This window comes from Mchenga conophoros, linkage group LG3 (assembly GCF_057382185.1).
Source record: "Mchenga conophoros isolate Kocher_MC1m ecotype Shallow Benthic linkage group LG3, M_conophoros_male_GT1.1, whole genome shotgun sequence".
Taxonomy (NCBI): Eukaryota; Metazoa; Chordata; class Actinopteri; order Cichliformes; family Cichlidae; genus Mchenga; species Mchenga conophoros.
Genome location: NC_140528.1, coordinates 63,250,417 through 63,357,834, shown reverse-complemented (window position 1 = coordinate 63,357,834; position 107,418 = coordinate 63,250,417). Strand labels below are relative to the sequence as shown.

Sequence of the window (107,418 nt, the reverse complement as noted above, 5' to 3'; positions counted from 1 at the left end):
TGGACCACAGGTTCTCAATGGGGTTCAGATCAGGTGAACAAGGAGGCCATGTCATTAGTTTTTCTTCTTTTATACCCTTTCTTGCCAGCCACGCTGTGGAGTACTTGGACGCGTGTGATGAAGCATTGTCCTGCATGGAAATCATGTTTTTCTTGAAGGATGCAGACTTCTTCCTGTACCACTGCTTGAAGAAGGTGTCTTCCAGAAACTGGCAGTATTCTGGGAGTTGAGCTTGACTCCATCCTCAACCCAAAAAGGCCCCACAAGCTCATCTTTGGTGATACCAGCCCAAACCAGTACTCCACCTCCACCTTGCTGGCGTCTGAGTCGGACTGGAGCTCTCTGCCCTTTACCAATCCAGCCACGGGCCCATCCATCTGGCCCATCAAGACTCACTCTCATTTCATCAGTCCATAAAACCTTAGAAAAACCAGTCTTGAGATATTTCTTGGCCCAGTCTTGACGTTTCAGCTTGTGTGTCTTGTTCAGTGGTGGTCGTCTTTCAGCCTTTCTTACCTTGGCCATGTCTCTGAGTATTGCACACCTTGTGCTTTTGGGCACTCCAGTGATGTTGCAGCTCTGAAATATGGCCAAACTGGTGGCAAGTGGCATCTTGGCAGCTGCACGCTTGACTTTTCTCAGTTCATGGGCAGTTATTTTGCGCCTTGGTTTTTCCACACGCTTCTTGCGACCCTGTTGACTATTTTGAATGAAACGCTTGATTGTTCGATGATCACGCTTCAGAAGCTTTGCAATTTTGAGACTGCTGCATCCCTCTGCAAGATATCTCACTATTTTTGACTTTTCTGAGCCTGTCAAGTCCTTCTTTTGACCCATTTTGCCAAAGGAAAGGACGTTGCCTAATAATTATGCACACCTGATATAGGGTGTTGATGTCATTAGACCACACCCCTTCTCATTACAGAGATGCACATCACCTAATATGCTTAATTGGTAGTAGGCTTTCGAGCCTATACAGCTTGGAGTCAGACAACATGCATGAAGAGGATGATGTGGACAAAATACTCATTTGCCTAATAATTCTGCACTCCCTGTATTGACACTTTTAATCTCACTCAGTGGGTGAGTGATCCAAGTCATGAAAAAGGTCACACACTCAATCTGGTGCTGTCATATGGTCTGGATGTTTGTATCATGGAAATCAAGCATTGTGGGATATCGGATCATTTCCCAGTGATGTTTAATATTGCAGTGTGTAATGCTGAGTTGAACAGCGAGGGACCTGAGTGTTAGTTGCACATGATAAATTCACTGACCGCTGCTCACTTTTCCTCTGCTTTTACTAACTCTGTCCTCTTTGATGCCAACCTTAGTTCAGAACTAGCGTCTTTGGGCATCCTATGTGACTGCTTATCAAAATATCAGAAGATTGTTAAAGCCACAAAATCTGCATTCCTGTCCAGCATAATTTCTAGCAAAGTCACAAGTCCCGAGTTCTTTTTAATAACTTACCTTCTGCATTCAGGGTGAAGTTCTTTGTAACGGGCACTGCATGTGAGCCTTTTCCCAGAGTCCCTGAGCACTGCCTGGAGGCAGAAAACACCTGACAGCGAGAAGGTCATGTCCTGACTTTTTTGTGGCTCAACAGAACACTGTGGTTCAGTGGCTTAGGATGTGGAGCGACTGGATCCTTGTTGTACCAAATTATCTCAACATCCTGAGGGTAGTAGCAGTTTGCTTCACACTTGTGAAGAGTGTTAACTGATAATTAAAAGATCAGGATGATCTCCAATTGATTCCAACTGATAACAAAATCAATTAAAACAATCAATATTCCAAAACAAACACAAAAACAAACACCAGTTAACTTTATAGCTGTTTCCTGATATCAGAAATCAATTTAAAGGGAAATCAGAATACAAAACCAATCAGCAGTTAATACTATAGGTATTACCTACAATATTATATGATTCCATCCATCCATCCATCCATTCGCTTCTACTTGTCCTTTTCAGGGTCGCGGGGGGCGCAGGAGCCTATCCCAGCTGTCATAGGGCGAGAAGCGGGGTACACCCTGGACAGGTCACCAGTCTGTCGCAGGGCTAACACACAGGGACAAACAACCATTTGCGCTCACATTCACTCGCACATTCACACCTATGGGCAATTTGGATTAACCAATTAACCTATCCCCACTAACTGCATGTCTTTGGACGGTGGAGCCGGAGTGAACCCACGCAAACACGGGGAGAACATGCAAACTCCACACAGAAAGACCCCAGCCTGATGGTGCAATTGAACTCAGGACCTTTTTGCTGTGCAGTACCAGTGCTAACCACCGTGCCACCATGCCGCCCCAATTTATGACCATTATATGACTCATGTGGTTAAAACACTTGTACCCTCTGTTTGGGTACCTCAGTGTAACCTTTCACATGTTTTGGTTTCTGTCACTGCTGCAGCTCATGTGTGTCCCCAGAAACACTTTATCGTCACAATTTATTTATTTAATTTTAGTTCTTACAGTTTTTTTTTCTATTTCTGATGTTTTTTGTGTGCTTTTGCCACATTATTTTTCTTTGCTGGTGTTTTCTTATATTGCAGTATGCATCCTACATCACATTAAAGACAAACCTGGTGGCACGCAGTCAGACGGCCTTTTTTTTTTTCGTTAGTTGCTTGATGCCCTATCCAGAAACTGTTATCTGTTATCATATACAAAGCTGGATTTTTACAATTCCTGTGTGTACTTCAGGTGTCTGGTAGTGAAGAGATGATAGCAACTGTGGAGTTTATAAACTCCTTCAGCTTTAACCTGGAGAACATCCACATTCGCATGGAAGGACCTGGGATGTTGGAGCCAAAGTCCAGGTATTACAGGTGAGTGATGATGAACAACTGTTTGTATAGCACATTTATATAGGCCTATATAAATGTGCTATACAAAAATGTGTTGTGTAGCTGCAGTTTTTCAGCTCTTTAGCTTCAGCACTGCTGATATTTCTTTCAAATGCTGCAGAGATAGCAATAAAATGAATAGCTAGTTGCTAGATTACATATTTTAAAAAGATTTGGCTTTTGAGTAAATGACAACAGGAGGTTTGACTTTATGATATATGGTAAAATTATCTTTTTGACCCTTTGACAACCTGAATAATCCTTAGCTCTAAAATAAGCACATTTAAATAAATTTAATTTCAAAGCTAAATTGTAATCATTTTTTGGCCACTAGGGGGGAGAATTACTTCCAAGGAAACATATCAAGCCACATTTAACTGTGTGACAAGAAAGATTATCATCCCGTTGGAGCTATTATCTCATCACTCATGTGTTTAACTCTCATTTTAACACAGTTAACATTTTAAACTCCTCTGGAGACAGTTTGCTATGTTCAACAGTTAGTTAATTATGAATTGAATATGTTTTTATATGTGTTTGCATAATGTTACCACAATTGTATTTACATTTCACAGTTTCTATTTGAGTGTTGATCACCCACCTCCTCTTATTTTTCTTTGTACAAGAAAGTGCCAGACAAGCATACAATAAATCTTCTGAAGATGTAAGATACAAATATCAACCAAATAAAAGAATAGAAATGCATAATCATGTGCCTTCAGTGTGTGTTTGTACATACATGTCATATTTCTTCATATTTCATATACTTCGTATATAAACAGCTTCTGTTGGCATAATTCTTACAGCTTTCAGAACAAGATTAAAATAACATATAATTTAACACCTAAGAAATTTAACACTGAAAAAATAAAGTCAACACTACATTAAATATAATTGCTTGTAGTATGAAAAGTGCATTGTCTTCTTGTAAGAGAAACCTACCACATAGGTACCCAACAGGGAAATTTAGTTTTGTGTGCAAAACTTCTTAAATATTTAGTGTAAACTATGATAAAGTTTCTGGGTCCTTTACAAATGTAACTTTTCCACACACTTCCAGTTACTACATAAATCTTTATGTAGTTAGAAATATAACTTTAATATTGTTCTTTTTGGACCTTCATTTTTCCACAGTAGAAAATACTTTTCCCTTAATCTCCTTTGAATGTGATGAGGTAGTCGGGGTATGCTTGGTTGTCATGGAACACAATATACATGGCAGGGTTATCAATTTTGTCCACTGCGCTATCGAAGCGGTTGTGAGGCTGCTGGCTGTTTCGGAGTGGAAGCACCTTCATGGTAGCTTGGCCCTGAGTGAAGACGCCTGTGAGGACTCGGGCGACGAACATTAACCGAGAACCATCAGCAGCTGGCTTGGAGTAGGTGGGCTGGGCTGAGTAGCTGGCGTTTACAGCAAAGTAGGTCCCATGACCGTATGCAGTTGCTGAATGTCGGAAGAAAAAAAAGGAAATTAGTAATAGGTTATCATAGATAAAACATGGTGACTTCCAACATATATTACGTAAGTATTGTAAGTCTTGCATTTAATATCCTAAGAGTCCTGTTTGTGTCTATAAATGATGGTTAAATACAACCACATTCAAGACCATAAAATACTTGAAGCAGTCTGCAAATGATCAATCTGTCACCATGTAATGGTGGCAGGGACGTGCAGAGGGGGGGGGCTAGAGGGGCTTGAGCACCCGCCCCTTTCCTGATGAGTGCCCAAAGTGCCCTTTTGTTGAGGCAACTTTTAAATTTTATTTATTTATTTATTTATTTATTTTTATGTGTGTGTGCGTGCGGAGTCCTGTCTGTGCCCCTCAACAATAATATTTAACTATTAATCATAGTTTTGCTAAATAAAAGGATCTGGCTTGCATCAGTCACATGATCACATTTAACCAATGATCGCCCTCGACGGCAGAACGCGCTGGTTACGAGCCGGGAACGAGCTCACAAAGAGCACGCGCATTTTTTGCGGTCCGGAGCTGTAGGAGAAACACAAGTTAACTCAGAGACACAGACTGATGCGACAAACCCAGTAAGTAGGTGTACAGCGTACACTGTAGTGTGTAGCACACAGGAGTATCAGCTTATTACGTACACGTTGGTAAGCTGTCTTGTTGCAACTGACGAACTGAAACAAACGAGCGTGCTGTGTGTGCAACAGCGTGACAAACATTACCTGTCCTTTTATTAACTGCACAAGTAGTGCTGGTCATAGCTGCTGGCTACCTGTGTAAGGCTGTCATGGGTCTGTAGCTCTGTCCCCGTTTTAGGGAACATATTTAGTTTTAAAGTAAGTTTCTGGGCATTTCCTGCCTTTCTGGAGGGATTATATTTCACTAAAAAACGATCTAATATGCATGTCCACATAATAATTATTATAATTATAATATATTAAAAAACACACGCTGTATTTTAAAGAACATACATTAAGAAGCAGATTATATTAGATTTATATTTTAAATAAGACAAAATTAGGATTTTACAGCAGTAAAATGATTGTATCTCTACAGTTTAAAAATGTAATAAGCTTTGCCCCTGCACAGAGTGGATAGTGAAACAAATGGAATCATCATAAATACATTATTTCATATTTATTACTTCCCCCTCCTCATTGCTTTATTATTGTAGCTCTAGTAATAAATAATAATGTAAGGATGCCCATAGTATATACAGTATTCTGAAGAAGGTCTAAAATGTCCCTGTGTGTGTGTGTGCATGTGTGTGTTTTATTTAGCTGGATTTAAAAAAATATTACTCATGATATAACATTGTCCAGACATGCCTGGTAAGGACATGAGGAGGAAACAGTAGGAGCTGTGTGAGGCTACTAAAGGCAGTGCTATAACACTTTTCTGTCATCATTTTATTATAGATTAAGTGCAAGAGTTGTTAGGTGTGGATAATTAGATTATAGTTTATTGCAATAGCAAGTTGTGCCTTGTTCTCAGATAGACAGCAAGTGGAGAGTGATATATGAAATGATGGGAAGGAAGGAAGAAGAGAAGCAAAGAGTGATTCACAGGCAGAGCCTAAATTATTTCTCAGTTTTTTGTTGCCTTATGGTTCCAAGCGCTGTCACCAATCTTTGCATTTTGTTATTATCTCATGACCCTTGTTTAATCAGCTACCATCTCTCCTGTGGACTTTTTAATGTCTACAGTCTCAGATCAACACAGCCCTGCCCTTCCCATATTAGATTCTTGATGAATGTGTGTTGTTGTTATTCAGCATGGTTCAATGTGCCCCTTTTTAACTTTGAGCACCCGCCCCTTTAAACCTCTCTGCACGTCCCTGAATGGTGGACCAATATAGACACAATGTCAGAGTGATCAGAGCGGTAAAGACTTACATGTATATGTAAAACCCTGGTGTATAGGAGGTAATAATTTCTAAGACAAAGTCAACACTAGTGATTCGTTTTGAAGCAACAGAAAAATGTTTTCTTGTTCAGTAACAATTATCACCATTTTGTCCAGCAAAACTCCTGTTGAATCCAGTTGTCATGATGGAGTGGCAGTTTTCCTGGGTCGTCCCGTGGTACAGAGGTTTCTCCGCTGCTCCTCCCTTGTGTGCGTTCTTATCAGAAATGTGCTTCTTCTGGGCTTCATAGGCGCGCCGCAGGTGAACGTTCTGCAAACGTTCAATCTGACAAGAGAGACCGAAGCCAAAGGATCAAAGAGATGCCAAACAAAGCAGTGTGGATGTTAATTACATCTGATGGCTTAGTTCATGTCTTTATGGTGGTAACCATAAACTGAGGCATGTGTTTCAGGTATGAGAAGTTTAGATTACAGCAGTGAATAATTAATGACTTTCTTACTGCAAAACTGAAAACTTTAGAAACTTAAAAATTAAAATAAAAAACACACTTTAGAAACATGATATTTCTCAGGTAGGGAGTTTGAATTTTTCATAGCATTTCTGAGCAAATATATTGACATCGGTTCAATGGACCACAGAGATATGGTGGCCGGAAACTGCAAATATCCAACATAGATAGATAGATAGATAGATAGATAGATAGATAGATAGATAGATAGATAGATAGATAGATAGATAGATAGATAGATAGATAGATAGATAGATAGATAGATAGATAGATAGATTGATTGATAAAATAAAATATAATGTATTTATTTTTTTAATGTGGCAATTAATTTGTTGACAGAATGTGACTGATTTCTGTTTCCTTTAATTTCCTGTTTTTCTTTTATGATTTCGATTTTTTATATACATTTACTGAATAAATATATTAAATCAATTCATGTCTTACATGTGGACACAAAAAGAAGAGCAGGTATGTGATGATGTTGCAGTTGCCATGGGTTACAAGACATCATTTCTTTACATAGGAAAAAATAGTTCCTAGGGAAAAATGTTTTCAATTTTTTTTTTTTTAATATTCATTTATTATTTTTTTAATATTTATGCATTTTACAGGTTAGATAAAATAATAGGAAATTAAACACTATTTATTTATGTTTAAATAAAAATAAATAAATAGTATTTATAGTAAGTCAGTTAAAAATAAAAAATATCTATTTTTTACACCCTTTATGTTATCGAAATATGTAATTAATGACCACATGCACTGTTGATATAAAGTCTGGTGCAGTTAATATTTTAATTAGCTTCTTTCCCTGAATGTTAACATGTATCATGATAGCTGACCAGTTAAGCAGACCACATTACAGCCAGTAATGCTCACCAGTTTGCACTGTAACCACACAATCAACTTTTTCAGCTTGTATGCATTTACTTGTGTATATATGTACTTGTACTTGAGCAGGAAAAGCCACCCACCTTCATCACAGTTTTGGGGACAGTTCGTTTGAAAGCCTCCTTCACTGTGTGATACTCTGCAGAAGAAGTCTCCAGAGAAACCACCTTCATAGTCTCATTGGCAGCCATGGGGTCCCAGTACAGAGGGAAAGTAAAGTCTGAAAAAGACAACATGTTTGTTATATTTTATTAAGTCAGGTAACTATTGGTTTGGCATAGGAATGCATTTCCTGTTTTCTGTGACTTTAGTGCTTGCTTTCTTTAACTGATGATAAGTTTGTTAAAGCCCTTTTCTATTCCCATTCTGTTCCTTCAGCTGTGTCTCTATGTTTATCTTCTGTCTCTCTGTCACACTTTCATGTTGTGAGTCTGTCATCTCTTACTTCCTGTTTTACTTTGGTGGTATTTCGTCTCTTGCGCTTCGTGTCCAGTTCTTTCCTCTGTCTCATCAATCTTCCCTTGCCCTTTGTTGTGTTCTCTCTCAGCTCTTTTCCTCTGTGCCTTGTGTTTTCTAAGAAGTTGAAAAAGTATTTTTTTTCTCCTCTGTTTCTTTGTATTTTTAAGAGCTTAGCAATAAAGCTGTCATTGACTTTTACACATTGCATAGATGTTTTAAAATTGGGATTTGGTTCAGTCCAGCCACATATCAGTCTTAACACTGTTTGCTATATTGGTGCCCTTCTGACGCCAATCTAACACTGCTTTGCAATGCAATTTGAAATCAGCAGATAAGGAGAGACTTTAATATTTCTAATATTGAAATTTTGACATTTCCTGTTTCAAAACTGTTTACTGTTACTGTCATTCCTCATAGTGACTTTTGCAACTATTTTTACAAGTACATTTTTTAATACTTTTTTAGTAGAATTATTTCTTTCAAAACCTTAACATTTGTTTATTGAAGTTTATATTACTCTCAAGCATCAAACTCCAGTATCAGTCTGGCTCATTTTTGTAACATCTCTGAGAACTATCTACTCACCTGGAAGATTCTCAAGTCGTTTCAGCTTTGTCGTCTGTCTGCTCAGTGGTCGTGTGGCCACCATTGCCTGTACATCAACCTCCCATATAAGTCCCTGTGCATCTGTTATTCCTTCTGTTAATTCGTTTTTTTCCAATTGGTGATTAGCTGATTTGGGAAGTCTTTCCCAGTTACCGTGATTTGCCAGGATGCACCAAACCACTTTGTTGTAAACATCCTCCTCCTCCCTCACTCTCACCTCTCTAGCAAGGTTCATGTACTGGCACTGATTCATTTTCTGCAGTACCCGGGTGACCCCGTCTTTTAGCCCGCTCACTGTTAGGGCGCCAGACTGATCAGTTTGCACAAATAAACCCTCAGCCTCCACCAGCTCCTTCAGCTCCATCATGTCATCCTGGTTGAGGAGTTCCAGTTCCTCCTTTGAGAAGGTTTTACTGGAGCACTGCGTCTGATATTGATGCTTCAGCTTTTCCATGGCATCGTCAATGTCGGATATGGAAAGACCCAGGAACGTGAAGACAGACTGCTGACTTGTGGAGCTGATTTCGAGACTGCTGAGGTATGCACTCACACTAGGAGCAGACTGTTGTTGCTGTTGTTGTTCTTGAAATGACACTGGAAGGTGGATCAAACAAATAAGCAAGTATTTTCAGTAAAATAATAATTTAATCTGCTTTTTATTTTAAAAATCACTACACTAAATAACCACACAAGATGGCACTTTGTGAATATTTCTGTCACCTCTGTTGATGACAGCTGGGGAATACATCTGCATCGCTTCCTCTTTAAAAGCCAAGAAGACATCGATCTTAATCAGGACGAGGCGGATGTCGGTGAGGCTGTTCATTGATGATGTAGAAGACTTGATCACTCGAAGGATGGCACCTGCCACAATAGTAGGGTCCAACTCGCCAGCACCTGCAGAAACACCACTTGCATTTAGGTGTGTGTGTGTGTGTGTGTGTGTGTGTGTGTGTGTGTGTGTGTGTGTTTGTGTGTGTAGCACAACAAGACTTGAATGCCAAACAAAATACGTACCAGCAAAGATAGCAGGAATTGCCACTGAGCTGTATTTATACGACTCACAATAGTAAATGACATTACACACAAGTTGGATGAAGTCCAAGTTGTAGACTTCATCCCTTTGTCCACATACATGAAAAATAGCTTTACAGGGGAAATTTCCAGACTGGGTCACAAATATTTTTCCTCGTTCCACGTATGCTGCACAGAAAGTGACAAAATAAGCATGAGTGAGAGGCAGATAAGTAAGATGAGAAGATAAGTAGCAACTTCTCTATTTCTCACCTGCTTTCAGTTCAGCTTCCACCTCTGGTCCAGCTACAGTTAAGATATCTTTGCATACCCCATCTGTAGAAGAAGAAGAGAAAAAGAATAAAAAAAATACTGAATAATTAAATCTGGACCTGCTAACTGCCCTACATGTATTTTTACAAGGGGTGGGATTTTAATGCATTGATTGCAATTAGTTAATTAGAAAAAAATTTAACGCGTTAAAAAAAGCGCTTTTAATCACACTTTGCATTCCAAGCAAAGGGGAACTTTTGTCAATGCTCGTTTCCCTGGTATACCGATTACACTAGTGATGGTAAATTTGATTCTTTTTACTGAATCGAGTTTTGATGAGTCACTCACCAAAGCGAATCGGATTTTTGAGTCATTTGATTCACTGAGTCAGTTGACTAGAGAGTGCAAAAAATGTACATTTTCACTCAAAGTTAATTTGTTTCTCTTTTCATGTAAATCCTACTGCTAAGATGAATGATTCTAAAAAAACAACAACTATTTTATAGAGCAAAAAAGAGCAAAAACATTTCTAAAATTAAGCAATTTCCTATCAAAACTGCTTAATAAACATTTATTTTTTTTATTTGTATTTTATTAGTATTTTCCATAAATGTGTCAAATATATATTTTCTCATCTAAATGTCCTCTGAGCTGTGAGCCAGGGGGCGGTAATGTGCCTTAACATTGGTTGCCAACCAAGAAGAAGAAGAAGCTGTGAGCCAGGAGGGAGGGGGTGAGTGAGTGAGTGAGTGATTCGCTTACGCTTACGATTCAGCACAGGAAGGGAGGGTGTTAGCATGTTAGTAGAGTGATGCTACTGTGAACCGAGGAGCTATTTTCTTGATGTGAGCTTCCACTCAGGGTTTTTTCTTTCAGTTCAGAGCAGAAATGCTTTTGTTAAGAAACTGGCTGTTGTTCCCCCCCCACACACACACACAATTTTAATTATAAGCTAGATATATTTCTACTAATGGAATTAGTTTTCTAACAGCAACAGGGATGAGTCAGTAAGTCAGTTGGGCTTGTGAATCACGAATCGAACATCACTAGATTACACTGATGCACACATCAGAGGTAAAAAGAATCAGAATAAAGTGACTTGCTGTGACTGAGCAGAGGCAAATTTAATTTCAAAAGACTACCTGACGGAAGCCTTGATAAAAGCATGGTTTTATGCAAACTGTGCAAAAAGGAGTTTGCGTACCATGAAGCACTTCAACTTTACGGCACCATCTAATTGCAAAACATGTTGCAGCAAGCACGAAACTGTGGGAGCTGTTAGCTCTAGCAGTTCGAGTACCAACAAAAGATATCGGCAGCCCAAATGTGATGAAATGACTGGCTTAAGGACCAAAATTAGCAAGTCATCATTGGACAACAATGCCCATAAATCTCTGCTTTGCATTTTGTCATCCACCAAACCTGTTCCGACTGAATTTGCCTGGTCAGCACTTGCACAAAAATATTAAACTACAACCATGATAGGTACGAGATGTAAAATACAAGTAAGTATTTGATCTTAAAATAAGTGGCCTGCTGATAATACTAGATGAAAACTTGGATGGTAAAAATAGTAAATGGCCTGTATTTATATAGCGCTTTACTAGTCCCTAAGGACCCCAAAGTGCTTTACACATCCAGTCATCCACCCATTCACACACACATTGGTGATGACAAGCTACATTGTAGCCCACAGCCACCCTGGGGCGCACTGACAGAGGCGAGGCTGCCGGACACTGGCGCCACCGGACCACCACCAGTAGGCAACGGGTCAAGTGTCTTGCCCAAGGACACGATGATCGAGACTGTCGGAGCCAGGGCTCGAACCAGCAACCTTCTGATTACAAGGCGAACTCCCAACTCTTAAGCCACGATCGCCCGTAATATGTTCAAAGATCATGTTTAAAAAGACATCCCCATTTCTGAGCAAACATGCATGAACATGTGTTTACCTTTGAAATTCGTAGAGAGCTATGCCACCATTGTGGCTAAAAAAAATAATGTCACAGTTACAACATGATCCTCATGCTCACTATGCTATGTACAGTGGGGCAAAAAAGTATTTAGTCAGCCACCGATTGTGCAAGTTCCCCCACTTAAAATGATGACAGAGGTCAGTAATTTGCACCAGAGGTACACTTCAACTGTGAGAGACAGAATGTGAAAAAAAATCCATGAATTCACATGGTAGGATTTGTAAAGAATTGATTCGTAAATTATGGTGGAAAATAAGTATTTGGTCACCTCAAACATAGAAAATCTCTGGCTCTCACAGACCTGTAACGTCTTCTGTAAGAAGCTTTTCTGTCCCCCACTCGTTACCTGTATGAATGGCACCTGTTTGAACTCATCATCTGTATAAAAGACACCTGTCCACAGCCTCAAACAGTCAGACTCCAAACTCCGCCATGGCCAAGACCAAAGAGCTTTCGAAGGACACCAGGAAAAGTATTGTAGACCTGCACCAGACTGGGAAGAGTGAATCTACAATAGGCAAGCAGCTTGGTGTGAAAAAATCAACTGTGGGAGCAATCATCAGAAAATGGAAGACATACAAGACCACTGATAATCTCCCTCGATCTGGGGTTCCACGCAAGATCTCATCCCGTGGGGTCAAAATGATCATGAAAACGGTGAGCAAAGATCCCAGAACCACACGGGGGGACCTGGTGAATGACCTGCAGAGAGCTGGGACCAAAGTAACAAAGGTCACCATCAGTAACACACTACAACGGCAGGGAATCAAATCCCGCAGTGCCAGACGTGTTCCGCTGCTGAAGCCAGTGCATGTCCAGGCCCGTCTGAAGTTTGCCAGAGAGCACATGGATGATACAGCAGAGGATTGGGAGAATGTCATGTGGTCAGATGAAACCAAAGTAGAACTTTTTGGTATAAACTCAACTCGTCGTGTTTGGAGGAAGAAGAATACTGAGTTGCATCCCAAGAACACCATACCTACTGTGAAGCATGGGGGTGGAAACATCAGGCTATGGGGCTGTTTTTCTGCCAAGGGGACAGGACGACTGATCCGTGTTAAGGACAGAATGAATGGGGCCATGTATCGTGAGATTTTGAGCCAAAACCTCCTTCCATCAGTGAGAACTTTGAAGATGAAACGAGGCTGGGTCTTCCAACATGACAATGATCCAAAACACACCGCCCGGGCAACAAAGGAGTGGCTCCGTAAGAAGCATTTGAAAGTCCTGGAGTGGCCTAGCCAGTCTCCAGACCTCAACCCCATAGAAAATCTGTGGCGGGAGTTGAAAGTCCGTGTTGCTCGGCGACAGCCCCAAAACATCACTGCTCTCGAGAAGATCTGCATGGAGGAATGGGCCAAAATACCAGCTACTGTGTGTGCAAACCTGGTAAAGACCTATAGTAAACGTTTGACCTCTGTTATTGCCAATAAAGGTTATGTTACAAAGTATTGAGTTGTATTTTTGTTATTGACCAAATACTTATTTTCCACCCTGATTTACGAATAAATTCTTTACAAATCCTACCATGTGGATTCATGGATTTTTTTTTCACATTCTGTCTCTCACAGTTGAAGTGTACCTCTGGTGCAAATTACTGACCTCTGTCATCATTTTAAGTGGGGGAACTTGCACAATCAGTGGCTGACTAAATACTTTTTTGCCCCACTGTACTTGTGTGCATCCTCAGTTTCACTTACCAAGGATAAAATTTTGGAAGTCTGTTGTGTTCACTACAACATCTGTAGTTTCATTGGTTATGTCACCAAACACAACATGTAGTTTAACCCCACTTTCCACTGTCATGGTTATGTCATCCAAGTCACTGGTGAGGGACCTGAAGATTGCTTAGAGGAAGAACACCACACATTAGCTATTGTTTGATATTTAATCTGATAACTGAGGGTACTAATGAAGATGGTAAAATATGGCACAGGCTGAATGCTTTTTATCTGCTCACTATGCATTAATGTCACATAATAAAGACAGTCTGAGTAGTGCTAGTTTACCTTGGCCTCCCTGGTTCATATTTAAGCTGAGCTGTCTGTAGACATCGTGGTAGCACTGTAGATAAAAACACAGAATAACACGATAAAGAATTGATGCCTGCATGTTACATATCAGATACAGGCCATCAAGTAAGGGTTACCTCCTCAGAATCAGGGTAACCAGGTTTAATGACAATGTGGATGTTTGTAAGAGATCCAGAAGATGCAGATAATCCAAACTGGTGAATGATGTCAGTCAACACTTGAATAGCTTCTCTCAGCGGGTAGCTTAAAACAATTCCTGGCCCAATGATTGGAATGGCCACTGAACCAAAATTCTGCCGTACACAAAGCTCCAGACACTTCTGCAGACCGTTACCAAGAGCCTGCAAATCAAAAGTTACATATTTTTAACTATGTTTTCAAACTTAACTCTTGGATTGTACACTGCAACTGAGCACACAAGGAAAACCTTGAGTCTCCACAAAAAACTTAAATTTGTTTGCATAAGTCTTGGCTTGGAGTTTGTGGTATATAACATCAAGTTATTCCAACCTTTCAACTATACACAGCAATGATATTTATTTAATTTCATAAAACTTTACTATTCCCAAAGGAAATTCATTGATGCATTTCATTGGTTTTCTGAAGGTAAATTAAATATGAATAAGCTCTTATCCATCTCTAGAAGTGTTAATAAAAGTCCTTAATTTTACCTGAACACTCTTTCCTCTTACTCCGTCCCAAGGCAAGCACTCAATGAAGAAAATCTTGGAGCAGCCCAGAGATGGAGGTGCATCAACCAGCTGAACATCACCAGGGGTGATGGCACAACTGGCTAAGACTGAATCAAACTTTAACTTTAATACATTCCCAGCTTTGGCCAACAAACTTTTGCCAATATTTGTAGAAGTCAGCTGCTTGTTGAGCATGGGGACCACCAGAACATCCACCTGCAGAAATAATATTGAATAACATGAATGTTGATATTTTATTTTGAGACTATGGGAAATAGAATTGAATGGAAATAATCAAACCTGTTCATTTTCTAAACTGCTGAGTTTGATCTTCAGGTTTGTTCTGTTGATTGCAGAGTTTCCAACTGTGCTGTACATGCTGCTGCTGTAGCTGAGAGATCTAGGTGTGTCGCTGAGTCTGCTGGTGTTTCGTGGTCTTTGCACGTTTGGGGTGGCTGCAGTTTGCTTCTCTCGGATAATGACGTGACAGGAACCCTCTATCAGCTCTTTAGTCACTTTACCCTCTTCCTGGAAGTACTGCTGAGCCCCTGGTCCATCTAGAGTCAAAGTGTCTACTACAACACTGTCTAGAGTTGATGTTAGGGCCTCCTTGGCCTCCTGAACATGACATCGAGGACCAGACACAAACACACAAGGATTTGGAAAATGTGAGGCTTGTAAGGTCACCTTGGTCTGCTTCATGCCAATCAAGTCTAGGATTTTATTAAAACAGTAGACAGTGTCATGATGAAGCAGATTGATGGTTTCTTGAGTTGAAACTTGATTCAACTGGAAGTCATGAAGAACTTCATTGAGCTTGGCCACATTTTCACTGTAGCCCACCAGTTGGACGTTGGTTGCTGAGGTTCCCCTGGCGCCTGGCATGTAGCTGATGTCCACTCTGAGCTCTCTACTGTTGGCCTCGTTTTTGGCTTTTGTCAGAATTTCTTTCAACCTGTTGAGATCTATTGCACCCTGCAGCTGTACAGTGGTCACTTTAAAGTCTCTCATTACTGCTGCCTCGGCCTCATTCAGAGCATCAGAGGACAAACTGGACAGAACCAGATCTGAACCCACCTCAAAGAAAACAGGGTTTCTGAGGCTCTGCAGGAAGCGAGTTTGGTATTTTGGGATGGCATCACTGGTCTTCATGAAGGTTAGCAGAGCTGTAGGGAACTTAACGCTCTTCTCCTTTATGTTCTTAATCAGTTCAACCAGTTTTGCAGCTCCTGACTGCACCTCTTTGTCAGGGCCCTCCAAAGTGATCATGGCACTACCTCTGATGATTGTAACCTCTGGACAATTAGCACGCATTTCTCGATTTAAGTCTTCTTCTATGAGCTTGAAGTTCTTCTCCACAATTGGCACTTCCTTTTTGGTGGGTAGGCTTTTTTCCAGAATTGCAATCTTCTCCTCCATGGCATCAACCTCTCCTACAACCACAGCATAGCCACTCTCTGTGTAAACTTTGATATCATCTGTCTTAAAGGCCGAGTCCTGCAGTACTATTTTCACCTGTTTTGGCTCAAGCACATGATAGCAGTTGTAGCTCTCAGTTAGCTGGACGAAGACCTGATTCACCTGATACTCCCATTTCTCTGCAGAACCACCTAATCCTCCTCCTGGACCCTTGTCAACCTCCCCTCTAACCAAAACCTCCTCTTCATCGAAATTTAGCTCCACTGTGCAGCCGATTGACGACAGTTGTTTTTCGAAAAATGTGTATGCTTTACAGTTGTCTCTCAGGAAAAACAGCAGGAAAACATCTATTCTGAAAGTCTTCTCAAGACCCTTTATGTTTGGGTTTGTAGAGCTCTGAAAGAAGAGAAGAAATCAAACAAATCTGTCAATTAATGCTATAAGATAGACTACTTATCATGAACAATTGGAGTGTACCACATAGGCCTGGGTAGTAAATCAAAAACGAATCATAACCTTCATTCAAAAACTCTAATCAACGTACATTAAAAAAAAAAGTTGATTTCACAGCAGTTTTCAGTTGTACTGATTCATAGAGTCCTTTCTGTTATGTAAATAAAAACACATAAAATTAATATTTCTCTGTATATGTTTTTTTTGTTGTTGTTATGTCTGACTATGACACTGTGTTAGAACAGAAATACGCTACAGTCGAGTTTCTAAAACAGTTTCGATATTGTGTACAATGTAAATGAAAGCAGAATACAATGGTTTGTGAATCAGTTAAAACATGATGTTGAGGTTTTTTTGTTTTTTTTTAATCTGTTTGCTAGCAGCAGTGTCCATGGATTCCACAAAGAATTTAAAATTTTGTTTACTGGCCAGACTCCTTCAAGCTGATAGGAAGGAAACAGTAACTCAAATAACATCACAACATTACAATCCAAAATTAACAACAAAGATTTAAAAGAAACAGCACTGAAGTCTTACTTGGTACTATCAAAGTGTACCTAATAAAATGTCCAGTGAGAGTGTTACCATCTGGCTTTTTATGACCTATGTTTTTAAAAAAAAACACTATCTTTGATTGTATGGAGGTGGAGTAACATACATGGCATTGGTTACTTGCTTGTCTCGTCTTGTCAATTACAGTCAATTGTGCCTCACTTATGTGTGTAGTTTCCTCGTTCCCCTCTGTGCATTTACAGTGTGTGTTCTCTTGTGTTCGTTACTGGATCGTCTACGTTATTTCCAGTGATAGGAATAACGTTACTAACACCGTTACATTTTTTCAGTAACGAGTAAACTAGTTACTATTTCTATCGTTACAATGCCGTTACCATTACTAACAGAAAAGTGCGGTGCAGTGCGTTACTATTTTTCCACAAACAGGCGGTCGAAGATGTGTTCAGCAGACAATCACTTTTTGGCACAACACCTGGAGCTAAGGGGCAATCACATGAGTGCTGCTGTTTGACTGAGGAAGAATAAAGTAGTCGTGGTAAGCCAGTCACATGACCACTTCAAGATGACAAAGCAACAAGGTGATATATACTGGTTTTTAAATTGTGTTGATAGGCCAGTAAAACCAGAGTCATGATAAACAATATATACGCTGCGTTTTTTCCTGAATAGTTTTGTCACATTTACTGTCTAAGGACAGTGCTAGCAAGCACTCTCTGCTTATGAGTAGAGATGGCACGATACCACTTTTTTATATCCGATACCGATATCATAAATTTGGATATCGGCCGATACCGATATGAATCCGATTGTCACGGGTTGCCGGGGCAAGCCGTGTGTGAATTATTAACGGACCCAAGATGCAGACTGCTTAAGTCGTGAGCGAGCTTTATTAACAAAAGGGTGAAACAAACAGGAACGAGGTGGACGAAAACCAAAACTTAAGAGTAACCTACACTAAGCAAAAACAAACATGAAACCTTGAGACATGAACCAGAGATGTGGGGAGAAGGCACTGGAAAATGGCATAGGAACATGAAACGTGAAAAAAGGAGAGTACAGAAACCCAGAATAAACAAAACCACAGAATAATAATAAACTAAAACATAAACACGGAGTCACAGACTCCGGACCATGACGCCAATATAGTGTGTTTTTTAATAAATAAAACTGTTTTTTAATATCTTGCTGCATTTTGTATAAGTTCAAACCTGAAAAAAAACACTAAAGCTATTCTGTTATACCTGTATGCAAAAAATACACTGCACCCAAAATATTTCATAGTTCAGCAATACTGATCAATCTAATAAACTTAAACCTGCTCCATCCTTCTTATTCTGGTATTTTAAAGAGTAAGCAACCTAACTAATAGGGTTGCAAACTCCCAGCAAAAAAATATATAAAATAGGGAACCACCCCCCACCTAATGATGCTTAATCGACGTAATCAACTTTAATTTGATGCAGTGTGAAAAAAAATGCACAGAAATCAATTATTTTTCAAGAATAATTAAATAGATTCAACATCTTTCTTCAACAGAAGTGCAGACTGCACAGATGGTATCTTCCCAAAGGAAAAAGTACTATAGCTTACTAGGGTATATTAGACTTAACAACTATATACAATAATGGACTTCTATACTTTTTACATCAGATTAAAATTTGGGTGTAAGATTCAGATAATTATTTATTAAAAGCTAGACATTTTAAATGAGAACAAGAAAGAAAAGTATGTCTTTGTGCCCCCTTTCCCTGTTCATGCCCTATCGGCCCCCCTGGCTAAACTTTGCTAGATCCGCCCCTGCACAGTTACCAGCCGTCAGCTAGTAGATCCTGGTGTACAAAGTAATTACTTTGTACACCAGGATCTTTTTTTATAAAAAAAAAAAAAAATTCTAACAACTGCTTATCAAGCTTAAACGTGCTGCTGTTATTCAGCTGCTGGTTTTCTCTTTCTGGCACGAATTGGGCGACAAACAAACAAGAGAGACAGACTCGCGACAGAAAAGCCGATCAGCTGATCACTAATCAGTTTCACGCTGAAGTAGCAGCAGGAGAGGGAGGGAGAGAGAAGAGGCAGTCGCTCCATATATCAGTCAAGCTTACCGTGGGAATGCTTTACAAACATTTAGATGGACTTACACACTTGCTTTACTTCTCTCTGGGATAACTTTCTCGGAGATGAAATGCCGGTTTGGTAGCGAGGCTCCGACTGCTCAACCAGACCGCAGACGGGTCTGGCACACAGCCCCTCTATCAGGTGATGCATACTGCTCCGACGTGCTATGGTTATGAGCCGAGTTATGCCATGTTGCAAGTTTTGTGAGGTGCTTTTTGATATTTAATGGATGGATTACATTTTTTGTTTCTCCAATCCAGTAATTTAAGTCAGTATTGGACTGATACCGATACATAATATCAGATCGGTCCATCTCTACTCTCAACACACTCAATCGAATGTCAGCAGCTGAAGAATAAGAGTTTGTTTTATATTCATAGTGACAAATCGGGTAAGATGCTAGCCAGCCAGTTAAGGGGCTTCCAGGCAGGTTGAGAGATCAAGATCAAATTTAGTCTGCAGCTCCATGCATTTATATATACATATATATATATATATATATATATATATATATATATATATATATATATATATATATATATATATATATATTCACGAATTCCAGGGAATTTACATCTGCCAGGAGAGTTAAATTAAAACACCAGTGTCGTCTGGATTGAAGGACGTCTGGAAAACTCATTGATAACACAACAGGGGTATGGTCTGATGTTACTATGGCCTGGTATTCACAGGATTGGACCCATGGAGTCAACCGATTATTGATGAGAAAATAATCCATCCTAGAATAAGTGTGGTGTACCTGTGAAAAAACGAGTACTCTCCTCTGTGGGGGTGTAAATAGTGCCAAACATCAGACAGTTAGATAAAAAAAAAAAGGTTAACTCGCTACTCTTAAACTGATTCGGCAACATTATCCGGCTCTGACGCTGAGTTTTTACTGTAACCAAAAGTCATGTTTGAAAGAGCAGTAAACTGTACCAGTGATTGGCTTGTCGATGGCTGGTCAGAGGTCTGTGGTGAACTTGTCCGGCTCACGGTCAGCCGCACTTGTCCACTAGGAAGAGTGATGGTGTGAAACTTCCTCTGCAAAACTCTGTCTTGATCTAAAACGAGCATAAACAGAGTCACTGAAACACAAATATAGGAATACATTTTACAAATAACCGACTGTCCTACCTTCTTTTTCCTTAAAACATATTTTATAAACGTTTCCTCCGAGTTTTTCAAGATTTCCACAGTCGCCACCCCCGGACTCTCGCCTTTTCTGAAAGTATCTCCTCACTTTCTCCTTCTCTCTGTCTGTAAAGTCAGTGGCTTCAAAAAACAGTGGATACGGATATTCATCCATTTTATCTGCAATTCTACACTAACATGAGAACTTTAAGCCCGTCAAACATTTGGCCGCTCTGAGTGCCCGTTTTTCTTTCAGTTTCACTTTTAAAGTATCACATCCTCATGTTTACACTCCCACACCCAGCAATGGGGAAAGTGCGCATTTAATTCTCAGGGGATTTTTTCAGCTCACCTGCTCTGCAGGTATTTTACAAGGTGTTTCAGCTGTCAGAGTATAACTCTAAATCAGCGGTCACCGGTACCGGTCCGTGAGTCGTTTGGTACCGGGCCGCGAGAGTTGAGGCGTGAAATGTATGGTTTTCAGGGTTTTTTTTATCGGTTTTCAGCGTTATTTTGTTATCGTTTTTATCGTTAACTCGGTTTTCCTGGGTCTTTTCACGTGTGTTTAAATCTTCCTTTTTTCGGTACCGGTACTAGTTTTATTTTGTTGTATTTATCCGCGACACCTTAAAGTCCGTGAAAATGGGCATAAACCGGTCCGTGGCGCAAAAAAGGTTGGGGACCGCTGCTCTAAATCATATTTATGTCTTAATATGGTTTTGAGAAAGACATTTTACCAGTAATTATGTGAGGTCTGACATTAACTGAAGCTCGAGCTGTTTTCATATTTTCATCTGAAAACATCACACTAAAATCTACAGATATGACTTTTACTAAGAAGGAGGTAAATAAGCTCAGGAGATTTGTGGCAGTGACTGATTCATGTGATGAGGTCCTTTATGGACAGATGTCATGCCATGAACAATAGCATACATTACATTGATTCTTTAAACAATGGAGAAGAAGCATCAGTTTGTGAAGATCATATTGCTGAACAAATTATATAAACATCTTAGATTTTTCTTTCTCAAATAGTTTATTGTAAGAACAAACACAGTATATCTAAAAAATCTGATTTAATACATTTTAAAAACACTTTTAAAATTTCGTAAAGCTACAGCTACTAAACAAAGTCAAAATTCCTTGTTATTAACTGCTGAGGAAATTACACATCTTTCATTTTAGTATTAAACACTGCATTTATATTTGTGATCCTATAAATCACCAAATGTTTTAATTTTCACATGAATGTCTGTTTACAGTTACAGATTTTGTCTTGATCTCCAACAGTGATCTTCCACATTCTCACATGTAGTTTCAAGCAGTAATCTAGAAATATCTAAAGCTCAGAACCAAATCTTTAGTGTCCAACTGAAGTTACCATAAAATTAAAGTTAGCTTAGTTTATTGTGCATTAAGAAATAATTACATGGTTTTTCAACATATGGTTAGAATAACATTATTGAAACGGTCATATTTTACGTGCAAATTGAGAGAAAGTGACCACACATAAATTTTATGTTGAACTGTCTCGAAATCAGATCTGTGCCTCTTTAAATATGTCCTTCCCATTCAGCAGCCCCGCCTATTAAGGGGTGGGAAAATCCACCTCTTCTATTTTCATCTCAAGCTGCTGAGTAAGGACCCAGACTGCGCTGTGGCAGAAGCAGTTACACAAAGTAAAACTTGTGCTATCATGAGAAACCACTTTTCTTTGAATTTACGTTCAGGAATTTAAGCACAGAGACTTTTGAAGATGGATTTATTTGCTGTTTAATGTTGTGTAGTTGAGCAGCTAATCATCCATTTTTTCCTACAGAGTGACTATTTGATTGGCTGCTCAGCCATGTGCTGTGACTGGTTGAATAGTTAATGGTGGAAGAGAGGAAAAACAGACACACTGTGGAAGAGCCAGAAATTCTAATTAACAATTAAATACACAGTAGTTTATAAACACACAGAGAGTGAAAAACATGAGTGAAAAAGAAACATAAAGTGCATCATGGGAAGGATTGAGGGGTCATCTGCACTAAACATATGCTTTATCAAAAATGGAAGTTTTAAGCCTAATTTAATCTTAACCCACACTACTTTTAAATATCCTAAGAACCAAAAGTAAGCCTGCAGTCTGAGAGCAAAGTGCTCTGTTGGGGTGATACAGTATTATGAGGTCTTTAACATAAGATGGGGCCTGACTGTTCAGAACACTGATGGTAAATCGGTGTTGAAAATGTATTAGCTGTATAGGAAATATTCCCCATGATGAAGCACTAACAGAAGATTATGAGGTAATCTGGATAAGCCTTATGTTAGAGTGGATTGTTAAATGTTGTCATTTTTATGCTTACCATCCATCTCTACATTGTTTAACTGTGGGATGAAAGGAATTCTACTGTCCTTCCCCCCAGATTCTCGAGGTTCTAGGTGGGGGGCTGTAGTCTTTTATTACAGACACATCCTTGTGCTTTTTGATGTAAGCTTCCTGCGTTTACGACCCTTTGGTCAGCAGGAGGTCTGACACACACACACACACACACATTCTTACAGAAGTTCACACATATACATATAATGCCTTGTCTTAGAACCATGTGGGCGTGGCTTTGTTCTGATGTTTTTTGTGTGAACTGTCTCTCAATAAAAAGGCAGCAGGAGGAGGTCAGAGTCGAGGTCTTTCTCGTGGTGGACACAGGCCTCCCTTGCGCAAGTGATCGATCGATCGATTGTCTTGTTTTCTTCATGATGAATAAGTCTCTAGAATTATTACCATTGAAAATAATAAACATGCTTGGATTTGTTATTCCGTCCACCAAACTGTCATAACGTTCATCAGGCTGATTGGTGCAAGGCAGAGGCACCTTTATGCTGCTGTTGCCCTGAGTGTAAATACCATTGATGGCTTACAAACACTGTCTGAGAACCATCAGCACCTGGTTTTGAATACCCAGGGCTGGACGAGTAGCTGGCATTTATAGCAAAGTAGGTCTGACCATATACAGTTACTGAAAACAGAAAATAAAAGAGAGACATTTAAAATTTTGGAATTACCAGACATGTACAGTATTTTCCGCACTATAAGGCTCACTTGAAATCCTTAGATTTTTTCAAAAAGCAACAGTGCACCTTATAATTCTGACATAAACGGTAGTAACCAGACCGAAAAGCAGCGCACATTTCGGTGCTTTATTTCGGTGCTTTTTTTTCCTGAGCTGTGATACACTTCTAGCCAATCATTTTACGTTTCCGAGGATAGTAGGCGGGGCCAGGTACGTACGTTCTGTTAGAGCAGAGCTACAGATTAAAAATGCCCAAGGCGAAGCGGTCAAAAGTCTGGCTGTACTTCACAGCAAAATATGCAAACTCAGCAGCCTGCAACAAGTGCTTTAAGCTGATACTGTGATGCTGTCAAAGGAGGTAACACCAAGAATCCGATTAAACAGCTGGCGACGCATAGCGTTTTTTTTAAAAGCCGAGAAATGCGCCGTATTTGATAGCTTGCTGCGAGACCTCACACCGTGCACGTCAGGTGGGTTGCCAGTTATCGGACCCGGAGCAACATCCCCCAAAAACCCGAAGAGGAGATTCCTGGCCCCTAGCCCTGCCAGTGTAGCAGAAATGATGACGGATGATGATGGCAGCAGCAGCCATTCTTCTCTGCATGAGTAGCTTCATGTTGTTCGTGTGTAATTTACGTTGAGTAGGCTAACCACGTTATTACATTAATGCATGTAAGGTGAACTAGCAAACATCATCATAGCTATATGCGGCTGTCCTCTTGTTTGATGGCAGATACTCCCTTCACCCTGGCCAAAAAGGCTAAAATGACCAAAGAAAAAGTGGGAAACAGCTAAACATGAGAGGTTTTTGGATAAAGTTTGTGTTTTTTCCATTGTTTAAGCACTGCTTCCAGCCAAGAGTGATGCCATATATGCCACATAGCTGCAGAAAAGGCACACATTGTTATCTTTTTACAAAAAAAAACAGCTGAACATGAGAGGTTTTTGGACCAATTTTGTGTTCTCCATTCTTTAAGCACCGGTTCGAGCACCGTTTGAGCACCGGCACCGTTTCAGAAGTACCGATTTGGCACCGGTATCGGATAAAACCTAAACGATACCCATCCCTACTTATAATCGCCTTATGTATGAATTCTGGTTGTGCTTACTGACCTCAAACCGATTTTATGTGGTACACGGCACTTAAAAAACTGTCAAAAATGTTTTAGTACGACTTTAGTAAGCTACAAAGCCGCACGCCACTTGATGGATTGTCGGAGCATTACAGCTACCGTAGGCAGGTGCCTCACGGAGTAATCTGGGTCCTAAATTCAGTCCGCTTCAGGACCCAAAGTCAAATGACAATGTGACATTTTCTAACCCCCTATCTTCTACCACTGATAGTGTTCTACAGTCCAGAACAGTCCATTTTGCAAGAGAATTTGTGAGTTTGTTCGGTGTTGACTTACTAATTTTGGTCCTGAAACCAGTCATTTCATCAAGTTTGGGCTGCCGACACCTTTAGTTGGTACTCAAACTGGAACTGCTAGCACTAATAGCTCCCACAGTTTCTGTGCTCGCTGCAACATGTTTTCAGAGTCAAAGTCAAAGTAAACTTTATTGTCATCTCTGCTATATACAGTACAGTATATAGAGAACTGGAGACGACGAGGCTCCAGTTCCATTCAGTGCAAAAGAATAGCAATAAATATAGAGAGTAAGAATAAATATACACTTTCAGACTGAGGTAAGAGGAGTAAATATACACTTTGAAGTAAAAAAGGCTAATAATATTCTAAAATTTACATTACATTACATCTGCATTTAGATAGTAACATAAGGTTAAAGTGCTTGTATGCAAACTCCTTTTTGCACAGTTTGCACAAAACCACACTTTTATCAAGGCTTCCGCCTGCCAGTCTTTTGAAATTAAATTTGCCTTTGACCAGTCCTAGCAACGCGCTTTACTCTGATTCTGGGGGTGTCCAAAACCATGGGCTGCATCCTCCTGAGGACGCATTTGTAGGCCAATTACGTCACAGCCAGGTGACGAAGGCTGTCTAAAACCATAGACTCCTCCAAATGCAGCAGACAAATGCATCCTCCTTTTCCCCAGATTTGGAGGATGAGTCTGGTGTATCCTTCGTGGCCCACCATATCCCAGAATTCATAGCGCGGCCCAGCCCAGCTACTTAGTTTTAATATTACTCTTATTACGCTTTCTGGGTCACAAAATAAACTTTTAATATATTTTCAGGCGAGAATGTAGCTGTGTAATCTTCAAATATCTGCTCGGTTTATCAAGACATCGCATATTTGCAAAAGTGCTCCGACGTTGTTGGAGACGTCTGTTACCCACCAGCTCAATAGCCAGCCGGGAGCTCGAGGGTCACTAGAGCCGTCGAGAATGGCACATCATTTTCAGATCACCGCAGTCTTTCGCTACTCAGGTAAAACGTAATATATAAGTCACTTAGATTACCTAAAAATGTTACTGTTTGGCTTTTTCAGTGTTTTATTTGTTTGTGAGTAAATCGGTTTGGCTGAGATTAAAGTTATTAGATTAGATTAGATTAAATAAAACTTTATTAATCCCTCGGGTGGGTTCCTCCTTAGTTTTCACACAGCTGAAACGAAGAAAACTGAATAAACAGAAGTGTGAGATGGTCAAGAATTTACTCCAGTGCCCTGTTATATTTTAGATAGCAAGGAGCAGACGGCTGAGTTTATTAAACTCCACCGAGACAGCAGTGACGCAAATCTGAAGGCTAGACCATCCAATTTCACAGCCGTTTACTTCCGGCCTACCCGACCTTCTAAAGACCCGGCCCACATAGACCGCAATGGCCGGGTCCTCGGGAGGATGCAGCCTATGGTTTTGGGCACGCCATCTTTGTAGCTCTGATGTGTGCATCAGTGTAATCGGTATACCAGGAAATTGTGCATTGACAAAATTTCTTGTTTGATTGGAATGCAAAGTGCGTTTAAATGCGTTATTTTTTTTTTTCAAATTAATTAATCGCAATTAACAAGGAACTGACCTGCCAGCCCATTGTTCCTTCATTGGTGGTAGTTTCAGTCATTATGCAAATGCACTGTTTATAAGGGTTGGGGAAACCTGCAGTCAGCTGAGACTGAAGAAGTCACTTGGATGCGTGACGAAACGTTTCTCCCACTAAAAATGCTACATCCAAATGAACAGAATCAACTTTTTGGGATTTACTTACTTGGATGATTGAGATGTTTGCATAATGCGACCAAAATTCAATTAAAATTATACAGTTTCTATTTTCTGGGTCCTTTACAAATGTAACTTTTCCACACACTTCCAGTTACTACATAAATCTTTATGTAGTTAGAAATATAACTTTAATATTGTTCTTTTTGGACCTTCATATTTCCACAGTAGAAAATACTTTTCCCTTAATCTCCTTTGAATGTGATGAGGTAGTCGGGGTATGCTTGGTTGTCATGGAACACAATATACATGGCAGGGTTATCAATTTTGTCCACTGCGCTATCGAAGCGGTTGTGAGGCTGCTGGCTGTTTCGGAGTGGAAGCACCTTCATGGTAGCTTGGCCCTGAGTGAAGACGCCTGTGAGGACTCGGGCGACGAACATTAACCGAGAACCATCAGCAGCTGGCTTGGAGTAGGTGGGCTGGGCTGAGTAGCTGGCGTTTACAGCAAAGTAGGTCCCATGACCGTATGCAGTTGCTGAATGTAGGAAGAAAAAAAAGGAATTAGTAATAGGTTATCATATGAGGCGACTTTTGTTGTGATTTGGTGCTATATAAATAAAATTGAATTGAATTGATTTGAATTGATAAAACATGGTGACTTCCAACATATATTACGTAAGTATTGTAAGTCTTGCATTTAATATCCTAAGAGTCCTGTTTGTGTCTATAAATGATGGTTAAATACAACCACATTCAAGACCATAAAATACTTGAAGCAGTCTGCAAATGATCAATCTGTCACCATGTAATGGTGGACCAATATAGACACAATGTCAGAGTGATCAGAGCGGTAAAGACTTACATGTATATGTAAAACCTTGGTGTATAGGAGGTAATAATTTCTAAGACAAAGTCAACATTAGTGATTCGTTTTGAAGCAACAGAAAAATGTTGTCTTGTTCAGTAACAATTATCACCGTTTTGTCCAGCAAAACTCCTGTTGAATCCAGTTGTCATGATGGAGTGGCAGTTTTCCTGGGTCGTCCCGTGGTACAGAGGTTTCTCCGCTGCTCCTCCCTCGTGTGCGTTCTTATCAGAAATGTGCTTCTTCTGGGCTTCATAGGCGCGCCGCAGGTGAACGTTCTGCAAACGTTCAATCTGACAAGAGAGACCGAAGCCAAAGGATCAAAGAGATGCCAAACAAAGCAGTGTGGATATTAATTACATCTGATGGCTTAGTTCATGTCTTTATGGTGGTAACCATAAACTGAGGCATGTGTTTCAGGTATGAGAAGTTTAGATTACAGCAGTTAATAATTAATGACTTTCTTACTGCAAAACTGAAAACTTTAGAAACTTAAAAATTAAAATAAAAAACACACTTTAGAAACATGATATTTCTCAGGTAGGGAGTTTGAATTTTTCATAGCATTTCTGAGCAAATATATTGACATCGGTTCAATGGACCACAGAGATATGGTGGCCGGAAACTGCAAATATCCAACATAGATAGATAAATTGATTGATAAAATAAAATATAATGTATTTATTTTTTTAATGTGGCAATTAATTTGTTGACAGAATGTGACTGATTTCTGTTTCCTTTAATTTCCTGTTTTTCTTTTATGATTTCGATTTTTTATATACATTTACTGAATAAATATATTAAATCAATTCATGTCTTACATGTGGACACAAAAAGAAGAGCAGGTATGTGATGATGTTGCAGTTGCCATGGGTTACAAGACATCATTTCTTTACATAGGAAAAAATAGTTCCTAGGGAAAAATGTTTTCAATTTTTTTTTTTAATATTCATTTATTATTTTTTTAATATTTATGCATTTTACAGGTTAGATAAAATAATAGGAAATTAAACACTATTTATTTATGTTTAAATAAAAATAAATAAATAGTATTTATAGTAAGTCAGTTAAAAATAAAACATATCTATTTTTTACACCCTTTATGTTATCGAAATATGTAATTAATGACCACATGCACTGTTGATATAAAGTCTGGTGCAGTTAATATTTTAATTAGCTTCTTTCCCTGAATGTTAACATGTATCATGATAGCTGACCAGTTAAGCAGACCACATTACAGCCAGTAATGCTCACTAGTTTGCACTGTAACCACACAATCAACTTTTTCAGCTTGTATGCATGTACTTGTGTATATATGTACTTGTACTTGTGCAGGAAAAGCCACCCACCTTCATCACAGTTTTGGGGACAGTTCGTTTGAAAGCCTCCTTTACTGTGTGATACTCTGCAGAAGAAGTCTCCAGAGAAACCACCTTCATAGTCTCATTGGCAGCCATGGGGTCCCAGTACAGAGGGAAAGTAAAGTCTGAAAAAGACAACATGTTTGTTATATTTTATTAAGTCAGGTAACTATTGGTTTGGTATAGGAATGCATTTCCTGTTTTCTGTGACTTTAGTGCTTGCTTTCTTTAACTGATGATAAGTTTGTTAAAGCCCTTTTCTATTCCGATTCTGTTCCTTCAGCTGTGTCTCTATGTTTATCTTCTGTCTCTCTGTCACACTTTCATGTTGTGAGTCTGTCATCTCTTACTTCCTGTTTTACTTTGGTGGTATTTCGTCTCTTGCGCTTCGTGTCCAGTTCTTTCCTCTGTCTCATCAATCTTCCCTTGCCCTTTGTTGTGTTCTCTCTCAGCTCTTTTCCTCTGTGCCTTGTGTTTTCTAAGAAGTTGAAAAAGTATTTTTTTCTCCTCTGTTTCTTTGTATTTTTAAGAGCTTAGCAATAAAGCTGTCATTGACTTTTACACATTGCATAGATGTTTTAAAATTGGGATTTGGTTCAGTCCAGCCACATATCAGTCTTAACACTGTTTGCTATATTGGTGCCCTTCTGACACCAATCTAACACTGCTTTGCAATGCAATTTGAAATCAGCAGATAAGGAGAGACTTTGATATTTCTAATATTGAAATTTTGACATTTCCTGTTTCAAAACTGTTTACTGTTACTGTCATTCCTCATAGTGACTTTTGCAACTATTTTTACAAGTACATTTTTTAATACTTTTTTAGTATAATTATTTCTTTCAAAACCTTAACATTTTTTTATTGAAGTTTATATTACTCTCAAGCATCAAACTCCAGTATCAGTCTGGCTCATTTTTGTAACATCTCTGAGAACTATCTACTCACCTGGAAGATTCTCAAGTCGTTTCAGCTTTGTCGTCTGTCTGCTCAGTGGTCGTGTGGCCACCATTGCCTGTACATCAACCTCCCATATAAGTCCCTGTGCATCTGTTATTCCTTCTGTTAATTCGTTTTTTTCCAATTGGTGATTAGCTGATTTGGGAAGTCTTTCCCAGTTACCGTGATTTGCCAGGATGCACCAAACCACTTTGTTGTAAACATCCTCCTCCTCCCTCACTCTCACCTCTCTAGCAAGGTTCATGTACTGGCACTGATTCATTTTCTGCAGTACTCGGGTGACCCCGTCTTTTAGCCCGCTCACTGTTAGGGCGCCAGACTGATCAGTTTGCACAAATAAACCCTCAGCCTCCACCAGCTCCTTCAGCTCCATCATGTCATCCTGGTTGAGGAGTTCCAGTTCCTCCTTTGAGAAGGTGTTACTGGAGCACTGCGTCTGATATTGATGCTTCAGCTTTTCCATGGCATCATCAATGTCGGATATGGAAAGACCCAGGAATGTGAAGACAGACTGATGACTAGAAGAGCTGATTTGGAGACTGCTGAGGTATGCACTCACACTAGGAGCAGACTGTTGTTGCTGTTGTTGTTCTTGAAATGACACTGGAAGGTGGATCAAACAAATAAGTAAAATAATTTTTAATCTGCTTTTATTTTAAAAATCACTACACTAAATAACCACACAAGATGGCACTTTGTGAATATTTCTGTCACCTCTGTTGATGACAGCTGGGGAATACATCTGCATCGCTTCCTCTTTAAAAGCTAAGAAGACATCGATCTTAATCAGGACGAGGCGGATGTCGGTGAGGCTGTTCATTGATGATGTAGAAGACTTGATCACTCGAAGGATGGCACCTGCCACAATAGTAGGGTCCAACTCGCCAGCACCTGCAGAAACACCACTTGCATTTAGGTGTGTGTGTGTGTGTGTGTTTGTGTGTGTAGCACAACAAGACTTGAATGCCAAACAAAATACGTACCAGCAAAGATAGCAGGAATTGCCACTGAGCTGTATTTATACGACTCACAATAGTAAATGACATTACACACAAGTTGGATGAAGTCCAAGTTGTAGACTTCATCCCTTTGTCCACATACATGAAAAATAGCTTTACAGGGGAAATTTCCAGACTGGGTCACAAATATTTTTCCTCGTTCCACGTATGCTGCACAGAAAGTGACAAAATAAGCATGAGTGAGAGGCAGATAAGTAAGATGAGAAGATAAGTAGCAACTTCTCTATTTCTCACCTGCTTTCAGTTCAGCTTCCACCTCTGGTCCAGCTACAGTTAAGATATCTTTGCATACCCCATCTGTAGAAGAAGAAGAGAAAAAGAATAAAAAAAATACTGAATAATTAAATCTGGACCTGCTAACTGCCCTACATGTATTTTTACAAGGGGTGGGATTTTAATGCATTGATTGCAATTAGTTAATTAGAAAAAAATTTAACGCGTTAAAAAAAGCGCTTTTAATCACACTTTGCATTCCAAGCAAAGGGGAACTTTTGTCAATGCTCGTTTCCCTGGTATACCGATTACACTAGTGATGGTAAATTTGATTCTTTTTACTGAATCGAGTTTTGATGAGTCACTCACCAAAGTGAATCGGATTTTTGAGTCATTTGATTCACTGAGTCAGTTGACTAGAGAGTGCAAAAAATGTACATTTTCACTCAAAGTTAATTTGTTTCTCTTTTCATGTAAATCCTACTGCTAAGATGAATGATTCTAAAAAAACAACAACTATTTTATAGAGCAAAAAAGAGCAAAAACATTTCTAAAATTAAGCAATTTCCTATCAAAACTGCTTAATAAACATTTATTTTGTTTATTTGTATTTTATTAGTATTTTCCATAAATGTGTCAAATATATATTTTCTCATCTAAATGTCCTCTGAGCTGTGAGCCAGGGGGCGGTAATGTGCCTTAACATTGGTTGCCAACCAAGAAGAAGAAGAAGCTGTGAGCCAGGAGGGAGGGGGTGAGTGAGTGAGTGAGTGATTCGCTTACGCTTACGATTCAGCACAGGAAGGGAGGGTGTTAGCATGTTAGTAGAGCGATGCTACTGTGAACCGAGGAGCTATTTTCTTGATGTGAGCTTCCACTCAGGGTTTTTTCTTTCAGTTCAGAGCAGAAATGCTTTTGTTAAGAAACTGGCTGTTGTTTTTCCCCCCCACAATTTTAATTATAAGCTAGATATATTTCTACTAATGGAATTAGTTTTCTAACAGCAACAGGGATGAGTCAGTGAGTCAGTTGGGCTTGTGGATCATGATTTACGAGTCAGTAAAGTGATTCTCGAGTATTGAACGATTCGTTCACAAATCGAACATCACTAGATTACACTGATGCACACATCAGAGGTAAAAAGAATCAGAATAAAGTGACTTGCTGTGACTGAGCGGAGGCAAATTTAATTTCAAAAGACTACCTGACGGAAGCCTTGATAAAAGCATGGTTTTATGCAAACTGTGCAAAAAGGAGTTTGCGTACCATGAAGCACTTCAACTTTACGGCACCATCTAATTGCAAAACATGTTGCAGCAAGCACGAAACTGTGGGAGCTGTTAGCTCTAGCAGTTCGAGTACCAACAAAAGATATCGGCAGCCCAAATGTGATGAAATGACTGGCTTAAGGACCAAAATTAGCAAGTCATCATTGGACAACAATGCCCATAAACTGCTTTGCATTTTGTCATCCACCAAACCTGTTCCGACTGAATTTGCCTGGTCAGCACTTGCACAAAAATATTAAACTACAACCATGATAGGTACGAGATGTAAAATACAAGTAAGTATTTGATCTTAAAATAAGTGGCCTGCTGATAATACTAGATGAAAACTTGGATGGTAAAAATAGTAAATGGCCTGTATTTATATAGCGCTTTACTAGTCCCTAAGGACCCCAAAGTGCTTTACACATCCAGTCATCCACCAATCCACACACACATTGGTGATGACAAGCTACATTGTAGCCCACAGCCACCCTGGGGCGCACTGACAGAGGCGAGGCTGCCGGACACTGGCGCCACCGGACCACCACCAGTAGGCAACGGGTCAAGTGTCTTGCCCAAGGACACGATGATCGAGACTGTCGGAGCCAGGGCTCGAACCAGCAACCTTCTGATTACAAGGCGAACTCCCAACTCTTGAGCCAAGATCGCCCGTAATATGTTCAAAGATCATGTTTAAAAAGACATCCCCATTTCTGAGCAAACATTCATGAACATGTGTTTACCTTTGAAATTCGTAGAGAGCTATGCCACCATTGTGGCTAAAAAAAATAATGTCACAGTTACAACATGATCCTCCTGCTCACTATGCTATGTACAGTGGGGCAAAAAAGTATTTAGTCAGCCACCGATTGTGCAAGTTCCCCCACTTAAAATGATGACAGAGGTCAGTAATTTGCACCAGAGGTACACTTCAACTGTGAGAGACAGAATGTGAAAAAAAATCCATGAATTCACATGGTAGGATTTGTAAAGAATTTATTCGTAAATTATGGTGGAAAATAAGTATTTGGTCACCTCAAACATAGAAAATCTCTGGCTCTCACAGACCTGTAACGTCTTCTGTAAGAAGCTTTTCTGTCCCCCACTCGTTACCTGTATGAATGGCACCTGTTTGAACTCATCATCTGTATAAAAGACACCTGTCCACAGCCTCAAACAGTCAGACTCCAAACTCCGCCATGGCCAAGACCAAAGAGCTTTCGAAGGACACCAGGAAAAGTATTGTAGACCTGCACCAGACTGGGAAGAGTGAATCTACAATAGGCAAGCAGCTTGGTGTGAAAAAATCAACTGTGGGAGCAATCATCAGAAAATGGAAGACATACAAGACCACTGATAATCTCCCTCGATCTGGGGCTCCACGCAAGATCTCATCCCGTGGGGTCAAAATGATCATGAGAACGGTGAGCAAAGATCCCAGAACCACACGGGGGGACCTGGTGAATGACCTGCAGAGAGCTGGGACCAAAGTAACAAAGGTCACCATCAGTAACACACTACAACAGCAGGGAATCAAATCCCGCAGTGCCAGACGTGTTCCGCTGCTGAAGCCAGTGCATGTCCAGGCCCGTCTGAAGTTTGCCAGAGAGCACATGGATGATACAGCAGAGGATTGGGAGAATGTCATGTGGTCAGATGAAACCAAAGTAGAACTTTTTGGTATAAACTCAACTCGTCGTGTTTGGAGGAAGAAGAATACTGAGTTGCATCCCAAGAACACCATACCTACTGTGAAGCATGGGGGTGGAAACATCATGCTATGGGGCTGTTTTTCTGCCAAGGGGACAGGACGACTGATCCGTGTTAAGGACAGAATGAATGGGGCCATGAATCGTGAGATTTTGAGCCAAAACCTCCTTCCATCAGTGAGAACTTTGAAGATGAAACGAGGCTGGGTCTTCCAACATGACAATGATCCAAAACACACCGCCCGGGCAACAAAGGAGTGGCTCCGTAAGAAGCATTTGAAAGTCCTGGAGTGGCCTAGCCAGTCTCCAGACCTCAACCCCATAGAAAATCTGTGGCGGGAGTTGAAAGTCCGTGTTGCTCGGCGACAGCCCCAAAACATCACTGCTCTCGAGAAGATCTGCATGGAGGAATGGGCCAAAATACCAGCTACTGTGTGTGCAAACCTGGTAAAGACCTATAGTAAACGTTTGACCTCTGGTATTGCCAATAAAGGTTATGTTACAAAGTACTGAGTTGTATTTTTGTTATTGACCAAATATTTATTTTCCACCCTGATTTACCAATAAATTCTTTACAAATCATACCATGTGGATTCATGGATTTTTTTTTTTTCACATTCTGTCTCTCACAGTTGAAGTGTACCTCTGGTGCAAATTACTGACCTCTGTCATCATTTTAAGTGGGGGAACTTGCACAATCGGTGGCTGACTAAATACTTTTTTGCCCCACTGTACTTGTGTGCATCCTCAGTTTCACTTACCAAGGATAAAATTTTGGAAGTCTGTTGTGTTCACTACAACATCTGTAGTTTCATTGGTTATGTCACCAAACACAACATGTAGTTTAACCCCACTTTCCACTGTCATGGTTATGTCATCCAAGTCACTGGTGAGGGACCTGAAGATTGCTTAGAGGAAGAACACCACACATTAGCTATTGTTTGATATTTAATCTGATAACTGAGGGTACTAATGAAGATGGTAAAATATGGCACAGGCTGAATGCTTTTTATCTGCTCACTATGCATTAATGTCACATACTAAAGACAGTCTGAGTAGTGCTAGTTTACCTTGGCCTCCCTGGTTCATATTTAAGCTGAGCTGTCTGTAGACATTGTGGTAGCACTGTAGATAAAAACACAGAATAACACGATAAAGAATTGATGCCTGCATGTTACATATCAGATACAGGCCATCAAGTAAGGGTTACCTCCTCAGAATCAGGGTAACCAGGTTTAATGACAATGTGGATGTTTGTAAGAGATCCAGAAGATGCAGATAATCCAAACTGGTGAATGATGTCAGTCAACACTTGAATAGCTTCTCTCAGCGGGTAGCTTAAAACAATTCCTGGCCCAATGATTGGAATGGCCACTGAACCAAAATTCTGCCGTACACAAAGCTCCAGACACTTCTGCAGACCGTTACCAAGAGCCTGCAAATCAAAAGTTACATATTTTTAACTATGTTTTCAAACTTAACTCTTGGATTGTACACTGCAACTGAGCACACAAGGAAAACCTTGAGGCTCCACAAAAAACTTAAATTTGTTTGCATAAGTCCTGGCTTGGAGTTTGTGGTATATAACATCAACTTATTCCAACCTTTCAACTATACACAGCAATGATATTTATTTAATTTCATAAAACTTTACTATTCCCAAAGGAAATTCATTGATGCATTTCATTGGTTTTCTGAAGGTAAACTAAATATGAATAAGCTCTTATCCATCTCTAGAAGTGTTAATAAAAGTCCTTAATTTTACCTGAACACTCTTTCCTCTTACTCCGTCCCAAGGCAAGCACTCAATGAAGAAAATCTTGGAGCAGCCCAGAGATGGAGGTGCATCAACCAGCTGAACATCACCAGGGGCGAGGGCACAACTGGCTAAGACTGAATCAAACTTTAACTTTAATACATTCCCAGCTTTGGCCAACAAACTTTTGCCAATATTTGTAGAAGTCAGCTGCTTGTTGAGCATGGGGACCACCAGAACATCCACCTGCAGAAATAATATTGAATAACATGAATGTTGATATTTTATTTTGAGACTATGGGAAATAGAATTGAATGGAAATAATCAAACCTGTTCATTTTCTAAACTGCTGAGTTTGATCTTCAGGTTTGTTCTGTTGATTGCAGAGTTTCCAACTGTGCTGTACATGCTGCTGCTGCTGTAGCTGAGAGATCTAGGTGTGTCGCTGAGTCTGCTGATGTTTCGTGGTCTTTGCACATTTGGGATGGCTGCAGTTTGCTTCTCTTGGATAATGACGTGACAGGAACCCTCTATCAGCTCTTTAGTCACTTTACCCTCTTCCTGGAAGTACTGCTGAGCCCCTGGTCCATCTAGAGTCAAAGTGTCTACTACAACACTGTCTAGAGTTGATGTTAGGGCCTCCTTGGCCTCCTGAACATGACATCGAGGACCAGACACAAACACACAAGGATTTGGAAAATGTGAGGCTTGTAAGGTCACCTTGGTCTGCTTCATGCCAATCAAGTCTAGGATTTTATTAAAACAGTAGACAGTGTCATGATGAAGCAGATTGATGGTTTCTTGAGTTGAAACTTGATTCAACTGGAAGTCATGAAGAACTTCATTGAGCTTGGCCACATTTTCACTGTAGCCCACCAGTTGGACGTTGGTTGTTGAGGTTCCCCTGGCGCCTGGCATGTAGCTGATGTCCACTCTGAACTCTCTACTGTTGGCCTCGTTTTTGGCTTTTGTCAGAATTTCTTTCAACCTGTTGAGATCTATTGCACCCTGCAGCTGTACAGTGGTCACTTTAAAGTCTCTCATTACTGCTGCCTCGGCCTCATTCAGAGCATCAGAGGACAAACTGGACAGAACCAGATCTGCACCCACCTCAAAGAAAACAGGGTTTCTGAGGCTCTGCTGGAAGCGAGTTTGGTATTTTGGGATGGCATCACTGGTCTTCATGAAGGTTAGCAGAGCTGTAGGGAACTTAACGCTCTTCTCCTTTATGTTCTTAATCAGTTCAACCAGTTTTGCAGCTCCTGACTGCACCTCTTTGTCAGGGCCCTCCAAAGTGATCATGGCACTACCTCTGATGATTGTAACCTCTGGACAATTAGCACGCATTTCTCGATTGAAGTCTTCTTCTATGAGCTTGAAGTTCTTCTCCACAATCGGCACTTCCTTTTTGGTGGGTAGGCTTTTTTCCAGAATTGCAATCTTCTCCTTCATGGCATCAACCTCTCCTACAACCACAGCATAGCCACTCTCTGTGTAAACTTTGATATCATCTGTCTTAAAGGCCGAGTCCTGCAGTACTATTTTCACCTGTTTTGGCTCAAGCACATGATAGCAGAGGTAGGTCTCAGTTAGCTGGACGAAGACCTGATTCACCTGATACTCCCATTTCTCTGCAGAACCACCAAATCCTCCTCCTGGACCCTTGTCAACCTCCCCTCTAACCAAAACCTCCTCTTCATCGAAATTTAGCTCCACTGTGCAGCCGATTGACGACAGTTGTTTTTCGAAAAATGTGTATGCTTTACAGTTGTCTCTCAGGAAAAACAGCAGGAAAACATCTATTCTGAAAGTCTTCTCAAGACCATTTATGTTTGGGTTTGTAGAGCTCTGAAAGAAGAGAAGAAATCAAACAAATCTGTCAATTAATGCTATAAGATAGACTACTTATCATGAACAATTGGAGTGTACCACATAGGCCTGGGTAGTAAATCAAAAACGAATCATAACCTTCATTCAAAAACTCTAATCAACGTACATTAAAAAAAAGTTGATTTCACAGCAGTTTTCAGTTGTACTGATTCATAGAGTCCTTTCTGTTATGTAAATAAAAACACATAAAATTAATATTTCTCTGTATATGTTTTTTTTGTTGTTGTTATGTCTGACTATGACACTGTGTTAGAACAGAAATATGCTACAGTCGAGTTTCTAAAACAGTTTCGATATTGTGTACAATGTAAATGAAAGCAGAATACAATGGTTTGTGAATCAGTTAAAACATGATGTTGAGGTTTTTTGTTTTTTTTTAATCTGTTTGCTAGCAGTGTCCATGGATTCCACAAAGAATTTAAAATTTTGTTTACTGGCCAGACTCCTTCAAGCTGATAGGAAGGAAACAGTAACTCAAATAACATCACAACATTACAATCCAAAATTAACAACAAAGATTTAAAAGAAACAGCACTGAAGTCTTACTTGGTACTATCAAAGTGTACCTAATAAAATGTCCAGTGAGAGTGTTACCATCTGGCTTTTTATGACCTATGTTTTTTAAAAAAAAACACTATCTTTGATTGTATGGAGGTGGAGTAACATACATGGCATTGGTTACTTGCTTGTCTCGTCTTGTCAATTACAGTCAATTGTGCCTCCCTTATGTGTGTAGTTTCCTCGTTCCCCTCTGTGCATTTACAGTGTGTGTTCTCTTGTGTTCGTTACTGGATCGTCTACGTTATTTCCAGTGATAGGAATAACGTTACTAACACCGTTACATTTTTTCAGTAACGAGTAAACTAGTTACTATTTCTATCGTTACAATGCCGTTACCATTACTAACAGAAAAGTGCGGTGCAGTGCGTTACTATTTTTCCACAAACAGGCGGTCGAAGATGTGTTCAGCAGACAATCACTTTTTGGCACAACACCTGGAGCTAAGGGGCAATCACATGAGTGCTGCTGTTTGACTGAGGAAGAATAAAGTAGTCGTGGTAAGCCAGTCACATGACCACTTCAAGATGACAAAGCAACAAGGTGATATATACTGGTTTTTAAATTGTGTTGATAGGCCAGTAAAACCAGAGTCATGATAAACAATATATACGCTGCGTTTTTTCCTGAATAGTTTTGTCACATTTACTGTCTAAGGACAGTGCTAGCAAGCACTCTCTGCTTATGAGTAGAGATGGCACGATACCACTTTTTTATATCCGATACCGATATCATAAATTTGGATATCGGCCGATACCGATATGAATCCGATTGTCACGGGTTGCCGGGGCAAGCCGTGTGTGAATTATTAACGGACCCAAGATGCAGACTGCTTAAGTCGTGAGCGAGCTTTATTAACAAAAGGGTGAAACAAACAGGAACGAGGTGGACGAAAACCAAAACTTAAGAGTAACCTACACTAAGCAAAAACAAACATGAAACCTTGAGACATGAACCAGAGATGTGGGGAGAAGGCACTGGAAAATGGCATAGGAACATGAAACGTGAAAAAAGGAGAGTACAGAAACCCAGAATAAACAAAACCACAGAATAATAATAAACTAAAACATAAACACGGAGTCACAGACTCCGGACCATGACGCCAATATAGTGTGTTTTTTAATAAATAAAACTGTTTTTTAATATCTTGCTGCATTTTGTATAAGTTCAAACCTGAAAAAAAACACTAAAGCTATTCTGTTATACCTGTATGCAAAAAATACACTGCACCCAAAATATTTCATAGTTCAGCAATACTGATCAATCTAATAAACTTAAACCTGCTCCATCCTTCTTATTCTGGTATTTTAAAGAGTAAGCAACCTAACTAATAGGGTTGCAAACTCCCAGCAAAAAAATATATAAAATAGGGAACCACCCCCCACCTAATGATGCTTAATCGACGTAATCAACTTTAATTTGATGCAGTGTGAAAAAAAATGCACAGAAATCAATTATTTTTCAAGAATAATTAAATAGATTCAACATCTTTCTTCAACAGAAGTGCAGACTGCACAGATGGTATCTTCCCAAAGGAAAAAGTACTATAGCTTACTAGGGTATATTAGACTTAACAACTATATACAATAATGGACTTCTATACTTTTTACATCAGATTAAAATTTGGGTGTAAGATTCAGATAATTATTTATTAAAAGCTAGACATTTTAAATGAGAACAAGAAAGAAAAGTATGTCTTTGTGCCCCCTTTCCCTGTTCATGCCCTATCGGCCCCCCTGGCTAAACTTTGCTAGATCCGCCCCTGCACAGTTACCAGCCGTCAGCTAGTAGATCCTGGTGTACAAAGTAATTACTTTGTACACCAGGATCTTTTTTTATAAAAAAAAAAAAAAATTCTAACAACTGCTTATCAAGCTTAAACGTGCTGCTGTTATTCAGCTGCTGGTTTTCTCTTTCTGGCACGAATTGGGCGACAAACAAACAAGAGAGACAGACTCGCGACAGAAAAGCCGATCAGCTGATCACTAATCAGTTTCACGCTGAAGTAGCAGCAGGAGAGGGAGGGAGAGAGAAGAGGCAGTCGCTCCATATATCAGTCAAGCTTACCGTGGGAATGCTTTACAAACATTTAGATGGACTTACACACTTGCTTTACTTCTCTCTGGGATAACTTTCTCGGAGATGAAATGCCGGTTTGGTAGCGAGGCTCCGACTGCTCAACCAGACCGCAGACGGGTCTGGCACACAGCCCCTCTATCAGGTGATGCATACTGCTCCGACGTGCTATGGTTATGAGCCGAGTTATGCCATGTTGCAAGTTTTGTGAGGTGCTTTTTGATATTTAATGGATGGATTACATTTTTTGTTTCTCCGATCCAGTAATTTAAGTCAGTATTGGACTGATACCGATACATAATATCAGATCGGTCCATCTCTACTCTCAACACACTCAATCGAATGTCAGCAGCTGAAGAATAAGAGTTTGTTTTATATTCATAGTGACAAATCGGGTAATATGCTAGCCAGCCAGTTAAGGGGCTTCCAGGCAGGTTGAGAGATCAAGATCAAATTTAGTCTGCAGCTCCATGCATTTATATATACATATATATATATATATATATATATATATATATATATATATATATATATATATATATATATTCACGAATTCCAGGGAATTTACATCTGCCAGGAGAGTTAAATTAAAACACCAGTGTCGTCTGGATTGAAGGACGTCTGGAAAACTCATTGATAACACAACAGGGGTATGGTCTGATGTTACTATGGCCTGGTATTCACAGGATTGGACCCATGGAGTCAACCGATTATTGATGAGAAAATAATCCATCCTAGAATAAGTGTGGTGTACCTGTGAAAAAACGAGTACTCTCCTCTGTGGGGGTGTAAATAGTGCCAAACATCAGACAGTTAGATAAAAAAAAAAAGGTTAACTCGCTACTCTTAAACTGATTCGGCAACATTATCCGGCTCTGACGCTGAGTTTTTACTGTAACCAAAAGTCATGTTTGAAAGAGCAGTAAACTGTACCAGTGATTGGCTTGTCGATGGCTGGTCAGAGGTCTGTGGTGAACTTGTCCGGCTCACGGTCAGCCGCACTTGTCCACTAGGAAGAGTGATGGTGTGAAACTTCCTCTGCAAAACTCTGTCTTGATCTAAAACGAGCATAAACAGAGTCACTGAAACACAAATATAGGAATACATTTTACAAATAACCGACTGTCCTACCTTCTTTTTCCTTAAAACATATTTTATAAACGTTTCCTCCGAGTTTTTCAAGATTTCCACAGTCGCCACCCCCGGACTCTCGCCTTTTCTGAAAGTATCTCCTCACTTTCTCCTTCTCTCTGTCTGTAAAGTCAGTGGCTTCAAAAAACAGTGGATACGGATATTCATCCATTTTATCTGCAATTCTACACTAACATGAGAACTTTAAGCCCGTCAAACATTTGGCCGCTCTGAGTGCCCGTTTTTCTTTCAGTTTCACTTTTAAAGTATCACATCCTCATGTTTACACTCCCACACCCAGCAATGGGGAAAGTGCGCATTTAATTCTCAGGGGATTTTTTCAGCTCACCTGCTCTGCAGGTATTTTACAAGGTGTTTCAGCTGTCAGAGTATAACTCTAAATCAGCGGTCACCGGTACCGGTCCGTGAGTCGTTTGGTACCGGGCCGCGAGAGTTGAGGCGTGAAATGTATGGTTTTCAGGGTTTTTTTTATCGGTTTTCAGCGTTATTTTGTTATCGTTTTTATCGTTAACTCGGTTTTCCTGGGTCTTTTCACGTGTGTTTAAATCTTCCTTTTTTCGGTACCGGTACTAGTTTTATTTTGTTGTATTTATCCGCGACACCTTAAAGTCCGTGAAAATGGGCATAAACCGGTCCGTGGCGCAAAAAAGGTTGGGGACCGCTGCTCTAAATCATATTTATGTCTTAATATGGTTTTGAGAAAGACATTTTACCAGTAATTATGTGAGGTCTGACATTAACTGAAGCTCGAGCTGTTTTCATATTTTCATCTGAAAACATCACACTAAAATCTACAGATATGACTTTTACTAAGAAGGAGGTAAATAAGCTCAGGAGATTTGTGGCAGTGACTGATTCATGTGATGAGGTCCTTTATGGACAGATGTCATGCCATGAACAATAGCATACATTACATTGATTCTTTAAACAATGGAGAAGAAGCATCAGTTTGTGAAGATCATATTGCTGAACAAATTATATAAACATCTTAGATTTTTCTTTCTCAAATAGTTTATTGTAAGAACAAACACAGTATATCTAAAAAATCTGATTTAATACATTTTAAAAACACTTTTAAAATTTCGTAAAGCTACAGCTACTAAACAAAGTCAAAATTCCTTGTTATTAACTGCTGAGGAAATTACACATCTTTCATTTTAGTATTAAACACTGCATTTATATTTGTGATCCTATAAATCACCAAATGTTTTAATTTTCACATGAATGTCTGTTTACAGTTACAGATTTTGTCTTGATCTCCAACAGTGATCTTCCACATTCTCACATGTAGTTTCAAGCAGTAATCTAGAAATATCTAAAGCTCAGAACCAAATCTTTAGTGTCCAACTGAAGTTACCATAAAATTAAAGTTAGCTTAGTTTATTGTGCATTAAGAAATAATTACATGGTTTTTCAACATATGGTTAGAATAACATTATTGAAACGGTCATATTTTACGTGCAAATTGAGAGAAAGTGACCACACATAAATTTTATGTTGAACTGTCTCGAAATCAGATCTGTGCCTCTTTAAATATGTCCTTCCCATTCAGCAGCCCCGCCTATTAAGGGGTGGGAAAATCCACCTCTTCTATTTTCATCTCAAGCTGCTGAGTAAGGACCCAGACTGCGCTGTGGCAGAAGCAGTTACACAAAGTAAAACTTGTGCTATCATGAGAAACCACTTTTCTTTGAATTTACGTTCAGGAATTTAAGCACAGAGACTTTTGAAGATGGATTTATTTGCTGTTTAATGTTGTGTAGTTGAGCAGCTAATCATCCATTTTTTCCTACAGAGTGACTATTTGATTGGCTGCTCAGCCATGTGCTGTGACTGGTTGAATAGTTAATGGTGGAAGAGAGGAAAAACAGACACACTGTGGAAGAGCCAGAAATTCTAATTAACAATTAAATACACAGTAGTTTATAAACACACAGAGAGTGAAAAACATGAGTGAAAAAGAAACATAAAGTGCATCATGGGAAGGATTGAGGGGTCATCTGCACTAAACATATGCTTTATCAAAAATGGAAGTTTTAAGCCTAATTTAATCTTAACCCACACTACTTTTAAATATCCTAAGAACCAAAAGTAAGCCTGCAGTCTGAGAGCAAAGTGCTCTGTTGGGGTGATACAGTATTATGAGGTCTTTAACATAAGATGGGGCCTGACTGTTCAGAACACTGATGGTAAATCGGTGTTGAAAATGTATTAGCTGTATAGGAAATATTCCCCATGATGAAGCACTAACAGAAGATTATGAGGTAATCTGGATAAGCCTTATGTTAGAGTGGATTGTTAAATGTTGTCATTTTTATGCTTACCATCCATCTCTACATTGTTTAACTGTGGGATGAAAGGAATTCTACTGTCCTTCCCCCCAGATTCTCGAGGTTCTAGGTGGGGGGCTGTAGTCTTTTATTACAGACACATCCTTGTGCTTTTTGATGTAAGCTTCCTGCGTTTACGACCCTTTGGTCAGCAGGAGGTCTGACACACACACACACACACACATTCTTACAGAAGTTCACACATATACATATAATGCCTTGTCTTAGAACCATGTGGGCGTGGCTTTGTTCTGATGTTTTTTGTGTGAACTGTCTCTCAATAAAAAGGCAGCAGGAGGAGGTCAGAGTCGAGGTCTTTCTCGTGGTGGACACAGGCCTCCCTTGCGCAAGTGATCGATCGATCGATTGTCTTGTTTTCTTCATGATGAATAAGTCTCTAGAATTATTACCATTGAAAATAATAAACATGCTTGGATTTGTTATTCCGTCCACCAAACTGTCATAACGTTCATCAGGCTGATTGGTGCAAGGCAGAGGCACCTTTATGCTGCTGTTGCCCTGAGTGTAAATACCATTGATGGCTTACAAACACTGTCTGAGAACCATCAGCACCTGGTTTTGAATACCCAGGGCTGGACGAGTAGCTGGCATTTATAGCAAAGTAGGTCTGACCATATACAGTTACTGAAAACAGAAAATAAAAGAGAGACATTTAAAATTTTGGAATTACCAGACATGTACAGTATTTTCCGCACTATAAGGCTCACTTGAAATCCTTAGATTTTTTCAAAAAGCAACAGTGCACCTTATAATTCTGACATAAACGGTAGTAACCAGACCGAAAAGCAGCGCACATTTCGGTGCTTTATTTCGGTGCTTTTTTTTCCTGAGCTGTGATACACTTCTAGCCAATCATTTTACGTTTCCGAGGATAGTAGGCGGGGCCAGGTACGTACGTTCTGTTAGAGCAGAGCTACAGATTAAAAATGCCCAAGGCGAAGCGGTCAAAAGTCTGGCTGTACTTCACAGCAAAATATGCAAACTCAGCAGCCTGCAACAAGTGCTTTAAGCTGATACTGTGATGCTGTCAAAGGAGGTAACACCAAGAATCCGATTAAACAGCTGGCGACGCATAGCGTTTTTTTTAAAAGCCGAGAAATGCGCCGTATTTGATAGCTTGCTGCGAGACCTCACACCGTGCACGTCAGGTGGGTTGCCAGTTATCGGACCCGGAGCAACATCCCCCAAAAACCCGAAGAGGAGATTCCTGGCCCCTAGCCCTGCCAGTGTAGCAGAAATGATGACGGATGATGATGGCAGCAGCAGCCATTCTTCTCTGCATGAGTAGCTTCATGTTGTTCGTGTGTAATTTACGTTGAGTAGGCTAACCACGTTATTACATTAATGCATGTAAGGTGAACTAGCAAACATCATCATAGCTATATGCGGCTGTCCTCTTGTTTGATGGCAGATACTCCCTTCACCCTGGCCAAAAAGGCTAAAATGACCAAAGAAAAAGTGGGAAACAGCTAAACATGAGAGGTTTTTGGATAAAGTTTGTGTTTTTTCCATTGTTTAAGCACTGCTTCCAGCCAAGAGTGATGCCATATATGCCACACAGCTGCAGAAAAGTCTAACATTGTTATCTTTTTACAAAAAAAAACAGCTGAACATGAGAGGTTTTTGGACCAATTTTGTGTTCTCCATTCTTTAAGCACCGGTTCGAGCACCGTTTGAGCACCGGCACCGTTTCAAAAGTACCGATTTGGCACCGGTATCGGATAAAACCTAAACGATACCCATCCCTACTTATAATCGCCTTATGTATGAATTCTGGTTGTGCTTACTGACCTCAAACCGATTTTATGTGGTACACGCAGTGTTGGGGAGTAACGGAATACATGTACCGCCGTTACGTATTTAAAATACAAAATATGAGTAACTGTATTCCGTTACAGTTACCGTTTAAAAAGGTGGTATTCAGAATACATTTACTTTGTTGAAATAAATGGATTACACTGCGGTACTTTCCTGTTTCATTTTGTGGCGGGTCAGGACTGTTTGGGTTTTGTTTAACAACTACGTTCCGTTGTTCCAGGCGGCAGCATTACGGTTGCCATGGTTACAGGGCGACGCTCTCTCTCTCTGCGACTGTGTGCTTCCTGGGTGAGAGAGCGCCTTTTCGTTGTTGTTGTTGTTGTTGTGCTAAGCTAACAGGCAGAATGCTACAAGCATAGCTCTAAAGAATGTAGCATCGTGGGCAGTGTAGTCCGTGTTGCAGGGAGAATGGACTGCCAATACACGTTATGGGTCTGTGAGCGCGAGGAGGGAGAAAAAGGGGAATGGAATAAGGTACGAGTTGTCATCGAGGAAAAACGGGAGCTGGAAGCATGTAAATATAATAATAACCACTTCAGCCAAGAAGAGTGCCTGACGAGCCCAGTTGTAAGTAAGCTATTGAGACTCAACTGTACACCGTGTTCGTGTTTTCCTCCGAAAACAATAAGTTCCGTTGGAGCAGCCTTTCAACGCCTCTCTCTGTCTCTCGCAAGAAAAGTTGACCCACACAACAAAGTAAAGCTATTTTTCGGCTACGAGCCGACAGGGACCCAGTATTAGTCAGAGGTCCCTTTACTACAGTTCGGAGTCGCGGACCTTCAGTAATAGTAATAAATCACAGCAATTCACGTTGTTGTAAAAAGCATGATAATATAGTAAGTAATCCAAAGTATTCAGAATACGTTACTGTCATTGAGTATCGTAACGGAATACGTTACAGAATACATTTTGGGGCATGTATTCTGTATTCTGTATTGGAATACATTTTAAAAGTAACCTTCCCAACACTGGGTACACGGCACTTAAAAAACTGTCAAAAAATGTTTTAGTACGACTTTAGTAAGCTACAAAGCCGCACGCCACTTGATGGATTGTCAGAGCATTACAGCTACCGTAGGCAGGTGCCTCACGGAGTAATCTGGGTCCTAAATTCAGTCCGCTTCAGGACCCAAAGTCAAATGACAATGTGACATTTTCTAACCCCCTATCTTCTACCACTGATAGTGTTCTACAGTCCAGAACAGTCCATTTTGCAAGAGAATTTGTGAGTTTGTTCGGTGTTGACTTACTAATTTTGGTCCTGAAACCAGTCATTTCATCAAGTTTGGGCTGCCGACACCTTTAGTTGGTACTCAAACTGGAACTGCTAGCACTAATAGCTCCCACAGTTTCTGTGCTCGCTGCAACATGTTTTCAGAGTCAAAGTCAAAGTAAACTTTATTGTCATCTCTGCTATATACAGTACAGTATATAGAGAACTGGAGACGACGAGGCTCCAGTTCCATTCAGTGCAAAAGAATAGCAATAAATATAGAGAGTAAGAATAAATATACACTTTCAGACTGAGGTAAGAGGAGTAAATATACACTTTGAAGTAAAAAAGGCTAATAATATTCTAAAATTTACATTACATTACATCTGCATTTAGATAGTAACATAAGGTTAAAGTGCTTGTATGCAAACTCCTTTTTGCACAGTTTGCACAAAACCACACTTTTATCGAGGCTTCCGCCTGCCATTCTTTTGAAATTAAATTTGCCTTTGACCAGTCCTAGCAACGCGCTTTACTCTGATTCTGGGGGTGTCCAAAACCATGGGCTGCATCCTCCTGAGGACGCATTTGTAGGCCAATTACGTCACAGCCAGGTGACGAAGGCTGTCTAAAACCATAGACTCCTCCAAATGCAGCAGACAAATGCATCCTCCTTTTCCCCAGATTTGGAGGATGAGTCTGGTGTAGCCTTCGTGGCCCACCATATCCCAGAATTCATAGCGCGGCCCAGCCCAGCTACTTAGTTTTAATATTACTCTTATTACGCTTTCTGGGTCACAAAATAAACTTTTAATATATTTTCAGGCGAGAATGTAGCTGTGTAATCTTCAAATATCTGCTCGGTTTATCAAGACATCGCATATTTGCAAAAGTGCTCCGACGTTGTTGGAGACGTCTGTTACCCACCAGCTCGATAGCCAGCCGGGAGCTCGAGGGTCACTAGAGCCGTCGAGAACGGCACATCATTTTCAGATCACCGCAGTCTTTCGCTACTCAGGTAAAACGTAATATATAAGTCACTTAGATTACCTAAAAATGTTACTGTTTGGCTTTTTCAGTGTTTTATTTGTTTGTGAGTAAATCGGTTTGGCTGAGATTAAAGTTATTAGATTAGATTAGATTAAATAAAACTTTATTAATCCCTCGGGTGGGTTCCTCCTTAGTTTTCACACAGCTGAAACGAAGAAAACTGAATAAACAGAAGTGTGAGATGGTCAAGAATTTACTCCAGTGCCCTGTTATATTTTAGATAGCAAGGAGCAGACGGCTGAGTTTATTAAACTCCACCGAGACAGCAGTGACGCAAATCTGAAGGCTAGACCATCCAATTTCACAGCCGTTTACTTCCGGCCTACCCGACCTTCTAAAGACCCGGCCCACATAGACCGCAATGGCCGGGTCCTCGGGAGGATGCAGCCTATGGTTTTGGGCACGCCATCTTTGTAGCTCTGATGTGTGCATCAGTGTAATCGGTATACCAGGAAATTGTGCATTAACAAAATTTCTTGTTTGATTGGAATGCAAAGTGCGTTTAAATGCGTTATTTTTTTTTCAAATTAATTAATCGCAATTAACAAGGAACTGACCTGCCAGCCCATTGTTCCTTCATTGGTGGTAGTTTCAGTCATTATGCAAATGCACTGTTTATAAGGGTTGGGGAAACCTGCAGTCAGCTGAGACTGAAGAAGTCACTTGGGTGCGTGACGAAACGTTTCTCCCACTAAAAATGCTACATCCAAATGAACAGAATCAACTTTTTGGGATTTACTTACTTGGATGATTGAGATGTTTGCATAATGCGACCAAAATTCAATTAAAATTATACAGTTTCTATTTTCTGGGTCCTTTACAAATGTAACTTTTCCACACACTTCCAGTTACTACATAAATCTTTATGTAGTTAGAAATATAACTTTAATATTGTTCTTTTTGGACCTTCATATTTCCACAGTAGAAAATACTTTTCCCTTAATCTCCTTTGAATGTGATGAGGTAGTCGGGGTATGCTTGGTTGTCATGGAACACAATATACATGGCAGGGTTATCAATTTTGTCCACTGCGCTATCGAAGCGGTTGTGAGGCTGCTGGCTGTTTCGGAGTGGAAGCACCTTCATGGTAGCTTGGCCCTGAGTGAAGACGCCTGTGAGGACTCGGGCGACGAACATTAACCGAGAACCATCAGCAGCTGGCTTGGAGTAGGTGGGCTGGGCTGAGTAGCTGGCGTTTACAGCAAAGTAGGTCCCATGACCGTATGCAGTTGCTGAATGTAGGAAGAAAAAAAAGGAATTAGTAATAGGTTATCATATGAGGCGACTTTTGTTGTGATTTGGCGCTATATAAATAAAATTGAATTGAATTGATTTGAATTGATAAAACATGGTGACTTCCAACATATATTACGTAAGTATTGTAAGTCTTGCATTTAATATCCTAAGAGTCCTGTTTGTGTCTATAAATGATGGTTAAATACAACCACATTCAAGACCATAAAATACTTGAAGCAGTCTGCAAATGATCAATCTGTCACCATGTAATGGTGGACCAATATAGACACAATGTCAGAGTGATCAGAGCGGTAAAGACTTACATGTATATGTAAAACCTTGGTGTATAGGAGGTAATAATTTCTAAGACAAAGTCAACATTAGTGATTCGTTTTGAAGCAACAGAAAAATGTTGTCTTGTTCAGTAACAATTATCACCGTTTTGCCCAGCAAAACTCCTGTTGAATCCAGTTGTCATGATGGAGTGGCAGTTTTCCTGGGTCGTCCCGTGGTACAGAGGTTTCTCCGCTGCTCCTCCCTCGTGTGCGTTCTTATCAGAAATGTGCTTCTTCTGGGCTTCATAGGCGCGCCGCAGGTGAACGTTCTGCAAACGTTCAATCTGACAAGAGAGACCGAAGCCAAAGGATCAAAGAGATGCCAAACAAAGCAGTGTGGATATTAATTACATCTGATGGCTTAGTTCATGTCTTTATGGTGGTAACCATAAGCTGAGGCATGTGTTTCAGGTATGAGAAGTTTAGATTACAGCAGTTAATAATTAATGACTTTCTTACTGCAAAACTGAAAACTTTAGAAACTTAAAAATTAAAAACACTTTAGAAACGTGATATTTCTCAGGTAGGGAGTTTGAATTTTTCATAGCATTTCTGAGCAAATATATTGACATCGGTTCAATGGACCACAGAGATATGGTGGCCGGAAACTGCAAATATCCAACATAGATAGATAAATTGATTGATAAAATAAAATATAATGTATTTATTTTTTTAATGTGGCAATTAATTTGTTGACAGAATGTGACTGATTTCTGTTTTCTTTAATTTCCTGTATTTCTCTTTTTTCATTTTGATTTTAATATATAAATTTACTAAATAAATTAATTAAATCCAATCATGTTTTACGTGTGGACACAAAAGGATCAAAATCACTTTTATTGTTTTTATGTGCAGGTACACTGGTATAGACCCTGCGAGTTAAATTCTTGTGTGCAAGCTTCACAAGCAACAGATGTGTGCAAAATACAATAACATAAGAACAAAGAGAATTATAAGAATGGGAATCTGAGAATTATAAGAATAAATATATGTACAAATATAAGAATGTATGCGCATTACTCAATATGTATACCAAATATGTATGTATACATATATGTGTGTGTGTGTCTGTGTGTGTGTATACATATATATAAAATTAAATAAAGTAAAATATACAAAATTTACAGAGGTTAGTAGGAAATTCAAATTCAAATTTTATTTGTCACGTACACAGTCATACACAGTACGATATGTAGTGAAATGCTTGGACAACTGCTCGTGACCTAAAGAGAACAAAAAAGGAAAAGGCTATGAATAAGATAGGAAATAAATATGAAAAATTAAAAAGGGTAAATTTAACTAGGAAGGAATAAAATATAAATTAAGGTTAAAAATGAAATAACTGTACAACACAAATTAGAATGAAGGGTAAATTTAACTGGGAAGAATAAGATAAAGATAAATATATAAATTAAAGTTGAAAATAAAATAACTGTACAACAAAATACACAATACACAATATAGAACTATATAAGAATGTATGAAGAAATCTAAATATAAATAAATATATACACAATAACAGCAGCTGTACAAGTATTAACCGGAAATGAAGAATATAGTGACCAGTGTTGTGCAAAACCAAAGTCCAGAAAGTCCAGTGTGTGTGTAAGAACCATATGTGTGGGTCAGTACTGTGTGGTGGTGTGATTGAGAGACCGTATCGCCTGCGGGAAGAAGCTCCTCCTCAGTCTCTCTGTGTTGGTCTTCAGGGAGCGGAATCGCTTTCCTGACCTCAACAGAGAGAACAGTCTGTTGTTGGGATGGCTGAGGTCCTTCACGATCTTCCTGGCCTTGGTCCAGCACCGCCTGCTGTAGATTGAGTGCAGGTCAGGGAGCTCGGAGCGGATGGTGCGCTCAGCTGACCGCACAACCCTCTGTAGAGCTCGTCTGTCCTGCATGGTGCTGTTCCCGAACCAGGTTAAGATGTTTCCCGCCAGGATGCTCTCTATGGTGCACGAGTAAAAGTTCCTGAGCACCTTGGAGGGCAGTTGGAAGTCTCTCAAGCGTCTGAGGTGGTAGAGACGCTGACGGGCCTTTTTCACCACGGTGTTGATGTGACAGGACCATGACAGGTCCTGCGTGATGTGAACTCCGAGGTATTTGAAGCTGTCCACTCTCTCCACTGGGCACTCGTTGATGACGGGGGTCTGGTAGTTCCTCTCCTGCTTAGTGCTGAAGTCCACTATCAGCTCCTTTGTCTTACTGACGTTTAGAAGGAGGTTGTTCCTCTGGCACCAGTTCTCCAGATTCCTAATCTCCTTCAGGTAGGCCGTCTCGTTGTTATCAGAGATCAGGCCCACCACGACGGTGTCGTCAGCAAACTTGATGATGGTGGTGGAGCTGGTAGTGGCCACACAGTCATATGTGTACAAAGAGTACAGCAGGGGGCTCAGAACACACCCCTGGGGGGCTCCAGTGCTGAGAGTGGTGGAGGCTGAGACATGTCCGCCCATCCTTACTGCCTGTGGTCTGCCAGTTAGGAAGTTGGAGATCCACTGACACATAGATGAGCTGAGTCCCAGATGCTCCAGCTTGGTGGTGAGTGTGGAGGGAATTATGGTGTTAAATGCAGAGCTGTAGTCTATGAAGAGCATTTTAACATAATTCCCCCTTCTAGTGTCCAAGTGAGTGAGTGATGTGTGGAGGAGATGAGAGATGGCATCGTCTGTGGAACGATTTGGACGGTAAGCGAACTGTAGTGGGTCCAGTGTGTCTGGTAGTGAAGAAATGATGAAGTCTCTGACCAGGCGTTCAAAGCACTTCATCACTACTGAGGTGAGGGCTACAGGGCGATAGTCATTGAGAGAAGCAGGGTGGGGTTTCTTCGGGACAGGAACAATGATGGACTCTTTGAAGCATGTGGGGATCACCGACTGAGATAAAGAGATGTTGAATATCTCAGTGAACACAGGAGCTAGCTGGTATGCACAGTCTCTGAGGATACGACCTGGGATGCCGTCTGGTCCTGCTGCTTTCCTGGTGTTCACTCTCTTGAAGGCTCTCCTTACTTCATGCTCGGAGATGACGAGCACGTTTCCGGTGCTGGCAGTATCTTCCTGTCTGCAGCCGTTAGCGCCGCTAACACTAGCAGAGACCTTAGCTGCAGCCTCGAAGCGAGCATAGAAAGTGTTCAGCTCGTCTGCCAGAGTCACGGCCGCGTTCGTCATACCGGTTGTTGGTGCTTTATAGTCCGTTATTGTCCTTAGTCCCCGCCACAGGCTCCTAGAGTCACTCTGTTGGAGTTGTGACTCTAGTTTCCTCCTGTAGCGCTGCTTCGCCTCTTTCACCGCCCTCCGCACGTTATATGACGCGGCTTTGTACGGGTCCATGTCCCCTGTCATGAGTCCCGTGTTGTAGGCAGCGGTGCGGGATCTCAGAGCGTCGCGGATGGTTTTATCCACCCACGGCTTCTGGTTGGGAAACGTTGTGATAGTCTTTGTCTCCACGGTATCATCCGCTAGTTTCCCGATGAATCCCACAACCGCTTCCGTAAACACGTTGACGTCATCGTCGGAGCTGTTTCTGAACATGCCCCAGTCTGCGTCATCGAGTGCGTCCTGTAACGCGGCCACCGATTGATCCGTCCAGCGCGCGACCTTCCTCTGAACCGGAACTTCCTGTTTCAGCCTTTGTTTGTATTTTGGCATGAGGAAGATGGCGGCGTGATCAGATTTGCCAAACGGGGGGCGGGATTGTGCCTTGTAGCCGTCCTTGACCGTAGTGTAGCAGTGGTCCAGTGTCCTTTCACCCCTGGTGGGGCAGGTGATGTGTTGATAAAAGTTCGGCGCTGCGCGTTTGAGGTTGGCGCTATTAAAGTCCCCCGTCACAATAAGCGCAGCGTCCTGGTGTTGTGTCTGGTGCTGTGTGAGTGCCTCATGCAGCTCGCATAAGGCGGTGACCGTGTCCGCTTGTGGTGGAATATAAACGGCACTTACAATGACCGATGTAAATTCCCGAGGTAGATAAAAAGGACGACACATGATGGACAGTAGTTCCAGATTTGGTGTGCAGGAGCGTGTGAGAGGAACAACGTTCGCACTGTTGCACCAGTTGTTGTTCACCATTAAACACACGCCGCCTCCCCTTGACTTCCCCGAGTCCCGTGTCCTGTCCATGCGGTGAACCGAGAAGAACTCGGCCGGCTGGATGGCGTGGTCCGGCACCGCTGGGTTCAGCCATGTCTCGGTGAAGCAGAGGAGATTGCAGTCCCGAATGTCTCTCTGGAACTTTATCCTGGCCCTGAGGTCGTCAAGCTTGTTCTCCAGTGACTGGACGTTGGCGAGCAGGATGCTAGGCAGAGGTGTGCGGTGTGCACGAGCTCTCAGCCTGTTCCTGATGCCGGCTCGCTTCCCTCTAGGCCGCCGCCGCTTCCCTTTGTTCTCCCTCGAGATCTCACTCGGCCAGCTCGGATCCGGAGTTAAAAACTTCGAATTGTGAGTACATTGTATACCAATAGAAACAAGAGTGTCACTGTCATACCTAATGTACCCAATGGTGATGATTTTGCCGATTTAGAAACGCTGAAAACTAACTTAAAAAACAAAGACAAAGAAAAAGTGGTCGGAGCAGTCGTGACGGCAGCCGACCTCACCGGCGCCATCTTTATTTGAGAGCAGGTATGTGATGATGCTGCAGTTGCCCCGGGTTACAGGACATTCTTTCTTCATATAGGAAAAAGAAATTCCAATGGAAAAATATTTTTACCATTTTTAGATTAAAAAAAAAGAAATACCTTTTTGTTACACCTTTTATATTACCAAAAAATGTAAATAATGACCACATGCGCTGCTGATATAAAGTCTGGTGCACTTAATACAATCCCTGAATGTTAACATGTATCATGATAGCTGACCAGTTAAGCAGACCACATTACAGTCAGTAATGCTCACCAGTTTGCACTGTAATGCCACAATCAACTTTTTCAGCTTGTATGCATGTACTTGTGTATATATGTACTTGTACTTGTGCAGGAAAAGCCACCCACCTTCATCACAGTTTTGGGGACAGTTCGTTTGAAAGCCTCCTTTACTGTGTGATACTCTGCAGAAGAAGTCTCCAGAGAAACCACCTTCATAGTCTCATTGGCAGCCATGGGGTCCCAGTACAGAGGGAAAGTAAAGTCTGAAAAAGACAACATGTTTGTTATATTTTATTAAGTCAGGTAATGTAGTATACACAAGAGAAGACACAGAAGAAACTGTTTTGTTTTGTTGTTGTTGGGTTTTTTTTGTAGGATGGCGCATGAAAAGAACAAAAACAGAACTTGTAAGTTTAGGCTTAGACACAGGGTTTTGGCTTCTGTGGGACACTTAAGTATTTCTCTAACTGTGTATTTTTGTTTGTCCTTGTTTTTTTCTCCTGTTCCAAAGTTTTTTCGGTTCATTCTGTGTTTTGGTTTTGGCATTGGACTTAGCTTAGCTCCTTAGTCTTTTGAATTTCCTGTTTTCTGTGACTTTAGTGCTTGCTTTCTTTAACTGATGATAAGTTTGTTAAAGCCCTTTTCTATTCCGATTCTGTTCCTTCAGCTGTGTCTCTATGTTTATCTTCTGTCTCTCTGTCACACTTTCATGTTGTGAGTCTGTCATCTTTTACTTCCTGTTTTACTTTGGTGGTATTTCGTCTCTTGCGCTTCGTGTCCAGTTCTTTCCTCTGTCTCATCAATCTTCCCTTGCCCTTTGTTGTGTTCTCTCTCAGCTCTTTTCCTCTGTGCCTTGTGTTTTCTAAGAAGTTGAAAAAGTATTTTTTCTCCTCTGTTTCTTTGTATTTTTAAGAGCTTAGCAATAAAGCTGTCATTGACTTTTACACATTGCATAGATGTTTTAAAATTGGGATTTGGTTCAGTCCAGCCACATATCAGTCTTAACACTGTTTGCTATATTGGTGCCCTTCTGACACCAATCTAACACTGCTTTGCAATGCAATTTGAAATCAGCAGATAAGGAGAGACTTTAATATTTCTGATATTGAAATTTTGACATTTCCTGTTTCAAAACTGTTTACTGTTACTGTCATTCCTCATAGTGACTTTTGCAACTATTTTTACAAGTACATTTTTTAATACTTTTTTAGTAGAATTATTTCTTTCAAAACCTTAACATTTGTTTATTGAAGTTTATATTACTCTCAAGCATCAAACTCCAGTATCAGTCTGGCTCATTTTTGTAACATCTCTGAGAACTATCTACTCACCTGGAAGATTCTCAAGTCGTTTCAGCTTTGTCGTCTGTCTGCTCAGTGGTCGTGTGGCCACCATTGCCTGTACATCAACCTCCCATATAAGTCCCTGTGCATCTGTTATTCCTTCTGTTAATTCGTTTTTTTCCAATTGGTGATTAGCTGATTTGGGAAGTCTTTCCCAGTTACCATTATTTGCCAGGATGCACCAAACCACTTTGTTGTAAACATCCTCCTCCTCCCTCACTCTCACCTCTCTAGTGAGGGTCATGTACTGACACTGACTCATTTTCTGCATCACCCAGGTGACCCCGTCTTTTAGCCCGCTCACTGTTAGGGCGCCAGACTGATCAGTTTGCATGAATAGACCTTCAGACTCCACCAGATCCTTCAGCTCCATCATGTCATCCCGGTTGAGGAGTTCCAGTTCCTCCTTTGAGAAGGTTTTACTGGAGCACTGCGTCTGATATTGATGCTTCAACTTTTCCATGGCATCGTCAATGTCCGTTCTGGAAAGACCCAGAAATGTGAAGACAGACTGCTGACTTGTGGAGCTGATTTGGAGACTGCTGAGGTATGCACTCACACTAGGAGCAGACTGTTGTTGCTGTTGTTGTTCTTGAAATGACACTGGAAGGTGGATCAAACAAATAAGTAAAATAATTTTTAATCTGCTTTTTATTTTAAAAATCACTACACTAAATAACCACACAAGATGGCACTTTGTGAATATTTCTGTCACCTCTGTTGATGACAGCTGGGGAATACATCTGCATCGCTTCCTCTTTAAAAGCCAAGAAGACATCGATCTTAATCAGGACGAGGCGGATGTTGGTGAGGCTGTTCATAGATGATGTAGAAGACTTGATCCCTTGAAGAATAGTTCCTGCCACAACAGCAGGGTCCAACTCACCAGCACCTGGAAAAACACCACTTGCATTTAGGGGTGCGTGTGTGTGTGTGTGTGTGTGTGTGTAGCACAATAAATTCTTAGAATGCCAAAAAAAAATACTTACCAGCACAAATGGCCGGAATTGCCACAGAGCTGTATTTATACCATTCACAATAGTAAATGATATCACACACAAGTTGTTCAATAAGGGCTTCATCTCTTTGTCCACATACATGAAAAATAGCTTTACAGGGGAAGTTTCCAGACTGGGTCACATAAATTTCTCCTCGGTCCACTTTTGCTGCACAGAAAGTGACACAGGAAGCATGAGTGAGAGTCAGATAAGTAAGATGAGAAGATAAATAGCTGCTTCTCTTTTTCTCACCTGCTTTCAGTTCAGTTTCCACCTGTGGTCCAGCTACAGTTAAGATGTCTTTGCATACCCCATCTTAGAAGGAGAAGAAAAAGAATAAAAAATTAATGAATACATAAATCTGGACCTAGTAACAACCTTAGATGTATTTTTTACATTAGTTTCATTGCAATCATTCAAATAGCTGTGGACAAATCTCAATCAATTTCAACTACTCTAAGACAGATGCATGCAGTGTAATATCAGACATTCTACCCATTTGATTTCTTAGTTTTGATTCCTCTGACAGTGACTAAAGCCACATGATCTGTTTCTATTTCACAATCAATCTACAAGTATTTATAGGAAATGCTGCTGAATTTGCCTGATCCGCACTTGGACAAAAAATGTGAAACTACAACCATGATAGGTACGAGATATAAAATACAAAATGTAAACTAGTAGTTAGTTTTGCAGCCACATGCACATTAAATGTAAAGTATAAGTAACTGACTAATTACATACATTGTGGGACCATGACTACTTGTGCTCATTTCATGATGTGCCAGTTCATAAGTATATGCCAAATGAAAACTTCAATCTTCAAAGATTACATTCAAATATACATCCCCATTTCTGAGCAAATATTCATAAATAGCTGTCTGCCTTTGGCATCCACAGAGAGCTATGCTACCATTGTGGTTAAAAATAACTTTACAGTTACAGGGTGAACATCCTGCTCACTACGCCTTCCTGCCTTTGTGTTTCACCTACCAAGGTTAAAATTTTGGAAGTCTGTTGTGTTCACCACAGCATCTGTAGTCTCATTAGTGATGTCACCAAACACCACATGTAGTTTAACTCCACTTTCCAGTATCATGACAATGTCATCTAGGTCACTGGTGAGGGACCTGAAGATTGCTGAGATGAAGAACACCACACATTAGATTTTGTCTGAAATTTATTCTGATACTGAGGGTGCTGATGAAGATGGTAAAATATGACACTGGCTGAATGGTTTTTATCTGCTCACTATGCATCAATGTCACATACTGAAGACAGTATGAGTAGTGCAAGTTTACCTTGGCCTCCCTGGTTCATATTTAAGCTGAGCTGTTTGTAGACATCGTGGTAGCACTGTAGATAAAAACACAGAATAACACGATAAAGAATTGATGCATGGTCAGAACAGCCCTGTTTTTGTTTTTTAAAGTGCTTTATAAATTAAGTGATATAGTATGATATGCATGTTACATGTCAGATCAGGACATATCGATTGACACTGACCGCCTCAGAATCAGGGTAACCAGGTTTAATGACAATGTGGATGTTTGTAAGAGATCCAGAAGATGCAGATAATCCAAACTGGTGAATGATGTCGGTCAACACTTGAATAGCTTCTCTCAGCGGGTATTGTAAAACAATTCCTGGCCCAATGATTGGAATGGCCACTGAACCCAAATTCAGCTGTGCACAAAGCTCCAGACACCTCTTCAGACCGTTACCAAGAGCCTGCAAATCAAAAGTTATATATTTTTAAACTATGATACAGTTAGATTTCATTCTATAAGTTTGTGCCATATAACATCAAGTTATTCCAAACTACTATACACAGACTATACACAGAAATGGTACTTTATTTAATTTCATGAAACTTTACCAATCCCAAAGGAAATTCATTCATGTACTTCTAAAGGTAAATGAATTTGATCTTTTCCATCACTATAAGTATTATGTCCTCAATTTTACCTGAACGCTCTTTCCTCTTACTCCGTCCCAAGGCAAGCACTCAATGAAGAAAATCTTGGAGCAGCCCAGAGATGGAGGTGCATCAACCAGCTGAACATCACCAGGGGCGAGGGCACAACTGGCTAAGACTGAATCAAACTTTAACTTTAATACATTCCCAGCTTTGGCCAACAAATTGTTGCCAATATTTGTAGAAGTCAGCTGCTTGTTGAGCATGGGGACCACCAGAACATCCGCCTGCAGAAATAATATTGAATAACATGAATATTGATATTTTATTTTGGGATTATGGGAAATAGAATTGAATGGAAATAATCAAACCTGTTCATTTTCTAAACTGCTGAGTTTGATCTTCAGGTTTGTTCTGTTGATTGCAGAGTTTCCAACTGTGCTGTACATGCTGCTGCTGTAGCTGAGAGATCTAGGTGTGTCGCTGAGTCTGCTGGTGTTTTGTGGTCTTTGCACATTTGGGATGGCTGCAGTTTGTTTATCTCGGATAATGACGTGACAGGAACCCTCTATCAGCTCTTTAGTCACTTTACCCTCTTCCTGGAAGTACTGCTGAGCCCCTGGTCCATCTAGAGTCAAAGTGTCTACTACAACACTGTCTAGAGTTGATGTTAGGGCCTTCTTGACCTCCTGAACATGACATCGAGGACCAGACACAAACACACAAGGATTTGGAAAATGTGAGGCTTGTAAGGTCACCTTGGTCTGCTTCATGCCAATCAAGTCTAAGATTTTATCAAAACAGTAGACAGTGTCATGATGAAGCAGATTGATGGTTTCTTGAGTTGAAACTTGATTCAACTGGAAGTCATGAAGAACTTCATTGAGCTTGGCCACATTTTCACTGTAGCCCACCAGTCGGACTTTGGTTGTTGAGGTTCCCCTGGCGCCTGGCATGTAGCTGATGTCCACTCTGAACTCTCTACTGTTTGCCTCGTTCTTGGCTTTCGTCAGAATTTCTTTCAACCTGTTGAGATCTATTGCACCCTGCAGCTGTACAGTGGTCACTTTAAAGTCTCTCATTACTGCTGCCTCGGCCTCATTCAGAGCATCAGAGGACAAACTGGACAGAACCAGATCTGCACCCACCTCAAAGAAAACAGGGTTTCTGAACCTTTGCTGGAAGCGAGTTTGGTATTTTGGGATGGCATCACTGGTCTTCATGAAGGTTAGCAGAGCTGTAGGGAACTTAACGCTCTTCTCCTTTATGTTCTTAATTAGTTCAACCAGTTTTGCAGCTCCTGACTGCACCTCTTTGTCAGGGCCCTCCAAAGTGATCATGGCACTACCTCTGATGATTGTAACCTCTGGACAATTAGCACGCATTTCTCGATTGAAGTCTTCTTCTATGAGCTTGAACTTCTTCTCCACAATTGGCACTTCCTTTTTGGTGGGTAGGCTTTTTTCCAGAATTGCAATCTTCTCCTTCATGGCATCAACCTCTCCTACAACCACAGCATAGCCACTCTCTGTGTAAACTTTGATATCATCTGTCTTAAAGGCCGAGTCCTGCAGTACCATTTTCATCTGTTTTGGCTCAAGTACATGAAAACAGTTGTAGGTCTCGGTGAGCTGAACGAAGACCTGATCCACCTGATACTCCCATTTCTCTGCAGCACCACCAAAACCTCCTCCTGGACCCTTGTCAACCTCCCCTCTAACCAAAACCTCCTCTTCATCAAAATTTAGCTCCACTGTGCAGCCGATTGACGACAGTTGTTTTTCAAAAAATTTGTATGCTTTACAGTTGTCTCTCAGGAAAAACATCAGGAAAACATCTATCCTGAAAGTCTTCTCAAGACCCTTTATGTTTGGGTTTGTTGAGGTCTAAAAGACGGAAAGAAATCAAACAAATCTGTGAGTTTATGCTATAAGATATGCTACTTATTGTGTACCACATAGGTCTGGGCAGTAAGTCAAAAATGAATCATAACCCTCTTTCAAAACCTCTAATTGACGTTATCTTTGCCATGTCATGTATTTTATTTCTTTTCTCTTTATACTTATTAATACTTCACCCATTATGTACTATCTCTGCTATGTCCAGTCTGTGGCATGACAACCATCATAGAGGAAACTTGAAACGCCGAGCCCAATGCCCAATTGACTTTAGTAAACACAACATCAATCAAAAAGAAGAAAACTATGAGAAAATACCAAAAATATCTCAGCTTTAGTGGTTCAGCATATTTACAGCACAAACCTAGTTTGTGTGTCATTGCGTTCAATTAATCATGATTTTTATTTAAAGTCATATCGCACAGCCCTAGCACCTCAACATCCATCCAACATCCAAACACCATTTTAATCACCACCTCTTAAAAAAAGACAAGTATAAGTATTTGTTTCCTAAATAAACTCGTTTCACAAAAAACTGGATTTCACAGCAGTTGCCAGTGGTACAGATTCATACAGTCCTATGTAGATAAAACAGATTGACATTAACATTAATATTTCTGTTAATATGTTTTTGTTTTTCTTTGTTATGTCTGACTATGACACTGTCTTATAACAGAAATACACCACAACCCTGTTTCTAAAACAATTAGGCTATTGTGTACAATGTAAATGAAAGCAGAATGAAATAATTTGTGAATCATTTAAAACATGATGTTTTTTGTTTTGTTTTGTTTTTTATCTGTGTGCTAGTTTAGTGGCCAGACTGCTTCGAGCTGATAGGAAAGAAAAAGTAACTCAAATGACAACTCATTACAATCAAAAACTAACAGCAAAGATATAAAGCAGTACTGAAGTCTTACTTGGTACTATCAAGGTGAAAGTAAAGTGTCCCATGAGTGTATCACCATCTTGCTTGTTGTCACCCATGTTCTGAAAAGCATTATCTTTGATGGTATGGAGGTGGAGTGACATACATGGCATGGGTTACTTACTTGTCTACAAAGGCTTTAATGCAAAAGCATGCTGTGCTATCCACATGATGTATTTTTCAGGGAAGGGCTTCCTTATTTAAACACTAAACTACACTTATATTTTAAACTTTGTATCAAAAGTGAGACTCATAAGTTAAAGAAGCCTGAGAACTGTCAGCCACTGAAAACATCTGAGGCATAATAATAACGATGAATAACAAAGATGGCACAGCAAAAGTGGAGCAAACATATACTTCCAAAACTAAAGTGGCTGGTGTGTCTATTGCCCAAATGTTGTAAGAAGAGGAAGTGATACATCACTGATATTCTTCTAAAACAACAAACACATTCTGTAAATTTGTCCTTGACATCGAATTTAATGATCGTGTAGTTTTTAAAAGAGAGAGTTTTACTATTTAGAATGTATTCTTTGCAGTACTTGCAATGTGTTTTAACTATTTTACAATCATCTGTTTTTGTCAATATTGTCCTCAGCGGTCCAACTTTCCCTGGAGGCTAACTCCTCTAAAACTGGTTTCGCAACATTATCCGGCTCTGACGCTCAGTTTTTACTGTAACCAAAAGTCATGTTTGAAAGAGCAGTAAACTGTACCAGTGATTGGCTTGGCGTTGGCTGGTCAGAGGTCTGTTGCGAATTTGTCCTGCTCACGGTCAGCCGCACTTCTCCACTCGGAAGAGTGATGGTGTGAAACTTCCTCTGCAAAACTCTCTCTTGATCTGTAAAACATCCATAAACAGAGTCACTGAAACAGCCTGCAATTAAACACAAATCCCCCAAAAAAATATTTTACAAATAATCGACTGTCCTACCTTCTTTTTCCTTGAAACAGATTTTATAAACGCTTCCTCCGAGTTTTTCTACATTTCCGCAGTCGCCACCCCCGGAGTCTCGCCTTTTCTGAAAGTATCTCCTCACTTTCTCCTTCTCTCTGTCTGTAAAGTCAGTGGCTTCAAAAAACAGTGGATACGGATATTCATCCATTTTATCTGCAATTCTACACTAACATGAGAACTTTCAGCCCGTCTAAAACTTGGTTGTGCCGCTCTGTGAGTGCCTGTTTTTGTTTCACTTTCACTTTTCAAGTATCGCATCCTCATACTTAAACTCATACACCCAGCAATGCAAAAAGTCCGCATTTAATTTTCAGGGGCTTTTCAGCTCACCTACCTACTCTGCAGGTACTTTACAAGGTGTTTCAGCTGTCAGAGTATAACTCTAAATCATATTTATGTCTTAACATGGTTTTGAGAAAGACATTTTACCAGTAATTATGTGAGCTCTGTCATTAACTCAAGCTTTAAAACATCAAAGAGAATTCTACAGATATGGCTTTTACTAAGAAGGAGGTAAATAAGCTCAGGAGATTTGTGGCAGTGACTGATTCATGTGATGGGGTCCTTTATGGGCAGATGTCATGCAGTGAACAATAGCATACATTACATTGATTCTTTAAACAAGGGTGTAGGAGCCATTTTTGGGTTAATACCTTATGTGGCCGCTAGAGGTCACCTTTTTCTGTTTTGTTCATGTAAAGGTATTTAAGGTAGACGCACGTAATCGGCGTCAGGTGTGTCATTAATTGTAAGAAGGCAAACAGTTTGAGACCGCTGCGCTGTTATGTTAAGATGATATGGGAATAAAGACCAAAAAGGACAAGATAAGAAGTACTGGAGTTATTGGACTGTTTACTTAATTCATACGTACCAGTGACATCGCGTCACCCCCGTTAACGACCACCTCAGTCGCTTCAACCGTAGGCTTAGCCTCTACAGTTAGAGAAGTGGCATCAGTTTGTTAAGATCAAATTGCTGAACAAATTATATAAATATGTTAGATTTTTCATTCTCAAAGAGTTTATTTTAAGAGCAAACAGTATATGTAAAAATTCACAGGGCAAAAAAAGCATTGTTGATTTAATACATTTTAAAAACACTTAAATTTTCATAAAGCTACAGCTACTAAACAAACTCCAAATCTTTTATTATTCACTGCTGAGGAAATTAAACATCTTTCACTTTAGTGTGAAACACTACAGTTACTTTTGTGCTCATTTTGGTAAGTCATCAGTTACAGATTTGTCTTGGTCTTCCACAGTGTTCTTCCACGTTCTCACATGTAGCTTCAAGTGGTAATCTACAAATATCTAAAGCTCAGAATCCAAACTTTAGAGTCCAATTGAAGTTAGCTTAGTTTATTATGCATTAACAAATAATGACACAGTTTTTCAACATATGGTTTGAATAACATTATTGAAATGCTCATATTTTAGATGTAAATTAACAGAAAGACCAGAGACCTGACATAAATTATAATTTGAACTGTCTCGACATCAACAGTGATCTGTGCCTCTTTAAATATGTCCTTCCCATTCAAAGGTGCTTCAGCAGCCCTGCCTACAAGGGCTGGGAAAATCCAGACTGCGCTGTGGCAGAAGTAGTAACACAAAGTTACACTTGGCCTGTCTTGAGCAGCCAGTTTTCTTTAAATTTAAGTTCAGGAATTTAAGCACAGAGACTTTTGAAGATGGATTTATTTGCTATTTAATGTTGTGTGGTTGAGCGACTAATTACTTCTCCAGTTTTTCCACAGAATGACTATTTCATTGGCTGTTCAGTTAATAGTGAGTTGTATAAGAAGATAATAAGAATAACAATAAGAAGATTCCTTTTATCAGAAGAGTCAAAATGTTGTTCAACACAAAACAGCAGCCATGTTGCAAAGCAAGCTGCTGTCTGCACTCACTGTTTAATTTAATTCAATTCAGTTCAGTTCAATTCAATTCAATTCAGTTTTATTCATATATAACACCAAATCACAAAGGTCGACACTTCACATCGTAAAATAAAGACAATAATAATGCAGATATAAAGAAAAACACACAAACATCAGACAAGTGCTATGAGCAAGTGCTGACAATGCTGACCGAGAGTGGGAAGGAAAAACTAAAGCGTAACTAAAGGAGGATTGAGGGTTATCTGCACTAAACATATGCTTTACCAAAAATTGAGGTTTTAAGCCTAATCTTAACCCACACTATTTTAAATATCCCAAGAACCAAAAGTAAGCCTGCAGTCTGAGAGCAAAGTGCTCTATAGAGGTGATACGGTACTATGAGGTCTTTAACATAAGATGGGGCCTGACTATTCAAGTTACTGATGGTAATGCTGTGTTGAAAATGTATTAGCTGTATAGGAAATATTCCCCATGATGAAGCACTAACAGAAGGTAATGAGGTAATCTGGATATGCCTGGTTATCATTGAAAATAATAAACATGCTTGGATTTGCTATTTGGTCCACCAAACAATCATAACGGTCATCGGGCTGATTGCTGCGAGGCGGAGGCACCTTCATGCTGCTGTTGCCCTGAGTGTAAACACCAGTGAGGACTCGGGCCACAAATACTCTCTGAGAACCATCAGCAGCTGGCCCTGAATAGCCGGGGTTGGCTGAATAGCTGCCATTGACAGCAAAGTAGGTCCCCTGACCAAATAAGGTTGCTGAAAACAGAAAATAAAAGAGAGACATTTAAAGTTTTGGAATTATCAGACATTTATATCACTTCTCAGGTTAGATGTCTTTTTTACGTTTGAAAGATTCAAAGATCTTGTTAGGTGGTTTAAAAAAACACAACACAATCCTCTGAAAATGGTCAGGTACAAGGACTGTAAATTTGTGAAAAAGCAAATGTCTGGAAAACAACCCTAAATATTACAAGAAAAAATGGCTGCTTGGAAGCAAAATATAAAAACATGAAGGGTAGGTCAAAACATTTGCAGAGCACTGTAATGTTCTGTATTAGAAAATAAAAAAAGAATATCAACAAAATAAAGCAACAGTGACATCAAATGTTATAACATTATTATAGGATATTTTCTATGCACCGGTGTTCTATAAACAGAATCAGGTGATCATGCTGATTAAAGTTGATTGGATCAAAGGATAATTACCATGTTTCCCAGAAAAACTCCTGTTGAATCCATTTCTTATGATGGACTCACAGCTGTCCTGACTCGTCCCGTGATATAGAAGCCTTTCACGTGCTCCCCCTTCCTGTCTGTTCTTTTCAGAAAGCTTCTTCTTTTGCACTTCGTAGCTTTGCCGCAAATGGACATTCTGCAAGCGTTCAATCTAACACAAAAGAACAAAATGTTCAGCTGTTCAAGTTTCCTGTTCAACACAGTTAACTTAGATTTCTGGTAAAAACCACCCACTTTCAATATATTCTTCTGAACTGTTTGCGTGAAGGCCGCCTTTACTTTGAGGTACTCTGAAGAGGAAGGCTCCAATGCAACCACTTTTAGATTTTCACCACTAGCCATATTGTCCCAGTACAAAGGAAGAGTAAAGTCTGGAAAAAGTTAGACCAGTTAACCAAAGAAGATTAAAAAAAAATGTTTCTAAAATTATTGTTTCCAAAGACAAACAAATCAAGACAAAATCCATACTGAAACTGTCATAAATCCTGAGTGCAGCGCAATCAGACATAATCTCACAGAGGGCTTCCAGAAAAGGTAAAAAACGAAGGCGTATATTTTGTGCACTACATAAACTGACCATATGGAGTAACAAAGGGCTTGCTTTGCTCACATGAACACTTTTTAAAATAGTGATCGGGGAAATTAAGATGAACTTTAAAAATAAAGAAATGCATAGACAAAAGGAAATCATGATTAAAAATATGTCAAGGAGCTCTAGCTCAGATCATAAATCCCATTAAAGTATTTTATCACCACTCTAATGTTTGTAAGTCTTTTGACATTTAAGATGTGCTAATTAGGACTCGACAGCTTTTCCAGACCACTCTTCTCACCTGAGTGATTCTCCAGTCGTTTTAGCTTGGTTTTTCTAGCTAACCGACTTCTGGCTTCCATCTTCTGCAGATCCACGCTCCACATGTTTCCGTGTGTGTCCACTATCTCTTTCTTGATATCATGCTCTAGGTTATAATTATCTGTTTTGGGGAGCCTTTCCCAGCTACCATCATATCCCAGGATGCACCACGCCACACAATGGTACAAATTATCCTCCTCCCTAACTCTGACTTCTCTCCGTAGACGAGCAGCAGCGTGAAGCATCTGTATCAGATCGGTGACCCCATCTTTTAACCCGCTGACTACCAAGCCTCCATCTCCACTCTGGTCCTGCTGTACATGCAAACCCTGGGCCTCCACTAGCTTCTGTAGATCCTTTATTTCATCCTGGGTGAAGTCTGCCAACTCCTCCTTTGTCATTTTTTTTGTGGAGCAGTGAGCCTGGTACAAATCTTTTACCTTCTTCATTGCATCATGGACACTCTTTTTACCAAGGCCCAGGAACAGGAAGATGGACCGCTGATGAGTAGTACAGAGGACACTCATGTCTGTGTTAAAACAAGTCAAGCACTGATAGGTTATAAAAACACATCAACAGGATTCTGATAAACAGGAACTTGATGTTAACATTCATCAAACTACTTGTGTTACAACAGAAGGAAACATCTGTATTATTTGGTGTTTAAATAAAACATCTACTGCAAAAATATAACTGAATAGTCTTCATGAACTTGTCCTTGAATAGTTCCCCTTTTCAATTGCATCTATGCATTTTAAGAGTTTTATGCTGGCCTGTTTGTATACCTCCCTCATTTTTAACTCCTAGCCCGTTTTTGAACTTTGTATTTGTCCCTTTTTGTTAGTCTCATGTATAATTTCTAAATAAAAAGCTATACTCAAGCAAACTTGGACTGCCTCTTTGTTCTGCTGTTAGGTCACTGGCTCTTTTAGTCAGTATGTTTTGCTGATAGCACTTTGCATCTTTATTTTGACTGTTGAGCTCCTGCAGATTACAGTATTTATACTTTTACTTATCTAAATAACCTTTATGCTTCCATTTGTTTTGTGCTTTACATCTACCTTAGTTTACTTAACTCAATAGCTGTTGGTATACCTTGGTTTTCCCGTTTCATGCTCAAGTTGTTTTTGTAGGAGGCACCGTAAACCTGCAAATACAAATGCATGCAGTAAACACCATCTTTTTATGACATGTGTTGTTATCGAACTGTTAATAGAATAGAATAGAAATAATCTAACCTGTTGAACCAAACTGCTAACATCAACATATGGGATTGTTGTGGTATCCAGAGTCCTCATGGACCTTCCAGTAATCAAAGTTTGGGGTGTGATAGTAAGTGACTTGCTGGCATATGCTTTTGTGCTCACATTTGGGGTGACTACAGTTTGCTTTTCTTGGATGATGACACAACAGGAGTCCTCTACCAGCTCTTTACTCACTTTACCCTGAGTCTTGAAGTACCGCTGAGCCCCTGCTCCATCCAGACCCAAAGTTTCTATTGTCAGACTGGTTAGAGCTGACGTTAGGGCCTGTTTGGCCTCCTGAACCTGGCATCGGGGTCCAGATAGAGACACATGTGGATTTGGAACATGTGAGGCTCTTAAAGGAACCTTGGTCTGTTTCATGCCAGTCAGGTCTAAGATTTTATGAAAACAGTCAACCATTTCAGGATGAAGCAGAGAGATTTTTTCTTTAGTTGTAACTTGATTCAACTGGAAGTCGTGAAGAACATCAGTGAGCTTGCTCACATTTTCACTGTAGCCCACCAGTCTTACTTTGGTTGTGGCAGATCCATTAGATCCTGGGACAAAGCTGATATCCACTTTGAGCTCATGAACGTTCTCTTTGTTCTTGGCTTTCATCAGGACTTCTTTCATCCTGTCAAGATCTGGAGATACCGCTGCATTTCCCTGCAGCTTCACAATCTCCACACTCAGATCGTTCACCACAGCTGCCAGAGCCTCATCCAGGTCAGCAGAGGACAAACTGGACAGAACCAGATCTGATCCCACTTCTATGAAAACAGGATGTCTAAAGTTTTGAAAGAGAGTCTGGTACTTGGAGATGGCATGGCTGGATTTGATAAAAGTCCTCAAATCTGCTGGGAGCTTGACTCTCTTTTCTGATATTTGCCTTATTAGTTCCTCAAGTTTAGTAGCTCCTAGTTGCTCCTCCTCGTCACTGCTTTCCAAGAACATTGTGTTCCTTTTCCCTCCCATGATTGAAGCCTCTGGCCAATGAGTGCACATGACTCAGTGAAACTCTTCTTCCAGTTTGAACTGCTTCTCCTTCAAGAAATCTTTAGTAAAAATCTGGTGGAAAAAAAGTACTGGATTTCAAAAATGTAATGTACAAAGAATAAATTTACATTTCTGTAAATCTGTCAAGTACTATCTAGTCAAAATGAACATCCATTGGTTTTAATTTTGAACTCCAGTATGAACACAAATCCCCCAACCTGAGGATCACCACAACACAACCCAACAGAGCTACACCTTAGTTCACAGATTCACTTTGTCTAGGCTTTATTTCTGAGATTTCACACAACCCAGGATTCAAATCATGAATACATAATGGGCTTGGATTTACATCATTTTGAATGAAATGTGCTCTATTTGGAAGCAGCAGGGCCCCCTCCCCTTTCGACAGGTTGTGTGTGAGACTTTAAATCATCAAACTGTAAAATATACATTTTAAATTGTTATTGATCTCTTTACCCCTGGTCCTAAAGTGTGTATTTATTTTCTTACTCTTCTTATATTTGTTGTTTGTTTACTTGCACTGCTGTAACTGGAGCCTTGTCGTCTTGTCTCTCTACTGGACTGTATGTAGCGGAGATGACAATAAAGTTTACTTTGACTTCAGCAGCGAGCAGGCGCACCGAGGGCTCTCGCACTCGCGTATAGAATTTCGAAAAAACATCGGTGCAAATTATAAGTCTGTATCATAATGTCTGGTGTTTTCGTGTTTGTTGTTTTGTTTTTATTTTATTTTGCGAGTTGGTTATTAGATGCTGCTCCCGCATCCCCGCCCTCTCCTCCCTGTGCCGCAAGCAGCAGGCGCACCTCGCAAACAGAGGGCGCCCTTACTCCCAGCAAATGGGCGATAGAAAACCGATCGGTGCCTATGACATTCCCAATATGCGCTGGCTGATATCGGGGCAGCGTGAGTACGAGCAATTTTTTTTTTTTTTTTTTTTTTTTTTTTTGCCGATGCCCGTGAATCCGCCCCCCACCTCGATGCCGCACCGGACAACCGTCCGTGTGCTGAATGTGCTGTTATTATGTGTGTAAATTATTTTTAAATATATCAGCATACATTACAAAATTTAAAGGTCGGTGTTACATTGTTGGTTACCGGTGGCTGATGGTTGACGTGAGGATTTAATATTTTGAAGAAAATTAGTCTGACACTTACTTTGATCAGGCTCTTTACACGGAAGTGTGTTTGGTTTTGCACTTTATAAAGGAAGTGCAAAACCAAACAACCCTCCCCTTTTGTAGAGCGGAAACAAGTCCAAGTTAAAGCTAGACTGAAACTGCAAAGCATTTTGCTGACTGTGGTACTGGCAGTGACTGGTTATAACCACAAATCATGAAATACCATGAACTTTATCTTCTGTTTGTTTTTCTGTCTTTGGATGTGGACGATCCCTTTACCTTCACTTTACATTCACCTTTATTGGGCCACCCTTCTTAATCTTTAAATTCTGGTGTTTTCAGTCTCATTGCCACAGGTGTATAAAATCAAGCGCCTAGCCATGAAGTCTGCCTTTACAAACATTTTTGAAAGAAATTGCTCTTGTGTCATTGTAAAAAGGACATGGAAGTGAGCATGGCGTTGTGACAGGATGTCACCACGGCAACAGGTTAGTTTATGAAATAACCTGCTGGGATGGTGTCTATCCAACCCAGCAGGATAGACCCGTTTCCCAAATGTAGTTTTTATCCGGTGGGGGAACTACCAGAAAGAAACGCAAGTGTAGCCATAGTAAAACCTTGGGAACTACTACTTTGTTTTTGTTATTGCATGGTGTAGATATGGAAGTGACAAAGAATGATTGTAAGTAGATCATAAATGAGCTATGTTTATTGTTATTCATTGAGGTAATTAGAGAAATTACATAAAAATAGAATATATTTATCCTTCACATGATGCCTAATCTCTTACATTTACTTTGTGAAAGAAAGTTTCTACTCTTTTTACTGACCTCTCAGCATTAGTTTCATGTCTGACACTGTCCCCCATAAACATGACCCAGATTGTTTGTTGGCTAGTTAAGACAGAGTTTTTACACATAACACAATTTAAGCACACTGGGATTCCTTACCTTCTTTTCCACTAATTCCATATTCAAATCCCTCAGAAGGCCAACTTCTTATTTTGATGTTTTCTCTCCCTTTGATCTGATTATAAAGTACAATAATGGCATTTTACCTACAATACCTACAATATCTACAATATGTTTTATACAAGTCCTCTATATCTTACGTCTCCATAGACCACATTCCTGAGAAAGCATTAATCTCCCAGGGTTTTTTTTCTGTTTCGCTTTCCTGTAAGTCCCTGTAACCTCCATTGGAATGTCATAATCACAGACACACCTAGATATGAAAATAGGTCACTGTGTTTCATATGGTGAATTTCCTTGTTTGTCCTGCTGGGATGGTAACATTTAGGGAACTTGCTAGAGTAGAAGTATCTTTATTACGAGCAATGCTGGAGCGGGTACTGTTTTTAACTTGTCTGTCTGTCACGGACCCGGCTCTGGAGGACTGGGGTCCGTGAGCAGTGGTTATTATTATTATTATTATTATTATTATTATTATTATTATTATTATTATTTGGGGTCTGTGTTGTCTACTGTTCTGTCCACGTTTGTATGTAGAGTGTGTGTGCGTGTGTCTGCTTCTCTCTCTCTCCCCCTGGTCCTCGGGGCTGTTTACGGAAGTGCGCACCGTGGGAAAGGCGTGACCTGGCGACTGTCGTCATCGGGAGTACCGATGTAGACAGAGGTATTTAACCGGGACTCGCGGCGACAGTCGACGTGGGATTATTACTCCTGACTGGTATAGTCTGTGTGAGACGTGTGTTCTTGGTAGTCGGCTAGCGTGTCTATTTCACTGTAAATAAAGTGCACTGTGGCATCGCAGAGTCCTGCGTTTTGGGTCCTACTTTCCTCGTCCCCACGGTCTATGTTGCTGAGTAAAATGTGCTTGTGGAGAAATCTACTGTTGAGGAAATTACCAGACAGATATTAAATACTTCATTTCAAACACTGACATGACAATAGAAACTCTGATTTTGAAGGGGCGTGGTCTTACTTACCAAATAGTCATGAATAAATGTTGTACTTGTATCAGTATGCCTGTGAAAAATTCTCAAGGCAGGTTTGAGTGTTTGTAAAGAAGGCAGCTGGACTTCTTTTTGGTTCATGAAGAAGTACCTCTTGTACAAGAGGCTTCTTTAGCTCTCTGAAATACATACACTTTAAGAAACACTTAAAACATGTGATTCTCCAAACCATCATTAAATCAGAGGAGAAAAAATATGCTCCTCTCTTTGAAGTCACAGTCTTCATATATGACTGTGAAGTCATATATGAAGTCATATATGTGACTTCATTATATATGAAGTCACAGTCATATATAATGTTTTTAAAAGAGATCTGAAGTCTGCTGATTATCTATTCTGCTATCTATTTATCTATTTAAATGATTATTATTGCTATTACTACACGAAGTACCTGTTAAATATGGCAATGACAGACTTTAAAAACAACTTTACAACTTTAAAAAGTTGCAAAGTCGTCTTCTGTAACAGCAATGTGAGGCCACTTTTCCACACGAGCCCTCATGGGTATTTATGTTTTTTGATGATGTTGTTTTTACACATTTAACAGCTGTAACTCTATCGGTTGTAAAGCAGACATAAGTTAGGATCTGAACATTTCAATTCATGCATTGAGATTTCAAACAACACAAAAAGAAAAAAGAAGGCTAAACTGAAGCAATAAATAAGTTGTGCAACAATACTGCAGTAATGTTGCTGTGTTAGCAGACCATCCACTAGATGTCATACTGAGACTAGAAATTGCATCAATACTGTTAACAATAACATAGCAGCTGTGAATTTGTCAAAAAAAAAAACAGAAAGTAAATTCATGCAGGAGTGTTAATATCCCAGGAAGGATGTTTATTCTTGCTTTGATTTGCAGACATGCTCACAAATTCAAAAACCTTGGCATTTACATTTGCTGTAATCACAAACTTACAAATAAATGTTGTGGCTGGTTATTTTTTTCTGTGCTCAGCAGAACAGAGTGCATTTCACACATTTCTGTTGGTGCTAAGCTACTTGAGGTATTCAAGAAACTCAGATCACTATAAACAAACGTATGGGTGTGTTTTTGTTTTGTTTTGTTTCTTTTACCAAAACCTAATATCTATCTGTATTTTATTACACACCTCTTCTGTCTCACAGATATGTAAGAAAAAAAGTGGATTTTCAGTATTTTGCTTGACTAAATATTTACGTAGCAGATTTTCTAATCACTTGCATCACCTGATGGACTCCATCTTTCAGCCCACTCACAGTCCAGCAGCCTGGATTAAAATGGTCTTCCAATACATACACACCCAGGACCTCAGTCAACTGCTTTAAGTGGTTCACATCATCTTGAGTGAGGCCTGCAAGTTCATCCTGCCTGAAGATTTGCGTAGTGCACTCAGCCTGATACAGACTTTTGAGATTTGCAATGGCATTGTCAACATTTTTTCTGCATAGTCCGACAATCATGAAGGTGTAATGTTGAACTCTGGACCTGGTAGAAAGGATGCTTGGGTCTATGTTCATAACTGGGGTGGCTTGTGCAACAACTGTAAAACAGATGATTTATAATCAGTCACAAATAGCTCAAAAATGAAAAAGGTGCCTCATGAGGAAGAGGAACAGCTGTTACCTGTGTTGATAACAGCAGATGGAAACATCTGCATTGCTCGCTTTTTAAATGCCAGGAAAACACTGAACTTGTTGAGGACAAGGCGAATGTTGGTGAGACATTGGAGAGGACGGAAAGTTGCACCAGTCTTAACCCCTTGGAGGATGGCATATGCAACGTGGTTGGGGTCCAAACCACCAGATCCTGGACAGCCATTCAAATAAAATATTTATATGTTTTCTGTTCACTTATGCATCTTTAATGTCTTGCCCACTACTCACCAGCACAGATGGCAGGAATGGCCACAGACCTGTATCCAGAAGACTCACAAGTTTGAATGATAGAAAGCAGCTGTTTCTCAATGAGACTCACATTTTTTTCTCCACACACATGTAAAATAGCTTTACATGGGAACCCTCCAGGTGAGGTTGTTAAAATATCTCCCTTCTTTACTTTTGCTACACGGACACAACAAAAACATGATTAAGATACTGCAAACTGTGTGCCAGAAATATATTGCAATTTTAAATGTGTATCTTCAGCCATTCTTCTCACCATTTCTGAGTTCAGCCTCAACCTGAGGTCCAGCCATAGTTAAGATTTCTTGGCATACACCACCTGTAGATCAATAATAATAACTTTTACATTTTTTTTACTACTTTCTACATTAGATACATACTGAAGATATCAAATATATGAAGCAAGATATGTGGAATTATGTAGCAAAGAAAACATTGATGAAATAACTCATAAAAATCATATCTTATATTTTAGATTCCTCAAAGTAGCTACTCTTTGCTTTGTTGACAGCGCTGCAAAGCAAGAAACACAAGGAATGGACATTAGACCAAAGGAAATCTGTGCTTTTGTCTGATGAGTCCAAATTTGAGATCTTTGGTTCCACCTGCTGTGTCTTTGTGTGACTCAGAAAAGGTGAAATGATGGTCTCTACATGCATGGTTCCTACCATGAAGCGTGGAGAAGGAGGTGTAACGCTGTGGGGGTGCTTTGATGGTGACACTGTTAGGGATTTATTTAAAAACTGAAGGCACACTGAACCAGCATGGCTACCACAGCACCCTGCAGCGACATGCCATGCCATCGGTTACACACCTCCAGGCTGTGTAAGTGATATCTGACCAAGAAGGAAAATGATGGAGTGCTGCTGCAGATGGCCTGGCCTCCACAGTCACCTGACATAAACCCAATCAAGTTGGTTTGGGATCAGATGGACTGCAGAGTGAGGGGGGGAAAGAGTCATCAAGCTCTCAGCATCTCTGGGAACTCCTTTAAGACTGATTAAAAACCATCTTAGGGGACTACCTCATGAAGCCCATCGACAGAATGCCAAGAGTGTGCAAAGCAGTAATCAAAGCAAGGGGTGGCTATTTTGAAGAATCTAAATTATAAAACATGTTTTGAGTTATTTCACCATGTTTTTACTGCATAATCCCATGTATTCATTCATAGTTTTGATGCCTTCGGTGAGAATCTACAGTATAAATAGTCATAAAGATAAAGATAAACCATTAAATGAGTAGGTGTGTCCAAACTTTTGTCTGGTACCAACTGTGGAATGGAGCAATCTTCTGCCACCTTCTCTACATGGATGATATCAAGGTTCACTGAATGGGACATCGATTCACTGATCCACACCACCAGGATATACAGCAATGACATCAGAATGTCATTCGGACTGGAGAAAAGTAGTCGGATGGTAATGAAGAGAAGAAAGGAAGTCAGAACGGAGGGGATCGCACTACCAGAAGTAAACATTGCAGACATAGAGGACAGCTACAAGTACTTGGGAATCCCACAGGCAAATGGGAACCACAAAGAGGCCGATAGGAACGCTGCAACTGCCAAGTACCCGCAGAGAAAAGCAAGTCCTGAGGAATCAGCTAAATGGCAAGAACAAGATCCCGATTATCAAAACCTACACCCTTCCCTGCTGGGATAATAAGCTGGCCTATGGAGGACATAGAAGCCTCTGGAAGGAAGGAAGGCAGGAGGGAGAAGGCAAGGGACTAGTTGTTGTCCGAACCATGGTCCAGGATGAGACAAGAAACTTCCATGAGTACATCAGGAAGATGGCCCCAACTGACTGTGTGCTCAGTGAATACCTCAAGCAGTAGAAACCCAAGAATGAGGAGCAAGAAAAGGAGGCATCATGGAAGGACAAGCCCCTGCACGGTATGTAGCACCAGCAGATAGAGGAAATAGCTGACATCCAGAATTCCTACCAATGGCTAGATAAAGCTTGACTAAAAGATAGCACAGAGGCACTAATCATGGCAGCACAGGAACAAGTACATAAGTAATAAGGAATCCAGGCTAAGGAATAAGTACAGGAATTAGTATAAGATCGATAGAGGCTGGGGTCTACCACATCAGGCAAAACCCCAGGTGCAGGCTGTGCAAAAATGCCCCTGAGACAAAATGAGGTCAAAATGGAAGACTCCCCATAGGGGGTTGAGAAAGACTGTGCTAAGATCCTGTGGGACTTCCAGATACAGATGGACAAACTGGAAATGGCAAACCAACTGGACATAGTGGTGGTGGACAAGCAGTGGAAGATGGCCATCTTCCACCACGTAGCAACACAACATCAGGAAGAAGGAACACGAAAAGCTGAAGAAGTTCCAAGAAATAAAGAAGATGTGGAGGGTACACTTAACAGTGGTCCCAGTGGTAAACAGAGCACTTGGTGCAGTGGCCCCCAAGCTAGGCGAGTGGCTCCAGCAGATCCAAGGAACAACATCCGAGATCTCTGTCCAGAAGAGCGCAGTCCTAGGAGCAGCAAAGTTGCTACATAGGACCCTCAAGCTCTCAGGCCTCTGGTAAAGGAGCCAAGCATGAAGGATAAAGACCACCAACCGGGGCTAGAGGGGATTTTTTTTTCAAAGTATGTATAAAACCTAATTTGCCCTAAACATCCTACAGGTCAATGGAAATGTATTAGGTTTAGAGTTGGTTTTATTTTAGCCATGTGCTAAATGCATTTACAAACTGGAAAGTGATAAATCTGAAATTAAGCCTCACTTGTTTTGGCATTAAAGTTGGTATTATCTGTAAAAGGCTTTCTTATTTTAAATACATTTTGAAATTCTATCAAAAGGGGAGAGCCAACAGAACCCAAAAACGTATCTCTATTTTTCACCCTAGCTAGGCCACCAAGGACATGGATATTAGATGGTTTACCAGCATAAGGCTAAAGTGCATTTTCCCAGGAAACATGATTGAAATCCAACAGTTGATTAGATTCAAAAGCTCTCACCTTGAAAATTTGTGAAGTCAGTTGAGTTCACCACAACATCTGTAGTCTCATTAACAATGTCACCAAAAACCACTTCTAGTTCAACCCCACCTCGGACTTTCACAGTTATGCCAGTTAGGTCACTCTTGAGGGACTTGAAGGTGGCTGAAAAGACGAACACGACAACAAGATTCACATTTCTGATATCAACCTCCATGTCACTTTTTGAACTGTGGAAACAGTTAAATATTTGTTAAAAACACAACATTTCAAAGGTAGATTTTTGTCTGAATCAAAACAGTTCAACCAGCTCTGGTTTTACCTTGACCGCTCTGCTTGATCTTCAAGCTCAGCTGTCTGTAGACCTCATGGTAGCACTGTAGATACATGTTTGGTTTAAGCACCACCTTTCCAGAAATGTTTCTACAAACAATGCACAGTACTTAAAACTAAGAACAAACGCAAACTTGCCCTTACTTTGGTAACAAGTCCTGAGATTCTCTGGTTCTAACTAATGTTAAATGACATATCCTCTGTGTTGTGATCATTATCATCTGTGCTTTATGTTGCAATATTTACAAGAAAAACACAATAAACAGATGATCATACGTGAGAAAGAGCTCGGAGATGGCAGAAGGGAGATGCTCCCTTTTAACAGAGATACAGCCTTAGCAGAAACATGCTTATGTACTGTAATTGCATTCATTTTTACTCCAGTAGCTCGGGTGGTACTGTCTAACACCTTCATTCCTACCCATATTACTATCACTCTCAGCAGGGAGTAATATGTATTTAATACAATGTAATATAGTAATACTATGACCTGCTACTGCAGTAACTGATAGTGGAAAATAAAAATTTAAAAAAAGGGTTGCTGTATACAGCTATCGAAAAAGATCAAACTCTGTCACCTCCTCAGAGTCTTGATAGTCTGGTTTAATGACAATATAGATGTTGTGAAGGGATTCACATGACCCAGATAATCCAAACTGGTCAATGCTGTCAGTCAGCACTTGAATGGCTTCTTTCTGGGGATATTTCAGAACTACCCCGGGTCCAATGATTGGAAAGGCAATTGAACACCAGCCTTCCTCTACACAGAGTTCCAAACACCTTTTTAGCCCAATAGCAAGTGTCTGCAAAGGAGAAAACAGGAAAAACTTGTCTATGCGTTGGTCTCAGGGGTAAGGAGATTTACCATTTCCATTTACTGGTTTATGACTGTGTTTTTCTTACATGTTTATGAATTTACTGTGTTTTTACTTTACCTGCATGCTGAGGCCATCAACTCCATCCCATGGCAGACACTCAATGAAGAAGATCTTAGAGCAGCTCAGAGCCGGAGGTGCATCAACCACCATAACATTACCAGCAGAAAGGGTCCACTTCCGAGCTATCAGATGAAAGACCTTCTGCAATGGATTTCCTGCTTTTTTCAGTAGACATTTACCAACCTTAGTGGAAGTAAGCTTTTTGGATACCATGGGGGCCACCACCACATTCACCTGTAGAAATTATGTGAAATAATACTAACATGTGGGACACATGCTGCTTGAATAGAAATTGTGAAATTGTTTAGAATATATTTGTTTAACCTGTTCATCTTCCAAAGTGCTAAGCTTGATCTCCAGGTTTGTTTTGTTAACAGCTGTTGTGTTTGGTGTACTTCTGGCAGTGTTGCTTTCCAGTCTGTCTGGGTTGGAGCTGATGACGTTAATGTATAGTGGCTCTGGGTAAAGATCAGACACACTTGTGGTACTTTGAGAATAGACTTCTTGTTGTTCCCTGATGATGACCTGACAGGATCTCTCTAACAGCTCTTTGTTTTGTCTGCCTTCTTCCTGGAAGTACAATTGCACCCCCGGTCCATTTAACACCACCGTATCAGTTGACAGCTGCGCTAGACTCGTGGCTAAGTCTGTCTGAACTTTCTGAACCAGAGAACGAGGACCCTTCACGAGCACACAGGGATGTGGAACATGTGAGGCTTCCAAGGTCACATTAGATTGCTTCATGCCAATCAGGTCTAACAATTTATCGAAGCAGTCAACCAGTTCAGGATGTGACAAGTTTACCACTTCTTGAATATCAACTTCATTCTTTTGGAAACCATGAAGGACCTCATTGAGCTTGTTAACATCCTCACTGTAGCCCACCAGTCGTACTTTAGTTATTGCAGTTCCAGTAACTCCTGGCATGAAGCTCACATCCACTCTGAGCTCACTAATGTTTGCTTCTTTCTTCGCTTTCATCAGGATTTCCTTCACTCTGTCTAAATCTGGAGGTACTGCTGCAGCCCCCTGCAGTTTTACAGTGGCCACTTTGAGCTCTCTCATCACTGCTGCCTCAGCCTCATTCAGAGCATCAGAGGACAAACTGGACAGAACCACATCTGAACCCACCTCAAAGAAAACAGGGTTTCTGAGGCTCTGCTGGAAACGAGCTTGGTATTTGGAGATGGCTCCACTGGTTTTGATGAAGGTTAGCAGAGCTGTGGGGAACTTGACTCTTTTTTCCTTTATGTTCTTAATCAGTTCATCTAGTTTTGCAGCTCCTGACTGCACATCTGTGTCAGGGCCCTCCAAAGTGATTGTGGCACTACCTCTGACGACTTTAACATCTGGATAGTTAGCGAACATTTCTCGATTGAACTCTTCTTCTATACGCCTGTACTGCTTCTCCACAATTGGCAGCTCTTTTTTGGTGTATTGAATGTTTTCCAGATCTGCAATCTTCTCCTTCACAGCATGGACCTCTCCCACAACCACAGCATAGCCATTCTCATTGTACACTTTGATGTCATCTATCTTGAGGGAGGAGTCTTGCAGCAGCATCTTGATCTTTTTTGGCTCAAATACATGATAGCAGAGATAGTTCTCATTGAAACGGCTGAAAATCTGATCCAGCTGTAGCTCCTGTTTCTCTGCAGGGCATCCTGGCTGACTCTGACTGTCACCTCTAACTACAACATTTTCATCATCAAATTTTAATTCCACCGTGCAGCCGATATAAGAGAGCTGCTTCTGGAGAATTTTTAATGCCTTGGGTTTATCTCTTAGATAATACAGGAGGAAAATATCTACGTTAAATGTCCTCTCGAGATGTTTTGTGATCACTTTTGTTGGTGCCTGAGAAAGAACCAAAAAAAAGCACATTTATCACGTTATGCTTGAAAACCAATAAGAATTCTACATTTAAAAAATACATAAACATTAAACATAAGAGATAATAAAAAATAAAAATAAAAAACATAAGAGATAAGCTTACATGGACTGAGTGTTATTGACCAAATTGGTTGTTCTTTTTCAAATGTCTATCCAAGTTATAGGTGAATGTAAGTTATCTTAGTTTATAGAAGGCTTCCACTTTCTAAAATGCTTTGGTTCTGGTAAAATAGAGTCTGCAGTATCACTAATTGTGAAAGTTTAGGCCAATGATTAAAAGCAGTTTGGTCAGTAGCAGATGACAGGTTTTTTGTTGTTTTTTGGCAGTTTTATTTTATTTTTGTTATTTATTTCCATTTTTACAAATCAACAAGTCAACATATGTGGATACTAACTGTACTAAGTACAATTAGTACAAATATTGCTGATCTACAGAAAATTTCCTGCGCAATAGTCTCTGATAGGAAGGCAAAAATAACTCAAATAATTTGTCACAACTAAAGTATGCAAAAGAGCATCTCCGAATACACAACACGTCACTTGAAGCAGATGGGGTAAACCAGCAGGAGACTGCACCGAGTGCCACTCCTGTCAGCTAAGAGCAGGAAACTGACACGATATGTGAAGGCAAATTGCATGGATTGTTTATGTGAGGACCGAAACGCAGAGCACAGACGGGAACTGGAATTTAACTGAAAGCGTGCCATTTATTTAGGCAGATATCCTGAACGAGAAAAACATAAATTATAAACTAAACAGAGGATCAATCGCCTGAACTGGGGAAATTAAGAAAACAAGACAATTACCCATTACTAGAAAAGCCTGGTTAAACCTCGTAAACTTGGGAAGGAACACAGAAGAGCCATGGTGGAAAAAACAGACACGACAATAAAGGTTGAGGGAAAACACAATATATATAGACAGGAGGTTTCCAGGGGAAGTGGAAACACACGGGGAACAAAACTGATACAAACGAACATGACACCAGGAAGCAAAACTAAACACACTGCACAAAGACCATGTCAAAATAAAATGGGAAAAAGGCAGACTAGGACACTCTGACTTAACAAGGGAACAGGGCAGTGAGAATGGGAGACGAGATGTGGACATAACTAAGGAGCACATACAGAGGACAAGATGGGCTGGGGAGAACACCGAGAGGAGCACAGAGGACAAAGACTCAAGGGAACCTAATAAAATGTAACTAAACTGATCATAAATAAACTCAGAGATGTAATCAGAGTACATGTTTCCCAGCTGATTCATTATCTTAGTGTTGGATAAAACTGCATTTCTATTAATCAGACATGGCGCATGTTTGGATTTTGCTTTGGGTGCCTTTTTTGAATGCCTGCACCTTTCAGGAATCCACCCAAACTGGTCAGGTCAGATTACCTGACAGTACATAGTGCAAGGTTTCCTTAGGAAAAAGAAAAAAGAAAACTTACCTGTGACTGACTGGTCGCTGACTGATTGAGGGTCTGTGGAGGTAAACTTGCTTGGCTCACTGTTAAATACTGTTTTCCACCAGAAATAGAGATGGCATGAAACTTTCTCAGCAAAACCCGCTCCTGAACTGTCAAAACAGCTAAATTCAGTCACCACATGTCACGGACAAAATCTTACATTTAAAAATGTAACTGCAAGAATGAAAGAAACAAAGAATCGCAAGTAACTTAGGGCAGCATATTGTTCTTTAGCTTTTTTAGCTCTTCTAATATTCAGTTAAGATGGTGAACATCATTCAACACGATTATATGCAGGCCTGTGAATATGGACATGGTCACAGAGGTATTAGCATGAGTTTAAACTGTTTACACATATTCTTGTTTACATAAATAAAAAAAATACCTTCTTTGTCCTTGAAACAGATTTTATAGGTGTTGCCTTCAACCTCTGCAGGAATTCCACACTCACCACCTCCAGAGTCTTCTCCTCTCTGAAAGTATCTCCAGATATCCTGAATATCATTGCCAGAGAGACCTTTGACTTCAAAAAACAGGGGATGTGTGTATTTATCCATTTCCCCTAATATTCTAAACTAAAAGGAGACATTTGGATACAGTTAACTCCCTTTTGTGTCACTGCTCTGTGTGAAAATGCGCACTGAAACCCTTTTTCATCGTCTACTTTCAGTAAAGTTCCTCCTCCTTTCATTTACAAGTAGACACACCTAATGTTAACCTTAAAGGGTATTTTACAGTTTTTCTTGTTGTGCAAGTATGTGTCTTTTCTTTTTCAAATTATGCTGAAAACACTGAACATCAAAACGTGATGTTAATAATGACGCCTGACTATTGTGATGATTTGTGTTTGTCTAATGAGGAGCTTATTGATTTTATCTATCTATCTATCTATCTATCTATCTATCTATCTATCTATCTATCTATCTATCTATCTATCTATCTATCTATCTATCCATCCACAGTCCTCACAGCCTACTGAAACACACTACATCTGAGCTCCATGAATATCAAAATCACTCAGCTTTTCATCCCTCTTGCTTGATGTCTTATGTTATTCAGATCAGAAACAGAAGCTCTGACAATGTCAGCATTTTAAAGCTATACCATGAATATTGTGCAGTGCTTTCACCCACATTTTGAGGTTGTAACTGTATTTTGCGGTGCATTTCCTTGTTTACAGTTTTTCTCAGTTGCTTTGGTGCTTTTCTCACATCACTGTTAACATTTGCACAGCAGTTAGTGTATTTCTCAAAACGTTTGGTGCAAACTGCAAAACCTAGTGGATAAGCTGCAAAAGCAGGTCACTTGCTCAAAATCAATAATCCATTCCTCAAAAGCAAGTATTCATGTCAATGAAACTGTCGGTGTTATCAAAGTGAGAAGTCTTGACACCATCTTTATGAACAAGATAGTCAAATGGCTTTGTCATGTTTTCATTATGACAGTTCACAGTATTCTCTCTGTGTTTTCCAATGCAAAAAAGGTCAGAATTCGGTGACACTACCTGAAAAAGCTCAAGACAGCACTATACACTTTTTGTACAGCCAAGTACAGTAAAATCTACAGAAAAGTTAGACATTCCTGTAGTTAGGGAAGTAAGTGAGTACAAGACACTGAATATGTATGTTTCACATTTTTACTGTGTAGGCTGTTTGTAATTCTACAACATTGTGCAAAAGAAAAATACTCTACAGTCACTTATTTAGAATAAACATAAGAAACACCCTTTTGGTAGAGCTGTGCACAAATCTGAACAATATAACAGTACATATTGTAACTGAACATACGTAAATCATTCTGACCACATATTAAAGAACAAAAGAGAAAGAAAAATAAAGGATTACCTGTTATTAAACCCCGATTCTTTTGTCCCCATGATAGAACAGAGAAAACCGACTCATAGTGTGTTAAAACATTTATATTTCTTTTTATTCAATCATCTTCCGGAAGAGAGAGACCCCTGCACAGCCCAAATGCCAGTTGCAGGATCTCTAACATTAGAATCATAAACTGTGTCTCATATAGGTATTATTTTGGTACTTTACACGTCACACAGTGTTCTGAAGGCAGGACTGTGATGCAGTTTTCTGCCTCGCCACTAGAGGGCGCGGCCATTTTGTGAGTAATGTTTGACTGGGATGGAAAATGGTGTTCATGAAGGCAGTGTGAATCACAAGTTATGCTCGGGAGCAGTTTATGTGGGTTCAATGAGAGTGTGCGTCCATAAGACTGGTGAGTTACAGGATATTTCTTGTGTAAGAAGGATAGCCTGTATGTTTTCTTGCTCTGGACGTCCTCTGTTTGTACATTTTCTATAAGCTAAGTTATCGCTAAGCTAAGTTCGCCTAGGCCAAACTGAGTTCAGTTTGAGTTGGTGATTTGTTATGTGTATTTGCCTTCTTTAGTTGGCATCATAAGTGAGTGGGGCACAAGAGTTAAGTGATGGGAAGATGTTTATTTTCTTTGTTGTCAAATATGGTTCAGACTATAAGTAAAAGCCGCCAGCTTAGTATTAGGGCCTATAAGACAAGTATGTGGCTGTAATATGTTATATGGTGATTATTGTTGTCTATAATTTGATTGTAATTTGTGTTCTATTTTCCATTCTGTTTGTAGAACCACACACATACCCACACCCATGCTAAATCTGCCATTAAAGAGCTGAACGATCATCCCCTGTCCTCGTTATTTTCTGGAGGGTCATAGTGGCACTTGACCTGTGCACACCCTGCGATCACCACCACAACTGAACCTCATATCAGAAATCATCATAACACACAGTTTCGATACAAAATTCCTTATATGGCAAAGTTCCTCTTTTCTGTCTGGCTTCCTGTATTTATTAATATGCTTGTATAGCTCTACACTAACTTCCTGTTTTTCAGTCTGGCTGAGCACTTAGTTTATGAGTCAAAAGTGGCCTTGCTTTGCAAACCTTCATTATTAAAGTACAATATAATAATATAATAATAAACAATATAATAAGAAAATAATTACATGACACTGTCCAACAACCCAGAGAAGCCTACATTAAAAAACAGTCCCAAGAATAACTTTTCTCCTCCTGCTGGGTTTGTGTTGACTGCAGGGGTTGATACACTCTCCCGAGCATTGCAATGGCATCATCAACATTTTTTCTGCACAGACCTACAATCAAGAAAGCAGACTGCTGGGCAGTAGAGCTGATATGAGGGATCCTTGGGTCGTTCATTACTTGAATATTAAAGCATTGCAGGGCATAAGCTGACACTGTAAAGTGGTTAAAACAACAGTAAGTAAGCTTTAAATAAAATCAAAGGACAGTGGTATTATCAAAGAAAAGTTGACTTTGCATTACCTGAGTTGATCACAGCAAAGGGAAACATCTGCATTGCTTTCTTTTTAAATGCCAGGAACACAGTGAGCTTGTTGAGTACAAGGCGAATGTTGGTGAGACGCTGGAGAGGATGGGACGAGGCAGCAGTCTTAACCCCTTGGAGGATGGCATGTGCCACAGAATCGGGGTCCAATCCACCAGATCCTGGACAACCATTCAAACAAAACTCCATAACTAACTTTGTTGTTTTATGCATCTTTAATGACTCCCACACTACTCACCAGCACAGATGGCAGGAACAGCCAAAGACTTGTAATCAGAAGACTCACAAAGTTGAATGATGCGACGAAGCAGCTGCTCGATGGCAACTGTATCTTTTTCTCCACACACGTGTAAAATGGCTTTACAAGGGAACATGCCAGGCTGGGTTTCCAAAATCTCTCCACTGTTCACATTTCCTGCATGGATGCGATAAAGACACATGAGATGATACGAATTGTTAGAAATGATTTACGATGTAAATATAAATTTGGAAATATTTCTCAGAATCATTCTTCTCACTGTTTATTAGTGCAGCCTCAACCTGAGGCCCAGCCTTTCTTAAGATGTCTTTGCACACTCCATCTGTACATAAATAATAATAATAATAATAATAACCATCACTGAAATTGTTGTAATGCAAATGGACTGTAAAGGCCAGTCAGTGCTCCTACAATATCCTCTTTAATACACAATGGGTCTTGTCTAATTTATCGTGCTTGGATGGTGTTCAGCAATGAGTAACTTTTGTTTACTCATGACAGTACTTAACCTGTCTGAAAGTCTTTGAAGTCTGTTGTGTTCACCACAGCATCTGTAGTCTCATTAGTGATGTCACCAAACACCACTTGTAGTTTAACTCTGCCTTTCAGAGTTATGGTGATGTCAGCAAGGTCACTCGTGGGCGCTGAGAGGAAGAAGAGCAGATTAAGTTTAATATTTGCCTCATGTTGTTGCTGTATTGTGATCTTTAGTACAAATTTGATGTAGTTCCAGTACTTTGAAGATGTTGTTTTTCTCTGATGAGGACCTGACAGGATCTCTCCACCAGTTCTGTGTTTTGTCTGCCATCTCCCTGAAAGTACCACTGCACCGCCAGTTCATTTAACACCACTGTATCAGTTGACAGCTGCGCTAGACTCGTGGCTAAGTCTGTTCGAACTTTCTGAACCAGAGAACGAGGACCCTTCACCAGCACACAGGGATGTGGAACATGTGAGGCTTCCAAGGTCACATTAGATTGCTTCATACCGATCAGGCCTAATACTTTATCAAAGCAGTCAACCAGTTCAGGATGTGGCAGTTTCATTTCTTCAGTCGTAACCTTATTTATCTGGAAGTCACGAAGGACCTCATTGAGCTTGTTAACATCCTCACTGTAGCCCACCAGTCGTACTTTGGTCATTGCAGTTCCTCTGGCTCCTGGAATGAAGCTCACATCCACTCTGAGCTCACTAATGTTTGCTTCTTTCTTCGCTTTCATCAGGATTTCCTTCACTCTGTCTAAATCTGGAGGTACTGCTGCAGCTCCCTGCAGCTCTATAATATCCGATTTAAGGTCTCTCATCACTGCTGCCTCGGCCTCATTCAGAGCATCAGAGGACAAACTGGACAGAACCAGATCTGAACCCACCTCAAAGAAAACAGGGTTTCTGAGGCTCTGCTGGAAACGAGCTTGGTATTTGGAGATGGCTCCACTGGTTTTGATGAAGGTTAGCAGAGCTGTGGGGAACTTGACTCTTTTTTCCTTTATGTTCTTAATCAGTTCATCTAGTTTTGCAGCTCCTGACTGCACCTCTTTGTCAGGGCCCTCCAAAGTGATTGTGGCACTACCTCTGACGACTTTAACATCTGGATAGTTAGCGAACATTTCTCGATTGAACTCTTCTTCTACGAGCTTGAACAATTTCTCTACAAGTGGCAGCTCTTTTTTGGTGGGTAGGCTTTTTTTCAGAATTGCAATCTTCTCCTTCACAACATCAACCTCTCCCACAACCACAGCATAGCCACTCTCTGTGTAAACTTTGATATCATCTGTCTTAAAGGCCGAGTCCTGCAGTACCATTTTCACTTGTTTTGGTTTGACCACATGATAGCAGAGGTAGGTGTCGATGAGACTGGTGAAGACCCAAGCCAGCTGTTGCTCCACTTTCTCTGCAGAGCATCCTCCTGGCCCTTTCCTCATGTCCTCTCTAACTACAGCCTTCTCCTCCTCAAAATTAAACTCCACCGTGCAGCCGACTGAAGAGAGCTGCTTTTTCAGAATTTTGAATGCTTTGAGGTTGTCTCTCAGGTAATAAAGCAGGAAAATATCCAAGGAGAAAGTCTTCTGAAGACCTTTAGCTGTCTACAAAAGAAAAATAATTTTAGACAAATAGAAACAGTACAACTCCAGCCCCCACCCCCAACAGCACTGATACGGTTAAGCTGAAGAGAATAGATGTATGGATCAGTGGATAAACCATTTTAAGTAACAATAGGCATGCATATCTAATTAAAGTGCCTCATGCCTGAGTAACTCATAGAGCATTCAAAACGCAGGTGTTCAAAACTGGTTTGGCTGGTCAGACGGTGACTTTGTTTGCTTTGGTTTGTTTTGTATGTTTTGCCATTATTCAAACAGCAGAAGGTTACTGAGCTCAGAGTTAGAAAAAATAACTGCTTATAAAGTGAATTTAAAATTATGACATTTTTGACTGCATAGGAAAGCAATGCTTGACTTCTGTTGCCTCCCAAATAAGAGTACACTCACACACACACACACACTGAATAAATGCAGTGTAAATGTTACAACTGTTGCATATAAGTATTAGGTTAATATGAGGTAAAACAGTAACCAAGACTTACACATTTAGTTCTCTACAATTATTTTGGTCATTGTATTTTGTTGTCCTCTTGACAAATAAGCAAACTGAATGTGTGGCGCACTGTTAGTACCCTACTCACTTGGCAGCCCCTATGCAAATGTAGTATTGCAAAAGAAAACCAGTGTTGTTGTTTTTTTTTTATGGTTGGGGTTTGTCAAACACCTGTCATTATTATTATGAAAGTAAAAGCAGTAATAAGTGTAACCGCACCTGTGGGAGATTTGCAGATCCATGGCTAGGACTAGATTCACTCAATGTTATATTTAAATCTCGACCATTAAAATTGATGGTGTGTGTGTTTCTTCTCAAAACATGCTCTTGATCTAAAGTATATCAGAAAAACAAAGTTCAGCTGTTATGGGAATGCACATATCTAAACTGTAAATTTGGGCTCTAATCTACTTGTAATGCATTTGAACCCAGCAGGGCTTCTTACCTTCTTTTTCCTTAAAACAGATCCGGTAGGTTTTATCTCCGACCTTTTCTATCATCCCACAGTCACCTCCCCCAGAATGTCTTTTTTTCTGAAAGTATCTCCTGATCTTCTCCTTCTCACTGTCTGTGAGCTCCTCAGCTTCAAAGAACACTGGGTGCAGACATTCATCCATTTTGCTTCAAATCCTGATCTGGAGAAGCTTTCAATGTCTTTCAAACTAGCTCCACAGTGAAAAGTGCTCTCACCTTTGATTTGCATTTGCACTTCACCATACCAACAAAGGGTGTTTTGCATTATGAACACACCCAGTGTGATCAGCTCTAACTGGGACATTTCCTGTAAAGGTGTATTTATAGATCAGAACTATTAAGGGAACACTCCTGAGCTTGAAATATTTAAGTTGGAAATCTTTACTGACTTACTCTCGGTGATTTGTTGAGAACAAAAATGATCCAACTCTAATCCAAACACACATCAGTGGAAACAAAAAGCATGAAGCGTTTGAGTGTTGAATTAAAAAATGTTTCTTTAATATTTTGTCAGTATAGCATAAGATTATTTATTTGACCTGTATGAAAAGCTACACTTTGCACTTTATCTTTGGTGAAGTTTTTATTAATGTTACAGCACATGATAGAGGTCATGACAGAGGCAAAGAAAGTGAAAATGATCCATAACAAGTCTGACCAAGATACTGCTTCAGCGCAGGTGTTCAACTTAAAATCATTTTATACAACAGGAAAAAAAACATTCTTACTAAATAAAAACTTCAAAAGCTGACATTACCGCTACAAACCAACAGATGTCCTACAGAGACAAAAAAACTCTTTGTCCTTTCTTATGTTTTACTTTCATTTTCTGGAACACACCCCGTGACGTATGTTAACCTTTACGGGCATTTCAAAGTTTGTCTTCTTATCCATGCACATAAAATTCTGTTCATTTTGAAATGATACCGAAAACATAGTTGCGACCATCTTAATATGATGTTGATTATGATATATAATCTTTTTTTTTCACCTGTAGTTTTTTAATGACAGAGAAAAAACACTGCTGACGCACAATGAGAACAATGAAGCCTTTAATCCACCAACGCAATGAACTCTACTGTGATTAATAGGCTTGTAAAACTTGTCTGTGTGATAATAAACAGAATGTATACAGTTATTTGCACAAATCATAAACATGTTGATTTTTTTATTTGTCACACAAATAGGTGATTTCATGTCTCCCAACTTGCCATGAAGTTTTAACGTTCGACGTAACAGAGTAAGCATGGTAGTGGTAGAAATTAGAGAGTGTTAATCTTACAATCTTCAGGTTTTACACACTTACATACACACACGCAGTTACTGTCCTTCTATTTAGAAAGGCAGAGGCGTCACGATGTGATTATTTTACGTGTAGTTGTTTTTTTTCCTGTGTAATATATTCAACATTGCTATCAATACATTTTTCAATCCCTCTGCAAAATGGATTCAAAAACATAAACAACTGTTGGATACTGTTTGTCCGTGATTTGTACAGGGGAGCAAATTGTGGCAGGATCAGCCTGATGTATCCCGCTGTAACTTTACTGTATAAAGAGCTAACATCTCCAAAATGTCCGGAGTAGTTAGTCATTACAACAAGTGTTTGTGAACTAAAAATAAAAGAATGTGGGATACTGTTTGTCCGTGATTTGAAGAACCCAGCCCATGCTCCCGACGAAGGGAAACCAATTCTACAGGGGAGACCTACCTTGCACTTGTGCAGGTGAAGCCAAAGGGAAGATATGCTTCACCATATTTTCTAGTCTTTGGCTCAGCAATGCTTCATCTCCTGATTTGTGTTTGTGGAGGCGCCCCGTTCTAGCAGTGTCCAAGCTTTGGGTTTTTTTTGTTTTGTTTTTTCCTTTTCATACCGTGGCCCCCGTGCAATGGCTCTGCGCCCCCCCCCCCCCCCCCCCCCCCCCTCCAGGGGGCGGGCCCCACACTTTGGGAAGGTCTGGACTATGCTATGTGAGTGTCTCAAAATTATAGCAGTAACCAATGTGAGCATACAGTGGGGCAAAAAAGTATTTAGTCAGCCACCGATTGTGCAAGTTCCCCCACCTAAAATGATGACAGAGGTCAGTAATTTGCACCAGAGGTACACTTCAACTGTGAGAGACAGAATGTGAAAAAAAATCCATGAATTCACATGGTAGGATTTGTAAAGAATTTATTGGTAAATCAGGGTGGAAAATAAGTATTTGGTCAATAACAAAAATACAACTCAATACTTTGTAACATAACCTTTGTTGGCAATAACAGAGGTCAAACGTTTACTATAGGTCTTTACCAGGTTTGCACACACAGTAGCTGGTATTTTGGCCCATTCCTCCATGCAGATCTTCTCGAGAGCAGTGATGTTTTGGGGCTGTCGCCGAGCAACACGGACTTTCAACTCCCGCCACAGATTTTCTATGGGGTTGAGGTCTGGAGATTGGCTAGGCCACTCCAGGACTTTCAAATGCTTCTTACGGAGCCACTCCTTTGTTGCCCGGGCGGTGTGTTTTGGATCATTGTCATGTTGGAAGACCCAGCCTCGTTTCATCTTCAAAGTTCTCACTGATGGAAGGAGGTTTTGGCTCAAAATCTCACGATACATGGCCCCATTCATTCTGTCCTTAACACGGATCAGTCGTCCTGTCCCCTTGGCAGAAAAACAGCCCCATAGCATGATGTTTCCACCCCCATGCTTCACAGTAGGTATGGTGTTCTTGGGATGCAACTCAGTATTCTGCTTCCTCCAAACACGACGAGTTGAGTTTATACCAAAAAGTTCTACTTTGGTTTCATCTGACCACATGACATTCTCCCAATCCTCTGCTGTATCATCCATGTGCTCTCTGGCAAACTTCAGACGGGCCTGGACATGCACTGGCTTCAGCAGCAGAACACGTCTGGCACTGCGGGATTTGCTTCCCTGCCGTTGTAGTGTGTTACTGATGGTGACCTTTGTTACTTTGGTCCCAGCTCTCTGCAGGTCATTCACCAGGTCCCCCCGTGTGGTTCTGGGATCTTTGCTCACCGTTCTCATGATCATTTTGACCCCACGGGATGAGATCTTGCGTGGAGCCCCAGATGGAGGGAGATTATCAGTGGTCTTGTATGTCTTCCATTTTCTGATGATTGCTCCCACAGTTGATTTTTTCACACCAAGCTGCTTGCCTATTGTAGATTCACTCTTCCCAGTCTGGTGCAGGTCTACAATACTTTTCCTGGTGTCCTTCGAAAGCTCTTTGGTCTTGGCCATGGCGGAGTTTGGAGTCTGACTGTTTGAGGCTGTGGACAGGTGTCTTTTATACAGATGATGAGTTCAAACAGGTGCCATTCATACAGGTAACAAGTGGGGGACAGAAAAGCTTCTTACAGAAGACGTTACAGGTCTGTGAGAGCCAGAGATTTTCCATGTTTGAGGTGACCAAATACTTATTTTCCACCCTGATTTACGAATAAATTCTTTACAAATCCTACCATGTGAATTCATGGATTTTTTTTTTCACATTCTGTCTCTCACAGTTGAAGTGTACCTCTGGTGCAAATTACTGACCTCTGTCATCATTTTAAGTGGGGGAACTTGCACAATCGGTGGCTGACTAAATACTTTTTTGCCCCACTGTATGGTGAATGTTGAGAATGAATGACAGTCATGATCATAAGTTTATTCTTCACTTCTTAAGCTGCTGGAGATTTCAGAAATGTAAAGTGTGTGTTGTTAATGCTACACTCAATTAGATGGATACTGGTTAAACATGTGCTTTCCCGTATGAAATTCCTTCTGTCCTAATCTCACCTCCTCTTCCTTGGAATCTACCAGAGGTTTCAACTTTCACTTCCTTTTTAGGGCCTTCCTTCAGAGTCAGCGTATTACATCAAGAATAAACTTTACATTTTAATGGCAAGGCAAGGCAACGCATTAAGCATCTACACAAAAGGGAGAGTGATGATGCATACACTGTTAGAAAGTCTGCAGTTGTTTGCATCCACTTATTTTTAAAATAAAATGGGTGGATTTTTGTCTTCACTGGTTCACTGGTAACTGTTCAATAGAGTGTATAGTTGGTGGATGAATTACAAGTGGGAAATCTGTGAAAACAAAGAAGACGGCGTCTAAAGACAGCATCATGGAGCAGCCAGAAACTACCAACACTGTGGTACAGAGCATCTAGAGAAACCACAGCTGTCAAAAGACAACTATTGCACTGGTCAGAGGGCCCGGTGGCGCCAGTGTCCGGCAGCCTTGCCTCTGTCAGTGCGCCCCAGGGAAGCTGTGACTACAATGTAGCTTGCCATCGCCCGCCAGTGTGTGTGTGAATGGGTGAATGACTGAATGTAGTGTGAAGCGCTTTGGGGTCCTTAGGGACTAGAAAAGCGCTATACAAATGCAGGCCATTTACCATTATGTTTTATCATGCACAGTCTGCTCAAACATATTTATTGCAGGCAAGTTTAAACGACACTAGTAGGCACTCAAAGACAACAAATGGCTGCTGCAGTTTTTTCTCTTTTACTGTACACACACACACACACACACACACACACACACACACACACACACAAGACAAAAAAACAACCAAACCAAAGCTTATAGTCCAACCTAAAGATGAACGTGACTTTGTACAGCTTGATCACATGATGCTTCAGAGTCCAAACATGCTTCACTTTGTCTTACACTCTCTCTCTCTTTCATGCACATATGCGTTCATGATTATTCCTAGGAAATTTCAGCCTGTAAAAATGACAGGATTACAGCTCCAAAGAAAGAAAAAAACAGTATTTTTTTTGGATTGAAGGGCTTTGATATAAAAGCACTTGTTAACAAATGCAAGTGAGCCAAATTGATGTTCATCACATAAATGTGTAGACATAGCACAGGCAGACAGAGATGGACTATTTCCAATGTAGCTGCCTTTGTGTCTAAGTGCTGGAATTAAGTGTGGTGCAATATGACTGACCCACGTGAAAAATCTGGTATGGGAAAATAATCCCTGGAAATCTTCTTTATGTTCCTACAAGGATTTTAGGCTTGATACTAACAAAAGGAGAGTAGAAAAAGAAAAATATACAAGGCAAAAAGGGATCACCACTCTGAAGGTTGGGGCTTGTTTGGATCAGTCACAGGGAAGATATTTTTAGCTTAACTGTCATCCAAACAATGACTTTCTGGACAAGTTTGTTCAATTATAAAATATCTGAAAATATCATAAATTATATCAATGATCTAACTGAGAATGTTCACCAGTAGCATTATGCTTCATCAACATAGCACAAACTAAAACATTATTATTGTTTCAGCCTGAGATAGAGTGGTAAGACCAGAGAACCAGAGGAAACACAGCACAGCAAAGTATGAGTTAAAGATAATGTGTCTTTAGGTTGACATTAGTTATAACTCTCTGCACTTCAAGTATGCCGGTTACCGGAAAAACCTTTATCGTTGCAAATCACAGACAATCTTTATGGTTTACTTGGATTACTAAAGAGGAATGCAGTGTGGGGGTGACAGTCATGACAAAGCTCACTTTTCACTAGTAAGAAAGCAAGAAAGAGATTACAGTTGCAACACTTGGTGTTGATCCAATTCTTAGTTTTATCTGAGCCACAATAGCAGTTCCAGAGTACTGCTGACTGAAAGCCAGCTGTGATGCAAGATATCTGTGAAAACTATATTCTAACTGAAAGCCAGCAGTATTTTCACCAGAATCTTTATTTGGATCCCACAATTCAGGTGTTAAAGAGGGTCACCGAATATGTGTTAATGATCAGACTGTACCATTCTGAGGCCATGTGATTCAACAAAGGCATCTGCATTAGAGCAGAGTCCATATAAAGACGGAGGGATGGAGCAGTCAACTTTGTGATTTTCCATAAAACTGCAAAAAGGTCATCAAAGTGTGTTTGGTGGACTCTCCTGTGCTAATGTGCCCTGACAAAAGCAGGATTTGAGAATGAGCTCTGGAGATTCAGCGGGAAACAAATCAGACAATGATGCCTCTGCTCTGGATGTCTGCATCACAGCCCAGTTACTCGTCTTTGTATGAGGAATAACAAAAGACTATGAAGGAACTGGCAGTAGTGCCAGTCAGTGATAAGGACTACAGTAGGAAGTGATTTGTTCTTGAAGGTAACTCCATGCTTAGCTAAGGCTTAACCTGCAATGGGATACACTGGCAGGTTTTACAACCTATGGATGTCCAAATCTGACCAGGAAGAATGCCAGACTTCACAAAAGGCCCAGTTTCTTATGTGGCCCATTGGAAAAATTCATTGCTCACCATTGGATTGGAGCCCCCACACCCCCAAGAAAATATTATGTCAATATGTTTAGAAAGAAATAATATTTAGATAAGGCATATTCCTCTGGGGACTCAGTACATCACATCCTTACAATGATGAAAGTGCACACTCTGCTTACAAACACGCTGATTTCAAAAGGATAGAAACACAGTGCAGATTTACTGTGTTTATGCAAAGATACACAAGTACATCTCCAAAGAATGGATGAAAAAAATGCCTTTTTAGTAGAGTTCTAAGGAGGACATGTTATGCTCTAACATTCCCTTTCTTTTTATTTACTGTAAATCTCAGGAAAAGACAAATGCTGTTTATCGTAAGGAGAACTGTAAGTAAACTTTGAGGAGAGTGCAACAGAAAGAGTAAAAGATTAGGCATCAGCGCTTCTGCTGTCCAAACTGTTGATATTAGACTGATCGTTGAGAGAGATTTCACTTCTCTGGAAGTAGCTCAGCAACATAGAAGTAAATTTATTCTCAAGACTCACACATTAGTGACTGGAGTTAGTTCAAACATGAAAAGAGAAGTCTGACGTCAGTTTCAGCGAATACAAGCAACACCTGAAGGCAGGCATGTCTCAACATAAAGAAGTCACAGACAAAGTCCTTATAATTAGGTGAATGTAGAAAGTTTAAATGCCAAAGAATTGCGACAGCAGGATTTACAGTGTGGGAGAACGCAAATCAAAAAAACAATTTTTTATTGCAGCCACTTCTTAGGAAGACATCCTTGGCAAGAGTCCACCCAGCTGTGAGTGTATATAAGGAGGTTCAGAGATGATGAACCTCACAGCCCTGCACACTCAGGCAGCTCGAGAAGTGAAGGAGACGCACAGCAGCAGAGATCCTTCATATCTGAGAAGAACAAATCAGTTGAAGACTGAGCCTTCAGTAGATCCTCCACTCAATAATTTAAAAGCTTTAAGATGAAGACAAGTGTTGCCATCCAGTGCATCGTTCTCCTGGCCTGCATGGCCCTTTGCACTTCACATGGTAAGTGTGTTTCATCAGATTATGGAAAACTTTGTTGTATTTGTGCATCTTGAGAGAAGCTAAGTTATGCTAACAAATCAATTTAGATATATTTATGTTTAAGTAAAATATGAAACTGCAGCAGTTTAACCTTAATTATCACTTTCTACCTTTTCCAGTTATTCCAAGGTGCCGGTGTTTGAAGACCAGTAAGTCTGTAAGAGGTCCCATCACTGAAGTTAAGGTGGATGAGCCTCGTCCATACTGCAACAGGAGAGAAGTCATGTAAGTGCCCACAGTGACAGGAGCACATTATTAATAAGAGCTCAGTCATTAATAAGGATTGTTTATAAAGTGGTTTTAAATCAAAGCTTTCTTTACATGTTACAGAGTCACACTGAAGGATGGGAGTGAACGGTGTCTCGATCCTGAGTCTAAATTCACCATAATGCTGCTAGAAAAACTGTAAGTCACACAGATGTTTTTTTTCTTTCATTCGCTGTTATTCAGCTAAATGTGAGTTAAATGTTAGAGAGGAAGTCAGTGAAGTTAAAACAGGAACATCAACAGTCACTTTGGAGCATCAGTGCGAGGCTCTGCACATCAGTGATTAAAAATCAGAATCAGCATACTTTATTAAACCCTAAGGAAGTTGTGTGGGTTAGAGTTTCTCTTGTATGGTAACACAACACTGATGGTTTTACTGATGGTTGTAGAGCAGCAGTTTAAAGCTCAGGGTAAAAATGCATGACTTGATCTCTTCACTACCACTGGAGCTTCAAGGTCTCATCTCTGTGATACGTTGTCTTTGCAGGAATCAGATGAAAAATACGACCATCAGCCCTCAAACAACCACATCACCAGCCGCAGTGCCAGAATCATCATGATCCACTTTGCATGTTTAGCACTGGTACAACATGTGTCGATCAAGAAGGAGCAGCACAGCTCGGGTTCTCATCACAAAATATAAATGCAAAGTAGACAGTGACAACTACAACTGACAGCAAGTTGTAAACAGATTTAATATCAGATGTAAAATATTTATTATCCAAGTTCTCAGTCATTTTTTTCCGGAGACAATCAGGGACGGGCGTTGGAAATCTTATCATTCAGCCTGTCTTCAGATTGAATTTCTGATTAATAAGCTTTTTTTTTTTTTAAAGTATGTTTTTTGAGTTTTGTGTCAGACAGCAGTGCTCTTATTCAGTGCACATGCAGACGTGATGTGTGTGATAAATGTGAGCAGTGGTTATAGGTTAATGTGTAATTTATCTATTATTAAAGGGTTTGTAAACAATTAAAGAAGTGAACTTTTGTGGATACAGCATGTTTATGTACCATGTTTATTTTTAATGCTGAAAAGTTCCTCAAAATAAATAATAAATCTGGCGTTTGTTAAAAAAAATTACATCTTTTCACTTTATTATAACTAACAACTCACCAGTTTACCACCACTTAAGACACAGTCAGCAAAAAGAGAACAAAAACAAACAAAACAAAAGGAGAGGCCGAATCTAAATATCAATATGTTTGGCATTAAACCTGGTTTCACTTCAAACTATGAGCATCAACTGAAAGAAAAAAAGGTTCCAAGTCATTAAACTGCTTTGCTTTTATCTCTGAGCTGTGAAAGAGATTGATTCATGAGCGGTGATGTGTTACAGCATCGCTCACAGTAGATCAAGACAGCAGATTGGATGTAAGCATGTGTAAAAACACAGATATGCTTAAAAAGTTTCTTTCTTCTGTAATTTGTACAAATTAGAGATCAAGATCAGTGTTATGTAGGACACTCACTGGCCATTTTATTAGGTACACCTCTCTAGTACTGAGCCCACTCTTGCTTTGGACTTCCTGTTTCCTTCATATCAGCTTGAAGCACTCTGGTCGTTTTCTGGCATCAGAACTCCCGCTCACTGGAAATTTCTTCTTTTTCTGCCCTTTCTCTGTAAACCACAGAGGTGGTTGTGTGGGAAGAAATCTGTAAATAAAAGTTTACAAAGAAGTCCCCTTTATAATTCCTGGACTGCAACTAAAAAGATGATAAACCTGAAATATCTAAATTATGACTGTTTTATGCAACTAATGCAACCATTTCACAGACTTGCTTGTTTTTTTAAAAAGCTTTATACACTTACACACTTTGCAAAACAAAATATGATCACGTTTAAATTGTGTAATTTCATTTGTAGTGAAGCATTTCTGGGATAGGCTCCAACCACCCCACCCCACCCCGCCTGCAACCCTGACAACATTAAGTGGAGGATAATGAATGGATGGCATTTCTGAGTGGACTTGTTGTGGTTAAGCATATGCAGCTCCAGAGTTTGACCATTTTTTGTGCATTTTTGTAAAATTCCTTTGAACTTTGTTTTCTGTTGTAACTTTTTCAGGCCCTCTTGTAACTCATTGTTTATTTTGCATATGATGAAACACTTTCATCCCATATCTGCAGAACTGCCATTCCTCACTAAAAGGAAGTAAAAAATTTTGAACTAACGCCTAAAAGATGGCGTCAGCTTTTTCTGCAGACAAGATGAATGTACTTTTTGTCTAACTGAATAGTTTGTGTTTATTATCTCGGAAGAGGGCCAAATTAAAACAAAACAAAACAACAAAAAACATTATCATATAGTTTCAATACTGTTCACTTACCTCTGCCAAACAGTGACTGTATAAAGACTCGACCTGCATGGTTAGCTGTGTGATTGCAGAGGAATGTTCTGGGTGTCTGCCAGAAGGGAAATATCTCACTCTGCTCTTGAGATAACAGAGGTCAATGCTGTCACTATACCTGGTTTTGAGCCAGTTGTCGGTGTTACTCGTCATTACTCACATGAACTCCAGAGTAGTACTGTTGGCTCCAAGCCAGCAATAGTGCTGGAAAGTTACTCAAAACATCCAGAGCTTTTATTTGAATTCCACAGCCCTCCTTCAGCAGGTAATTCAGTTCCCAAACATGAACCCATCATACAAGAACAAAACCTCAGCACTGACAGGAATTAGTCTAGACGCAGGTGGTGAAGGTGGAGGCTTGGATGGAGCTCTGAGTGACCAGCATGAAGAGAGAGATGGGAAGTAGGTGGGCTGAGTGAATGAGAGTCAGAAAGGCAGAATAACACAAGAGAGCTGAGATATAAAGTACGCTGAACGGGAGCTGATTGACTCGAAGAAGTTGGTCAAGAAGATGATTGTACTAGAGCTGTGATGTCAGCAGTGTGGTAAAGTGGATGCGTTGTAAAGGACAGACTAGCAGCCGAACACCCAGGAAAGCAGGCAGATCACTGATTACAGATCTTCCTTAGTGAACTTGCACATAGGATTCATTACAACTTCCAGCCTGAGAGACTGAACTTTAGAAATATACACTGTTTGGTCTTCTTGTAGACCAACTCTGCATGTGAAGTACAGATGGTATTAAGTCCCAGAGCCCAGATAAAGGAAGATCTTGACAACCTGTCCCTCCAGCCTTCAAGGTCCACTGCAACACAGCTGTATGGTCTCGCTGAAGGTCACGTTTGAACAACTTTCCTTGGAATTGAATATTTGTAAACTCAAATGTGACGCAATGAGGAGCTGTTAACAGGAATTGAAAGTACAACACAGCCACTGGATTTCTGCTGTGAGAGGACAGGAAACAGATTTTTTGCAGCCACTTCTTAGGAAGACATCCTTGGCCAGAGTCCACCCAGCTGTGGGTGTATATAAGGAGTTCAGAGATGATGAACCTCACAGTCCTGCACACTCAGGCAGCTCGAGAAGTGAAGGAGACGCACAGCAGCAGAGATCCTTCATATCTGAGAAGAACAAACCAGTTGAAGCCTGAGCCTTCAGTAGATCCTCCACTCAATACTTGAAAAGCTTTAAGATGAAGACAAGTGTTGCCATCCAGTGCATCGTTCTCCTGGCCTGCATGGCCCTTTGCACTTCACATGGTAAGTGTGTTTCTATGGAAAACTTTGGTGTATCTGTGCATCTTGAGAGGAGCTGAATTATGAAAACAAATCAATCTAAATATATTTATTTTTAAGTAAAATATGAAACTGCAGCAGTTTAACATTAATTATCACATTCTATGTTTTCCAGTTGTTCCAAGGTGCCGGTGTTTGAAGCCCAGTAAGTCTGTAAGAGGTCCCATCACTGAAGTTACGGTTCATGAGCCTCGTCCATACTGCAACAGGAGAGAAGTCATGTAAGTGCCCACAGTGACAGGAGCACATTATTAATAAGAGCTCAGTCATTAATAAGGATTGTTTATAAAGTGGTTTTAAATCAAAGCTTTCTTTACATGTTACAGAGTCACACTGAAGAATGGGAGTGAACGGTGTCTCGATCCTCAATCAAAATTCACCAAAGACCTACTGAAAGAACTGTAAGTCACACAGATGTTTTTTTTTCTTTCATTCACTGGTGTTCAACTTAATGTGAGTTAAATGTTAGAGAGGAAGTCAGTGAAGTTAAAACAGGAACATCAACAGTCACTTTGGAGCATCGTGCGAGGCTCTGCACATCAGTGATTAAAAATACTGATGGTTTTAGAGTAATAGTTCAAAGCTCAGGATGAAAACTGCTTCTGGGTCACAGGACAAATCTGATGGATGAACAATTAACAAGCTACAATAATTGAATGTCTTTATCGTGTTTTTGCTGGTAAAATTCAGGATCGTCATTCTCATAATTTAGAAGGTGAAGAAGTTAAGAGAGAAATCACTGCTTGAGTGTTATGAGTTATGAATCTGTTCACTATCACTGGAGCTTCAAGGTCTCACGTCTGTGATTTGTTGTCTTCACAGGAGGCAGAAGAAAAGTCAGCATAAGACGACCGTCAGCCCCCAAACAACCACATCATCAGCCACAGTGTCAAACTCATTATGATGCACTTTGCATGTTTATTACTGTTACACAAAAGAAACCAGACATCACTTAATGAGAAGAAGAAGCAGCCGAGATCCGGTGCAGATTTGTCCACCACATCCCACCGTGGTCTATGGGACTGAAATCTGGTGACTCTGGAGGTCATTTACATGCAGTCATCTCACTGTCATGTTCAGGACACCAGCTTGAGTTGTGAGATATGGCTCATTATACTGTAGGAAGTAGCCATCAGAAGATGTGTACACTGTGGTCATAAAGGGATGGACATGGAAACAGTAAACAGTGAACATTGTTCAGCTGTTGGACTGGATACATGTTTAAGTATTTGGGATTTTTTATTCTTTTTTTAATGCACTTATCATCAAGAGTGGCTCCTCCAGCTGATTTTAAACCAAAGCTCTCCAAACCAGCTGATATGAGAGATCCACTTGAGCTCGCTTCATAGTTCACCCCTCTGTTTTCCTTCCCTCGAGTGCAGCCTTTGTGTTTTGTGTTTTGTGTTTTATTTCATTTCATCGTTGGTCTGTTCTGGATTATTTTTATAACGTGTATATTTTTGGATTCTCAGTGACTGAAATAAAGGTTGTTTTCTGTTTGCTTCACTTTCTTGCCTTTGAGTCCAGTATCTGGGTTCTTAACCTTGCACATAGTGACACAATCTCCTCTTTCATATCTAAAACAACCAATTCTGAGATTTTAAGAACATTTTGCTCTCTAAAAATGAGGCTTGATCGTCAGTGTTCAGTGTCAACACTGTGAACTGTTTACTATGATAATTTTGCAGTTTGCTTTAAAAATTTAGCTTAAACACGATGCAAGAACATGATACACATGTGTGACTCAAACAGCTTCATCATGAACTCGAAATCACTGAATCTGAATCCTGCATGAAAAGGTGTGTCGGGTTCTGAAGACATAACCATTAATCTTGTAAGAAGTGAGGGGATAAAACATCACTCTTTCACATTTAGCTGGTGAAAACTGTTTCGTGCCAAGACTAAATTTATTAGCCTTGATTTTGTGTTTAAGTCACTGCTTCCTGTAAGTAGTTGAACATGGGAATAATAATAATAATAACACATTTCCAAACTCCAGATGTGAAAAAGTTATCTGAGGTTTTGGGAACTGGGAGCTGAGCCTGTCGTGGGTTTCTGCCAGGAGTGAATGAGACCTTTACAGGGAAACCCTCAGTCAAGGTTTAAATCTAAAATACAAACTCTCCAATCAGTTATGTGTTGATACATTTTATTAAGATTATATTTCACCCAAAATATATTTTAGTTAGCAATAGACAGAAAATAGAAATCTAGAAAACCAGTGGTCATCACACGTACAGTAAAGACATCACTAAAACCATTTAAACGAACACTTTGTGGTGAAAATCTCCTGAAGTAAATGTCGACATCTGGATATTTGGTTCTGAAAATGTTGCACAGATGCTAAACTTTAACTGGAAGCTCTACTTGGATCCTTTAAAGCACCATCCTACATGCAAATATGTTGATATAGGCTACTGAAGTAAAAAGCTGCGTTTCTCAGCTGCAGAGTTACACTGAAAGGATACATATTTAGGCTAGTTAGTGCCCAGTGACACATTAATAAAATACTAGAAAATTCATTCAATTCAATTTTATTTACCAGCACCAAAAACATTGGCAACAAAGTGCTTTATATTGTAATGTAAGGGTAAAGAGAAAACTCCAACAATCGGATAACCACCTATGAGCAAGTACTTGGTGACAGTGGGAAGGAAAAACTCCCTTTTAACAGAAAGAAACCTCTGACAGAAGCAGGCTCAGAGGAGGAAGACAGGACAAAGACACGCTGTGAAAGAGAGCCACAGACTAATAATAACTAGTGACTAAATACAATAAAAAGTGAAGAAGTAGCACTCAGTGCATCATAGAAAGCACCCAGCAGCCTAGACCTCTTGCAGCATAACCAATTGGGCTGGGATTTCTAGAACCGATTCCATTACGATTCAATTTTGATTCAGACAGAAATGTTGTAATCCTTCATTTATCAGTACTGACAGTTGTGAGACTTCATCAGAGGTGTAAACATCACAGCAGATGCCATTCTGTCAAAGTAACAGAGGATGAAACACAGAAAAACATGAAGGAAATTTCTTGGCTTGTCTTTTTATAGCAGTTAACCTTAAAAATACTCTGCAGTAGATCAAGTACGGAAGAAAACCATGAACCAACATATGAACATTACCTGATGCTGCTGAAGTGAAGCAGAGCAAAGTTACAGAGGTTTTATTAGAGACACAGCCAAGGGTTTTGCAATTTCTCAGAATTTTAAAAAGTTTACACTTCTCTGGTATTGAACAGCAGAAATTAGATTTTCTTGTAGGAAGTCATTTAAAAAAAACAGCAGGAGACTGCGCTGTAAACAACGGTAGACTGGTGCGTAATACGCAAATCCAAATGTGCAAAACTGATATTCACCACAGTAATGCTGATGTCTGTCACAACACAGTAGACGGATAAGACAAACACATAGGGACTTGTTATTATTTCCAGTGTAGCTGCTAATGTCTGCAAGTGCTGGAATTGAGCATGACTCACACTGATTTCATCACAAGAATAAGATTAGATCTAAAACCCATCTAGCCCAGGGACTAGCTGACTGTGACTGACTTCCCATATCATTCACACAACATCGTCTGGTGTTTTCTCGCTGAGGGCAGGAAACTGAAGGAGAAACAGCCTCACCCACCAGACTGACAAGAGGCTGAACTCGCTCCCCTCTTCACAAAAAAAAGACTGAGTTGTAATAAGCACACACACCAGCACCAGTCCCTTTACTACATTGCTACTGCTACTATTTCATACATTTCAGAGGCGTCCAAATAGGCTACATGTCTTCATGCAAGGTATCTGTCAAAATACCTGAATATACCTGTCCAGTGGAAGCACGTTGAAGGAGTGGAGAAGCGAGTGTGAAACATTCTTAATGACGAAGTCTGCCTTGGTTTCTGCTGTGATTGGTGACCTTATTAATCTGAGAATTTCAGTATTTTTAAAAGTGATGGAGACATTTTTTCTTGCATTCCCACACCCTTACAGATTTACTCATTAACAGATTTACTGCATTTACTAAGTGCAATGATACACGTGCACATCTGCAAACAATGAATAGAAAATGATCTTTTCAGCTGTGTTTAAAGGAACTTCCCATTTTCTTTCTTTTTATCATTTTATTTATTTATTTTATTTATTGGAAAGTGTTCAAACACTTTTATCATAAAGAGAAGTGTAAGTAAACTTTAAGCAGAGTGCATCAGAAACAGTAAAATATTAGTCATATCATATCATATCATAATTTGAGCTGTCTAAATTATTAATATTAGACTGATCATATAAAGACTTTATTGCATTTCACCTCTGTAAGTAGATCAGAGATACAAAATATCCTTTGTCAGCAAAACTCACATGTGAGTGATTGGAGTGAGTCCAAAATGAGTGAAATGTGACGTCAATTTCAACAGATACAAACGACACCTGAAGGCAGGCATGTCTCAACATCAACCAGTGGCACAGGAAATCTTTGCGAGTAAGTGAACGTATAAAGTTTAAATGCCAAAGGATTGCGACAGCAGGATTTCCACTGTGGGAGGACAGACATCGGAAAGTATTTTTTTCAGCCACTTCTTAGGAAGACATCCTTGGCCAGAGTCCACGTAGCTGTGAGTGTATATAAGGAGGTTCAGAGATGATGAACCTCACAGTCCTGCACACTCAGGCAGCTCGAGAAGTGAAGGAGACGCACAGCAGCAGAGATCCTTCATATCTGAGAAGAACAAACCAGTTGAAGACTGAGCCTTCAGTAGATCCTCCACTAGATACTTGAAAAGCTTTAAGATGAAGACAAGTGTTGCCATCCAGTGCATCGTTCTCCTGGCCTGCATGGCCCTTTGCACTTCATTAAGTAAGTGTGTTTTATCAGATTATGGAAAACTTTGGTGTATTTTTGCATCTTGAGAGGAGCTAAATCATGACAATGAATCAATCTAAATATATTTATGTTTAAGTAAAATATGAAACTGCAGCAGTTTAACATTAATTATCACATTCTATGTTTTCCAGTTGTTCCAAGGTGCCGGTGTTTGAAGCCCAGTAAGTCTGTAAGAGGTCCCATCACTGAAGTTAAGGTGGATGAGCCTCGTCCATACTGCAACAGGAGAGAAGTCATGTAAGTGCCCACAGTGACAGGAGCACATTATTAATAAGAGCTCAGTCATTAATAAGGATTGTTTATAAAGTGTTTTTATATCAAAGCTTTCTTTACATGTTACAGAGTCACACTGAAGGATGGGAGTGAACGGTGTCTCGATCCTGAGTCTAAATTCACCATAATGCTGCTAGAAAAACTGTAAGTCACACAGATGTTTTTTCTTTCATTCACTGGTGTTCAACTTAATGTGAGTTAAATGTTAGAGAGAAAGTCAGTGAAGTTAAAACAGGAACATCAACAGTCACTTTGGGAGCATCAGTGCGAGGCTCTGCACATCAGTGATTAAAAATACTGATGGTTTTACAGAAGCAGTTTTTTTCAAATCAAGATCCTTTTGTTATTCAGAAAGTAAATAAGACAAAAAAGTTGGTTGATTTTGTTGTTAAAGCTTTAAAAGTTGTGATTTTTTTTGCAACCCAGCCTCATCTCTCTGATATGTTGTTTTCACAGGAATCAGATGAAAAATACGACAGTCAGCCCTCAAACAACGACAGCATCGGCTGCAGTGCCAGAATCATCATGATGCACTTTGCATGTTTAGTGCTGTTACAACATGTGTGGATTAAGAAGAAGGAGCAGCACAGCTCTCGTTCTCATCACAAAATATAAATGCATTTAATTCCTCAGCCTGTCTTCAGGCTTAAGTTGTGATTACTAAGCATATGCACATTTATATATCTGCATCTATATATATTTATTTTTGTAAAGTATGTAACACAAACATTAATTTATTTGTGCTATTTTAACATTTTCACAGGTGAATTTAATGTACATTTGTACCATGTTTGTCTCTTTGATTCTGAAATGTACAACAGTGACTCCAAAACCGACTCAATAAATCTCTAAGTTGTTGAATAAGTTACATCTTTTCACTTTATTATAACGACTAATTAATGTTTTAATTGTAAGGAGCCAGAGGAAATATTAGACAAACAGGAACATACAAAGAGGGAAAGGTGCAACCAGCACAACAACAACATAAAAAATTTTTTTTAAAAAAACGAAACAAATTGAATGAAACATTGCCTTTAAAATCTCAAAAGTAAGCAGCTGCTTCAGTTTAAACAGGACTTTTTTGAAATTACCAACACAAGAGTGCTGCGTCTTTGATAGAGTTTCTAGCAGGATAACAAAGTGTGTGTTATAACACAGTATGTGTTATCCTGCACACACCCAATTACACCACCAGCAGCCTGGTTTAGGGATCACACAATAATCTTTGTAAATACTCTTTACCAAAAAGGGAAATGTTTTCTTAATGACATTTTTAGTTACCAGGTATTACCAATTACGAGGTATTCCTAACAAAAAAGCAGAAAACTGTTTACATATTTAATGCAGGACATAGGATCTGATTATCTTATGATTATCATATCAAGAGTTGTTCATATTGCTCCAGGAGTATAGAAGTCACATGGTCTAATGTCCAGGGCTTTTATTGTGAAAGATAAGCAGAAGCAGAAGTGTTACCTGCACACTTTGCCCAAAGAAATGTTTGAAATTATAAATAATTTACAAAATTCTTCATATCATTTACAAATCCATCAGTATCTGTCCGACCTGCTGCACCCATACACACAGTGTCAGGTGCTACAGTCCTCAGCCATGGGTCTGCTTTCTGTCAGTCACACCAACCTCCAAAGCTTTTAGTGTTTCATCTCCACCCTCTGGAGTCATCTCAACTATTAGTAGTAATAATAGCAGTAGTAGTATTGTGGTGGGGCGTGGTCTGTGGCGCGGCTGCGGGGCCACCTGAGCGGCACCCGCAATCACGCCTCGCCAGCTTAAAACAGACTGAACTGGGTCCTGGCTGTTGTTGGTGGTGTATGGGCGGCTGGGAGCTGGAAAGCTGCAGATGTGAGTATTGCTGTGAACAGCAACCGCAACGAAGAAAAGTGTTAACAAGTGCTGAAAAGTGCAAACATGAGGTCGGGTCTGTTGTGCATTATTGTTGTTAGTAGTAGTATCAGTAGTACCAGCTTACAGCGTGGGCCAAATTGGTGAACAACCAAACGAGAAATTTAAATAAAAACTAAGAATATAAAATTACTCTTAAACAGACTGAACTTTAGACAGAAACAGCACTACAGCTGAATAACAGAAGTGGTTGATGGGGATTCGTTTAAAATAGGCTGGAGTGCTCTGAAGCAGCTGTCCAATTAAAGTGACCAGGATATGTTCTTCAATGCACATATTAAACAAATATGTAGGACCGCTTTCTTCCATTTGTGTAGTATCTCTAAAATTTGAAATATCCTGTCTCAGAGTGATGCTGAAAAACTAGTTCATGCATTTATTACTTCTAGGCTGCCCGACTATAATTCATTATTATCAGGATGTCCTTCTGTTAATCCAAAATGTTGCAGCAAGAGCACTGACAGGGGCTAGACAGAGGGAGCATATTTCTCCTATGTTGGCTTGGAGTCAGGAGGCAGACATTGTCTCTACTTTTAGGATTAAGCTTAAAACTTTCCTTTTTGATAAAGCATAGTTAGGGCTGTACAGGTCGCTCTAAATCCTCTCACTCATGCTGCAATAGGTCTTGGCTGCTGGGGAATTCCCATGATGCATTGAGTGTTTCTTTATCAGTCACCTTTCCCAGTCACTGTGTTATACACCTCTCTGCATATAATTATTAGTTATTATTAATCTCTGGCTCTCTTCCACGGCATATCTTTTGTCCCCTCTTCCTCCCCTCACACCAGCCGGTTGAGGCAGATTGCCGCTCCTCCATGAGCCACAGTGCTTGCTCATGTGGGGGTCATATGATTATCAGGGTTTTTCTCTGCTTTCTTTGTATTATTATAGGGTCTTTACCTTACAGTATAAAGGAAACTATTGTTGTGATTTGGCACCGTATAAATAAAATTGAATTAGACTGATTATTTTCAGTAGTGACAGAGACTTTTTTTTCTTGCATTCTCAATTCCTGTTGTGAGTTTTAGTTTCCCTCTTAATAGTGGTGAATTTTCAAAAACAGTTCAATGAGTCACAGGTATGCAGCTGTTAAAACTGTCCTGTCTTTTAGCCTCCTCAGAGCCTCCTTAGATATGATCTATACATTAAATATGCATGAAAGAAACAAATCTCCATCCATACAAACAACGGATTTTAAGCTACACTGAACCTCTCAGAGAATTTTTATCTCTTACAAAAATATCTATGGTTTTAGAGCAGCAGTTCAAAGCTGAGGGTAAAGACGTATGACTTGATCTGTTCACTACCACTGGAGCAAAGTCTCATCTCTGTGATATGTTGTGTGTAATTCATCTAACATTTAAAGGGTTTGTAAACAATGGATACAGCATGTTTATGTACCATGTTTATTTTTAATGCTGGAAAAT

At 40.0% G+C, this 107,418-nt stretch overlaps 7 protein-coding genes across 8 annotated transcripts; 3 read left to right on the top strand and 4 right to left on the bottom strand.

The window, feature by feature from the left end:
* Nucleotides 1-3,435: 3,435 nt before the first annotated feature.
* On the bottom strand, nt 3,436-20,510 carry LOC146579966 (protein mono-ADP-ribosyltransferase PARP14-like). The gene is made up of 14 exons (XM_085266539.1): nt 20,282-20,510; nt 20,084-20,208; nt 14,945-16,459; nt 14,624-14,860; nt 14,069-14,293; nt 13,929-13,983; nt 13,620-13,766; nt 9,944-10,006; nt 9,674-9,859; nt 9,377-9,553; nt 8,636-9,250; nt 7,675-7,811; nt 6,336-6,516; nt 3,436-4,303 (listed from the first exon to the last, which is right to left on the bottom strand). Exons 1-14 carry the CDS (start codon nt 20,451-20,453, stop codon nt 4,011-4,013), a joined length of 4,128 nt encoding a protein of 1,375 aa, XP_085122665.1. The 5' UTR covers nt 20,454-20,510; the 3' UTR covers nt 3,436-4,010.
* A 4,389-nt stretch (nt 20,511-24,899) lies between these two features.
* Nucleotides 24,900-41,487, bottom strand: LOC146579965 (protein mono-ADP-ribosyltransferase PARP14-like). Its single transcript, XM_085266526.1, has 14 exons — nt 41,259-41,487; nt 41,061-41,185; nt 35,934-37,451; nt 35,613-35,849; nt 35,058-35,282; nt 34,918-34,972; nt 34,609-34,755; nt 30,892-30,954; nt 30,622-30,807; nt 30,353-30,529; nt 29,627-30,241; nt 28,667-28,803; nt 27,430-27,610; nt 24,900-26,987 (listed from the first exon to the last, which is right to left on the bottom strand). Exons 1-14 carry the CDS (start codon nt 41,428-41,430, stop codon nt 26,695-26,697), a joined length of 4,131 nt encoding a protein of 1,376 aa, XP_085122652.1. The 5' UTR covers nt 41,431-41,487; the 3' UTR covers nt 24,900-26,694.
* A 5,370-nt stretch (nt 41,488-46,857) lies between these two features.
* LOC146579964 (protein mono-ADP-ribosyltransferase PARP14-like) lies at nt 46,858-62,379 on the bottom strand. Of its 2 annotated transcripts, XM_085266512.1 has the most exons (14): nt 62,160-62,379; nt 61,942-62,066; nt 58,771-60,285; nt 58,450-58,686; nt 57,988-58,212; nt 57,783-57,837; nt 57,475-57,621; nt 56,734-56,796; nt 56,473-56,649; nt 56,199-56,375; nt 55,472-56,086; nt 54,267-54,403; nt 49,386-49,566; nt 46,858-48,943 (listed from the first exon to the last, which is right to left on the bottom strand). In XM_085266512.1, the coding sequence occupies exons 1-14, from the start codon at nt 62,329-62,331 to the stop codon at nt 48,651-48,653; spliced, it is 4,119 nt and encodes a 1,372-aa protein (XP_085122638.1). In that variant the 5' UTR covers nt 62,332-62,379; the 3' UTR covers nt 46,858-48,650. The 2 variants fall into 2 exon arrangements, with proteins under 2 accessions (XP_085122638.1, XP_085122628.1); XM_085266502.1 differs by lacking the exons at nt 46,858-48,943; nt 49,386-49,566; nt 54,267-54,403 and adding an exon at nt 54,783-55,002.
* Nucleotides 62,380-64,010: 1,631 nt separating this feature from the next.
* Nucleotides 64,011-87,884, bottom strand: LOC146579963 (uncharacterized). The gene is made up of 26 exons (XM_085268039.1): nt 87,667-87,884; nt 87,441-87,553; nt 85,363-86,710; nt 85,136-85,270; nt 84,886-84,948; nt 84,606-84,782; nt 84,346-84,528; nt 84,037-84,257; nt 81,394-81,583; nt 80,991-81,118; nt 77,974-79,506; nt 77,647-77,883; nt 77,290-77,514; nt 76,701-76,755; nt 76,400-76,543; nt 73,678-73,740; nt 73,404-73,580; nt 73,144-73,326; nt 72,718-73,060; nt 71,358-71,413; nt 67,421-68,433; nt 67,278-67,329; nt 66,163-66,711; nt 65,564-65,700; nt 65,300-65,480; nt 64,011-64,849 (listed from the first exon to the last, which is right to left on the bottom strand). The coding sequence occupies exons 1-26, from the start codon at nt 87,836-87,838 to the stop codon at nt 64,566-64,568; spliced, it is 7,962 nt and encodes a 2,653-aa protein (XP_085124165.1). The 5' UTR covers nt 87,839-87,884; the 3' UTR covers nt 64,011-64,565.
* A 6,880-nt stretch (nt 87,885-94,764) lies between these two features.
* LOC146579962 (interleukin-8-like) lies at nt 94,765-96,365 on the top strand. Its single transcript, XM_085269555.1, has 4 exons — nt 94,765-94,978; nt 95,137-95,242; nt 95,348-95,422; nt 95,772-96,365. The coding sequence occupies exons 1-4, from the start codon at nt 94,912-94,914 to the stop codon at nt 95,842-95,844; spliced, it is 321 nt and encodes a 106-aa protein (XP_085125681.1). The 5' UTR covers nt 94,765-94,911; the 3' UTR covers nt 95,845-96,365.
* A 2,402-nt stretch (nt 96,366-98,767) lies between these two features.
* Nucleotides 98,768-100,446, top strand: LOC146579961 (C-X-C motif chemokine 11-1-like). Its single transcript, XM_085269554.1, has 4 exons — nt 98,768-98,892; nt 99,044-99,149; nt 99,255-99,329; nt 99,751-100,446. The coding sequence occupies exons 1-4, from the start codon at nt 98,826-98,828 to the stop codon at nt 99,830-99,832; spliced, it is 330 nt and encodes a 109-aa protein (XP_085125680.1). The 5' UTR covers nt 98,768-98,825; the 3' UTR covers nt 99,833-100,446.
* A 3,141-nt stretch (nt 100,447-103,587) lies between these two features.
* LOC146579960 (growth-regulated alpha protein-like) lies at nt 103,588-104,899 on the top strand. Its single transcript, XM_085269553.1, has 4 exons — nt 103,588-103,768; nt 103,927-104,032; nt 104,138-104,212; nt 104,525-104,899. Exons 1-4 carry the CDS (start codon nt 103,702-103,704, stop codon nt 104,595-104,597), a joined length of 321 nt encoding a protein of 106 aa, XP_085125679.1. The 5' UTR covers nt 103,588-103,701; the 3' UTR covers nt 104,598-104,899.
* Nucleotides 104,900-107,418: the final 2,519 nt, after the last annotated feature.

Coding starts and splice junctions, on each gene's coding strand:
- LOC146579964 (XM_085266512.1), bottom strand. CDS start 62,331: ATGGATGAATATCCGTATCCACTGTTTTTTGAAGCCACTGACTTTACA. Junction 58,213..58,449: donor TAAGAGGAAAGAGCGTTCAG/GTAAAATTGAGG, acceptor TTTGATTTGCAG/GCTCTTGGTAACGGTCTGAA. Junction 56,797..57,474: donor CTTCCAAAATTTTAACCTTG/GTAGGTGAAACA, acceptor TCTCCTTCTAAG/ATGGGGTATGCAAAGACATC.
- LOC146579963 (XM_085268039.1), bottom strand. CDS start 87,838: ATGGATGAATGTCTGCACCCAGTGTTCTTTGAAGCTGAGGAGCTCACA. Junction 76,756..77,289: donor ACTATCAAGACTCTGAGGAG/GTGACAGAGTTT, acceptor ATGTATCTACAG/TGCTACCATGAGGTCTACAG. Junction 73,061..73,143: donor ATCTGCTGTTATCAACACAG/GTAACAGCTGTT, acceptor TCTGTTTTACAG/TTGTTGCACAAGCCACCCCA.
- LOC146579960 (XM_085269553.1), top strand. CDS start 103,702: ATGAAGACAAGTGTTGCCATCCAGTGCATCGTTCTCCTGGCCTGCATG. Junction 104,033..104,137: donor TGCAACAGGAGAGAAGTCAT/GTAAGTGCCCAC, acceptor TACATGTTACAG/AGTCACACTGAAGGATGGGA. Junction 104,213..104,524: donor ATAATGCTGCTAGAAAAACT/GTAAGTCACACA, acceptor TTGTTTTCACAG/GAATCAGATGAAAAATACGA.
- LOC146579965 (XM_085266526.1), bottom strand. CDS start 41,430: ATGGATGAATATCCGTATCCACTGTTTTTTGAAGCCACTGACTTTACA. Junction 34,756..34,917: donor TATGAACCAGGGAGGCCAAG/GTAAACTAGCAC, acceptor TCTTCCTCTAAG/CAATCTTCAGGTCCCTCACC. Junction 26,988..27,429: donor GAGTTTTGCTGGACAAAACG/GTGATAATTGTT, acceptor TCCTACATTCAG/CAACTGCATACGGTCATGGG.
- LOC146579966 (XM_085266539.1), bottom strand. CDS start 20,453: ATGGATGAATATCCGTATCCACTGTTTTTTGAAGCCACTGACTTTACA. Junction 20,209..20,281: donor ATGTTTTAAGGAAAAAGAAG/GTAGGACAGTCG, acceptor TGCTCGTTTTAG/ATCAAGACAGAGTTTTGCAG. Junction 13,984..14,068: donor GTTACCCTGATTCTGAGGAG/GTAACCCTTACT, acceptor TTTTATCTACAG/TGCTACCACGATGTCTACAG.
- LOC146579961 (XM_085269554.1), top strand. CDS start 98,826: ATGAAGACAAGTGTTGCCATCCAGTGCATCGTTCTCCTGGCCTGCATG. Junction 98,893..99,043: donor GGCCCTTTGCACTTCACATG/GTAAGTGTGTTT, acceptor TATGTTTTCCAG/TTGTTCCAAGGTGCCGGTGT. Junction 99,330..99,750: donor AAAGACCTACTGAAAGAACT/GTAAGTCACACA, acceptor TTGTCTTCACAG/GAGGCAGAAGAAAAGTCAGC.
- LOC146579962 (XM_085269555.1), top strand. CDS start 94,912: ATGAAGACAAGTGTTGCCATCCAGTGCATCGTTCTCCTGGCCTGCATG. Junction 94,979..95,136: donor GGCCCTTTGCACTTCACATG/GTAAGTGTGTTT, acceptor TACCTTTTCCAG/TTATTCCAAGGTGCCGGTGT. Junction 95,243..95,347: donor TGCAACAGGAGAGAAGTCAT/GTAAGTGCCCAC, acceptor TACATGTTACAG/AGTCACACTGAAGGATGGGA.